General features: G+C 42.8%; 2 protein-coding genes and 3 long non-coding RNA genes across 9 annotated transcripts; 1 reads left to right on the top strand and 4 right to left on the bottom strand.

The window, feature by feature from the left end:
- Positions 1-46736: 46736 nt before the first annotated feature.
- LOC146548365 (uncharacterized) lies at positions 46737-51510 on the bottom strand. Of its 3 annotated transcripts, XR_014890863.1 has the most exons (5): positions 51389-51510; positions 50991-51042; positions 50518-50640; positions 49739-49896; positions 46737-46919 (listed from the first exon to the last, which is right to left on the bottom strand). It is a non-coding gene; the product is annotated as an uncharacterized LOC146548365 (long non-coding RNA). The 3 variants fall into 3 exon arrangements; XR_014890862.1 differs by lacking the exon at positions 46737-46919 and having other exon boundaries at positions 49018-49896; positions 51389-51502; XR_014890864.1 differs by lacking the exons at positions 46737-46919; positions 51389-51510 and adding an exon at positions 51200-51373 and having other exon boundaries at positions 49018-49896.
- Positions 51511-55429: 3919 nt separating this feature from the next.
- On the bottom strand, positions 55430-57258 carry LOC146548364 (uncharacterized). 2 transcript variants are annotated; one of them, XR_014890735.1, is made up of 5 exons: positions 57244-57258; positions 56640-57005; positions 56240-56318; positions 55806-55922; positions 55430-55669 (listed from the first exon to the last, which is right to left on the bottom strand). It is a non-coding gene; the product is annotated as an uncharacterized LOC146548364 (long non-coding RNA). The 2 variants fall into 2 exon arrangements; XR_014890734.1 differs by lacking the exon at positions 57244-57258 and having other exon boundaries at positions 56640-56784.
- Positions 57259-72180: 14922 nt separating this feature from the next.
- On the bottom strand, positions 72181-73562 carry LOC146548363 (uncharacterized). Its single transcript, XR_014890749.1, has 4 exons — positions 73418-73562; positions 73007-73085; positions 72573-72689; positions 72181-72420 (listed from the first exon to the last, which is right to left on the bottom strand). It is a non-coding gene; the product is annotated as an uncharacterized LOC146548363 (long non-coding RNA).
- A 4222-nt stretch (positions 73563-77784) lies between these two features.
- arhgap1 (Rho GTPase activating protein 1) lies at positions 77785-95215 on the bottom strand. 2 transcript variants are annotated; one of them, XM_085264366.1, is made up of 13 exons: positions 95057-95215; positions 88321-88524; positions 88041-88139; positions 87850-87937; positions 86848-86979; positions 85816-85902; positions 83981-84079; positions 83101-83208; positions 82916-82992; positions 82609-82686; positions 82234-82362; positions 82005-82108; positions 77785-81920 (listed from the first exon to the last, which is right to left on the bottom strand). In XM_085264366.1, the coding sequence occupies exons 2-13, from the start codon at positions 88442-88444 to the stop codon at positions 81753-81755; spliced, it is 1293 nt and encodes a 430-aa protein (XP_085120492.1). In that variant the 5' UTR covers positions 88445-88524; positions 95057-95215; the 3' UTR covers positions 77785-81752. The 2 variants fall into 2 exon arrangements, with proteins under 2 accessions (XP_085120492.1, XP_085120493.1); XM_085264367.1 differs by having other exon boundaries at positions 88041-88133.
- A 3348-nt stretch (positions 95216-98563) lies between these two features.
- Positions 98564-101986, top strand: LOC146548361 (ADP-ribosylation factor-like protein 6-interacting protein 6). Its single transcript, XM_085265928.1, has 5 exons — positions 98564-98765; positions 98879-99026; positions 99561-99614; positions 100128-100260; positions 101354-101986. The coding sequence occupies exons 1-5, from the start codon at positions 98757-98759 to the stop codon at positions 101445-101447; spliced, it is 438 nt and encodes a 145-aa protein (XP_085122054.1). The 5' UTR covers positions 98564-98756; the 3' UTR covers positions 101448-101986.
- Positions 101987-105783: the final 3797 nt, after the last annotated feature.

Here is a 105783-nt window from a genome sequence, read left to right as displayed (position 1 = left end):
GAATCCATGTGCACAAGATATATGGATGAGAGGGCGTGAGAGAGAAAGCAGAAGGCTCCGACCGAAGCCACGAGTAGACGGTAAAAACAAGGTAAAACAGCACACAATCCATCCTGCTGGTCCTTATTAACCCTGAGGTGTCTGCAGGCCAGATGGCTTATTATTCTGCACTTCCTCCAGTTCTACCTCAGAGGCAGATAGACTAGGGCCTGCATACAAACTTCATTTCAATGTTATTTATATGCTGCAGTATCAAATCACAACAACAGTCACCTACTGGAGCTGTATATTGTAAAAGGCACCCTACAACAATACAGAAAGAACCTCAATCATAAGCACTTGGTAACAGTGGGCAGGAAAAACAGAATGAAACCTCCAGCAGAATCACGCACACATCTGCCATGATGGGTGTGGGTGAGGGGAGGGAGACAGGCCAAAAGACACACTGTGGAAGAGATCCAGAGATTAATAATAACTAATGATTAGATGCAGAGTGGTGTATAAACACAGAGAGAACAAGTGAGCGAGGAAGATGCTCAGTGCATCATGGGAAGCCCCCTGGCAGCCTAGGCCAATAGACTATGTGCACGTTAGCATATGCTACTTCCGGTGCGGAAACTCCTGTGGGGAGCTTTGTTTCCAGTGTCCTAGTCACGCCTGGTTTACGGTCCAAAACAAGTTAAGCAAATGATTGAATCAAGCGGCGATTTACATTTCTATAGATGTCTCGGGCATTTACCCAATATATCTGTAAATGATGTTCATCGACTTGTCGATATTTTTCCCCTGCGCCTCAGAGCAAAAGAGAAAAGGGATTCAAATGTTTCTCAGTATCTGTAAACAGCGGTCCCTCGTTTATCGCGGGTGTTATGTTCTAAAAATAACCAGCGAGAGGTGAAATCAAGGAGCCGATTTTATTTTTTGACGGTGCAAAGCGTTTGGTGGACATCGTGGACATACAGCACTGCACTTCAGTTACACTGCTAGCATCGATGCAGCGATTCTGTACTGTACAGGAGAGACCGAGGAGATCGTCTGCAGCGATCAGGACGCAGGACACAATGTGACGTAAAAAAATAAGCATGCTTGCACTAAAGAATCTGCGAAACAGCGAGGTGAAAGGTGAACCGCGTTATAGCGAGGGACCGCTGTAATTTTGAAGGTAAGTCACAACATACCCTTTCTTTCCGTTTTCGAGTTTTGGACATGATTTTGGAGGATATCTTCGCAGTAGCGATTGACCGCAAAGTAAAGATACCGGAAATGTACAACCCCACATCCGGTCTCAAACCAGGAAGTTAGCATTTTCTCGTGCACAGGGTCAATTAACCCTTTAAGACCTACCATAGAACCAAGTCCACCACAGCTTTTCTTTATATTTTTAGATGCTGTATTGCCAATTTGGGAGTATTTCAAGTTTCTATACATCAATACAATCGTTATATCCCCAATTTTAATAATATGCATGCATTAAGTCCATAGTAACTACATAAATTGCAAAAAAAGTGCAATAAATTGCAAAAAAATTGAAAATCATCTTTGTTTTTTTTACACATATTTCTAGTTAGAGAAATTTCAGAGGTAAAAAAGTTGCACAAAATAATTTCCAACCACATAAATTTATTTTGAGTGTCTTCATAGTTTTATTTTTGAGATACACCAATTTTTATATACTGCAGGAAAAACAAAAGTAAATATTATAATGCATATTTGCAAAAAAAACCCAAAAAACAGCATGTGCATCTAAATAAGCTATATATCTTTGTAATTGCCCTATAGGAAAAAAAACGTCCAGTTTTGGTCAGGTAATGGCGGACATCAGATAGATTGTGCTGACGTTTAGTAGGAAGTGTTATGAACAGCTCATCAGATCAGAAAGCGTGTTTCTGGAATATAATATGTTTGTTGCTGCAGATGCTTTTTACACAGGGTTAAAGTGCAACTAAGGGAGGGTTCAGGGTCACCACTGCGATCCCTATAATCTTTATCAAAAAGAAAAGTTTTAAGCCTTGCTTTGTCCACTGACCTTTTGGCCTCGTCCTAAAAGAGAGCTGCTCTCTCTCCCGTTCCAGATTACCACACCTGATTGCTACAGCTGAGCAGCATCAAGATCGTCTGTGGAACAGCATATAGAGCTCCAGCAACAAATGCTTTGCTCTTTCTTTTGGCGCTTGGAAGTGTGTGCCTGCCTGCTATCGCTGTTTTGCTTTGGTTACTGGAAGCCAAAGGTGGGAAATATGTGAGACCTAGTTTGTGTTGCTATGTAGTCATGGTATTTTGAAGTTGTAGGGGTTCGCTGCCATTTCTTTTTTATGTAAACCGTTTCTTTAGACCCTACAATAATACATGCAGAGAGAAACCCAACAATCATACGACCCCTCAAGAGCTTGGCGACATTGGGAAGGAAAACCTCCCTTTTAACAGGAAGAAAGTGGCTGTTTATAAAGACATATCTGTGGGATATTATGAATTATTTTTTTCTCTAATGGTAAAAATTCTATTACTAGTTGAGTTTAAAGGAATACTTAGTTCAACACAAGTCTGACTCTTTTTTGGACTGACCTGACGGATCCAACGTATAGTGACTGTCATGGTTCTGAGTTTGTTTTGTATGTTGCCGATGACATTTTCCACTAGTTAATCTTGAGTTTATTCTTTCCATGTTCCTGAGTTCCCTTTGTTTCTTGTCCTTTAGGTTGCACTTGTGTTGCCTGTGTCTCTTATGTCTCTTTCCTTCCGTGTCTTCCTCTTTCTCTCTCCCTCCATGTTCCTCTATGTTTCTCTGTGTTCCTCACCCTCTCGCTCCATGCCTTAGTCATGTCTGTGTCTCCCTTACTGGTACCCATGTTCTTCTCCCTGTGGTTCATCCTTTGTCTCCTCAGTCTGTCATACACTGTCTTTCCTCTGTTCAGTTGTCAAGCGTACATGTCCTTGTCTGGGTTTCAGCCACTTCCTGTTTTATTTTGACAGTCACTTGTCTCATGTGTATTGTGTTCACCAGCTCGATAGCAGACCGGGAGGTCAAGGAGCCCGGCGAGAACAGCAGACTCCCGCACATCGTTTTCAAACCCCCCACGGTCTTTCACTACTCAGGTTAAACATGATGTATAAGCCACTTAGATAACTTCGAAATGTTAATGTTTGGTTAGTTTCAGTGTTTATTTGTTCTGAGTAAATCGGTTTGGCTGAGATTAGCTGACTCTGGATTAAATCTAACATTAAAAATATTTTAATTCAGGAAACATTTTCACCGGGAACAAAAACAGCATCTTAGTACATGGAGATTCTGAAGGCTGCTTCAAAAATGATCAGATTCTTTTAAATATGTTTTTCAGTTCTCTTCCAAACCCCAGCAGCTGTCTGTCATTTTTGAGTGTCCACCAGGGGCGGAGCGTGGGGGTGGCTTACTGGGCTTAAACCCGGGTTGTTTTGTCAGAAGCCCGGGGTCTTTTGGAGTGTTATTTTTTCATAGTTAGATGCCTGGCTGACAACTGTATAAAACAAAAAGTACACACAATAGTCGAAGCACATAGTGCACACTGTGGGAATTTACGACTGTGCGTGAATCCCCCCTGATATTGGTATGATCCGAGCTCAGGCACTAAGCGACTGAGCGAGGGGGCGGGGCAGCTGCTGCCTGTGAGTGCGCTGTTGGAGGTTGGAGAGACGGAGCCAGCCATACTAAGGAGAGCTTAAGTTTGACCAGGTACCAAAGAAAATCATTCGTACCGTACAAATAATGTAAATATGACGGTGCATCACGAAAGATGTCAAACTGATCACTTGACCAATATTACGTTATTGCTCTTCAAGTGAATCAACAAATGGCGAAATGAAAAGCCGAACAAATGCTATTTTTTTAGAGTCTTAGCTTACGTGTGTTTATTTCATATTTTCAGTTCTTACCCTCCCCGACTAAATCGGTTTCAGTTATGTACTGAAATATAAGAATGGACATTAGAGGCTTCTTTCAAAGAAAAAACTCAGGTAAATGTTATTTTCTATATTATGCTTTGTATGTTGTTCAGTATATTTCTATGCAAAACAAGAGGGATTTCAGTACACGGCAGGATATTCACATTTGTAACCAGATATTTACACTTTAGGGAGAAAACATTTTTACTGTACAACATCAATTTAGAGTAAACTTTTATTTTAGACAAATATTGAAATATCTTTTGAATTAGTTAAATGTCAGAATAAAGAGAGAGAGATCGGTCTATTTATTATCACTTTCATCAAATGTAGGAGTACATGTACACTAAGTTTATTGTTAAATAATAAGAAACTCCAGACGATTCCATTCTGAGCTGAAGAAGCTTCTGATTGGTTCGTAGAGTCCATGTGAGTAAACTGGTGGCACAGCTGTGGATGCATATAAGGCAAAACACTGAGTCTGTTTCTGTGACATGGGAACATCAAGAGATGTCAACAAAACACCAGGAACAGAACTGTGGAGCTCCATAAGTGTGGCTCAAGTTTGAATACAATTTGGTGCCATTTACAATTAAGAAATACAGACAGTTTCTCTCTTTACTCTTAAAGTTAACAAATATAAATTAAACATTTAGTCTAATTTGAGGTTTTACCTTAAATAAGTGTTTGTGTTTTTATCTGAAGAGCATGTAAATATCTGGTTTCAACTGTATATTTGATGATGTTGGTGTTTGGTTTGATTCTCAGCACAAAGAGGGAGAGAGAGGGTGAGAGAGGGAGATGGAGAGGAGAATGAGGACAGAAGAGAAATGGAACAAGAACCAGGTGAGACAGACATGTTAGTCAAATGGTTGTTTGCCAAAACATCAGAACATGTATCTCGTACCTAGTGTATCTTTTTAGGTTTGTTATTTTTCAAATTCTATATTTATTAAGTTATGCAAACTTATTTGCACAACAAGGCTAATTAGTTATATAAACTTTTGTGAATCTAAATAGAGTACTTTGGTAGAATTAAAAATAATATGGCGGACTTCCGGTTTAGGTGACTATGGCGTAGGTCGCACCGAGCGTAGCTCCTGCAGAGTCTAGTTATTATCTAGCATTTCCAGGCACATTTTGACGGGTTTTTTCTTTTTGTTTAGTTCCGAGACAAGACTGTTTTTGCTTTTTGTGTTTACAATGTCGCGTAAGGTTAATAAGAGCGCAAGCACCTCTCAGCCGAACTTGCGGCCTGCTGCTAACACTGCATCCCCGCCTCGTGGTAAAACTTCGCCACTGCCTGGGTCACCCGACACGCCGCTCGTCGATACGGAAAAATTCACGAAAGCTGAACTCCTCTCTGAACTTCGTGAAGAAATTTCAGCACTGTTTAAAAAGGAACTGACGACAGCGTTTGCGGAGAATCTCACGTCTATCAGGTCCGACATACAGCAACTAAAAACGGACCTTTCCTCAGATATAACTACCATGCGGCAGGAATTCGCTGGTCTCAGGAGCACAGTTACGGAGATGGAACAGTCTCTCTCCACATGCACGGATGATATTGTCCACCTCCAAGCCAAAGTGGATGCGATGTCAAAGGAGTTGGCCAAATTGGAGAATAAATGCGAGGATTTGGAGTCCAGGTCTCGCCGCAATAATATACGCATTGTTGGTGTGCCAGAGGAGAACGTCCTGTCCGCTACAGATGTGTCCGTGCTGTTGATGGAGGCATTTCAGCTTGGGAAGGAGCCGCTTGTAGACAGAGCCCACCGAACTTTGGCCCCCAAACCTAACACCGGTGAACGTCCCCGTGCTGTGGTTGTGAGGCTGCACTATTACGCGGACTGTGCTAGGATTCTCCAGAAGGCCAGGGAGCTGCAGAGGGTGCAGATAAATAATATGACCATTTCTGTGTTCCCCGACCACACCACTAAGACAGCGCGGGCCCGTGCGGCTTTCAATGAGGTCAGTCGCCAGCTTCACGGCATCCAGGGAGTCCGATTTGGGATCCTCTATCCGGCAAGACTGCGGATCACTTATCAAGGAATGCAGCGCGACTTCGTCTCGCCAGATGAGGCCAAGGAATATATTAAGACAATAACCACGCGATAAAAAATATAGCGGGACAATGTTTGTTTGTTTGAAATAGCGCATGATCCTAATCCAAACCTCATTGTGGTAAGCTAAGTTTGTTACTCTGCCAAACACTTGTTTTGTTTTACCTGTCTAATAGTAAAATATAATTGGGTTATTTTTATTTTATTTGTGCCTTTTAATCTATTGAGAAATGACTCTGTTGGAGCTTTGGTTTGACACGGTTCGTTTCGTAGTCGGGAGCGTTTTTGTTTAGATTGCTCCGGGTGGGAGCGTGCACTGCCGTCTCCATCGTTTGGGGATGGGGGCTTTTGCTGTGCAGGGGGGAGGCGGGAGGGTGTGTTAGACGTGTTATTATTATTTTTATTCTGAAGCTGTACTTTTGTTGTTGTGGGTTTGCGTTGTGTGTTTGTGTGAGTGTGTTTTTTCCACTTGTTCTTTCTTTGGGGGTGAAGAAATAAGTATTTTCTCTTTTATCTTTCTGCAATGACCAGTACTTCAGGTCAGTCCTTAGGCAATAGTGGTATTAGATTTTTAACTTGGAATGTCAAAGGTATGAATAGCCCAATTAAACGATCTAAAATATTCTCGCATCTTAAACGTTTAAAGAGTGATGTAATGTTTTTGCAAGAGACCCATTTGCGAAATCGGGATCGTCTTAGGCTCAGGTGCCCATGGGTGGGTCATACTTTCCATTCAATGTTTAATTCAAAAGCCAGGGGGGTGGCGATCTTAATAAACAGAAGGGTACAGTTTACAGCCTCTGAGATTAAAGCTGACAAAAACGGGAGATATTTGGTTGTTGTAGGCACCATGTACAATGTACCCGTCCTCTTAGTCAATGTGTATGCGCCAAATTTTGATAATCCAGGTTTTACAGATGCACTTTTGAGTAGTCTCCCTTCCCTTGATACTCATCTTTTGATATTGGGTGGTGACTTAAACTGTGTTATTGATCCTGCCTTAGATCGTTCGAATCCTTGGACCCTGACCCAATCCTCTATGTCCAAGTCTATTTCAGAGTTTGTCTCAGAATGGTTTTGTAGATCCCTGGAGGTTTTCTAACCCTACTACCAGAGCGTACTCTTTCTTTTCTCAGGTACATCAGTCCTTTTCGCGGATTGATTATTTTTTTGTGGACGGTTCCCTTATTCCAAAAGTACTGTCATCTACATATCATCCTATTGTCATTTCCGATCACGCACCACTTAGCGTTGACATCAAGCTCATAGCCCGGTCCTCTTTTTCCTCACCCTGGAGATTTAACTCTTTGTTGCTTTCGGATGAGGGGTTTGTTACCTTTATCAAATCCGCAATTGATGAATTTATGGTGTTTAACGACAGCGATACTGTTACGAGGTCATTACTTTGGGAATCTCTTAAGGCATATGTGCGTGGGCAAATAATTTCTTTCTCTGCCCATTCCACTAAAAGCCACAAAGCCAAACTTCAAACTTTGACTACGCAAATTTGTGACATAGACAGGTTGTTGACAGTCCCACTCCTGATTTACATAAAAGACGACTTGACTTGCAGACCGAATTTGATTTACTTTCTACGGCAGATGCTGAACGTCTCTTACTTCGTGCGCGTGCGACTTATTATGAACATGGTGATAAGCCCAGAAGGCTTTTGGCCCATCAGTTAAAACGTCAGGCCTCTTCTCGATTAATTTCTCAAATTAAAGATGCGGCAGGCAACTTGGTCTCTGATTCAAAGGAAGTCAACGAGGTGTTTAAGACGTATTATTCCTCCCTATATGAATCTGAATCTGCTGCTGACGCCTCTGAGATGGATTCCTTTTTTTAACGGTCTTATAATGCCCACTGTCGATCCTGTTATAGCTGAACAATTAGATGCCCCTTTTAGGTTGGATGACATTGTGCATGCAATCAAGACCATGCACAATAGTAAGGCACCAGGACCTGATGGGTTTTCAGTTGAATTTTTAAAAACATTTAAGATGAGATAAGATAACCTTTATTAGTCCCACACGTGGGAAATTTGTTTTGTCACAGCAGGAAGTGGACAGTGCAAAAGTTATGAGGCAAAAATTAGAATACAATAAGAATAAATACAGTACACAACTGTACAGAATAGAATAAAATAAAATACTATATACAGTAGAATAAAATAAAATAAATATACAATAAGACAAGTTTGTAGACAAGTTAGCCCCACTACTTCTTTCAGTGTATAATGAATCTTTTGTACGTGGTCTATTGCCCCCTACATTGTCTCAAGCACTAATTACTGTTCTCTTAAAGAAGGGTAAGGATCCTACGTCTTGCACCTCGTATAGGCCTATTTCACTGCTGAATGTTGATGTTAAAGTCTTGGCTAAAATTTTAGCAATTCGCCTTGAAAAGGTTCTTCCTACTATTATTTCAGATGAACAGAATGGCTTTATTAAAGGCCGCCAGCTGTTCTTTAATGTCCGCACGCTTTTGAATGTCATTCTCTCCCAACACTCGACCACTAATTCAGAAGTAGTTATCTCACTTGATGCTGAGAAAGCTTTCGATCGTGTGGAGTGGAGCTTTCTCTTTGCGGTCTTGCAAAGATTTGGTTTCAAGGACAGATTCATTTCATGGATTCGACTGTTGTACAAGGCACCCCAAGCCAGTGTCTATACAAATGGTGTTTCCTCTGGCTACTTCTCATTGTCACGCGGCACGAGACAGGGTTGCCCCCTGTCCCCCCTACTTTTTGCTATTGTAATTGAACCCCTATCTATAGCTTTGAAGGCTCTTCCTCATTTTCGTGGTATTTCCCGGTCAGGCCTTGACGTAAAATTGTCTTTATATGCAGATGACCTGCTTCTATATGTTTCTGATCCCTTATCTAGCATACCATCGATTGTGTCTCTATTAAACAAGTTCGGCTCTCTGTCAGGTTACAAAATACGTGACTCGTACTTTGTCTTCTCTATACTCTTCCAATTTCTCCCCTTTAATGACTCAAATTCAATCGGATTTTCAGAGATGGAAATCGCTACCTTTGTCCCTAATTGGTCGGATCAATGCTGTAAAGATGAACATTTTGCCTCGATTGTTATTTCTGTTTCAGAGTATTCCTATATTTTTACCTAAAGCTTTTTTCAAAAAGTTAGACCAGCTAGTTACATCGTTTTTGTGGGGAGGGAAACACCCCAGGGTGAGGAAATCATTATTACAGAGACTGACATTTGATGGTGGTCTTGCCTTGCCTAACTTTTTATTTTACTATTGGTCCTCTCATGTTCACAAATTGACCCATTGGCTTGAATCTCAAGAACTGCTGTGGTGCAAACTGGAACGCCTGTCGTGCACTTCCTCATCCTTAGAAGCTTTATTATTCTCTCCACTACCACTTAAGCCTTCTCATTTCACCCAAAATCCCGTGGTACAGTCTAGTCTAAGGGTCTGGTCACAATTCAGGAGTCATTTTAAGTACATCTCTGCGTCAGTACACATGCCCATCACGCAGAACCATCTGTTTACTCTTGGCCTCATTGATGGTACCTATGTACAGTGGAAGCATCATGGTATTAATACGTTTAAGGATCTCTATAAAGATGGCACTTAACTTTTTTAGACCTGTGTTCAGAAACAAATCTTCCGGCTACCAATCTATTCCGTTATTTTCAGGCGCGGCATTGCACTTCTGCTCTCTTCCCCTCCTACCCTCTTCTCCCAAATGTCCAACCGTGGGAGGAATTCTTATCCCTTAAACCCAATAAGAAGTCAATTATATCTTTAATATATAAACAACTTATGGATTTAAATATCCATTCAGTTGCTAAAATTAGGGGGGCTTGGGAGCGGGAGTTAGGAGTAATTTTTTCGGATCAGCAATGGGAGAAGGCAGTATCCAATGTCCGTTATAGTACGTCCTGTGCCAGGTTACAACTTATCCAGTTCAAGGTGTTGTACAGGGTTTACTATTCGAAGTCTCGTCTGTCTGAGATTCACCCACAAGTGATGGATCAGTGTGAGAGATGTCATGCCACCCCATGTGACCTAGGCCATATGTTCTTTCTGTGCCCAAGACTCCATGGCTTCTGGAGTCAGTATTCAGTTATTCTTTCCAAGGCTCTTGGGACCCAGATCTGCATGGACCCTTTTCTAGCTGTTTTTGGGCTTCCAGTCAACACTGGTCTAACCGACCCTACACACTTCAAAATTTTAGCCTTTACATCACTTTTGGCTAGACGTTGCATCTTACTCCTTTGGAAATCTTCAAAGCCACCTTCAGTTTCTTTTTGGTTTAGAGATGTGATGTCATTTCTTAAATTGCAAAAGATAGGCCTTGTGGCGAAGGGCAAATACAGAGAATTTTATCGTATCTGGGGGCCCTTCGTAGACTATTGCAAGTCATTACACGCTCTACCAGCTGATTAATATCACATCTCTTCCCCCCCCCCCCCCTTTTTTTTTTTTTTTTTTTTTTTTTTTTTTTTTTTTTTTTGTGTGTGTTTTGGGGTTTGTTGTTTGTGTTTGTTTTGGGTTTCTTATTAGGTTTTGTTTTGTTTGTTTATTTAAGCGTGTGTGTGGGTGTGCCTGTGTGTGTGTGTGTGTGTGTGTGTGTGTGTGTGTTATCGTATCTGTTTATGTAAGAAAAACTAAAAAATATGTGAGGGGAACAGATTGAATTGTCATTGTAAACCACTGTACACTTGTCTCTCAATAAAAATATGAGGAAAAAAAAATAAAATAATATGGCACAAACTTGTGACTCACAAAGACAAATACAGAGGGATCATTAATTAGTAATGATTCTCTTTCTGATCATTCAGAGAGGTCAGGGGAAATCAGGAAAGCAAGAGAAAACCAAAACACAACAGCATCACAGCAGGAAGCAGCAGGTGGATCGTTAAGGACAGCTGAAGGAGGTTTACTGGAAGGAGCAGCAGGAGATGATTTAGGAACTCTAGAACGTGATCCAAGACAATGTCCTCCCACAATATCCGCTGAGCCAGTTTGGAGGCCAGCAGAGGGCGTTCAATAAGAGTTGGTTTGAACAGTTTACATGGCTGGAGTATTCTGTTGTGAGGAACTTGGCTTTCTGTTTTTCATGTCGCATTTTTGGGAAGCAGAATACTTTAAAAAAAGATGGCCTCAGTCATTCAGGGTTCTGCAATTGGAAGAGGGCTTTAAATGCCTTTAGGGAGCACGAAAAGAGTTCCAGCCATTCGTCTTCTATGATCTGCCGGCACAGCTTTAAGACCACAAAAAACCAAGGTGACACTGTTGAGCAACTTAGATCAGCAAGCGCAGCAGAGATTTCAGAGAGACGACAGTATCTCCACAGGATCTTAGCTGTAACAAGTTTCCTTGGAAAACAAGGAATACCATTCTGTGGCCACGGTGGGCAGGAATCCACCAGTCATAATCAAGGCAACTTCCTGGAGTGCTTGAAGCTGCTGAAAACATTTGATCTATTTTTGAAAAATTACAGTCCTCTTTTAAATTTTTTTTAATTTATTTATTATTTTTTTGTGTCCCGTTTGGATCTTTAGCCATCAGAATTGTTGTCTTAAGGCCAAGAAAGATGCCAAGCGGATTTATTTTACCAAGTGGATCATCATGGCCTTGCCATATTGGTGCATTTGATTGACCTTTATTATAATTATGAATTTATTTTATTTTCAGTTGCTACAAACGGGACAGACATGACTGGCGGATAGGACAGGGAGAAAGAATGAAAGAAAGAGAGGGAGAGAAAGAAAACCAAAGGGGAGAAGAGACGGTGAGAAGGGGGGGAAGAAAGAAAAAAAACAAACAAACAAAAAAACAAAACACCTGGATCACCTGTATGGAGAAAAAAAAACAGAAGAGAAAGCAAACAACAAAGAGCAACATAATAAAAAAAACAGCACCATCACAATAAACTAGCTAGCAGTAGATATCAGTAGATACTAAATAATAAACGATATTGTGCAGCACGCAAGATAGACAGCGCACAATGTGCTTTGAGGCAGCAGCCAAGAAAGCTGTAGTCCGCGTCTGTGAATACCCATGTGTGCACACCTGTGTGGATCAGCATGCTTGCATTCCAAAGGTTTCTCCATGTAATGATCTGCTAGGGAGTGTGGGGAGCCATAGCCCTGTCCTCCAGGGTATGAAGCAGGTATGGAGGAGATCAAAACTCCAGACATCCAGAGGCCCCCAGAACACAAGAGACCAAGGAAGACCAACAGAGGGGCAGCTGCGCCACTGTCCCAGAAAGAGCTGAGGAGAGTCCCAGATGAGGGCTCACTCAGCAGCCGCGGAGCAGAAGCCAGGGGGGGTTGCAGTGACGCGCCCGTGAGCTCCGCCGGCAGCCAGCTGCGCCTGAGTGACCGAGCCCCAGGCCGAGAGGCCGGGGGCACCCCACCTCCGAAGTGGCCCGAGCGAGCCCCAGGCTCCAGGCCCCGATAAGTGGCCGCCAAGGAGTGAGCCGGTGTGTACCTGGACGCCCACCCCCAGACACAAAGAACCACCAACGCACCGACACCTGAGGGAGTCCGCCACTGGCAGGGGAAGTGGTGGTAGGGGGAGATAGGCCTCCAAACCTTGGAGGGCCTGAGATGTCCACAGAGAGGTGGCGTCTGATACCCAACCTGACATATAGACACAGACATACAGGCACACACAGATACAAACATCCATTCCCACCCTCATGCTCTCATATGCACTTACTCCACACTCAACCAACGTGGAGACAGACATAAAGAGACGCTGTACACACGATCACACTCCCCAAGCGTACTCTACAAACCGGGTCTAGGTACCCTTGCCCCTGGAGGGGGAAACTGCACCCAGACCCAGGTGGTGTTACCCTTTTCCCTGCGGTGGGGGGAGGCAGACCGCCCCGACTCCGCAGCAGCAGGGAGGCCCCACACTCCAGACCGCAGTCGGATGGCCAACTCCTCCTCCTAGCCCCCCCCGCTCCAGCAGGTCGCAGAGAACGGGGGTGAGAGAAGACTCCAAACCTCCCTCCACCCGCTCATTGTAGTGTTGATGCATGTGTGTTCTAAGGTGCATTTAAAACCCAGGAGGGCATGGAGCTACCTGCCAGAGAGCAGCAGGTAAGCGCATGGTCCCTCCTGCTAGCCCTCAATGTCTACGTGTATTTAACATTGAGAGGTGGGCAACGATGCCAGGGGTGAGGTGCACACCCTGATGGTAATTTGGACTCCGTGTAGCGTGCCCACCCCCAAGATCCTATATGTATGTGTAATGAGAGTGTGAGTAATGTGAATGTCTAAGTTGTGGGATAAAATTGAGGCAGAGGCAGCCAGAAGGGGACAGAGGGGGGGGTAGCCTCCTCTGCACCCTGGTGACATACCCCTACTCCAAGGCCCTGCATGTGTGGGTGGTTGTGGTGGAGCGGGAAGAGGGAGGCAGCTGGAGATGGGGAGGGAAGGAAGGGAGGGGCAAGTGACCCCTCCCTGGGGCCAGCTCCCCCGCTGACCCCAGTAGGCACTCCCATACTCCGCGACCCGCCAGGGAAAGGGGGCCCAGGCCCATCCAGACCGGGGCCCAGTGCAGCAGCGCCCCCCGGCCCCACAGAGCCCAGGACAGTCCACCCAACCCCACCACAGAAAAAAACTGCACCCACCCCACCATCCACTCATCTTCCAGACTACATGAGACAATAGACGCCCAGGCTGAGATCTTCCTCCACCTCTCCTGTATCTCCCCCTCCTGCAGAGAGTTCCTGGGGAGAGGAAAGCTCCTGCTAGGTGTGACAATCTCCCCCACCAGTTGAAGAGCCCCCCCAGGTGGCTCGACGCACCGGTAGCACCCTGCGCCAGGGATGGGCCCCCATGCACCCACCTGCCCACAACCCCAGCAACACACAAACCAGGACCCAAGGCCCCGAGGCCCGGCCCGGGCCCCAGCCCAGAGACGGAGCGCCCCCAGAACCTCACGCCCATCCCGGACCCACCCAGGGGCAGCCAGGCTACCAGGTCAGTAACCCACGTCCGTCAGCAAAGACCCTCCCCTAGCCCCGCTGCACGCAGCCACGAGGAAACAGTCACCCGAGAGCCAAAAGAGCCCCCAACCGGACATGACCGCTACCCCGGGTTGAGCCCCCCAAGGAATATGCCTCCAGGGAACCCCCCGACGCCCTAAGCCTGTCCCTACAGGCTTACAGTCCTGTCTCACATGCTACCTATCTGTCTCATTTTTCACACAATGAGATGATAACCAGCATTTCACATGAAATAACTGGAAATATAGTTAAAGAGATGAAGGAAGCTGAGATGTACTCTGTTATGGCTGATGAGGCTAGAGATGGGCACACGGAGCAGCTTGCAGTGTGTGTACGTTTTGTGTCATGTAAAGGCCATGTCAAAGAATGTTTTCTTGGTCTACGGAAACTAGAAAGGTTTGATGCACAGTGCATTACAGACACTATTGAGGAGCTGTTGCAGTATCACACGCTCAGTGACTTACTTTGTGTTGCTCAATCCTATGATGGGGCATCTGTCATGAGTGGTGCTGTGGGTGGTGTGCAGTCCCGTTTCAGACAGAGACACCGTGAAGCAGTATATGTGCACTGCTCAACCTTGTCCTTTGCCATACATGCAAGGCTATTCCAGCTGCTTCTGACTTCTTTGGACTTTTGGAAAATGTCTACTCGTTTTTTAACACCTCCCTGGTAAACCACACAAAGTTTAAGGAACTGCAAAAGGACCTTGGACTGTTTGCATCTGAGCTTGTTCAGCTCTCTAACACAAGATGGCCCTGCCAAGTAAATTCCATCAAAGCCCTTCTCAACAACATTTCTGCAGTTTTAGAAACTCTTGAAGCCAAAAACACTCCTATTGCTAAAGGGATCTTGTCCAAGCTATCAAAACCCAAGACTGTGTACATGTTAATCATGTTCTCTGCTGCTTGGCATCACTGAAGGCCTGCACCGCTACCTGCAGGGAGAAAGGCTAGACATGGGCAAAGCTGTGGAGTACAAGATGTCGGTAGTTGATACACTAAGTAAACTGCGCACAGAGGCTGCTGCTGAGGAAATATTTGAGAAGACCATGGACATTTGTGGAAGCTACAACATCCAGATTCCTCAGGGGGCACGACACAAACAGAAAAGACTTGAAGGATTTGTACTTGAGTCCAGCTGTGGTGCAACACCAAATCTCACAAGCTCAGCAGAGTTTAGGTACGAGATATTCTTTCCTTGTTTGGACCGAATGTTGCAGGAGCTAGCAGACAGATTTTCTGGGGCAGGACAGAAAATAATGGAGGGCATTCAGGCATGCAATCCATCCTCCCCAACATTCCTTTCCAAAGATGCCTTAAAACCCATTGCGGCACACTACCATGTGACGATAAAGCCTGAAGAACTTGTTGTGGCAAAAAACTTCATGAAAAGAAAAATGGAAAAAGAGAACATTTGCGACGTCACAACTGCCTTCCACTTGCTTGACGAGGACATGTTCCCAACTCTGAAGGTCATCTTTAGAATTGCACTAACCATTCCTGTCAGTAGCTGCAGCTGTGAGCGCTCTTTTAGTGCCTTGCGTCGTCTCCACATGTGGCTAAGGAGAACCATGGGACAAGAGAGGCTGAATGATTTGGCCATATTATCTATTGAAAAGTACTTGGATAATGTTGACCCCGAAAATGTCATTGATAGGTTTGCAAAACTCAAGCCTCGAAGATACAATCTCATGTTACCACAATAAAGAGGTGTTGTCAGTGTAGTGCAGATCTGTGATGATTTTCAGTGCTACTGTCATCTAGTTTTGATTTTGGTTCTTTGTTGGTTAAGTCCTAAAGTAGTCCTGATTTTGAACTGTTATTCTGCTGTTTTCATTCCGGATCAGTTCTGGGTGTGGTTGAAATGGGGTTTAGTCCCCGTATCTTGAAACAGCCCTAACTTCGTTCTGCCTTGCTGTTTAAGTAAAAAACTGTTTTTAAGCTGCATATGTGATATTTTTTTTCACATATTAATTTTTCTTTTCTTTTTTAAAGCTTACAACACAGCCTAATAAATCTTCAACTTCACAGCAGGTTTTTTTGTCATTTCCAACCCCCCCCCCCCCCCCCCCCTCTTTAGGGCTAAGCCCCGGGTGTACACAATGTCTGGCTCCGCCTCTGGTGTCCACTAAAATAAAAATAAAAGTGTTCTAACATCTCACCTGTTTGTTTCTATTAAGACCTACATGTACACTGTTTTTATTAATAGAGAGATTGATGTATAAGTCACTTAGATAACTTCTAAATCGTGTTTGGTTTGTTTCAATGTTTCTTTGTTCCTGAGTAAAACGGTTTGGCTGAGATTAAAGTTAAGCTTCATAACATATAAATCACAGTTAAGAGGGGATTGCAGTAAAAACTCCGGACCTGTGACATCATCAAGTACGCTGATGTTCCAACTGTACAAATCACGAGTCCGGACTCGGCAAGTCCAGACTTGCCCAGAATGCGTGTAAGGAGTCGCGTACTTGAGAATTGAGAAAGGGGCCTAGTATTTTCAGGTTTCTTAGTATTTTCCCAGTTTAGGTTGTTGTTGCATTTTGTTTTTTGTATCCTCGTGTTCAGACTGTATTACCTCGTCTTTTGTTTCCAAGCTTCTGCTTCCCTGTGTTGTCTGCATGTGGGTCCACACCTCGCCATACACGATCTGCACCCGCAGATCTTAACAAGTGAGGGTACCCTGGGAATGCCTAGCAGAGACCTAGTCTCTGAAGGACATTGGGGACCTCATTAATCCCACTTACACGTCTTCCATAGAAGAAGCAGCGTTTCAGGACAAGGGGGACAACAGGGCCCCTAGGGTGGATGAGTTCCTGAAGGCTCTGGATGGTATAGGGCTGTCTTGGCTGAGATGCTTCTACAATGCTACATGAACATCTGGGGCTGTACCTCTGAATTGGCAAAGCAGTGGTGGTTCTTAGCTTTAAGAAGGGAGAGCCAGAGGGTGTGCTCCAACTATAGGGGAATCACAGTCCTCAGTCTCAACGATCAATCAATCAATCAATCTTTATTTATAAAGCACTTTTCATACAAAAAAATGTAGCAGAAAGTGCTTTACATAGTTAAAAGCAGCCCACCCCACCCTCCAACGCACTCCCCGCACTCTCATTAACATAAATGATGTGAATACACACATACACATATCCCCCCCCCCCTCCACACACACACGCGCGCACACACACACACACACACACATACACGCACATACACACACACACACACATACACGCACACACACACACACATACACGCACACTTAAAGAGTAAAAATTGGGCTGGGTTCACATGAGCCAAGTGAGGAAACACTATAACAGGGAGCCGTCTGCACCGAGAGCCGGTCACAGACCGCAACCTCCAGGCTGGGCACACAGCAGGAGGACCAACTTTATCCTCTTGAGGATGTTTGAGGGTGCATGGGAGTTCACCTAACCAGTCAACATGTGTTCTGTGGACTTGGAGAAAGTGTTGTGTCCCTTGGGAGATTCAAGATTCAAAGTCTTTATTGTCAATACAACAATATACACAGTATACAGTGTACCGAAATGTCGTTTCACTCCAAGCCCCCCGTGGTGCATTTAAAAGAATATAAAAAACATATCTCCAAGAGATGTAAAACTTGAAATTACAAATAAATAATAACTCGCTAGATTTTGTGGAGATCTGGTGGAAGTGCATCCAAAGTCTCGGGGCAGAACGACTCTGAGTCCCGTGGTCAGGTGAGCAGGTGGAACAGACAGACGGGAAGCTGAAGAAGAGCGAAGTGTACGAGGGGGTGAGTATGTGTGGAGAAGATCGGATAAATATGGAGGAGCGAGGTTATGAAGCGCTTTGAAAGTGAGAAGCAGGATCTGACACAGAGTGAACTGGAAGCCAATGTTTAAGAACAGGTGTTATATGTTCAGTGGATCTAGTTCTGGACGCAGTACGAGCAGCTGTATTATTATTATTTTTTTTGCCTGTCCCATTTGGTTCTTTAGCCATCAGAATTGTTGTCTGAAGACCAACAAGGAGACCCAATGGATTTACTTTGCCAAATGGAGCATCACGGCCTTGCCCTATTGGTCCATTTGATCGACCTCTGTTGTTATTGTTTATTTTATTTTATTTTCAGTTGTTACAGACGGGACAGACATGAGTGAGGGATAGGAAAGGGAGAAAGAAATATGAAGGAAAAGAAAAACAGAAGGGAAGAGGGACAGTGAGAAAGGGCACTTAAAAAGAGAAAGAAGAGAAAACAAGCAAAAACAACAGAGCAACATACTAAACACAACACCATCACGTTAATCTAGCTGAGTGTAAACAGCAGTAAATACTAAATATTGAATGTTGTTGTGCAGCAAGCAGGACAGACAGCGCACAATGTGCTTGGAAATAGCACCAATAGAGGTGAACAGTGAACACCTGTGTGGATCAGCGCGCTTGTATTCAAATGGTTTCCACATGTAATGGTCTGCTAGAGGATGTAGAGAGCCATAGCCCCGTCCCCTAGGGCATGAAGCAGGCATGGAGGAGATCCAGGCTCCAGACATCCAGAAGCCCCAGAGTGCGAGAGCCCAAGGAGGACCACTGGAGGGGCATCCGTGCCACCCTCCTGGGAAGAGCTGAGGAGAGCCCCAGACGAGGGGTCACCCAGTAGCCACGGAGCAGCAGCCAGAGGGGGCTGCAGTGGCGTGCCCGCCGGCTCTGCCGGCAGCCAGCTGTGCCAGAGTGAACCGAGCCGCAGGAGGCCCGAGGGCCCCCTTTGCCCCGGAAGAGGCCTGACCGAGCAACAGGCACCAGGCCCCGCCAAGTAGTCACCGGGAGTGAGCTGGTACATACCTGAGCGCCCAGCCCCAGACACCAAGAACCACCAACGCACCTGGGAGTTCCCAGAGAGATGGAGTGTAAGACCCGACCTGACATATAGACACAGACAAACAGGCACACACAGACACAAACATGCATTCCCACCCTCATGCACACATATACAAATACTCAGCACTCACCCAACGTAGGGATAGACATACATGGACACTGTACACACAATCACACTCCCCAAACATACTCTATACCCCGGGTCCAGGTACCCTCGCCCCCAGAGGGGGAAACGGCACCTAGACCCAGGAGATGTTACCCTTTCCCCCGGGGAGGCAAGCAGGCGGAGTGGTCAGGTTGAGATCGGCGAAATCCTTTGGACGCTGCCAGGTCTCCAACAGATATATGAAGTCAAGTTTATGATCATTAAGAAGATCATAGACAAGAGGTCCCTTGCTGGAGAGGGATCGGACATTAAGCAATCCGACGGAGATGGGATAGTCGCCGCTAGCTTTGCAAGCCGACCTGGCAGGGCTAGCAAGCACACTGCGGTCAGCAGTCCATCAACCAGTCTTCTTAGCGGAGAAGCGATGAGATGACCACAGGGATGGTATCGGGTTCCAGCTGTTGATCCTGTAATTCCATCTGGATCGGGTGCAGCAGTAAAGCCAGCAGAAGGGTCGGGAGGTGCTGGAAGCGTCGATAGAATCGTTCTGGTACCGTGTACCCCAGAGTGGAGGAGACAGGCCGCACTGCAGAACAAACCCAGCGGGAAGAGTCTGGAAGAACAGGACCTTAGCAGTCATGATGTTACAATGTCCAGAATCCAGCTGATGCTAACAGCTGACAGTAAATATGTCCAAAAACACGCCAAACAGGTAAGGCAGAGAAGCACTTTACCTAGGACGACAATGTAGGTTCAGGGAATAAAACAAACTTGTGTAGCTATACTAAGCAATAAGTATGGAAAGTATAGAGAGAGAGCAGCGGCAGCCAAAACATGCCAGTGTCCACGGGGGGAGTGGATATGTGCACGGACATGTGCAAGGTGCAAAATGTGCAAATATAATATAATACAGATGTGACTGAGGTGTGCAAACAAGCCTATTGTTCCCAGGTCCAGTTTGTAGTGCATTTGTGGAAGATTGTGTTGCTTTGAGTCTTTTGGTGAGTAATGTTGGTGTTTGTAAAGGTGCATGTGTCACGGGGTGGAAATGGACACGTTTTTATCTCGCATGAGTTGCTGTGTTTTATTAAACAGCCCTGGCCGAGGAGAACACACAATAAAAAACAATAAAACATAAACACACTAAAAGTCCAGTGGCGTCAGCCACGGCGATAAAGTCCAGGAAAATCGGAGCGGGCAAGGAAAGCCCGGTGGCGTCCCCGGCCGCCCTGTCAGTCTCTGAAAAAGAGACGGGCAGCGACAGTCACTGTTCTTTCCAGTGGCTCGGGTTATTGCAGCACAATATGTCACGGGACTTACCACACTATTACATACGTGTATAGAGTTGGGAGACGGGTGTCCTCACTATCTGCTGCAGAGACGTCTTTTCAGCGAGGGTGCAGTTCCCGTGCCAGAGTGTGATGTAGCAGCAGAGGACGCTGTCAGTGGTTCCCTGGTAAAACGATGTGGGAGGAGGGAGACTGGCCTTCTTCAGTTTCCTAAGAAAGTGAAGACGTTGTTGGGCTTTCTTCATGATGGTGGTGGTGTTCAGGTTGCAGGAGAGGTCATCTGATCCGGAGTATGAGTTATGTGTCCTGTGATTAAAAACCATTTAGTCCTTATACAACCGTTGGAGGAGCCTGGTTCGCATTGCTAGCAATAAGTTGGACTTGTGTCCGGTGGATGTTGTCATTGATTTTGTACATAATTTTTATGAACAGAATTTCTAGACGTAGCCAAGTGGCAGAAGGCTTCAACTGTGGTTCTTTTGCCTTCATTGGGTGATTGCTTCCAGCTCGCACTGGAGCGGTTTGCAGAAGGAGAATCAGCACCTCCAAGTCTGAGGCCATGGTCCTCAGCCGGACAAGGGTGGTGTCTCGCTGGTCCAGGAACGCCTCGGTGTTCCCCCAGATAAACTAGAGGAGGTGGCTGGGGGGAGGGAGGTCTGGGCTTCTCTGCGTAGGCTGCTGCCCCTGCGACCCGGCCCCGGATAAGAAGAAGAAATGGATGGATCAGAGAGAAAAAGGTTTCAGGGAATATTGCTAAATGTTCAGAGAGAATGCTGCAACTCTCCTTCCTGGGACAGTAAATCAATATATTGATCACTTAGTAAATGGTTTAGTAACATGGAGTTAGAACGGAGAGACATAACATAACATCACATAATCAACATTTAATTTAACAGTTTCACTCTTTGGTGCAGTGAGTCAGGTTATATTGTTATATATTTATATATTTTGATTAAATTGTTTTTTGATGTTTGTTTTTTGCTGGTCTGAGTTCATTTCTAGAAATAAGAGCTGCTCCATCCACAGTGGGATGGATGCTGTCTCTCCTAAAGACCATTTTTTCCCCCAGAAAGTTTCCCAGTTATCTTTAAAGCCCACGTTGTGTTTTTGGACACCACAGGTCCCTGAGTAACCTCAGCCCCAAGGGTCTGTTACTTCAAAGGGCTGGAGTGGAAGAGCTATTCATACTAATGTAGATAATACTCAGGTTTTTACCTTTGCTGTTTCACAGTAAGTTAAAAAAGGGAATGTCCACAATATACTTTTTAATGCAGGAGATTTTTAAAAAGTAATTTAGCGGTAGCAAGGCAAAAACAGGATCAAATATGAATAAAAACGGAGTCAAATCATCTGAATTATACTCACCATGTTTTTCGGAGTATAAGGCACACTTAAAATCCTTTACTTTAATAATAATAAAGTAATAATAATAATAATGGATTGCATTTATATAGCGCTTTTCGAGACCCCCAAAGCGCTTTACAATGCCACTATTCAGTCACTCTCACATTCACACACTGGTGGAGGCAGCTACAGGTGTAGCCACAGCTGCCCTGGGGCAGACTGACAGAAGCGAGGCTGCCATATCGCACCATCACCAGTTGCGCCTTATGTATGAATTCTAGTTGTGCTCACTGCCCTCGAACTGATTTTATGTGGAACACGGCGCCCAGAAATCTGTCAAAAATGTTTTAGTAGCACTTTGCTAGCTATGAAGCTGCACCGCATGATGGATTGTCGGAGCATTACGGCTACTGTAGTCAGGACCAGCACCTGTTAAGAGATGCTTACAAAGCGGATTTCAAACTCTATCAGTCACACAGTCGAACATGGGAATAGAGCAGCTGTGAGAGAATTCAGCATTGATGAATCAGTGGTACAGAAGTGGAGGAAGCAAGAAGATGACCTGCACCAAGCAAAGAAGATCAAACAGTTTCGGAGGGACCAAAGCGAGATGGCCACAGTTAGAGGACAACATTGAACAGTGGGTTATTGAACAGAGAACACCAGGTAGAAGCGTCTCTACAGTCTGTATTTGACTCAAGGCAACAGCGGTAGCATGTGACATGAAGATCAATCACTTTCGAGGAGGTCCTTCTTGGGCGTAACAAGAACTACACTCTCGCAGCAACTGCCAAAGGATTACGAAGAAAGGCTGGTCATTTTCTGCACCTACTGCAAGAATAAGATCACTGAAAAGAATATGTGGCCAGAACACATCACCAACATCGACAGTAATTTGCCTTATAGTGCGAAAAATACGGTATCTAGTGACCTTGTTCTGATCTTTGTGAGCAGAAAGAGGACGAGCACACCGGGATCCAAAGGTGCACTTATCAAGTGTGCTGAGCTGATTGGAAATCCAAACCTCTCTCATTCATCATATTGATTAAACTTGATTATACGTTGATCAGTATTAAGAAATTAAGCATAATTAACTATTGTCGAAGCTGTAACATGTGTATGTACACAATATCTACATATTAAAACATTTTCATTACTCAAACTGCATTTCTCATTTAACATGTTAATCATACCTGCAGCTTCATTTATATCTCTAATTAAAAATATATATTCACTATTAGCAAAAGCACATACAGAGAAGCTCTGTTCTAGCACTCTGTATCATTGTAAAGATAAAAGGCTGGACGTTAAGACGTTTTACCGTCTCTCAGATGTAATGAGAGGAAATCGCACCCTTCTCATCAGAGTAAAACTTTAAACTTGACTGTTGCTGCTGATTGGAGCTTTCTGAACTGTTGTGTAAGATTCACTGTGAATAAACGCATTGTCGTTCACATGACGCCATGCATTGGGTCTCTTTGACATCCAGATGAACACACGAAGGTTACACTATGAATATAGAAGTTTTATAAAGGTTCAAGGTTCTTTATTTGTCACATGCATAGTTATACAAGTATAACACACAGTGAAATGTAGCCTGACACGCTCCTCGACATGTGCAAAAAAATTGGGGGGGGGTGTAGGGGAAGAACATTATATATATATATATATATATGTAGTATATACATTGGGTGAATGTGCAGTAGTAGCAGCAAGCAGGTGAATTCCGTATGTTATTATGAATAGACATATTTTACAGGATAGACAATATAAACATATTTAAAATTAAAGGAATTGAAATGTACATTGTGCCTTGGTTTAGTGTCTGGAAGAGTCCTGACTCAGTCAATTATAGATGATGTGAGAGGGCTGGTGTGTGTGTTTAGGGCCCGGATGGCTTGGGGATAGAAGCTCCTCTTGAGTCTCTCTGTCCTTGCCCGGAAGATGCGGAACCTTCTACCAGATTGCAGGAGTTGGAACAGTTTGTTGCCAGGATGGGACGGGTCCTTCAGTATCTGCTCTAGTCCGGCATCTCCTGGTGTAGGTGTCCTGAAGCAGGGGGAGAGCAATCCTGCAGCAGCGTTCTGCTGTACGGATCACTCTCTGGAGAGCTTTTTGGTCCTTCACACAGCTGTTCCCAAACCACGAGGTTTGCAATTGCATGAGCTACACAGATTGAACCACTGAAAACACATCTGTGCATGGAAACAGGAACAGGCAGTGATACAATACCACTGTGATCTAAAAGCAAGCCACCACCAGGAACAGTAACCTGTCAATCAAATGCAGCTGTGAGACAAATATTGTGATACACAAATTAAGTCTTAGTAGGAATAAAATAAAACATGTTTATTATGTAAATCTTGTTACGGGGAACAACAAACAGATAAAGCAGTTGCATACAAAGTTATTTATTACGTATTATTGACCAGAATGGGTAAAAGCCAAGGAAAAGCCCGGGTTGTGGCTGAGCTAATGGCTGAGAGCCGGACGAGGGGGAGGATGAACTGGCTGGGGGCTTTGATGGGACAGTCTTAGCTTACTAAATATGTCACTATTTTACTACAAAAAGAAGAAAAGGGAGAGAGGACAGAGTCGTGCTGCCACCTTTAAAGTCTACACAACAACTTGAAAACTAAACCACCCTGCTGCACTCTTTACCTTCCCTCACCAGCTTTTAAAAATCATGGCTACCCAATCGGTTAGGTCATGGTGGTCAATAAGACTAGAAAATGCTACACAGAGGTGAGTCCACTGAAGGATTACTCCAAGAGCGCTGAACAAGTATTCACAGGAATGATGTGACGTAGTGTGATGTGTGGGCCCGTTGTGTCAGGTGAGCAGCATCTGAGACAGAATGAGACGTCAGATCATAAAAGGTTTGGTTTTATGGGGTTGCTTTCATTCAGTTCTCCAACCCTCTGACTCACTGTGTCGCTGAGCCTGCAGCTCTCAGAGCTTTCTTCTTGTTCTTTCATCCAAATATGACTTAAGTGCTTGTTCATAGTGAATCTGCATAACTGATGGTTTATAAATACAATTAGATTGTTTTTAAAAGAATAATTGAGCAAAATTATTTGTTGTTTGTTTATGCATTTCTCTTGCAGTCATGTCAGAGGCGAGCATGAGCCAGTTTGTCTATATGGTCACAAGATTTTGAGGATGTTGAGCTAAAAAACAATGTTTTGTAACACAACAGTGTTAAAGTAGATTCTTAGTAAAGTGCAGTTACCATTGACTCCAATGTTAATTTGGCTGGTATAAAATATGTTGTGGTGCTGCTGAACTTTAATATAGCCAGTGTTGGGACTAACGCATTATTAAGTAACGCGTTACAGTAACTACGTTATTATTGTGGTAACGAGCACGGTAACTAGTTATTATGCCAAAATCAGGAATGCGTTACTCGTTACTGGGATTCAGATAGACTCGTTACTCGTTACTTCGTGTGGTGGCTATCGCGGAGCTTCCACAGATTCAATAACATTAGCAAGTGGTGGAGGCAGCAGGTGGATGAACGAAAAGGGAGGCAGGAGGAGGAGAGACCCGAAGCAGCCGCCGGTCCAAGTGTGAACTGAACTTCAGGTAAGAAGTTATGACCTGCAGTCTCTCTGGGTCAGATATGAACCAAGTTTAGGTGGAGTTTATTTTTGTTATTCTGACTTTTTCCATACTGCGTGCTAGCTAGCATGACGGAGTTTCTATACAGCTGGGTGGTGCTATGAAGTTACTGATGTTGAACTTTATTTTGTTCATAAGTTATTAGAGTTGCCAACCGTCCCGTCTGGTATTCAGAGAAAATATTACGCGTTTCTTATTGAGGTGAAAAGGAACAGTTTGTCCCGTAATTCAGCTACAATGAAAAAGGCACAAAGCTGGAGTTATTCTGTGTTTACGCTGCACAGCTGCCTCTTCTTCTCTCATCCTCTCCCCTGCCTCTCCCGTTTCTACTTCAATCATGAAACTGATCAATGATCAGCTGATCGGCTTTTCTCTCTTGTTTATCACTTTGCGCCGAAAGAAGAAACCAGCAGATGTCGCGCTAAACAACAGCAGCAGGTTTAAGCTTGATCAGCTGTTGTTAGAATTTATTTAATATTAATTTCTAGTATCAGCTGATGTTTGCTGGAGCCACAGCTGCAAAAAAGCTGCTGGTCATGATATGGTTTGGTTATCTGGTGAGAGGGAAACATGAAGATGAAACCAGGAGATGTCCTTACTGGATCATCAGAGCTGAACAGGTGATGGAGAAACAGGTTTACCTTTTAGGTGACATGAATGAGTTGAAGTTATGAACTGTTTCTGAGAGACAAATAACACCAGGATCCTTTTCTAAGCAGCTGACAGCTGGTAACTGTGCAGGGGCGGGTCTAGCAAAGTGTTGCCAGGGGGCAGGTAGGGCATTAACAGGGAGAGGGGGGCACAAAGAAATACTTTTCTTTCTTATTATCATTTAAAATGTCTCACTGTTATTAAATAATTATCTGAATTTTACAACAAACGATTGATAGATTGATGCATATATACCATCAGAACAGTGTACATCACTGTCACAACAGCGTTTGTTTTCATTCAAAGGCTTTATGATTTTTCCTATAATGGTGGCCGGTCTCTAGTCAAAATGCCCGGGCCGATTTTCTGTCCCAGTCCAGCCCTGTATGCAGCTCATCTGCAGTCTGGTGTTACCTACATCTTCCTATTCAGAAGGCAGAATTTCCGAGTTCTGAGTACAATCAAAGCACCACGACTGCAGTTTTTGTGTTGGATGTAAAAGGCGCACATGATGCTGTGACGTAGGCTAGAATCATGGCAGCAGTCAATGACGGTCCAGGCGTGGGATTTCTCTCGTGGAAATATGCACATTATCTTTTCTTTTCTATTGGTCGGTGGCACAGTGCACTGTGGCAAGTAGGCAAGCTAGAAGACTGGCAAAGTTATGGAAGCAACACATTAACAAGAGAATTCTGAGTAAAACCAAAGTTACTTTCCCTAGTAACTAGTTACTTTGAAAGTAACGAGTAACTTGAAGTAACTGAGTTACTTTTGAGAGAAGTAACTAGTAATGTAACTAAGTTACTATTTTAAAGTAACTTACCCAACACTGAATATAGCTGACAGCTGCTTCACTGTCCTCAGTGTGATAAATCAGTGTCTATGTCCAGATCTGAAGGGTTTACAGAGTTGATGGACCCTTAGCCACCCGACACAGGCTGAACGAGTTAAAAACAGATACACAGATGTACTCAGAGTCTCAAGGGAGGAACTATTCCCAAAGGACGATCCACTGCACTATGATTGGGATTTGCTGAATTATTAATTGAATTAACTGAGATCATTGTATAGAGAGAGACAGGCTTCAGATATTTGTCATTCATGTGATTCAGTCGACGTTTATGCTTTGCTGAGACTGTAATATTTCCAATATTGCACAGAACGCCCGTCTCACATCTAGCAGAGCTGCTTTTAGCCGTGAGGTTTTTTCCTCTATATTACATTTGGTTGGCACTGTATCAGATTTACAGACTGACTAATACAATAGCCTTTTGATGCTACATTACTCTTACAAGTGACAAGCCAAGCCATCAGCTCATAGGCATGCAACCCACACGGAGGAGAGCACATTTATCTCTCCCTCAGCTGATCTTTGCCTGTGACTGAAAAATGTGTCGCATTTGCATATGTTCAGCTCAGTATGATCCATTATTAAACCTCAGGTGAAACGACCTGGCTTTAATAAGTGATAAACCCCAATGCTTGTCATTTAAATTCATCATGTGAAGAAAAAAGACGTCAAACTCAGATATCAAAATGTCACTCAGCTTCACTGTTTGTCTTTTAATAAAGCTCTTACACACATATGAAAACACACATATATGCAGCAGCTGCTCGTTGTGTTGTATAGTGTGCCACTGCCATCTAGTGACGGAGTCAAAGCTCACTGGTTTGTTTTTGTGTCAGGTCTGAATTAAATGACACGTGTACAGAGCTACACACACATACCATCACAGAGAAAGCAAACAGAAGTGCACTTGATTGGAATCAGTGTAAGAAGGATATGAAGCTAACAACCTCCAGTCTTGATTCAGGAATCAGCGATCATGTGGTCCTGAGATTAAAGGAAGAGGATCAGTTGCAAAGGTCGGTGCTGCAGCATTGGGCGATCGCACCAGGTGTTGTGATGTAGCTCTGACACAACGCCATGTTCATGCACTGACGGAACGAAGCGCCTAGAATAATGAAACAGAGTGTACGCTTAAAGTGAGCGTATGAACATACTTACTGAGCAGGCATAACTTCACACATGATTTAAATGGCCTGGTAAATGGCCTGTATTTATATAGCGCTTTACTCGTCCCTAAGGACCCCAAAGCGCTTTACATATCCAGTCATCCACCCATTCACACACACATTCACACACTGGTGATGGCAGCTACATTGTAGCCACAGCCACCCTGGGGCGCACTGACAGGCTGCCGGACACTGGCGCCACCGGGCCCTCTGACCACCACCAGTAGGCAACCGGTGAAGTGTCTTGCCCAAGGACACAACGACCGAGACTGTCCAACCGGGGCTCGAACCGGCAACCTTCCAATTACAAGGCAAACTCCCAACTCTTGAGCCACGATCGCCCCGTTTTAGAGATTCATTCAATCTGTCTCAACACATTTCTTTTTTTGGTATCATTCCTTACCTTTAGTAGTATTTAAAACCCTCAAATACACATACAGCTGGGTGATCCTGGGTCTGTGCTGCAGATTTGAGTTCATTATGGTTTTGTGTTTTGCATTTAGCAGGTTTTCATATTCTAATTTCCTAATGCATCTGAGTCATTAGATCATTTGTTATTTCAAGTTCCTGGTTTTTGTTGTGTTACATTTAGTTTCTGGTCTGTATCTTGTCATCACCGCCTCTTGTTGTAGTATGCTTTGATTCCCTGCTCATATTCCTGTCTGTCTGGTTTCCCTGTGTCTAGTTCACATATCTCAGTCTAGGTCTCAATGTTTTATTTTGATACACCAGCCTCATGCGTATGATGTTCAGTTTTGCTTTCCTTGTCTCATGTGTTCCCACGTTGCTGCAGATCTGCTCGTCTTTGCCACCATGGCCAGTCCACACCTCACCTGTCTCTTTGCTGGCAGAAAGAGGAACCTGCCCCCGCTGCACCCTCAGTTTCCTTTGGTTCCCTCATCAAGGAGGAACCGGCACTCCCAACACCGTCAGAGCCTACAGCTCCACCTGGGTTTGACCTCAGAGCAGCCAAACGCTCCTCCGGGTGAATTAGAAGAACCTTTTCTTTTGTGCTTTCTCCGAGCCAGAGAAAATTAAAACAGGGGCTTTAAATTTGACTGAGTTGTTTGTTCCTGAGTCTGTAGGTTTGTCTTTTTTAATGAATCATGTGATGTTCAGCGAGCAGGAGCTGAGTCTGTATTTTGTGCTTTCAGTGTTGACCAAAGCAGAAGTTTCTTGTTTGTTTCTGAGACATTTGTTCCAAGCTTTTACAGTTTGAGGTCTGACCTCAGTGTGGCTAAGATGGCACAATCAAAGAAGTGAAAAAGTGTTTTCAACCTCAAAGCCAGCAAAAAGTAAGACTGAGGTTTTTGTTCCTGAGACTGTCGACATGGACAAAGTGCGTTCCAGAACCAGCTGAAAATAAAGGAGCAGATTTCTGTGCAATTAACGAAGCACTGTGTGTTTCTGAGACGACTATAAACAACATACTGCTCCTGAGCTGGTCGATAATGACAGATGCCAGCCTCTTATTGCTTTTCCCAGCCGGCCAGTATTGATAAGTGTGTGTTTTCTGCTTCTGAATCCTCGGCACTGCTAAGTGCAGTTTGCTTTGCGTCTGAGTCGACTATCTGAGGACTTTGAACTTAAACACAGATAAACCAAGCTGGTTTTCTCTAACACTGTCAGCATTTCTGAGCTCGATGATTCAGGGATGCTTGGTTATACTTGGTTATTCCTCTGTTATGATTCAGTGTTATGGATATTTGTGTTTCTTTGTCACACCAGACACACCATAGTTTGTGTCCTGTGTTATTGCTGCTATGTGAGTCCCAGGTGGAGGCTGACCATTGGTGGAGGACTGGCAGAGGCCGGCTATAAATGAGGACCCTTCTCAACCGGCACGCTCCGCCTACTTCCTGTTCCCAACGAACTGTGCATGTGGCTGCGTGTGGATCTGTATTCTGGAAGCTTTTGCTGTGTTGTAAGTAGTTTGTTGTAAATAGATGGTAGCTGTTTTGGTTGGTCTTCCTTGACAGCAGGGAGTGTGGGGGCATTTTCCTCTTTTTATTGTCCTTGTGTTGCACGCCGGTTTCCCCTGGGCTGGGGTGTAACACCTCTGACTGATGTTTGTCTTCCAAAGCTGGCAGCCGTGAGTCAGCTATGAGCCCTGCTCAGCCCCAGTCGTTGAGCATCCTCCCAATCTGCAGGTTCTCACGCTGCCACCTGTGGACTCCACACAGCTGCCACCGGCTTCCATATTGCCTTCAGCATCTGGGACAGAGCCTGGACCGGCTTCCCCAGCGCCAGTGTGTGCGCCCAAGCCGGGGGTCCCCGCATCGCCTTCACCCAAGTCTGATCCTGCCCCGTCTGGTCTTTAGGCAGCCTGGAGATAAACTATCTGAGCCTACAGCCTCCCAGCCGGGCTTCCACAGCTTCCCTGTTTCTAGTCTCAGCTCCCCAACATTGGACACTTTTAAAACCCGTTTGAAACCCTACTTTTATTCCTTGGCTTTTAAATCAGAATGAGTTTATTGCTTTTATTTATCTTATTTCTCACTCAAATCTTCTAATTTTCTGATTCTTTTTCTAAGCTCTTATCATATCCCTATGTTTTTTTTTCTTTAAATTATCTTGATTGTACAGCACCTTGGTCAACGGTTGTTGTTTTAAATGTGCTATATAAATAAATTGGACTTTGACTAGATTAAACATCTAAGTCTACGTCTAGTTTGTCACCTTACAGTAAAGGTTGTTCCCAGTCACTTTAAGTTGCTCCGAGTGATCAGTATTATGGTGACAATCTTCTATTCTGGGAGGGATCTTTTTTTAATTGACTTTTTTTATTCCTTGTATGATCATTTTTCATAATTAAACAATAAGAACAAGAAGTCTGATGTCTTGTATTTATTATGTATGTATAGTTTGAAATACACTACTTTGTATTTAAATTTCAAACACATTTCGTTTTTGTACAAAGTCTCGATATCGGATCAGTATCGCTGATACCAGCCTGAAGTTTACAGCTATGGAAAGGAAATCCGTGGCATCGCTATTGGAAAGGAAACTTCTTCAAGCTGGCAAAAATATTGTGATGCTACCATAGGGTACTTACTGACGCTTTGAAATATAACATCAGCACAGGCATTTTGTCCTGCCGGACAGGTCTGGATGCTTGTAGGAGTACAGAGGTCACTCTGCCATGAGAAACAAAAGTTACACCTCAGTGCCTCTCCTGGAAACCACACACACACACACACATATTAAAATAATGCAGATATAAGAGATCATTCTGAGCACTTATTGACGTCTTTTTTGTCATTCTTCTTGAATTCTTGAATTGATAAACAAATGGTATGAAAAAGAATAAAGAAACATACCCTGATACAAAGTCAGGAAGAAAAGAATGACACCCAGTGCAGCTCTCATGTTTTGGTCTGGAAGTTAAAGAAAACAAAAGTATGTTTACACCGTGTTTCAAATTATTATGCAAATTGTGTTTAAGTGTCATAAAGATTAAATAAGCTGTTCTTCGATAAAAACCATGGATGGGAGTGTGTCTCAGGACTCTGTGTTTCACTGAAATCAACCTCGGACCCCTGTGATCGTTAGTTTGCCAGCTGAGCCCAATTAAAGGAAAAACTACTAAAGGAGGATGTTCCACATTATTAAGCAGGCCTCCATTTTCAAGAAACAGAGGAATGAAAAAGGATCTCTGCTGCTGAAAAGTGTGAAATAGTTGAATGCCTTGGACACGTAACGAGATATTTCACAAATATTTCAGCGTGATCACCATCATGTTAAGAGATTTGTGAGTCAGAGCACACATGGGTCCGTGCAGGTAAAGGCACAATGATGAAGGTTTCAGACAAATGCATCAGATTAAGAGAGCAGCTGCTAAAAGGCCATCACAAAGCAGCAAACACATGTTTGAAGCTGCTGGTGCCTCTGGAGCCCTGCGAACATCAAGCTGTAGGATCCTCCAGAGACCTGCAGCTGTGCATAAACCACCTCCAACCAATGCTCACAAGCAGAAACGCTGCAGTGGGCCCAGAACTACAAGAAGACTCGTTTTCAAACGGTCTTGGTCACTGATGAGTGCAGCGCAGCCCTGGATGGTCCAGATGGATGCAGAGGTGGACGGCCACCGTGTCCCAACAAGGCTGCATCGTCAGTGAGGAGGTGGAGTCATGTTTGAGCTGGAATCACAGGGAGAGAGCTGGTCGGCCCCTTTAGGGTCCCTGAAGGAGTGAAAATGACCTCTGCAGAGGATGTGGAGTTTCTGACTGACCACTTTCTTCCATGGTAGAAAGAGAAGAACTGTGCCTTCTGCAACACAACCATCTTCATGCAACACAATGCACCACCTCATGCTACAAGGAACACCTCTGCATCATTGGCTGCTGTCGGCATAAAGGGAGAGAAACTCATGGTGTGGTCCCCATTCCTCCCTGACTTCAATCCTATTGGGAACCTTTGGAACATCCTCAAGCAAACAAATATGAGGGTGGGAGGCCGTTCACATCCAAACAGCAGCTCCGGGAGGCTATTCTGACATCCTGCAAACACATTCAAGCAGAAACTTTCCAAAAACTTCCAAGAATTGTAGAACTGCTATCAATCATCTGGGACTCTCCTCAGCTCTTTCTGGGACAGTGGCGCAGCTGCCCCTCTGTTGGTCTTCCTTGGTCTCTTGTGTTCTGGGGGCAAACTGGATGATTGAGGATGTATCAAGAGTAATTAGCAGTTTCTCAAGGTAACTTTTTGCACACTTTCCAGTCCAGCGAAGTTAATTAAGTTTTTATTTATAAACAATTATAAGGATAAGTAATGATTTCAAATTCAGTACTATATATATCTATATATATATATTTATATATATATAGATATAGATATATATGTCCCACTAAAAACGGCTGTTTTTATTTTGATTAATTTGTTGCCCAATGAGCAGTCATTTTGAAATGACTGATCGTTTGTCAGTGACATACAAACACAAACCAAATATGCCACTAACTGCACTCTGCAAAATCCCTTTGTTCACTTTAAAGCATCCGCATTATTTAAGCCTTTATGTGTCAGTGTTGTTTGCAGCACTTTGAAGACCTTTCCATATCAGCATGTCAGATATGAGCAAACCTCCCTAGTTATGAACAAAATGGAATCTACTTTACAAATAGGGATGGGTACCGGTGTCCGGTGCCATCATGACATAAACGGTAGTAACCAGACCGAAAAGCAGCGCACATTTCGGTGCTTTATTTCGGTGCTTTTTTTTCCTGAGCTGTGATACACTTCTAGCCAATCATTTTACGTTTCCGAGGATAGTAGGCGGGGCCAGGTACGTACGTTCTTTTAGAGCAGAGCTACAGATTAAAAATGCCCAAGGCGAAGCGGTCAAAAGTCTGGCTGTACTTCACAGCAAAAGATGCAAACTCAGCAGCAACAAGTGCTTTAAGCTGATACTGTGATACTGTCAAAGGAGGTAACACCTCAAATCCGATGAAACACCTGGCGACGCATAGCGTTTTTTTTTAAAGAAAAAGAGGAAAACAGCTAAACATGAGAGGTTTTTGGACAAAGTTTGTGTTTTTTCCATTGTTTAAGCACTGCTTCCAGCCAAGAGTGATGCCATATATGCCCCATAGCTGCAGAAAAGGCTAACATTGTTATCTTTTCACAAAAACCAGCTGAACATGAGAGGTTTTTGGACCAATTTTGTGTTCTCCATTCTTTAAGCACCGGTTTGAGCACCGTTTGAGCACCGGCACCGTTTCAAAAGTACCGATTTGGCACCGATATCAGATAAAACCTAAACGATACCCATCCCTATTTACAAAGTTTGCAGATTTAATTTACTTGTGAGTTGTTACCTTGTGCTTAGATCGTCAGCTCCCAATCTGTGTCCTGTATCTTGGAAGGAGGTGTTGGCTTTACAGTGGGTGCTGTCTTTTATAACCATTGCACAATCAGCCAAAGGAGACGATGTATTGTGGAATAGGTTTTGGTGGGGATATCATGTGACTGAGGCTTGTTGAAAATTGTTGTTTCACATGAAATCCCCACCAAAAGTAAGTAACACTGTATATATATATATATATAAAAAAAAAAAACACCCAGCACGCCCATGCGGGCGATTTTATCCTTCAAGCTCGGGTCCTCTACCAGAGGCCTGGGAGCTTGAGGGTCCTGCGCAGTATCTTAGCTGTTCCCAGGACTGCGCTCTTCTGGACAGAGATCTCCGATGTTGTTCCCGGGATCTGCTGGAGCCACTCGCCTAGCTTGGGAGTCACCGCACCTAGTGCTCCGATTACCACGGGGACCACCGTTACCTTCACCCTCCACATCCTCTCGAGCTCTTCTCTGAGCCCTTGGTATTATGGGTATTCTTCGATACCCAACATCCACAATATATATATATATATATATATATATATATATATATATATATACATATATATATATATATATATATATATATATATATATATATATATTAGGGGTGCAACGATACTCGTATCGATATTGAACTGTTCGATACAGTGCTTTCGGTTCAGTACGCATATGTATCGAACAATACAGATTTTTTAATTTATTTTATCAACTTTCCTTCTGACGATGCTGTCTGTGTTGAGCGCTCAGTGGATCTGCGCTCGACAGTGCAGCCTAGGCGGAGTAGTCGAACGCAGATTCACTGAGCGCAGGGCAAGCTAGCCAGACAGAAGTTAAGCTCTCCTTCCAACATGGCAAATTGAACCTCCCCCACCCTCATTCAGATCTGGCGTTTGGAACTATTTTGGTCTTCATGTGACGTATGACCCTGAAGGTAAGCGCGTCATGGACTAAAGTAAAACAGTATGTTGGATGTGCCACGCAATGCTCAATTACATGGGTGGGAACTAGTGTGTTAGTGCAGTTAGCTCGTTAACGTGTTGACGCCGTCCAGCCCCACGCACGGGGCGATCGGCGGTAGCTCGTTAACGGAGATTTGCCGTGTTGTGGTGTTAACGTCATTTCAGATTAACGCTGACAGCACTAGTGGGAACACAACGAATATGACTGCACATTTACACCGACATCATCCTAGTGCAAAGACAAGTGGAAGCAGACAAAAACAAGCAAGCATGCTACTAACTTTAGCCGAGTCATTTAGACAGCCGTTAGCACATGATTCTCCTTATGGGGACCTGATATGTTTAATATGCTGCTGAGAATATAGCCCAGAAGAAGCGTATAGTAGAGCTTTTATTTTGAAAGAGCCATTTCTCTGTAATAAACTCTCTTTTCCAAAGATGAGTGATTCCTCCAGCAGATAGATTTATTATTTTATTACTTTTTTGTTTTTGCAACATTAAATTAAAAAACTGTACTTTTGAGTTAAAATATATATTTATAATTTTAATAAATGACAAATTAAAAAAGGCATGAACATTTTTTTTGTATTGAAAAAATATCGAACCGTGACACCAAAGTATCGAACCGAACCGTGAATTTTGTGTATCGTTGCACCCCTAATATATATATATATATTACGTGAAGTACCCTCAGAAGGTCTGCTAGATGATGTTAATGCAGCACTACGGGCAACACCTACAACCACGATTACCGACACTAACAAGCTGATCTACAATACGGCAGCAGTGATCAGTGAGATGCTTGGCTACAAGTTGAACAGCCACAAGGGGCAGTACCCTCCATGGAGAAGGAGGCTAGAGGGCAAGATCAAAGTAGCACGGAGGGAGGTTAGCCAACTAACGGAGTTGCAGAAAGGTGTGACAAAGAAGGTGCATAAGAAATACAGCAAGCTGTCCATACCTGAGGCCTTGGAAACTGCCAAGCAAAGACTCACAGCCTTGGCCAGCCGCTTGAGGAGGTACACCAGAGAGATAGAAGGCAGGAGAATAAACCAGCTGTTCTCCACAGAACCAGCAAAGGTGTACTCTCAGTGGCAAGGGAACAATAAGAGAACAGCACCACCAAGGCTGGAGACGGAGCAATACTGGAAGAGCATATGGGAGAAGGACGCAACCCATAATGGCAATGCTCAGTGGCTAGAGGATCTGAGGGCAGACCACAGCGACCTCCCTGAACAGGGTCCAGTAACCATCACAGTGGCAGATATCCAAGAAAGGGTCTCCAGTATGAAGAGTTGGACAGCACCAGGGCCCGACATGGTTCACGCCTACTGGCTGAAGAAGCTGACTGCACTCCACGAGCGTCTGGCAGCACAAATGAACCAGCTGCTAGTTAACGAGAGACACCCGGAATGGCTAACCGAAGGCCGGACGGTCCTGATCCCCAAGGACCCCAAGAAGGGACCGGTCCCCTCCAAGTACCGACCAATAACCTGCCTCAGTACTACATGGAAGCTCCTGTCAGGCATCATATCGGCTAAGATGAACAGGCAAATGGGTCAATACATGAGCGGGACACAGAAAGGAATTGGCAAGAATACCAGAGGCACAAAACACCAGCTACTGGTAGACCGAGCAGTCAGCCAAGACTGCAAGACCAGACTGACCAGCGTGTGCACTGCCTGGATTGATTACAAGAAGGCCTATGACTCAATGCCCCACAGCTGGATACTGGAATGCTTAGAACTGTATGCAACAATTCTATACAATTGTATTGTATAGAATTGTATAGATCAATGGGACCCTAAGAGCCTTCATCAGGAACTCAATGGGGATGTGGCGTACAACACTAGAGGCCAACTCCAAGCCCATAGCACAAGTCACCATCAAGTGCGGGATCTACCAAGGAGATGCTCTGTCCCCACTGCTGTTCTGCATAGGCCTGAACCCCCTCAGTGAGATCATTAACAAGACTGGCTACGGATACCGACTACGGAACGGAGCAGTTGTCAGCCACCTCCTGTACATGGACGACATCAAGCTGTATGCCAAGAGTGAACGAGACATCGATTCACTGATCCACACTACCAGGCTATACAGCAATGACATTGGAATGTCGTTCGGACTGGAGAAGTGTAGTCGGATGGTAACGAAGAGAGGGAAGGTAGTCAGAACTGAGGGGATTGAACTACCAGAAGGCAACATTGCAGACATAGAGGACAGTTACAAGTACCTGGGGATCCTGCAGGCAAATGGGAACCATGAAGAGGCCGCTAGAAAAGCTGCAACCACCAAGTACCTGCAGAGGGTCAGGCAAGTCCTGAGGAGTCAGCTGAATGGTAAGAACAAGATCCTGGCCATCAACACCTGTGCCCTGCCCGTGATCAGGTACCCTGCTGGGGTAATAGGCTGGCCAAAGGAGGAGATAGAAGCCACTGACATCAAGACAAGAAAGCTCCTTACCATGCATGGAGAGTTTCACCCCAAGTCCAGCACCCTGAGGCTGTACACTAAGCGGAAGGAAGGGGGCCGGGGACTGGTGAGTGTCAGCACCACAGTCCAGGATGAGACAACGAACATCCAAGAATACATTGGGAAGATGGCCCCAACTGACCGAGTGCTCAGTGAATACCTCAGGCAGCAGAAACCGAAGAAAGAGGGAGACGAGGAACCATCATGGAAGGACAAGCCCCTGCACGGTATGTACCACCGGCAGATAGAGGAGGTGGCTGATATCCAGAAATCCTACCAGTGGCTGGACAAAGCTGGACTGAAAGACAGCACAGAGGCACTAATCATGGCAGCACAAGAACAAGCTCTGAGTACAAGATCCATAGAGGCTGGGGTCTATCACACCAGGCAAGACCCCAGGTGCAGGCTGTGTAAAGATGCCCCAGAGACAATCCAGCACATAACAGCAGGGTGCAAGATGCTAGCAGGCAAGGCATACATGGAACGCCATAACCAAGTGGCCGGCATAGTGTACAGGAACATCTGTGCCGAGTATAACCTGGAAGTCCCGAGGTCAAAATGGGAGATGCCCCCAAGGGTGGTGGAGAATGACCGAGCTAAGATCCTGTGGGACTTCCAGATACAGACGGACAAAATGGTGGTGGCTAACCAACCGGACATAGTGGTGGTAGACAAACAGAAGAAGACGGCCGTAGTGATCGATGTAGCGGTTCCGAATGACAGCAATATCAGGAAGAAGGAACACGAGAAGCTGGAGAAATACCAAGGGCTCAGAGAAGAGCTCGAGAGGATGTGGAGGGTGAAGGTAACGGTGGTCCCCGTGGTAATCGGAGCACTAGGTGCGGTGACTCCCAAGCTAGGCGAGTGGCTCCAGCAGATCCCGGGAACAACATCGGAGATCTCTGTCCAGAAGAGCGCAGTCCTGGGAACAGCTAAGATACTGCGCAGGACCATCAAACTCCCAGGCCTCTGGTAGAGGACCCGAGCTTGAAGGATAAACCGCCCGCAGGGGCGTGCTGGGTGTTCTTTTTTTTTATATATGTATATATACATATATACAGTGTTACTTACTTTTGGTGGGAATTTCATGTGCTTGTTGAAAATTTTCGCTTCACATGAAACATGAAATCCCCACCAAAAGTAAGTAACACTGTGTACATATATATATATATATATATATATATATATATATATATATATATATATATATATATATTAGGGGTGCAACGATATTCGTATCGATATTGAACCGTTCGATACAGTGCTTTCAGTTCGGTACGCATATGTATCGAACAATACAACATTTGTAATTTATTTTATAAATTTTCCTTCTGACGATGCTGTCTGTGTTGAGCGCTCAGTGAATCTGCGTTCGACTACTCCGCCTAGGCTGCACTGTCCAGCGCAGATCCACTGAGCGCTCAACACAGACAGCATAGTCAGAAGGAAGAGCGCAGGGCAAGCTAGCGAGACAGAAGTTAAGCTCTCCTTTTAACATGGACCTCCCCCACCCTCATTCAGATCTGGCGTTTGGAATTATTTTGGTTTTCATGTGACGTATGACCCTGAAGGTAAGCGAGTCATGGACTAAAGTAAAACAGTATGTTGGATGTGCCATGCAATGCTCAATTACATGGGTGGGAACTAGTGTGTTAGCGCAGTTAGCTCGTTAACGTGTTGGCCGTCTAGCCCCATGCACGGGGCGATCGGCGGTAGCTCGTTAACGGAGATTTTCCGTGTTGTGGCGTTAAGGTCATTTCAACGAGATTAACCTGAAAGCACTAGTGGGAACACAACGAATATGACTGCACATTTACACCGACATCATCCTAGTGCAAAGACAAAAACAACAAGCATGCTACTAACTTTAGCCGAGTCATTTAGACAGCTGTTAGCACATGATTCTCCTTATGCTGCTGAGAATATAGCCCAGAAGAAGCGGATAGTATAGCTTTTATTTTGGAAAGAGACATTTCTCTATAATAAACTCTCTTTTCCAAAGATGAGTGATTCCTCAATCAGATACAGGGCTCGCAATATCGCTAGCCCGACGTCCCGGAGCTAGCGATTTTTTTCAGTCGGGCTACCAAAATCTATCTCTGCCCTGCCCGTCGGGCTATTGTAGGAAGGAAAAATATATGTCAATGCTTTTGCATTCTTTCAGAAATGTAGCTGGGTAATTATGTCATTGGCATCGGTGAGCCACTGTCAATATGTGACACATTGAAGTCGCGTTTGAATTTGCGCTTGTTTTTTTGCTTTCACTTTGCAATCGTGCGAACTGTGTATAGAGAGCGACAGCGCTGATCTGTGAGTGATGATAATTTGTGCACCAATTCCTCTGACATCGTCTTATTAATCGTTAGCTTACTACGCAAACATGACAAGTGAAATCTCCCGCAGCAAGCTTAAACATGTGAGAGGTTGATCGCGCAGAGAATCGCTGAGCTTATGTGAGTGAGTGTGTAAAAGCAGCAGGATATATATTTTAGTTCTGCTGAGCCAAATAAGACAGGTCAGGGTGAAGAAGTGACAGCCAAAGAAAAGCTTACCACAAAACGGAGAAGTTATGACAAATCAGACTATAAGGCAAAAAGAAAGTGCAGCTTTATGGTTTCATGGACAAAATAATTTCTGTGGCTGCGATATGACGAGCTAAATAACCAGGGCTGCACATAAGTGGTCCGCAGGTGTGCATTCGCTGTCAAAATAAAAAACACGCACAAGGGTTAGGGTTAAATTTAAAAACTGTACTTTTGAGTTAAAATATATATTTATAATTTTAATAAATGACAAATTAAAAAGGCATGAACATTTTTTTGTATCGAAAAAATATCGAACCGTGACACCAAAGTATCGAACCGAACCGTGAATTTTGTGTATCGTTGCACCCCTAATATATATATATATATATATATATATATATATATACGGTGCAGAAGTATTATAGTATTAGTATTATTGCTTGTATTGTTTCACTGTAAATAAAACCACTGTAGTTTGCCCTGAAGAGCACTGCACTTGGGTTCGCTTTCTTCCTACCTCTCCTTGACAGAAAGCTTCACGTTGGTTTGGTTTGATCTGGTTGTTGTTGTGCTTGAAGACAGAGCAATGACCCAGACCTAGATTTATTTCTGATTACTAGATATTTTCTTTTAAAATCCTTTTTTCTTCATGACTCCTTCCACCTTGATGAGAGTCGCAGTTCCAGAACATTAAAAAAACATTTACACAGCTTAATATCATTGTGTTGTACTGTGGGGTGGCATTTTTTGTTTCTTACACCTCTTACACCCATCTTTGTCCAAACAGCTATACAGCCAAAGAGATCGTGTTCAGTATTGGTCAAGTTACTTGAAAATAGTAATTAGTTACTAATTACTGATTACTTCTTCAAGAAAGTAATCCCATTACTTTACTGATTATTTGGTTTGAAAAGTAATTAGTTACTTTATTACTTACTGTAATAATGTGAATTATTGTTTACAGTATGAGTTGTGTTCCACAGTGCTGTGTTACTACACGAGTGTTTTAGTGTGACACAAGGAATGACTGTGTGGGCCGAAACGTTAGGCTGTATGTTGTGCATGGCAGGAGACTCAATCTGAGTCACATGACATGTTAATAAATCTTACTACCCCGTTGGGTAGGAAATAGATATTCTGTAGTCTGAATGGGACCAGAATATAACATGGTGGCAGTGGAGTAAGCTGCACGGACGGATTGAACCTCCCAGAGATGTCTTAAAATGGCGCCGGTGAGGTCGGCTGCCGTGCTGGATGCTCTGCCCCAACTTCTCCACTTTTTGCAGTTTTTCGTCACTTATATCTGTGATAATCTTACATGGACATCATGCAAAACACACAAATCCGCTACAGTAGAGACACTTTGGTTTCTATTGGTCTACAATACACGAACATTTCACCATGTTTAACTCCGGACCCAACCTGGCCTACGAGAGATCCTACGAGAGAACAAAGGATGCGACCCTAAGCGACGGCCTCGAGGTAAAAGAGCCGGCATCAGGAACAGGAACAGGAAAACAAGTCTCCACCTCCATCTCACTCAGCACTGAGTCTTGAAACTGGACAGCATCGTTACTTCAGAGCACCCAACAGCCAAGGAGTGGAACGTGGATCAGATAAAAGCAGAATATGCCGAAGTCTTCACAGGAAATGGCTGTTTGGAGGGAGAGTTCAGGCTCGGATGAAACTGTGAAACTAGTGTAGTTCCCAAAACGACGTGTGCCTACTACAATGATGAACCCGTTAAAGAGGGAGCTTCAGGATCTTCAGCGCAGGGGGATCATCAGACCAGTAGAAGGCAGCAAGTTAAGCTACCAACATTGGCTATATAATAAAACAGTACTTTTTAAAAACATGATGCACAACCTCAATACGTTATAAAGGAATAGAGCTTTCAGCCCAATTCTGCATTATCTATCATATAAAATTGAATCAAATGAAAACGTCTCTTATTAAAAATTGTTTTATTACTTTTAATCTTTTAACTTTATTGCATCAGGCAAAAATTAAATTATATGCAACAGTCTTTGACTTAAAGAAATCTGTTTAACATTTAAATCTTGTTGTTGAATTGTGCTATACAAATAAACTTGCCTTGCCTTGCCTATTTTCTAACCAGCATATAAAATAAAACATTTTTTTCTGTTTACACTCACTCTTTCAAATAAAAGCAAGTAAAACACAGTAAAAAATAAATAAAACAAAATCACGTTTTAGTAACGCAGTAATGCAGCATGCTTATGGGAAAGTATCAGTAATCTGGAAAGTAGTAGTCAGATTACACTAACGTGTTACTGTCCATCTCTGATCGTGCTGCATCTCATCTGACAAAAGGGCACAGTCAAGTACACACAAGGGAGGCTGGCCTCAACAATGTGTGTGGGAGAAGAGTTCAGCTAACTGCTCTGCACTGTGTTGGCACGTGCTAATGAAGTGCAAGAACAGTGAATCTGTAACTTCCTTAAACTGTTGTACAGCACCTTCAGAAAGACGTCTACTTTAATGAAATTTGTTCCTCAATGCTGTTTAATTCATTTTTGTAAATTATGCTATTAAGAAAAAATTGAACAAACTAGTGTTTTCAGGAAAATAGGCTTAAATTTTCCATTTCTATGCCATGTGTCAAGCGATGGGTTGGATCATTTACATTTTGAGAGGAGTGAGTTGAGGTAAATAATGAATGAAATGCAGTGCAGAAGTTGTTGATTTAAGCATCTACAAAATGTTTAAATCATCCACTATAATTATTTTATTAATTTAGCATGAAATTAAAAAGTTTGTGAGAGCAAATTAAAACTAGCACGTTAGAGTCAAGCGGACAATTGAGATATCAGCAAATTAAACAGTTTTTTGAGTTTTCCAGTTTCCAGTGTACAAGGCTAAGAGTCAGGCTTTCTAATGAATGAAAAATGTCTGCGTTTTCAGTTGATTAATGGGGTTGGGGATGAGATTTTAGGGCGATTCAATTCCATTTTATTTATATAGCGCCAAATCACAACAGCAGTCGCCTCAAAGCGCTTTATATTGCACAGTCGATCGTACAATAATAGATAGGATGACAGGAGGCAAGAAGCTACTAAGTATGTAACACTGCAACCCACTTTCCTTGGAGGTGGTCACGGCCCACCCTTGAGGCTTATTGCACCACTTTATACTAATCCACATGCAGTTAACTATTCAATAAGAAGAAGACAATAGGACATACATAAATATGATTAAATAATGTGTCAAAGCTTTACATCTTAAAAGAGACCCCAGAACAAACAAAAATGAGATGCTGAAATAATTCGTGTTGGCAAATCTGGTTTTTCAAAAACAACAAAGAACAAAAGTGTTTCCTAGATTTCAAGTACTCGGGAAGTGTATTCCATTAACTGGTAGCTTTAAGTGAAAATGCAGATCGAGAGGAAGCAGAGCTTAAAATGATCTCTTAAAGCTTGTTTGTAAAGAGATTTGATAGATTTCAGTGTTGAGACCAACATGAGGTGTAATAAGTTGCAGTATATGAGAAAATATAATAGCATTCAAGTATACACTTGTGGTCTCTCTCATAAGTGAATCATAAATTTTTCACAAGGTATATTTAAGTGTATTGCCCATCACATGCACTTCTTGAAGCAGAGTGTGGGATCGTCGACGACGATGGCGACGTGCCTGTCGTCGAGCAGAGAGGGGATGGAAAAAAGATAGGCTCCATGTTTCCTTTGACATTCTATGTCGAAGTCGCACAGCATATCAAAAATCTGTTCAGATGGCTAAAGCGGCCTTCTTATCGGACATCATTGTGGCCAATGGTCACAATCCTCGAGTTTTATTTAAAATCTTTAATTCAGTGGTCAACCCTCGGTCAGATGTGCTGAGGGAGGCCTCCACAGCTCTCTGTGAGCGATTTTTGAATTATTTCACAGATAAAATTGCATCATTAAAGGCCCTGCATTTACCGGCGGTTAGCCAAGTTCCAACTTTAAGATGCTCTTCGGCCTTTTACCAGTTTGAACCTATCTACTCTTAACACTAAAGGAAATAATAGATCAGTTGAGAAGCTCAAACTCTTTACTTGACATTCTTCCATCTCGTATTATTAAGGATGGCGTTGATGTAATCGGGCCTTGCATTCTATCTCTAATAAACTCATCATTGCTATCGTGTCACGTTCGGACTGCTTTTAAACATGCAGTTGTGGAACCTGTCATTAAGAAAAGTGGCCTTGACCACAAAGACTTTGCAAATTATAGGCCGATCTCTAAATGACCTTTTATGGCTGTTATGGCCCTGTCCATAATCTGTTTTGGTGGCTGTTGTTGTCTGTGCCTTTAAGTCTTTGCAGGTCCCGGAGTGGATGAGCTGACGGCTGCTGATTGGTCCCCTGGCCATGTGATCTTCATTCAAATCCCTCACCAGCAGTTGTCCCGGGGCAGCCACTGACAGCAGCAGCAGACCTGACCCTGGCCTCCAAAACCTGAGACTTTTGTGTGACTTTTTGGAGTTTTGTATATAGTGTGTACATTAGTTTTCATTGTAAATAGCCTTGTAAATAGCACTGCAACAGAAGGGGTGAGCTGCCTTATTGTTTTTCCTTGCACTGTTTTCTCCTGTTTATTTCAGTTAGGGAGTTAGGTGTAGCGCTTGTCTTTTGTTTGATATTTGATTTCACATAGGGTTTTAGATAACACCTCCTCCTGACTTAGCTGGTTTTGTTTGTTATTTTGGCCTTTGTTCACCCCGGAGCTTCATTTTTGCAGTGGAGAAAAATAAATCACGATTCACTAAGAAATTGGTTTCCCTTTGTGTATGGTTTTGGGGACCAGGGCGGGGCAATTCTTTCAATCTTGTGTTGCATTCCGGCTGCCTAGACTGGGGCGTAACAATGGCAAACAAGTCGTTCTTCAGCAATTAGAGGCCTATCTAGATGCTAATCACATTAGCGACAGATTTCAGTCTGGGTCTAAACCACATCATCATGTCATAGTACAGAAACTGCTCTGCTGAGAGATTTTAATGACCTTCTTTTAATTGTGGATTCAGGGCGCCCTGTGGTCTTGGTTTTACTGGATTTGTCTTCTGCCTTTGATGTAGTGGACCACAGCATTCTGCTAACAAGACTGGAATATTTAGTAGGCATTAAAGGGAACGCCCTTGAATGGTTTAAATCGTATCAAAAGTTCCCTTTCTGTTACGATGGGGAGCTACTCTTCCTCTGTTACCCCTTTTCATTGTGGTGTGCCCCAGGGCTCTGTTCTTGGCCCTATGTTGTTCTCATTGTACATGTTACCCTTGGGCTCTATATTTGACAAAAATAAAATTTCTTTTCATCTTTATGCTGATGATATTCAAATCTATTTTCGTCTGACGGACGATACCCCATCTTCACTATGCTGCTTTCTTGATTGTATGAGGAAGGTTAAAGGCTGGCTATCCAGTAACTCCCTTTTGTTAAATGAAAAGAAAACAGAAATTATTATCTTTCATAGCCACATCCCTCGGGGACAATTAACCGATATATTTGGGCCCTTTGCTACCTCCCTCTCTGATACAGTACGTAACTTGGGTGTCCTTTTGGACAGTTCCTTCAAACTTGATAAACAAGTGTCCTCTGTAGTATAGTCTAGCTTTTACCAACTACGACAAATCTCTAAAGCTAAGCATTACATACCGCGAACGGATCTTGAAAAACTTATACATGCATTTGTTACCTCAAGATTAGACTACTGCAACTCCTTTTACCTGGGCCTCCAATCTGCCCTTCTTCATAAACTACAACTTGCCCAAAATGCAGCGGCACACCTTTTAACTGGTACTACAAGGTTTGATTCTATTACCCCGATCCTGGCTGCCAATCAAATATCGGATTGATTTTAAGATTTTATTGTTTACATTCAAAAGCCACTCAGCCTGTATACTCCTAGTTGAGCACTTCAGTCATCGAGTCAAATGCTCTTGGTGCAACCTCGGTCCCGGCTGAAAACCAGACGTGATCGTGCTTTTGTCATTGCTGCACCGAACATCTGGAACAGTCTTCCAGCTGATATTTGCGCAATGATTAGTTAGTGATTTATCGGATGTACACTTTGTACTTTTATTGCGTTTGTATGTCATTCTATTATTTCATATTTTACTTTTCAGAAGCACTTTGGAGTACCTCTGGTCTTTTAAAAGGGCTATCTAACTAAAGTATTGATTGACTGAATATTTAGTGTGAATGGCTAAATACAATTTTATCCAGTTTAAGACACTTATGATTAACTGATGGTGTAGAAGCTTTTTAATAAGCAGTGAATGTGTCAAATGCTTTGTGCAAGTCCAAAGATACTGCAGCCAGTTTTGGTTAAATGGTTTACTCTAAATCCAACTGCAACAGATGAAGCAAAGCTCCTCTTTCCAAACGTTCTTCCAGCTATTCAGTAACAACTTAAATGGTAAATGGCTTGTATTTGTATAGCGCACTGGTGATGGCAGCTACATTGAAGCCACAGCTGCCCTGGGGCGCACTGACAGAGGTGAGGCTGCCGGACACTGGCGCCACCGGGAACCTCTGACCACCACCAGTAGGCAACGGGTGAAGTGTCTTACCCAAGGACACAACGACCAAGACTGTCCAAGCCGGGGAGGTATGTGTGTACATATATATATATATATATATATATATATATATATATATATATATATATATATATATATGCATTAAATTCGAGACATGTTCTGGTTGTGCTGCAGGAAAAGTCCTTGAGTGTGTGCGGGAAGGGGAGCAGGAGTCTGTTATTGTTCTGGAGCAGGAGAGTGAGTTGTACCAGACGACTCCTTGGGATTAATATGTTAAAATAGTGACATCTGTTGGTGACAAATATAAAGAACAGCTTGAATCTACAAATTAAAGTGCTTCGTGATTACTGCCCACTCTACAGAGTGGAGTTGATAATTCTGTCTCATATTGGGCCACCCTTGTGTTGCTTTGATCATGTATTTTTAGCAGGTGACAAAATTATGGGATAATGACGTGGGGGTAGAATTGATTGGGAACTGGAAAGGGAAAATGCTAATGAACTTGTAAAGTAAAAACATGATGCATTAAAGGTTACCCTGTTTGGTTTTTATTTAAGAAGGGAATGTGTTCCTCTGTGCGATGGCCGAGTCTGTTTCTTTTCTAGGAGGTCATTTCTCCTGCCTTAGAGAAAATCCTCACATGGAACAGAAGAGGCTGGAGCGCACAGAAACTGCAATGCAAGTTGGTAGAGATGCAGGTTTACAGGCGTCCTGGGACCACAGACTATCATCTAAAAAGAAGATCAAACAACAGGCATACTGAATTTTACAGTATTCATGCAAAGATATCTTTGTCTGTGTCATCTTTTATAATTGCAGCTTTCTTCATGAACTTATTCACTGACAATGCGTTTCTCACCATTACATGCACTCACAGTGCTTATAAGTTGTCTTTCTGGCCTAAAGAAAAACGTTTCTTCATTTTAGGAATAATTTGAATGTCTTCGGTCACACAGCTGCAAATCCCTGTTGCAAACAGCAGGGACACAGAATTACCTCAGTGTGATAAATCATTGTGTCACGGTTCATTTTGAGTTTCTTATGTTTTGGTTTATTTTTGAATGATGGATTGTTTTCTGTTCTCTGGTGCTTTGTTGATTATTATGATAAATCTGTTTCAGTTATTCTGGTATATTTCTGTATTATGATTAATGTTCTGGTTGTATTTTGTTATTATTGCAGCTTTAGTTCAGTGTCTAGTCTTTCTCTCTCTCTCTAATCCGTGTCTTATTTAAGTGTTTCCTGTTTTACTTTGAAGGTTCATGTCTGATGTCAGTGTTTCTGGCTTTGCTGTCTCGTTAGGTCTCATTGCTTGCTCAGTGTATTTAAGCTCAGTGTTTCTTTGTGTCAGTGTCGTGTCGAACCCTCAGAATGGCCTGTGTGGTCCAGTTTGTGTGTTCACGGTTTGGTTTCTGTTTTTGTTTCGTGCCGCAATAAAGCTGAGGTTTCCAGTTACAATTCTGTCTCAGAGTCCTGCATTTGGATCCTCATCCCCGCCTGCCCGCACACAGAGCCCTGACACATTATCTGTGTCAAGATCTGAGGGGTTTTTCCAGAGTTGATGACTGGACTCATAGCCACCTGACACCTGAGTTAAAAAAAAAGGACAAAAGTCCAACTGCACAAAGCTCATACAGATTTATTTTACAGTCTCAGAAGGGAGGAACTATTCCCACAGGAGAATCCACTGCACTGTGATTGGGAATGGCTGGATTATTTCCTGTTCAATAGGTACACAGCAAATTCAAAAGTGTTAAATGTTTTGGTGTTAATAGTCTTCTTGCAAAAGTAGAGTTAATTTTACTCTAAGTAGAGTCACATTCTTTTAATGTAACTCTGAGGTGTAAAATGATAGTAGTTAAAATCGAGTGTTAAAAATGAGTGTTTCTATGTCAAATCTGGAGGTGTTACAATGGAAACATTAACTCTTGACCTCTTAACTCTGAACTCCTACAGGGGCTATGACACCAACAGAGTAAATTCACAGACTCCGCCCCCAGCACGGCTCCAATCGAAGCTGAAGTGAAGCCGTTTCAGAACATTTTGCTCTACATATTTGAGTTGTTTGCCATGCTTGGTAAGTCATTTTTTCAAAGATTGTTTCAATTGTTATTATGAGCTTTTACTTCTGTGGCTCTTTGGAGTTGAGACAAAGCTGTGTGAAAGGCATTAGCCATGTTGCTCGCTGATAGCATAATATTCTGTTTTAGCTAGCTGAAAGGTATTGTTTGCAGGCAAATACCACAGCCTTGAAAAAAAGCTTGCATGTGAATTTTCAGTCAAACTTTTGGTCAAATACGCCTAAAACAATGTGTAGAATGTGAAATGTTGGTATAATGGTGCTACTTGAAGCCTGAAAACGATCGCCCATAAAAAAAACGAGCAAACAGCAGTAGCTGACGTCCTGACTGGATTCTACGTTAGCATAGATCCCTCCAGAGTTTTGTGCACACGGTTTAGGTAAAAATGAAAAAGGTTGAGGTTTTACATTTAGTTCAGTATTACCTGTTGCCTGTGTCCTTGTCTTTTGGGAAAATACTTTACACAAGTAATGGCTCAAAGAGGATTCCTTTTTTTTACTGTGCTGCAATTGTTTACTGGATTATTTGTGCCATTAATTAGTGTCAACTAATTTTTATTCAATCTCCACACAGGATATGCTTGTGAAGATGGAATATGGGGGAGAGCAGAAGTGCGTTGAAGTTCCACAAAGGGATGAATGAAGGACATGCATATTGTATTGAAGAAATAAGTGATGAGATGCTGTTATTTGCATTTACCATGTCAGACCTTTTGATAAACAAAATTCTAATGAAAGTGAGAACATGTACACTGTTACATCTTTCAGAAAATGTTTTGAAATTGTGGTGCACAGTTCAGAATAAATGTTTTTCAACAACCATTGCATCTTTTTAGTAAATGTTTATTTCCAAAAGAAATGTCTAGAAGTTCAGAACAGTAAAATTCCTGCTTTTTAGAATGAATTAGAAGATAACTCTTACGTAGTTAAACTAAAATACTCTTTGAGAGTTAATATATAAATTCTTAACACCAAGTGTTAAATTATCAACTCCAGACAGATTTGGTGTTTAACACTAAATCAGAGTTAATGTACCAACTCTCCAAAAAGAGTTAAATTAACACTCTCTGGTGTGGACCCATATAGACACTTTAATAGTGTTGAAATCAAATCCGACAGTGTTAATTTGGACATGCTGGATTTGCTGTGTACTAATTGAGATCAGTGTATAGAGATACAGGCTTCAAATATGTCATTCTATGTGATTCAGTTTATGTAACAAGAAAGAGCGAGTGTGGGCTTTTTGTTTTTTCCTCTTTATTAAATGTGGTTGTCCCTGTATCAGATTTCCAGACTGATGAGTGGCTGCTCGCGGTGTTTATAGTGTACCACTGCCATCTAGTGTCATTCAGAGTCAAAGCTCACTGGTTTATTTTGGACCTCACAGAAGACACCAAATACCATCACAGAGAAAGCAAACAGAAGTGCACTTGATTGGAAGCAGTGTAAGAAGGATGTGAAGCTAACAACCTCCAGTCTTGATTCAGGAATCAGCGATCATGTGGTTGTGGACTTAAAGGAAGAGGATCAGTTGCAAAGGTCGGTGCTGCAGCATCGGGCGATCGCACCAGGTGTTGTGATGTAGCCCTGACACACCGCCATGTTCATGCACTGACGGAACGAAGACCCTACAATAATGAAACACAGACGCTTAAAGTGAGCGTGTGAACATACTTACTGAGCAGGCATATAATGATACATTAGTTTAGATCAGGGATGTCAAACTCCATTTACACTGTGGGCCACTTACAGCCCCTTTTATCTATATTTTAACTGTTATTGATGAAATGATGCTTACTTTGGTGTAGTGTGAATTTAAACAGTAAAAGCTACGAAAATACAGTAAAAAGTCCAAAATCAGTGCCCTCCATCAAAATTTACAAAACTGTCCAGTGGACCGGATTGGAGTCTTTTGGAGACCGATTCTGGTCCCCAGGCCATATGTTTGACATGTGTTTATATATTCACGTAAGACAATGAATAAAATAATAAAAACAATCAGATGCACATGCAGCATATGTAATTTTTGTGTGTGTTATCATTCCTTATCTTTATGCAGTGTTTAAAAGTCTCAAATACAGGTATAGACAGATGACCTGTCGAACCTCTCGGAGGATCTGTGGCTGTGGAAACAACCCTACTGCTGTGGGTTGTTTCAAGTAACTCTTATCCTGTGGTGATAACTTCTGTTCTGATGGGAGTAATCTCTTGTATAATGTGACACACTACACCTTCCACAGAGTACTTACTCAGAGCGCCTTGGAATATCACGGCACCACAGGCATTAGCCCGTCCCGAGCAGGTCTGGATGCTTGTAGGAGTGCAGAGGACACTGTCGTCTGAGAAACAAAAGTTGCATCGCAGCGCCTCTCCTGGAAACGACACACACACACGTGAAAATAATGTAAGAGATCATTCTGGCTTGAGATACAAAACATTTTTACAGTATATCTAACACATTATACAGGATTTAAATAACTAATGTGGACTCTTCAATAATAAAAATAAAATGTTAACTAAAAAGGTGAAAATGGAAAAGAGACATTTTTTACTCCCGTTAAAGCTTCAAAGTCACAATAAAAAGTTGGTACTTGTTTGTATTTCTTTAAATGATTATTTCTCTGTTTTGTAATAAATAACCTGATTACTGTTGTGCTTCAGTCTTTAAGTGGAATTAATAAAATGCATAAGTTGCATGTATGCCAAGAATAAAGAAACATACCCTGACACAGAGTCAGCAACAGAAGAATGGCACCCACCGCAGCTCTCATGATCTGCAAGAAAACAGAAAAGTATTTATAACCTCCTGTGCCCGAGGAAACGACTCTTCATCAGTGATATGACTTTTCAGATGAAAAAGAAAATCTGTTTGTTGATCAGTCGTTTTGAAACAGCTTTTGTTGTCAGAGACACACCAACACAAATACTCACTGTCTCTGTTCTCTTTAAAGCATCAACATTATTTAAGCCTGTAAGTGTCAGAGTTCTTTGCAGCTCTTTAAAGTCATCTTCATATCAGCATGTCAGATGCTTGAAATGTGCAAGTGAACTATCGTATAAACAAAACAGAGTCTGCTTCACAGTTTGCAGGTAAGAACTAATCTACGTGTGAGTTGTTACCTCGTGCTCAGACCCTCAGCTCCAAATGTGTGTCCCGTATGTTGGAAGGAAGTGTGCGCTGTCTTTAACAACCATAGCACAAAGCAGAAGAGCCTGTCTGTTGTGTAACGGTGGGTCAGTACAGGGTTCAACAAAACACACTTTCTAGTCGTGTTGCAAGAAAGAAATTTACAAGGAAACTACATCCCACTGATGGATCACGCACCAGAAGCTTTTTCTCAGAAGTGCAGACCTGATTTCATTGCTGAGTTAAACTGAGTCTTAAAAAGAGGAAAAACAAAGAACAGCTTTCATCTGTTAAATGTTCTTTTAATTATCTTCCTGTTTTTAGATGCTGCTTCCCTTTCTTTCAACAGTTGCAGCAGTAATTCTGTCTTTTGGTGGAGAGTTCATGTTGCAACAGCAGAGGCTGAAGAGTGTGCAATGATTTAAGAGTACACAGAGGGATGGATGACGGATAGATTGCTCTAGCAGCACATGCTATAGTGTAGCTGGGTAAGACACTGGAAGTGTAAAGTGTAAATCAGGAACTTGGTGACTGCACGTAAATTTTTGAGCTTCAACATAATGTCCAGTAGTAAGTTCCTGATTATGTTGAAGATCAAAAATTTACGTGCAGTCACCATTTAGGTCACTTCAGCATTTTACAGGACATCCCACTAAAGTCACCTATGTGTCGTCATGCTTGATGCATTGTGCTTTTCTGATATTCAACATGTAAAGCTTTCCTGCAGGCGTGTTGTACAGACCTTCAGGTGTCAATATCCTGAAATGAGAAGAATAATGAAGCAAGAGTTAGCATTTTGCACTATCCCAGATACCATAGGGCAGGGGTGGGGAACGTCAAGGGCCGGTGTCCTGGAGGTTTAGATGTGTCCTTGATCCAACACAGCTGATTCAAATGGCTAAATGACCTCCTCAACATGTCATAAAGTTCTCCAGAGGCCTGGGAATGAAGTAATCATTCGATTCAGGTGTGCTGACCCAGGGTGAGATCTAAAACCTGCAGCACACCGGCCCTCGAGGCCTGGAGCTGGACACCCCTGCCATAGGGGTACACCCTGGACAGACTGTCAAGCTGATGCAGGGCTAACACAGAGAGACTCATTCACACATATGGGCCATTTAGAAAGGCCAGTTACCTAACCCCACTATCTGCATGTTTCTGGACTGTGGAAGGAAGCCAGAGTACCTGAGACAGCCTGCACACAGGGACAATATGCAAACTCCACACAGAAACACTCCGGCCAGCCGGTGGAGTTAAACTCAGCCATGTCTTACAGGTAAAGTGTTAAACAGGCTAGCTACTGTCGACAGTTTGAGACGCTTTAACTGAATAAAGTCCAGTGCTGCCATTGATGTCAATGATTTTATTTCTTATTTTTAGTCACATCATTATAGGCCTAAAAATGTGCTGCAAACACCCGTGGCAACGATTTATCGTACTCAATAGTTCTGTTTGTTTGTTACCTGTCGACACAAACGACGCTCTTCATTTTATCCTCCCCATCACCTCGTTATGACAGTCCACGAGTACACGTCAGACTGTGGTCCTCCTAACAAACCATCAGACAGAACTTGGTTTGCTGCTGTTCTGTCTTTTATTGCAAGGAAAATAGGAATAAAATAACTTTAAACTAACAAGTTTATTGTCCCACATCTTTGCTTTTTGCATTAAAAGCAAAATAAAACAGTCACATGTGGCTGTTGTTGTGCTGCTTTTGAAGGCAGGTGCAGCCCTGACACTCCAGTTTGTTTATGACTGATTGCAAAATAACAGACTTTTCAGCACTGACGCAAGAAAGGACTCTACCCAACTTTTTCATCACATTATTGCCATGTTAGAAAGTTCAGAGGACAGACTTGACTCCGCCCTCAAACCAGCGTGCCTCCCTGTCCAGGATGTTACATCAGCATCATTGAAAGAGTCCACTGGCCTGTAGGTGTAGATAGACTGCAGAGTCCTGGCCTGACGAGGTGGCTCTGCTGTGTTGGTCCATCCTCTCAGCCAGAGCTTGTTTGGTTTCCTCGATGTATAAATCCTGGCACTCCTCCTGCACTTAACAGCGTACACTATGTTACTCTGTTTGTGTCGGGGACCCGATCCTTGGGCTGGACCAGTTTTTGGCGCAGCGTGTTTTGGGGTTTAAAAGCCACAGAGACCCGGTGTTTAGAGAAAATGTGTCTCAGCTGTTCTGATACTCCTGACACGTACGGGGGTTTTCCTCTGCTCTTTCCAGGTGGGTGACACGGTTGCCCCTCTGATGATCCTCCTTGGGCTCTTGTGCTCTGGGGGGCCTATGGATTTCTGGGGCCTGGATCTCCTCAATGCCTGCTTCATGCCCTGGGGGGCGGGGCCATGGCTCCCCACACCCCCTAGCACAGGGGTCGGCAACCTGCGGCTCTTTGGTTCTTATACTGCGGCTCTGCGTGGTTTGGGAAAATAAATTAGAAGCTATTAGCTGAAGTGTATTTTATTTATGTTCTTTTTTAACTTGTAGTTCTAAACTGGAAGATTATTGTGATATTGAAATATAAAAATGAAATTATATTATATTATTTGTTCATCGCTCAAAATAAGCGTCACACTCGTGGAAGCCGGTGTACCCGCCGAAACGCCGTGCATTTATCGAGACTTTCAGCCCCAGGTAGGTCAGTTATGGATCTTTGGATCCACATTATGTCAGCAGCTCCACCGTGAACTATGGTAAAACAAACACGCTCGCGCCTCACAGACGACAGCTTACAGTCCTGTAAAGATGAAAGTGACTTCGTACAGCCCCGACCTGCAGACGCTGTGCGCAGAGGTTCAGGAGCAGAAGTCCCGTTGTAAACATGTCACGGCAGACCCGACGATGTTTGCATGAACACGCTTTTCAGCTTCTCTTTATTGACCACTTTTCACACACAGCCGGCTGTAGCTTTGCAGCTCACAGCCCGACACACACCAACACAACAGCACAGACGTTAAGGCGGCGAGGCGTGATTGCGGGTGCCGCTCAGGTGCGTCCGCCTCCCCTACAGACCACGCCCCGCCACACACATTAACCAGGTAAAATACATATTTAGGCAGAATTTTGTAAATATCTATTTTGCATCTTTCAGCAGCATCGAGCTTTTTTTCCAATTATTTTTTAAAAGTCAGGTCAAGGCTCCAAAAGCACAAAGGCGATATAAGGAGGGCTCACAACAGTTTTTGTTTGCTGGATCATTTTAGTTCAGCTGGGTGTCTTTCCTTTGGTTATATTTCTTTAAGAGTTCAAAATGTGTTAATTACATAAATAAAATGTAATTTTCTCTGTAGCACTTCATGGATTTCATAAGCAACACACCTTAGTTGTTCACACAAAGCATAAAGGTACAAAACAATATATACAGTGTTATCTTCATTCTAGATGTCAAAAAGTATTCGCGGCTCCCAGTGTTTTCTTTCTTTACGTGGAAACTGGGTCCAAATGGCTCTCTGGGTCTTAAAGGTCGCTGACCCCTGCACTAGCAGATCGTTACATGGAGAAACCTTTTGAATACAAGATCCACACAGGTGCTCACAGACACAAACTACAGCTTTCTCGGCTGCTACCTCCAACAACATTGTGCGCTGTTGGTCCTGCGTGCTGCACAATAACTTTCAATATTTAGCATTTACTGTTAGTTACAGTTACCCAGGTTATTGCTGTGGTGTCGTGTTTATTGTGTTGCTCTCCTTTTGTTTGTTTGGGGTTTTTGTTCTCTCTCAGCAGGTGATCCAGGTGATTTTTTTTTTCGTGCCCTTCCTCACTGTCCCCTTTCCCCCTGTTTTTCTTTCCCTCCCTCTCTTTCTTTTTCCCTTTCCTATCCCCAGCCATGTCTGTCCCGTCTGTAACAAGTGAAAGTAAAATAAAATAACAAAGGTCAGTCAAATGGACCGAATGGCAAGGCTGGGATGATCCAGTTGGTAAAGTGAATCTGTTGAGCATCTTTTTTGGCCTTCAGATAATAATTCTGACGGCGAAAGAACCAAACAGGACAGGCAACAATAAAAAACAGTCCTTACACACACAATTATCCTTTTGTTATCCTTTCAATCCTTTTTATTGAAATGAAAGGCCAGACAGTCAAAAGAAAATAAAACAGTGGTTAAAAGTGACTCCATGTCTTCTGATATCATTGTGACATCTTCATGCAGAAGTTTCCCTCATCAGTTGCACCGATCATCAGTACATGTGAAGACGTTATAGCTGGAAATGGACTTCAAAGCAAAGGCATCAGCTCTCCTCATGCATCTTTTGAAGTACGAGTATCCTGCAAAAGAGCAAAGTGAAAACTCAGACTGTACAGATTTGAATTCAAAGAAACACCATCATCAAAAATAACATGAAATAACAATAGTGTGTGTGTGTGTGTGTGTGTGTGTGTGTGTGTGTGTAACCATACTTACTGGGAAATGTGCTGATGACATAGGCACAGACCTCATCAGGTCTCTGGCAGGTCTCCACTGTGTTGGTGCAGCTGCCACCAGCTGTTATTGGAACGCAGCGGTTACACCGCAGAGCCTCTGACAGAAGACAAAGACAGAGATATACACATGAATATGACTGTTTAATATTAGTGAACACTGATGGCAAATCTACTGAATTAAAAACAGAAGAGAAACATGTTGAAGTCCAGCTCTTCAGTGTTACTGCCCCTAACAGAAGATTGGTGGCACTGGCTCGTTTTCAGTCACATTTTGCAGTTTTAGTTAAGTTAAAATTTCTTTTCTTTTTTTATAGCGCAACAGTTGCCTCGATGTGCTTTATACAGTAAAGTAAATATACAACTCCTCCGACTTTGAACTGAACAGAACAAAAGCAATCTGTAAATCTAACTTACCACTGCTGATGAAGATCATGAGGAGGATGACAGCAAGTGCAAAGGCTTTCATTTTCTTCTCTTGCAGGAGAGTTGGTCTCTGCAAAGATTACTTGGATTACAATATACTCACTCATATGACCAAATGCTGCTGAGTGTGAATCAAAAACAAGGCTCTGAGAAAACATCAGCTTTTTCCCTTTCTTCAAACACAGAAATCCTTCATTTCTTATTGTGTCTTATTTTTGTTCCCATGTCCAGGCGTCTCTGTCTGTGTCGTCCTTTCCCAGTCCTTTCCCAGTCCTCCTGCTGCTGATGCTGCCAAACCCTCACCACGAACAGCCCACATGTCTCTGTGATCACACGCTTGCACCAAAGAACAGTTAAAAAGGACATTTCGATTTAGAAAGTGAAGAATTACCTGATGATGTTTCCTTTAGCAAAGGTACAGCTTCACTAGACTGAGCGCTTCACTCAGGAATTTATAGTCTGCTGAGACGTTACACAAACACTGGATATTCCATTTTAATGAAAGCCGACTACAGAAGATTACAACATCATGTTAATGAGCTACCACTCTGCAAAGAAACAACGCAAACACACAATTTCACTCCAAGCAAAATTTCCCAGAGTAGAAAAGCGCTGTATAAGAATCAGTCCATTCACCATGTAAACTGTACTTTACTTCACCAGCAGCCAGATGTGGTGAACAGTGCAGCAGGACTGTCTGAATTCTTCTAAATTCTGTCATCTTCTTCTGTCACCTACGATTTCACTGCCAGCTGCCCTGGAAATAAATAATGTTCAAGCTGACGCTGTAGCAAGCAGCACGTGTTACGTCTGTGTGTTTCCTTGCTTGTACAGCACAGCGACCCAAACAGTGGCTTCTACATTAAAGTGGTTTGTAATTTGCAACATGTGAAAATACACCGTGTTGATTTATCTTTATTATTTATTATTATTAATTCTTGAATTGTTATTTCCCAGAACACAGAATGTCAATCTACAGGTTCATTTCTGCTCACCTGTAATTTGACTGTTGTTATCCTTTCATCCCTGCCGGACTGTAGCTGTCCTCAAATGTCATTCCTGCCTAACATGTGTTCCTAAAGCAGCCTAGTTAGTATACGTCTATGTCTCAGCCTTCTACACTTACATTTAATTGTCTGGTGTTTGCACATGAACATCCACTGTTGTGTCCATTACTGAAGCTGTTCAGCAGCAGAAATAACACAGCTGCGTAGGACACAATGTCCTTATTTATCTAACATGCAACACAGTAAATCAGACACACCAGTCCCTCTTACACCATCACTGGTTACTGGTACTCTGAGTTTTATTTGAGTATAGTTAGGAAAATACAGCCAAACAAAGATGGTTTCCACAAATCGTCTTGTCAGGTGAAGTATCGATCTTCACACCCTGAGTGATTCCCAGCTTCAGACGCTCCAGCATCTGTTAGCAGGACTCGTATGTGTACATCTGTATATGTATGTAATTTATAATTTGTTCATAATTGTCCCACATTACCCAAAATGTTGAAAAGTATAATCAGTGGCATGAAATCATCTTTAAAATTTGCTATTAAAACAGAAACAGTTTGAGTGTGGTGCCATTGAGAAATCCAGTAAACGAGTCATGTTAGTGAGTAAAGCCGCTGGAATAAACCAAGCATGACTCACAGGGTCACAGCAGGGGGCAGCAGGTCAGGAACTCTGCTGAGGAACGCTCACAGTTTCTGTGGGAGTGTCCTGCGTGTCCGTGACACATGGACTGGTTGGCTTTAGTGAGTCAGAAGTGTCTTTAAATTCAGTCTTCAGCAGAGAGCTCAAATCATCAGATGGAGACATCTGATTGGACGTAAAAAGCTCCAAATGCTTATAAATCCCTCCCGCTTCCTCCTCTGGGATCTTCTGACCATAACTGTGTGCATCTTCTGCCCATCTATAAAACTGTCTTAAAACGAGAGAAGACAAAGACTAAGGATGCTGACATATGGTCAGAAGAATCTGTGCTTACCTTGCAGGAATGTTTTAAGTGTACAGATTGGGAAGTTTTTATTCAGTCTTGTGGAGATGATCTCGACGCTTTGGTGGATGTTACTAGCTCTTATGCAGTATTTTGTAAAGACATGATTACACCCCGTAAGCGTGTTAAGATTTACGCTAACAATAAGCCGTGGGTCACTAAAAGTGTCAAATCCTGTTTAAGGAAAAAGAGACAGGCCTTTAAAGAGGGGGCTGTTACCGATTTTCAGACAGCCACCAAGGAAATGAAAATCGAGATCTTGAAAGCAAAACAGAGCTACAAAAACCTTCTTGAAAGCAAATTTGCTGCAAAAAATTTGGGGTCTGCCTGGACTTGTATGAAAACCATAGCAGGGTTTCAAAATCCCCAGAGCAGCAGTCAGGTCATTTTAGATGGTTTTAATTCAGACAGAGATTTTGCAAATGCTTTAAACATGTTTTATGCTCGTTTTAGTTCTTCTGATTTTAGCGAGGATATTTTGGAACTGAAACAGAAACTGAGAGATACTCAGCACTTTATCATTGAACTCAGCGATGTTAAAAAGGCCTTTCATACAGTCAATGTGAATAAGAGCCAGGGTCCTGATAATATTAGTGCCGCCTAATTAAATCTTGTGCTGATGAACTCAGTCCTATATTTGAGGTTATTTTTAACAAATCCTTGCAAACACAACATGTGCCCTCTCTTTGGAAAGAAGCAGTTGTGGTTCCTGTCCCTAAATCTAGTCGTCCAAAAATTCTAAACGACTTCAGGCCTGTTGCCTCACTTCAGTTGTCATGAAAGTCTTTGAAAAAATCATCAGAAATGTGATTATGAAGAGACTGAAGGTCAGCTGGATCCAATGCAGTTTGCATACAGGCCCAACAGAGGAGTGGAGGACGCACTTTTGACTTTACTAAATCTGATTCTTAAACATGTAGAGAGTAAAGGGACTTTTGCAAGACTTCTTTTCATTGATTTTTCTTCGGCTTTTAATACAACACAGCCCCATATTTTAATTAAAAGACTTTTAGAACAGTTTGAAATCAGGAAAAACCTGGTGGGCTGGATTTTAGATTTTCTAACTGACAGGTCACAAAGAGTGAGAATAAATGGGGTTCTGTCTGACCCAGTGTTCTCCTCCACAGGTTCCCCTCAAGGGTGCGTCCTATCGCCCTTATTATTCACTCTCTATACAAACATGTGTCAGAGCAGACATGAAAACAGGGCCATCATTAAATATGCAGATGACTCTGTTATTGTCAGCTTACTGAAAGAGGGTGAAACTAACCACGGTCCAGTCATTGATGACTTTGTTCAGTGGTGTGAGGAGTCTTATCTCCAGCTGAACATATCTAAAACAAAAGACATGGTTGTTGATTTTAGGAAACAACAAAATGGGCAAGCAGTCACTTTAATTAAAGGTCAGAAAATAGAGCAAGTACAATCATATAAATATCTTGGGACCATAATAAATGAAAAACTGAACTTTGATCAAAATTGCAAATCAGTTTGTAAAAAGGGTCACCAGCACCTTTATTGCCTTAGGAAACTTGTTCATTTCCACATTGACCAAAAAATTTTAACTTTGTTTTATCGTTCTTTTATTGAGTCTGTTTTATCCTTTTGTTTGGTGGCATGGTTTGGTCAGACCTCTGTCACAGAGAAAAACTCTCTAAATCAGATAGTGAGATGGTCCAGTCGTCTGATAGGTGAGCCACAGTCTTGTTTAGCCTCCCTGTACTCTGAGCAGGTACAGAGGATGGCTTTATCAATCCTTAATAATGGTTCCCATCCTCTAAGGGGTGAATTTCAGCTTCTTCCCTCAGGACGGAGGTTTCTATTTCCGAGATGCAGGACAAAGCGTTATAAAAATAGCTTTGTCCCCGTTGCTGTCACTGAATTAAATAAGAACTGTTTTTGATTCGAAATATTAAAGTATGTGTCACAGTGAGTTTTATATATTTACTAGGTATGTGTGTTTTTAAAGGGATGTCAAATGCTGTCATTTTTCTGTAAAGCAAATTTACCTTGCCTTTAGGTATAAATAAAGTTACCTTACCTTACCTTACCTTATGACCATGTACCAAAATCTAAATCCGTACACTAAATGACGTCTGTAAAAAACATCTGGCACCAGGCTGCATGCCTGTATTTGAGCTCTGATGACCTGACTGTTGCAATGACATTAATATTAATGTTGCATGTAGTTATAATAATATCAACAGCTTTAACCCGATCAGTCTGACAGCACAGAGGCCGAGCAGGTTTTCTTTCTTGTGTTGGTCCAAGTGTAAATGTCTTCTATGTTCCAAAACGGCATTTTTTTCATTGCTCTAGCTCAGTGGATTTAGTCGAATTAGATTAGATTTTTCATTAGGGTAAGATACAGGAACCAATGAACCGAAGCCTTTAAAATGAACACGTGCAAATCTTAGTGCAAGACAAAGTGTCTAAATGTGCATTTATAGTAAATCTGCAGAGGTTGATTCTGTTCATATCGTCACTCATCCAGGTGACGTCCTCAGTCTCAGCTGACTGCAGGTTTCCAGCCTTATGCAAATGTGCAGTTTATAAGATGGGACCGGTCCCTTCTTGGGGTCCTTGGGGATCAGGACCGTCCGGCCTTCGGTTAGCCATTCCGGGTGTCTCTCGTTAACTAGCAGCTGGTTCATTTGTGCTGCCAGACGCTCGTGGAGTGCAGTCAGCTTCTTCAGCCAGTAGGCGTGAACCATGTCGGGCCCTGGTGCTGTCCAACTCTTCATACTGGAGACCCTTTCTTGGATATCTGCCACTGTGATGGTTACTGGACCCTGTTCAGGGAGGTCGCTGTGGTCTGCCCTCAAATCCTCTAGCCACTGAGCATTGCCGTTATGGGTTGCGTCCTTCTCCCATATGCTCTTCCAGTATTGCTCCGTCTCCAGCCTTGGTGGTGCTGTTCTCTTATTGTTCCCTTGCCACTGAGAGTACACCTTTGCTGGTTCTGTGGAGAACAGCTGGTTTATTCTCCTGCCTTCTATCTCTCTGGTGTACCTCCTCAAGCGGCTGGCCAAGGCTGTGAGTCTTTGCTTGGCAGTTTCCAAGGCCTCAGGTATGGACAGCTTGCTGTATTTCTTAGGCACCTTATTTGTCGCACCTTTCTGCAACTCCGTTAGTTGGCTAACCTCCCTCCGTGCTACTTTGATCTTGCCCTCTAGCCTCCTTCTCCATGGAGGGTACTGCCCCTTGTCGCTGTTCAACTTGTAGCCAAGCATCTCACTGATCACTGCTGCCGTATTGTAGATCAGCTTGTTAGTGTCGGTAATCGTGGTTGTAGGTATTGCCCGTAGTGCTGCATTAACATCATCTAGCAGACCTTCTGAGGGTACTTCACGTAATCTTGGTAACTGGCTACGGGGGATCCAGGTTTCAAGCTTGGCCATGATCCTATTTTTCAGGTCAGTTCCTCTGGCACTCAACGATCCTTCTCCTATCGCACTTGGGGCTATGTGCCCAATCTCGGGTGGGGGTGATGATATCTCCCCCTTGACCTGGCGTCCTGACTCCTCCTTGCCGTAGCATTTGTGTTGTACCTCGTCAATCTCTAGCTGTGAGAGCAGTCCCTTCTTTCGAATGTTGGAACACTGAGCTACTAGTTGTTTCGCCGTCATTGTGGATGTTGGGTATCGAAGAATCCATAGGTCCGTCATCCTATTCATGTAGCCCCTTCCGCCGGGGTTACTTGTGTAGTAGCATTCCAACAACGCCCTGTTTTCATCTCTTAACCACCGATGCCTTCTTGTTCCAGTAGCCCACTTGTCGTCATATATATATATATATATATATATATATATATAGAGAGAGAGAGAGAGAGAGAGAGAGAGAGAGAGAGAGATAAAAGGACCCAGAACCATGACAGAAACTGTTGTTCACAGTTGTTCTGATGTTGTATCCATTTAATTATTGTAGTAAAATAATTGATTTCTGTGCATTTGTTTTCCAGATGCATTAAATTCAAGACATGTTCTGGTTGTGCTGCAGGAAAAGTCCTTGAGTGTGTGCGGGACGGGGAGCAGGAGTCTGTTATTGTTCTGGAGCAGGAGAGTGAGTTGTACCAGACGACTCCTCAGGATTAACGGCCCATCTTTCTGTACCTCCTCAATAAACTGTGGTGAGAACAAAACATCTGGTGCTTGAGAGGTTATAGGAACGTTACAATATGTTAAAATAGTGACATCTGTTGGTGACAAATATAAAGAACAGCTTGAATCTACAAATTAAAGTGCTTCGTGATTACTGCCCACTCTACAGAGTGGAGTTGATAATTCTGTCTCATATTGGGCCACCCTTGTGTTGCTTTGATCATGTATTTTTAGTGGGTGACAAAATTATGGGATAATGACGTGGGGGTAGAATTGATTGGGAACTGGAAAGGGAAAATGCTAATGAACTTGTAAAGTAAAAACATGATGCATTAAAGGTTACCCTGTTTGGTTTTTATTTAAGAAGGGAATGTGTTCCTCTGTGCGATGGCCGAGTCTGTTTCTTTTCTAGGAGGTCATTTCTCCTGCCTTAGAGAAAATCCTCACATGGAACAGAAGAGGCTGGAGCGCACAGAAACTGCAATGCAAGTTGGTAGAGATGCAGGTTTACAGGCGTCCTGGGACCACAGACTATCATCTAAAAAGAAGATCAAACAGCTGCAAATCCCGTTCTCACTCCCGACGCGTAAAATACTGACGATTTGTCATGTCCCTTAACCTCTCATGCTGACGCTAAAGGTACCCTTCCACGTTTTTATGCGACGCTGTGGGTTGTCAATTCATTCCAATATGAACCCACTCGTGGCGATCAGAGACGCTTTGAGCAGAGGCTCTAGCCATCCATTTACTCCAATAATAACCCCGTCACGGCGAAACATGACGCCGTGAAGCACAATCTAACTGGAGAACCGGGGACCCTCTCCGCGAACGGGTTTTTCACCCTAATTTAATGCTTTCTTCTAATGACATCGTTAACATTTCTCAACAAAAACACGTGAAAGTATCACTGATAATTCAACAATAAAATAGCTTCATGTTGTGGCCATCACACAGTGTTTTCCAAACTGATTCACAATCTGAAAGTGCGCAGATTTAACGTACATAATCCTTTGTTAGGTTTATTATTTTCATTTCACACGTAAAACACATTTATAGATTCATTCACCACTCCTGTTAGTTTTGGATGCGCTCGGCTCCAACCAATCAGACCAATTTACGCAGACGGCGCACTAATCCCGTAACTGCACACTACCAATAATCCTCAACCGCCGTTGCTATGGAAATGAAGATAACAACAGCTTGGTGCTACCCGTTATTCCTTTATTTACTCTAAAATAATAACCAGCGATAATACGAAAATAAACTGGCCCAGTGTTTAATTATGTAATTACAAATTGCAAATTTAATTTTTTTATTTCATTTTATTTTTTACAAATTGCAATATTTATCTACAGCGCGCCTTTAGCGACACGTCAACAGGTCTTAAGCAAGGCGATTGGATGGTTTTTACTGCAATGCATCTTGGGAGTCGTAGTAAATGTATCTTTCAACTCACGGTCCTGCAGCGAATTTTTCGACTCGACACGAGGCAGCTAAGTAAGTTGTGATAAACTGTGGGCAATTTGCATGTTCACTGAAATATTAATTTCAGTGATATTAAACTGATATTAAACAGTAGAAGAAACTGCTCTCAGTTTTTTGTGCGAATGGTAATGCAGCACGATACACCCATGGACCAACCTGCAGTCAGTACAGTGAAGCAGGACAAATGGACAGAGATGTTACCAGTGAATGGAGCCCTGGTAACCTTCAAACTGGACACAGGAGCCAAGGCTAATCTGGTGAATGAGCTGGATGTGAAAGCGATGAAAACGAAACCACACATATTCCAAAATAACAGTTTACTCCAAGCATATAATGGAGAACCAATCAAAACCAAAGGTAAATGCAGGCTCAGGGTACAAGTAAAAGAAAAATATCACAGTCTGATGTTTATCATTGTGCCAGAGGGACATGAATCTCTGTTGAGAGATAAAGCATGTGAGAGACTCGGCCTAGTCAGACGGGTATACAGTAGGGCTGGGCCATATTATACCGTTCACGGTAATACCGGTATAATGTTAGGCAACGATAGGAAAATGAAATATCGCGATAGAATGGGAGTAAAACGCGCGTGCGCAGTGCCTTTGTTTTCATACGCACATGGCCGATTGTTGAGTGAAACAGATGAACCAGAATTGGTTTGTAAAAATGGTGCAACTTCCGTGATGTGGAACTGGTTTGGTGTTTGTCCATCAGATACATGACAAAGCACATTTTTTGCAGAACATGCAAGCGGCCGTTGTTATTGTCGTATTTGTCGGACTAAGATGCTCTTAAATCTGGGAGTAATCTGGGTCCTAAACTCCGTATGCTTCAGGTCAAACAACACTGCAGCATCACTTAGAGTTAAAAACTGTCTAAATTCTTTCATCTTTAATAAAACGATCAGCATTGCTGCTTTACCAGGTGTAACTATGAAGTTTAACTTCCAGGCATCCATGAAAACAAAAGTTATTACATTTAACGGAGTTAGAAGTTAGCAGGAAGCTAGCGGAAGTTAGCTCGCTAGTTTCGCTAGTTACCTAAGCATGATATAGCATGTTCTGACTGAGAGATTTCTGAAAAAAATCAAACGTACAGCTCTGCTATCACTTCCAACATAAATGAAGACGGGAAACTAAACAGCAGTGACGTTTGTAGGGTTACTGAAGTTGGGCTAGCTGGTATATAATGATGTGCTACGTGATCGCTAGCGACACAGCTATGTTAGCATAACATAAACAGTGAAGCTGGAGGACGAACACTAACACTTTTCCACTTATAAAAGTTAACGTGAAGGTTCTTCATGGTTAGAGACAAATGCAATCGCATGGCAGGATGCTGTAAACGGACCAAACTTCAGTCAGGAGAACAACTGAGATAATCCATCCACAATACGAGGTTAGTCATTAATATACTGCAGCAACATGGGAATAGAGCAGCTGCCAGAGAATTCAACATTAATGAATCAATGGTACAGAAGTGGAGGAAGCAAGAAGAATGAGTTTAATAAAGTTTGATTTATCTGACTGCTTTGTTTCGCTTAATGTGCCTTATAATCCCGTGCACCTTATGGTCCGAAAAATACGTACTGCACACTGCAGTTTAATGTTGCAAAGCACCTCTTTTTAACTTCAGTGGATATTATACATGGTTATGCTCAGGATATGTCAGCCCATTTCTACTGGAAATGCCTTTTGGTTAAACGTTCAGCAAGGAATTTGCATTTGCACTGTTACATTTTTATAAAGCTTTAATGTACATAAAAACCAGCTTCTTGTTTAAGTGAAAATAAATGGAAGGTTGTCTTTTTGCGCTAGTAATGTTGTGGAGTTGTATTTTGTCTCGCATCAATTATATCGTCGGTTATATCGTTATCGCAAATTTTCAAATATATATCGTGATAAATATTTTTGGCCATATCGCCCTGCTCTAGTATACAGTATAAACAGCTCTGAGCCCAAAAGTGTGAAAGAAATAGTGGATCTGTACCCAGACATATTCAAGGGGTTTGGAGTGTTAGTATTTAGTATTTATTTATTTATTGTCATTGTCAAGAACAATGAAATTGCGTTTGGGGCTTCCATACAACCCAAAAAAAAGAAGAAAATAATAAATACCCCTTAAAACCCAAGTGTACATATTTAACCCAGTGTGACTCCAATGCAATAAGACAATCCTTAGCAATAATGTTCGTAGAAATTCAGACAATGTTACCCTTCACCTACAAGATAAAGCTGAAAGAAGGAGCTCAGCCTGTGGTTCATGCACCTCGACGTGTTCCAGCTGCTCTTAAAGACAAGCTCAAAGAGGAACTAGAGCGGATGGAGGCACTGGAAGTAATAAGAAAAGTTGAAGAACCTACTGAATGGGTTAACTCCATGGTGTGCATTAAAAAACCAAACGGCGCTCTTAGAGTCTGCATGGATCCGAAAGACTTAAATGCTAACATACAAAGAGAGCATTACCAGATACCTACAAGAGAAGAAATAACAAGTGAAATGGGTGGTGCAAAATGTTTTAGCAAACTAGATGCGTCTCAAGGATTTTGGCAACTCAAGCTTCACGAGGACAGTACAAAATACTGCACGTTCAACACGCCATTTGGGCGTTACTGCTTCTTGAGAATGCCTTTTGAAATTTCTTCAGCTCCTGAGATATTCCACAGGACCATGGAGCATATGATCGAAGGAATCGAGGGAGTCAGAGTTTATATGGACGACATCATTTTGTGGGGATCCACACTACAGCAGCACAATGAGAGACACAAGGATGTGTTTTGAGTCCCCTCCTGTTTACGCTCTACACATCCGACTGCTCCCCTACCCATCTCTCAAACACCATCATAAAGTTCGCGGATGACACCACAGTGGTTGGACTCATCTCAAGGGGGGAGGAGTCGGACTACAGAGATGAGGTCAACAGACTGACTGAGTGGTGTTCAGTTAACAACCTCCAACTGAACACCACGAAAACTAAAGAACTTATCTTGGACTTCAGGAAGGGCAGAGCAGACCCGGCCCCACTTTACATTCACGGGAGCTGTGTGGAGAGGGTACACTCCATGAGGTTTGTAGGGTTACTGAAGTTTGGCTAGCTGGTATATAATGATGTGCTACGTGACCGCTAGCGATACAGCTATGTTAGCATAATATAAACAAGCTAACTTTTTTCCACTGATAAAAGTTAACGTGAGTGTTCTCGGTGGTCAGGAACAAATGTAATCGCATGGCAGGATGCTGTAAAAGGACCAAACTTCAGCCAGGAGAACAACTGAGATAATCCATCCACAATACGAGGTTAGTCATTCATATACTGCTGCATGGGCTGGGCTGTAGCTACATCCTAAGGTTTTAAAAACTGAGCTTAAATAAATGATTAGTGGTAATAAAAGCCGAGGGAGGTCAACAGTGATCACTGACTGTTTTAGGAGCTTTTTGAGATCAAATAGAAGAAAATACAAAACATTAAACATGTTAACAACACAAAAGCCATATTACAGTTTTTCTCGATTGGTTTGGCTCATTTCTTGAAACCGAGATGACATTCTCAAAATAACATGGACAAATCTCCAAACCACCTTGCAATTGTTCACAACAGAATGTCATTTTTCATTGGTTTTATCAAATTGCAAATGCTTTAGTACATGTCTCAAGTGACTCTGTGCTTCTTTTCAAATGATTATGTACAAGTAGCTACAGTTAGCACAATGAGCCCACATTTAGCACATTTTCCAAATAAATAGATCTTGGCGATCTAAACTGATTAGTTGATTTTTCAGTGAAATGGTTACTCACTCCAAAACATATCAGCATGGTTTCATTGTGTAAGTCATCATATGCACAATTGTCTGTTCAACTGTCAAAATTAGTCAAAGATATAATACCATGAAAGTATGTCTTGGAACATTTGATAAAGTTATGACAGTACTTGACAATCAATCAGGTGAAATTAGAACTAACGAAGGAGCAGTTTCCCACATCTCAGATGACCAATCAAACAGGTTGTTTAGATACCTGACAGGTGTTGTCTATGATTATGACTGCTGCCAAAAGTATATAGACAGAGCTTGGCCCGGGGCCAGTTTCATTTGCAGTGTGAACATGGAAGCACCTCGCCAAGTACAACAGCAACTTCCTGCTCGAGGAAGAAGAAGAGGAAGAGGAGGAGTGAGAATGCGTGGAGGAATAGGGGGAAGAGGCCGAGGAGCACGGAGGCACCATGATGTCCCAGATGAAATCCGGGCCACCCTTATTGACCACGTTATAAACCATCGCCTCACAATGGCAGAGGCAGGTCGCCGAGTGCAGCCTAATGTGCCTCGGTCTACAGTCTCCTCCATCATCCAAACCTTTCGCAGGGAAAACAGGTACAGAACTATGCTATTGAACTATTCAGTGTTGGTGTGTGTGTAGGCCTAGAGTACTGTAATATCTTCATGTCATGTTATATGATACTATAAAAATGACAAAGAAAAAAATGGAGAAAATACTGTGAATAGTATTCCAGTCACTGTGCAGTGCATCACACTTTTAGTACCATAAAACAGCAGTACAATTACATTGGTAACTCATTTTGTAACAAATTCACAGTGTTGACCTTTGACTTGTATGTCTAGGATTGGACGACAGCCTCAAGTGGGTGGCAGAAGAAAACTTCTAAATGAACAACAAGAACGAGAAATATGCAACATGGTCATTGCAAATACTGCCATCACACTGAGACAGATTCGTAATGCAATCCTGCTAGACAATGTAATGTTCCAAAATATAAACTCTATCAGCATCTCCACAATAGACCGGGTACTGCAGAAACATCAGATGACCATGAAACAGATTTACAGGGTACCATTTGAGAGAAACTCTGACAGAGTGAAAGGGCTGCGGTACCAGTATGTGCATGTAAGTCAACTACTGGTTGTCTATCATTGTAACACTATTACAGTAAGACATGGTTACCACTGTTTTTTTGTTTTGCGTTATCCTTTTTACCTTCACAATCCAGCTTTGTGTGACTAGAGCATTTTGCCTAGAAATTGTCTTCAGTTTTCCACTCCCTGTTTTTACAGTACTTTAGATCCTCCCTGCAGTATCTGTCTCTACTTGACTGATTAGATTTATTTCTATTCTATTGTAGAGAATAATGGCATTAGAAGGCAACGAAACCCCTCACATCCTAGTGTTCATTGATGAAGCTGGCTTCAACCTGGCCAAAGGTCGAAGGCGTGGCCGTAACATCATTGGCCACCGAGCCACTGTGGATGTCCCAGGCCAGCGAGGAGCAAATATAACAATGTGTGCCGCTATATCAGAAAGAGGTGTGGCCACACACATTCCCAGTTTAGGGCCCTACAATACACAAAAGCTCCTCAATTTTTTGGACCACCTTTATACTGATCTGATCCCAGAAAATGAGAGAGGTGAAGAAGGACCTCAGCTACCACATTATGTCGTTGTGTGGGATAATGTGAACTTCCACCGCGGCCCACGCATCAGAACCTGGTTCACCACCCATCCCCGGATGCTAATGGAGTTTCTTCCACCTTACTCTCCTTTCCTAAATCCAATTGAGGAGTTTTTTTCAGCTTGGAGGTGGAGGGTGTATGAGCATCAGGCTCAAGACCAGAGGGCCCTGCTGCATGTCAGGACATCACAGGGGATCAATGTAGGGGATGGTTGAGACATTCACGCCGTTTCTTCCCTTGCTGCATTGCAAGAGAAAATATCCGTTGCGATGTGGATGAGAATTTATGGCCTGACAGAGAGCAGCGCGTCGATGGCCAGGGGGATGAGGATGGTGGCCAGGAAAGAGAGGGTGACAATGGCGACCACTGAAAATATTACTGTACTATAGTTCTGAAACTTTATTTACAGTATGTTAGGCTAGAGTTTGTTTGTTTTTTGTTTGTGTTTATAACTGTTCACATTTACAGAATCCTGTATATGTTTTCTTTTCACAGTATGTTCTCTAATGTTAACATTTCTTTGTACGAATGAAAATGTTTACAGTTTCCTTGAGTATGAGTGGTTTATTGGAGGCTGATTTTACTGTAAAGTCTTTTAGTTTTATTCATAGTGGTATTCTGTTGCTAGACCTGTGTCTCAGTGACAAAACGTCTAAGCATTTTGACTTGCAGTGCTTAAACAATGCCAAAGGTATAATGCATTTTGGGGGCATTGACTATTTATATGAGAAGGATATTTAGTTTTGACACATGGATAAACTCTTTTGGGAGAGATATGAGCTTTTGCAGGGGATCCATGGTGTTGTGCTAAACCATCCAGGTTATTTTGACAAAAGCACTAAATGAATGCACATGTGCCAAGGCACTTGAGAAGGATCTGTGCTATTTTGACTGTACTGGCCTTTTATATGGGAAAGGAATCTGCTTTTGAAGCATGGACGAAGAGTTTGGGGAAAGATATTTGATTTTGCTAGTGAGCTATAATGTTGGGCAGAACTGTAAGACTGTTTGGCCAAATGACCTTATGGTTTTGAGAATGTCATCTCGGTTTCAAGAAATGAGCCAAACCAATCGAGAAAAACTGTAAACGCAGACTACTTTAGACCCGGAAGTAGGATTCGCCGCGTCATCACTGATCAATCGGATAGCTGCGAGTTCAGATGGAATAAAGAACTGGAAAACGAGTGGCAACAACTGAAAAAGACACTTACAACAGAGCCAGTTTTGGCGTATTTTGATCCAAAAAGAAAAACAAAAGTGTCAACAGATACATCGAAGGCCGGGATCGGCGCAGTGTTGTTCAGCAGTTAACATCTAAAGAAAAGGGGATGTGTTGATAGGAGTTATGTGGGTTAGTTCAGCTTCACCACTAGGGGGCTGTCTAAACCAAACTGTGATATATACTGTGTCGTAGAAGCAGCGGCAGGTTATGTTTGCATGCATGGATGTGAGCCACGTTAAAATAAAGAAGCTTGCTCACTACTACTGATGTTTTATTAGAAACACGACAATTATGTCAGCAGCTCCACCGTGAACTATGTTAAACCAAACACGCTCACGCCTGACAGACGACAGCTTACAGTCCTGTAAAGATGAAAGTGACTTCGTACAGCCCCGACCTGCAGACGCTGTGCGCAGAGGTTCAGGAGCAGAAGTCCCGTTGTAAACATGTCACGGCAGACCCGACGATGTTTGCATGAACACGCTTTTCAGCTTCTCTTTATTGACCACTTTTCACACACGGCTGCTGTACGCACACAGCCGGCTGTAGCTTTGCAGCTCACAGCCCGACACACACCAACACAACAGCACAGACGTTAAGGCGGCGAGGCGTGGTTGCGGGTGCAGCTCAGGTGCGTCCGCCTCCCCTACAGACCACGCCCCGCCACACACATTAACCAGGTAAAATACATATTTAGGCAGAATTTTGCAAATATCTATTTTTCGTTTTTTAGCAGCATCGAGCTTTTTTTAAATTATTTTTTAAAAGTCAGGTCAAGGCTCCAAAAGCACAAAGGCGATATAAGGAGGGCTCACAGCAGTTTTTGTTTGCTGGATCATTTTAGTTCAGCTGGGTGTCTTTCCTTTGGTTATATTTCTTTAAGAGTTCAAAATGTGTTAATTACATAAATAAAATGTAATTTTCTCTGTAGCACTTCATGGATTTCATAAGCAACACACCTTAGTTGTTCACACAAAGCATAAAGGTACAAAACAATATATACAGTGTTATCTTCATTCTAGATGTCAAAAAGTATTCGCGGCTCCCAGTGTTTTCTTTCTTTACGTGGAAACTGGGTCCAAATGGCTCTCTGGGTCTTAAAGGTCGCTGACCCCTGCACTAGCAGATCGTTACATGGAGAAACCTTTTGAATACAAGATCCACACAGGTGCTCACAGACACAAACTACAGCTTTCTCGGCTGCTACCTCCAACAACATTGTGCGCTGTTGGTCCTGCGTGCTGCACAATAACTTTCAATATTTAGCATTTACTGTTAGTTACAGTTACCCAGGTTATTGCTGTGGTGTCGTGTTTATTGTGTTGCTCTCCTTTTGTTTGTTTGGGGTTTTTGTTCTCTCTCAGCAGGTGATCCAGGTGATTTTTTTTCGTGCCCTTCCTCACTGTCCCCTTTCCCCCTGTTTTTCTTTCCCTCCCTCTCTTTCTTTTTCCCTTTCCTATCCCCAGCCATGTCTGTCCCGTCTGTAATAAGTGAAAGTAAAATAAAATAACAAAGGTCAGTCAAATGGACCGAATGGCAAGGCTGGGATGATCCAGTTGGTAAAGTGAATCTATTGAGCATCTTTTTTGGCCTTCAGATAATAATTCTGACGGCGAAAGAACCAAACAGGACAGGCAACAATAAAAAACAGTCCTTACACACACAATTATCCTTTTGTTATCCTTTCAATCCTTTTTATTGAAATGAAAGGCCAGACAGTCAAAAGAAAATAAAACAGTGGTTAAAAGTGACTCCATGTCTTCTGATATCATTGTGACATCTTCATGCAGAAGTTTCCCTCATCAGTTGCACCGATCATCAGTACATGTGAAGACGTTATAGCTGGAAATGGACTTCAAAGCAAAGGCATCAGCTCTCCTCATGCATCTTTTGAAGTACGAGTATCCTGCAAAAGAGCAAAGTGAAAACTCAGACTGTACAGATTTGAATTCAAAGAAACACCATCATCAAAAATAACATGAAATAACAATAGTGTGTGTGTGTGTGTGTGTGTGTGTGTGTGTGTGTGTGTGTGTGTGTGTGTGTAACCATACTTACTGGGAAATGTGCTGATGACATAGGCACAGACCTCATCAGGTCTCTGGCAGGTCTCCACTGTGTTGGTGCAGCTGCCACCAGCTGTTATTGGAACGCAGCGGTTACACCGCAGAGCCTCTGACAGAAGACAAAGACAGAGATATACACATGAATATGACTGTTTAATATTAGTGAACACTGATGGCAAATCTACTGAATTAAAAACAGAAGAGAAACATGTTGAAGTCCAGCTCTTCAGTGTTACTGCCCCTAACAGAAGATTGGTGGCACTGGCTCGTTTTCAGTCACATTTTGCAGTTTTAGTTAAGTTAAAATTTCTTTTCTTTTTTTATAGCGCAACAGTTGCCTCGATGTGCTTTATACAGTAAAGTAAATATACAACTCCTCCGACTTTGAACTGAACAGAACAAAAGCAATCTGTAAATCTAACTTACCACTGCTGATGAAGATCATGAGGAGGATGACAGCAAGTGCAAAGGCTTTCATTTTCTTCTCTTGCAGGAGAGTTGGTCTCTGCAAAGATTACTTGGATTACAATATACTCACTCATATGACCAAATGCTGCTGAGTGTGAATCAAAAACAAGGCTCTGAGAAAACATCAGCTTTTTCCCTTTCTTCAAACACAGAAATCCTTCATTTCTTATTGTGTCTTATTTTTGTTCCCATGTCCAGGCGTCTCTGTCTGTGTCGTCCTTTCCCAGTCCTTTCCCAGTCCTTTCCCAGTCCTCCTGCTGCTGATGCTGCCAAACCCTCACCACGAACAGCCCACATGTCTCTGTGATCACACGCTTGCACCAAAGAACAGTTAAAAAGGACATTTCGATTTAGAAAGTGAAGAATTACCTGATGATGTTTCCTTTAGCAAAGGTACAGCTTCACTAGACTGAGCGCTTCACTCAGGAATTTATAGTCTGCTGAGACGTTACACAAACACTGGATATTCCATTTTAATGAAAGCCGACTACAGAAGATTACAACATCATGTTAATGAGCTACCACTCTGCAAAGAAACAACGCAAACACACAATTTCACTCCAAGCAAAATTTCCCAGAGTAGAAAAGCGCTGTATAAGAATCAGTCCATTCACCATGTAAACTGTACTTTACTTCACCAGCAGCCAGATGTGGTGAACAGTGCAGCAGGACTGTCTGAATTCTTCTAAATTCTGTCATCTTCTTCTGTCACCTACGATTTCACTGCCAGCTGCCCTGGAAATAAATAATGTTCAAGCTGACGCTGTAGCAAGCAGCACATGTTACGTCTGTGTGTTTCCTTGCTTGTACAGCACAGCGACCCAAACAGTGGCTTCTACATTAAAGTGGTTTGTAATTTGCAACATGTGAAAATACACCGTGTTGATTTATCTTTATTATTTATGTATTTATTATTATTAATTCTTGAATTGTTATTTCCCAGAACACAGAATGTCAATCTACAGGTTCATTTCTGCTCACCTGTAATTTGACTGTTGTTATCCTTTCATCCCTGCCGGACTGTAGCTGTCCTCAAATGTCATTCCTGCCTAACATGTGTTCCTAAAGCAGCCTAGTTAGTATACGTCTATGTCTCAGCCTTCTACACTTACATTTAATTGTCTGGTGTTTGCACATGAACATCCACTGTTGTGTCCATTACTGAAGCTGTTCAGCAGCAGAAATAACACAGCTGCGTAGGACACAATGTCCTTATTTATCTAACATGCAACACAGTAAATCAGACACACCAGTCCCTCTTACACCATCACTGGTTACTGGTACTCTGAGTTTTATTTGAGTATAGTTAGGAAAATACAGCCAAACAAAGATGGTTTCCACAAATCGTCTTGTCAGGTGAAGTATCGATCTTCACACCCTGAGTGATTCCCAGCTTCAGACGCTCCAGCATCTGTTAGCAGGACTCGTATGTGTACATCTGTATATGTATGTAATTTATAATTTGTTCATAATTGTCCCACATTACCCAAAATGTTGAAAAGTATAATCAGTGGCATGAAATCATCTTTAAAATTTGCTATTAAAACAGAAACAGTTTGAGTGTGGTGCCATTGAGAAATCCAGTAAACGAGTCATGTTAGTGAGTAAAGCCGCTGGAATAAACCAAGCATGACTCACAGGGTCACAGCAGGCGGCAGCAGGTCAGGAACTCTGCTGAGGAACGCTCACAGTTTCTGTGGGAGTGTCCTGCGTGTCCGTGACACATGGACTGGTTGGCTTTAGTGAGTCAGAAGTGTCTTTAAATTCAGTCTTCAGCAGAGAGCTCAAATCATCAGATGGGGACATCTGATTGGACGTAAAAAGCTCCAAATGCTTATAAATCCCTCCCGCTTCCTCCTCTGGGATCTTCTGACCATAACTGTGTGCATCTTCTGCCCATCTATAAAACTGTCTTAAAACGAGAGAAGACAAAGACTAAGGATGTTGACATATGGTCAGAAGAATCTGTGCTTACCTTGCAGGAATGTTTTAAGTGTACAGATTGGGAAGTTTTTATTCAGTCTTGTGGAGATGATCTCGATGCTTTGGTGGATGTTACTAGCTCTTATGCAGTATTTTGTAAAGACATGATTACACCCCGTAAGCGTGTTAAGATTTACGCTAACAATAAGCCGTGGGTCACTAAAAGTGTCAAATCCTGTTTAAGGAAAAAGAGACAGGCCTTTAAAGAGGGGGCTGTTACCGATTTTCAGACAGCCACCAAGGAAATGAAAATCGAGATCTTGAAAGCAAAACAGAGCTACAAAAACCTTCTTGAAAGCAAATTTGCTGCAAAAAATTTGGGGTCTGCCTGGACTTGTATGAAAACCATAGCAGGGTTTCAAAATCCCCAGAGCAGCAGTCAGGTCATTTTAGATGGTTTTAATTCAGACAGAGATTTTGCAAATGCTTTAAACATGTTTTATGCTCGTTTTAGTTCTTCTGATTTTAGCGAGGATATTTTGGAACTGAAACAGAAACTGAGAGATACTCAGCACTTTATCATTGAACTCAGCGATGTTAAAAAGGCCTTTCATACAGTCAGTGTGAACAAGAGCCAGGGTCCTGATAATATTAGTGGCCGCCTAATTAAATCTTGTGCTGATGAACTCAGTCCTATATTTGAGGTTATTTTTAACAAATCCTTGCAAACACAACATGTGCCCTCTCTTTGGAAAGAAGCAGTTGTGGTTCCTGTCCCTAAATCTAGTCGTCCAAAAATTCTAAACGACTTCAGGCCTGTTGCCTCACTTCAGTTGTCATGAAAGTCTTTGAAAAAATCATCAGAAATGTGATTATGAAAGAGACTGAAGGTCAGCTGGATCCAATGCAGTTTGCATACAGGCCCAACAGAGGAGTGGAGGACGCACTTTTGACTTCACTAAATCTGATTCTTAAACATGTAGAGAGTAAAGGGACTTTTGCAAGACTTCTTTTCATTGATTTTTCTTCGGCTTTTAATACAATACAGCCCCATATTTTAATTAAAAGACTTTTAGAACAGTTTGAAATCAGGAAAAACCTGGTGGGCTGGATTTTAGATTTTCTAACTGACAGGTCACAAAGAGTGAGAATAAATGGGGTTCTGTCTGACCCAGTGTTCTCCTCCACAGGTTCTCCTCAAGGCTGCGTCCTATCGCCCTTATTATTCACTCTCTATACAAATATGTGTCAGGGCAGACATGAAAACAGGGTCATTATTAAATATGCAGATGACTCTGTTATTGTCAGCTTACTGAAAGAGGGTGAAACTAACCACGGTCCAGTCATTGATGACTTTGTTCAGTGGTGTGAGGAGTCTTATCTCCAGCTGAACATATCTAAAACAAAAGACGTGGTTGTTGATTTTAGGAAACAACAAAATGGGCAAGCAGTCACTTTAATTAAAGGTCAGAAAATAGAGCAAGTACAATCATATAAATATCTTGGGACCATAATAAATGAAAAACTGAACTTTGATCAAAATTGCAAATCAGTTTGTAAAAAGGGTCACCAGCACCTTTATTGCCTTAGGAAACTTGTTCATTTCCACATTGACCAAAAAATTTTAACTTTGTTTTATCGTTCTTTTATTGAGTCTGTTTTATCCTTTTGTTTGGTGGCATGGTTCGGTCAGACCTCTGTCACAGAGAAAAACTCTCTAAATCAGATAGTGAGATGGTCCAGTCGTCTGATAGGTGAGCCACAGTCTTGTTTAGCCTCCCTGTACTCTGAGCAGGTACAGAGGATGGCTTTATCAATCCTTAATAATGGTTCCCATCCTCTAAGGGGTGAATTTCAGCTTCTTCCCTCAGGACGGAGGTTTCTATTTCCGAGATGCAGGACAAAGCGTTATAAAAACAGCTTTGTCCCCGTTGCTGTCACTGAATTAAATAAGAACTGTTTTTGATTCGAAATATTAAAGTATGTGTCACAGTGAGCTTTATATATTTACTAGGTATGTGTGTTTTTAAAGGGATGTCAAATGCTGTCATTTTTCTGTAAAGCAAATTTACCTTGCCTTTGGGTATAAATAAAGTTACCTTACCTTACCTTACCTTATGACCATGTACCAAAATCTAAATCCGTACACTAAATGACGTCTGTAAAAAACATCTGGCACCAGGCTGCATGCCTGTATTTGAGCTCTGATGACCTGACTGTTGCAATGACATTAATATTAATGTTGCATGTAGTTATAATAATATCAACAGCTTTAACCCGATCAGTCTGACAGCACAGAGGCCGAGCAGGTTTTCTTTCTTGTGTTGGTCCAAGTGTAAATGTCTTCTATGTTCCAAAACGGCATTTTTTTCATTGCTCTAGCTCAGTGGATTTAGTCGAATTAGATTAGATTTTTAATTAGGGTAAGATACAGGAACCAATGAACCGAAGCCTTTAAAATGAACACGTGCAAATCTTAGTGCAAGACAAAGTGTCTAAATGTGCATTTATAGTAAATCTGCAGAGGTTGATTCTGTTCATATCGTCACTCATCCAGGTGACGTCCTCAGTCTCAGCTGACTGCAGGTTTCCAGCCTTATGCAAATGTGCAGTTTATAAGACTGGGGAAACCTGCCGCTTACAGTTGAAGGCACATCGATATGGAGCGCTGCCTCAAACAGGCAGTCTCATTAATGCATTTATGATACATTAATATGTATCATCTGTATGAATAAATACTAATGCAGACTGTAGTTCGGGTATTATACTGAGCTTGGCTGAGTATGAAAATGATCAAAGAGCAGAGCCCCAGCTTTCATTCATCATTTCTTTATTGTTTGCACACATTAACATTACAGGATATCACCATTTATATCACACATGTACAAGACTGAGATCCACAACATATCAAAAGAGGATGAAAAAAAGGAATTAAGAAAATAAGGTCACTAAGTAAAAATAAATCAGCCTGGGAACCAATGAATTTCTCCCTTAGAGAAGTTCACTGTCACCATGACAACAGTTACAGTACAAAGACCCATAGATTAGAGAGGCTGTAACGGATCAGCAGAGTTGAGAAGAATCAGCGTTTCGGGAAAGGAACACGGGACACAGCTGACAGCTTTACAGTGGGGTTAGAAAAGGAAGCGTTTTTACCCGTCTCGCTCACCTGGTGACTTTCAGCTACGCCGTCTTAAAACCTGAAAACGAAACTAAACCGAGTTTTGTGAGAAGAAGATCAGACGAGTGGGTTTACACTCGAAGCTCAGACTCGAGCTCGATTTTGTAACGAAGACAAATCCTCAAGTCTGCCGTCGCCCATTACAGCTGAGCTGCTCTCAACAAAGTCAGCGTTTGGGTGGGGGCCACGCCGCACGCGTCACAGGCTGCTCTGAACACCAGCAAACACCAGAGCTTTGTTGAACGCACCCCGTCTTATTTAATCTATGGCAGAATGATCACACTGGCACTTAGATGGCTAATCACATGACCACGCGGGGGAAACAAATAAGGCACGAGCACGCACAAACACACACAGACTATTTAAAAAGTGCATCTCCACTAGCTTTTGTGATTCAGAGAAACTGCTTGGCTCGCTCTTTTTGTGTTTCACAGATATTTTGAACAGATCAAAGATGACTCACAATCAAACAGGAAGGTCTGTCTCACTACGTCACACCATTAAAAAACGGAGATGCCACCACCTGACAACATTCACGCACGCAGCCCTCGTCTGCAGTGAAACCCATCTGCACTGGTACACACAAACACACACCCACGTCACTGTGGCATTAAAACAGGTAAACACTGTCGTTTTTGCTCTCAGCTTCAGTCAAACTGAAATTCTGACTGTTTTGGTGCTTTTCAGTCACATCGTTACAGGAACACCACAACACCAATATTTACCCACTGATAGTTTGTTGCAATGAAAGACATCTAGTTGAACAGCTTGTTTTGAGTCTTTAGAAACTGGCTGACTAAAGGAAAGAGACAACGTGTCAAAGGTAACTACTGCAGGTGCTGACTGCTGTAATCACTGTGAGGCTGTCCTTTACACGAAGACTCTGGAACAGTGGTTCTTAACCTTGTTGGAGGTACCGAACCCCACCAGCTTCATATGCGCATTCACTGAACCCCTCTTTAGTGAAAAATAAAATGTGATTTTTTTACTGGTGCACAAAATGAGCCATGCATGTCATGGCGAAGGCTCTGCCGAACCCCTGAGACCGACTCACCGAACCCCTAGGGTTCGATCGAACCCAGGTTAAGAACCACTGCTCTGGAAACAGACTGAGGACAGAAACTGAGACTTGCAGAAATAATGTTCTTCTCAGGAATCACAGGTGATTATTACAGGAAAGAACATGAGCAATGATAAATGCAGCAGGAAGCTTAAGGCCTCGGTTACGGCCACACAGTTCTCATTTAGCCACAGAAATTAAAACCCTCATTAAGGAAAGTCGTAGCTGTGCTGGAGGCTGTGAAAGCAGCGATAACAGTGAAACCCTCAACAGCAAAGACATCCCAACCAACTCCCCACAGCGTCTGTGCATCACTGCTGAACCGTGAGATAAATGAGAACACAATGCAGCTTTTGGGAGGCCATACAGTTGCACCCGGGAACCTCTGCGAGAGCCCACAGTCACCTGTGTGCATCCAGTGCCTGCGCTCAAAAAGCCGAGGACGGGGGCTGCTGCTCACCTAACAGGAGGCTGTGAGCTGCTCAAACAATCACACCGAGCAACCACCGCTCGTGTTGGCTGCACTCTATAAGGGACTGATTCATCTTTGGGTTTAGGAAGAACTAAATCATTTCAAAGGGTTCACACTTTCCTCTCTCACTACAGAGAAGAGAGTACAAGCCGATTCTGACGGGTTACACTCCTGCTGCATGCTCCTCATACGCCTGCTCCTAAAGACCTGTGGTGACTAAAAGAAAACACAAGAGCTAAAAGGAATACTGGCTTGTGATTGGCCAAAGGGTGTGTTTCATCCTAGACAGCTCTGATCTAATGCGTCTATATCCTACATTAATACTCAACAAACAAATGGACGAACAGCTGGCCTGGAGCCCCGGTGCCCTCTGAGGCGTGTGGGGTCTGTTAACTGCACTGCTCAGTGTGGATTATGTGCAGCACACCACGGCACTGCGCCACAAACACCGAGCCAAAAACCAGCACACAACTTGGACAGACTCCTGTAGTTCAAAGCCTGAAACGGTACACAGAGTAAGACTCAGTATCAGGTACTTCTACTTAATTAAATTTGGGACAATCACAGGAAATCAGACACCCAAAATCATTCATTATGTACACTGAAGTGATGCTGCTACAAATGAAAACATGAATCCATTACAACTTATATTATTACTGATTGTATGAGCACACATCACGTCTGCTCGCACAATCAGTCACACAGAGGGCAGCAGAGACGCTGGCCTGTGGGAGTCCACCACATGCCCGACGTACCGACCGTCTCCCTGTAATTTAAACAACAACGGCGTCACTCCAGGGAGCGCAGTCACATCTACACTTTGTCACCAAACCCGCAGAGTGCCGAGTGTGAAGCCGTCACTCAGCACACTTTTGTAGTGTGCCGTTTACCCGGGACACCAGCTACAGGTCCAAATGACACTGCTATTAGTAAAATTCATATAAAGGAAGAGAAAGACTCCACGTGCACAGCTGTGGCTGGTTTCTGCCACTCCAAGTACAGCATTTCATAGATTGTCCACAAAGTTCGGTACCGAGTTCACCATTCTGACGTAAACCCGAGTCACGCCTCCACTCTCCTCATCAGCCCTCTCTTTAGCGCAGAATCAGAATCTAAAGAACATTTGGTAACACAGGTGAAACGCCTTTTTGGCACTACATAGAAAACAACACGACCAGCTGCTACTGACAGAGATAAAAGATGCAAACCAGCCGCTGTTGAAGCAGGGCAGCGATACAGGGCTGAATATAGATATGAACACGTGCAGGTAGGAGTGACGGAGGCATGGACGGAGCAGTTCGGGGTGGTAGAGAAGCACATGGCAGCAAATGACTAGCCCTGCATTCACACACATGTAGTGATTTCAGATTTATGAGAGCTTTTATGTCCCCCTCCCCCAGTGTTGCAGCTCTTTATAGTGTGCCGGCCTGAGACCCGCATGAAACGACTTCACGTCATCGTTCAGATTCTTGTTGTGCTCGTGGAGACTGCTGGAAGCACTACACTGACTTAAAGGAAGGGAAACGTGCACGTCTGTATCTGTACTCGTGACGTGTTTGTGGGATTTCATGATGCAAAGTGATGTCGAGAGTTATCACGGCTCACAGTGGAGCACCACTCACGCAGGTGGTATCAGGGCCGCAGCGTTTCATGCTGTGATACGTGAACAGCCTCTAATTTAACGCTGTAACAAAACTGGGGATCTGGATCTTTCTTGTTTACCATCGGTTGCATTTTGTAGTGTTTTCTGTTATTTTTTGCTCACATTATTTTTACTTGCCTGAGCTCTAACACGTGTGCTGTTTCCACTTGTTTTCATGCTTGGAGTCAAATAGAAATGCCAGAAGTTGCCAGACATAATAACAGGACGCTCAGAACGACCGGAGACACACAAATAACTTGGTCCACTGAATCTTTTTAAATGTGCGCGGCATGTAAGAGACAGTCAGGCCTGTCTGAGTACTTTGATGATGCTCCTAAGGTAAGCTAAAGGCTAAATGCTGCAGGGAAGGAGGGTCTCGGCGGCGTTTCACATTGGCAGAAAGAGCTCAGAGCAGAGGGCTGGACATTAGGCAAACACCAGATGCTGCTGGTCCAGCAGGGTTCTCGTGAAGTTATTGATTGGTCCAATGGCGCTGAGCGACATGGCGTTGTCCCGCCCCCAGAGCAGATTGGGACCAAAGACCACAGCCAGGTTACTGTTGGTCATCTTATTCACCTCACTGTTGGCCGATACCTAAACACACACACACAGGATGCTGTTGTAACAGACAGAGATGATATTTTGTGATCAGCGGGATGTGCAGACCATCAGCTGTACCTGTGCCAGAAATGTGATGAGGTATCGCAGCGATGCGTAGTTTTCCTCCGGCAGTGACTCTACCAGCGTCTTCATTACTGTCACCTGAATCTCACTGGACACAGCTGGAACAAACACAGTCATCAGGTGAACTGCTGAGGCAGACTGTTCATCTGGTGTAGGGCAGGTGGGGGTGTGGGCTTCACACAGTCACACAGGTACAAGCTGAGACTCCTCTAACCGTACTTACAGGCAAAGTTGACAATGTCATTGTAGAGCTGATAGGTGAGCAGAGGCTCGGGGAGTTCCCTCAGGAATGTTTTCAGGATGACAGCAGCCAGGTGCACATCTTCCATCTCTCTGAGGTTCACTGTCGCACCTGCAAACACACGAGTTCAATGAGAACAGAAGAAAACCCGAGAGAAGAGACGAGCGTCCCAACCCTGCTCTAACGTGGAAGAAACCAGGCCCTCTGCACATAAACACCTGCAGCCTAACTGGTGTTTACAGAACCATCCATAACACAGAGGATCATAACTGACGTCACACAGCAGGTGGAGGGGACTCCTCCATCATGAGTCTACAGCAGGGAATTTCAGCATCACAGGGCGGTCAGAGCTCATACCTGAGTTGTACCTGAGCTGGACCTCCTTCACCAGAGTCACGTTGGCAGATCGTCTGAAGATGCCCTCAATCTCCAAGCCTGACGCACACACACACAGTGAAAAAGAAAGAAAAGTGTTTCTTTCAGACATAACGAGGCACAGCCTGAGTCTGCATCAGAGCACAGCACAGGTATAAAGTCACCTGTGTGTGTGCAGCAGGCTTTAATTACAGTGATGTGAGCCAGTAAAAGCACAGGTGAGGCAGCCGTGTGTGCTCCATGCAGGCACAGCTCAGGGAGGAGTTCGCTCAGGTGTTCTGTTTGTTACCTTGCTCTGACAGGAAGCCAACGGTGTCTCTCATCACCACAGGAACTGGATCGCCATCTGGATCCCTCTGTCTGAGCCTGACACGCACACATTAAAACAACAAGCAGATTCAAAGGTTTTTTCCTTTATCTGGAAGCTTCTCTCACAGGGCCGTGTCTCTCTCCAACTACAGAATCAGCACTTACAGCGTTAGTGGCACACCAAACACCTGGCTCGGGAGAGGAGGGCTGTGAGGAGGAGACATGGGGGGCTGTGTGGTGGGTTTCAGAGATGCTCTTAATTTGTTGTCATACCTGGCACAGAGACAACGGGAGATTTTAAAAAGTAACACAGGGCTTCACTATTTGTGCCTGAATGTTTGCCTAAACCACAGAATGGAAGCAGCACAGCAGTGAATAAACTCCATCAGTGGCACCTTTTAAGATGCATTGTGCATGAGCAGAACAACCACAGGAAGCATTCCCAAATCAAATGAAAAGATTGACAGTACTCAGTGCAGAGGGCATTTCCAAAGAAGACGCACATGGAACAGGATGCAATGATGATGCTTAAAGTGACAATAATATGTGGAAACTGAGATTTGTCATTGTTTCCTGAAAAAAACAAATGCATGCTGACTTTAGATTCAGAAAGCCAAGATGGAGAGGGAAAATGTTTGAATGTAAAAACTCTGCTGGTAAGAAAAACCCAAGAGAGCGGGCTGTAAACCAGCACACGACTCACAAATTGCACTCTCTCACCTCCAGCTCGTTTAGCGTGGAGCACAAGGAGTCGGCACACAGCTGGGAAACCAGCAGCTGTGCCAGTGTGGCTACATCAGGGTGCACTGCACGGTTATTTGGATTGTGATGAAGCCACTTTCAGTAAGATAATACCATCCCACTTCCTGTGTTTGCTCCAACACGCCACTCTCAAGGAGGTCAAACACTTTCAACACTCACTTCTCATGCACACGGATAATAAGACGGAGGCGGCATTTAACCCTCAGTGAAACGTGCTGCTGGCATCACGCAATGAGAAGACTGAATGAAAGGCACACATCTGAAGTTTGGCAGGAACACTTACTCTCTGACGCGGGAAGGAATGACCAGCTGATCACACTTGACCACATCCTCCAGCTCACTCAGATAGCTCACATAGTTGATCTTCCTGCCAAACTTAAAGCTGAGAGAGAGAAAACTCGAGTGGTTGATCTGTGAGCAGCAATGATGATGGTTCAGACTTTTTATAACCATGAAAACAGAAATGTAACAAAGTGAAAGTAGCAAGTAGCACATGATGTGCGCACCTTGTTATGGACATTTTAACAACAACCCAGCGAGCTCGTTTTGAAGTGGTTTAGTTAACACGTTGCAATGTGGAGAAAACGTTCAGATCAAACAACAGTGTTCTGAGGACGGACACCTCCCTGAACTCTTATACAAACAAAGAACAAGCCACAACTCTCACATGCTGGCCCCTCTCACAGGGGCTCCTCCCGTCACCTGAATATTTACATCCCTGATAAGGGGAAGGAGTCCCACTATCTGCTTAGCGTCTCCCGTTACAATGGCCTCACTGTGTGTGTAGAGCATACTCTGCAGTGAACATGCAGTGAGACAGTGACATTACTATTACTAATGTGAAATGATTAAATATGTGATTAACAGAAAACCTCTGGTTTGGTCAGAGTATTTAAAGACGTTTGTGCACTTCCTGGAACGCTTCATACGCCAAGGAAAACAGCAACAAGCGACTCACCGACGAGTCCGTCTACGGGGAATTATGTAATCATAATTCCCCCAAAATGACCGGCTATTTTTTCTGTTTCTTGAACAGAGGCGGTCTAAAGGTTAGCGGTAGGCTCAGTGTCACACTGTTTCATCAGCGACTTACATAAAAATGTTCCTGTTGGATGGAGAGAACAAAGCTTACAAAGTTAAGCGAGTGGTTCTTGCTTCCAGCTGCAGCACTGCGACACTCTCTGTTGGCATAGCTACAAGATGATGTGTACAGTATAAAGCACCTCGACTGTTGTTGGGATTTGTTGCCATTTAAATAAAACTGGTATCCAGTAAGAACCAAACCTGAAGCAGGAACTTCAGACACATTTATGGCTGCAGTTTTCTACTGCTGCCACTAGATGCTGCTCAAGCTCTGTCAATGTTAGTTACAATGGGCCAAAATTCACATTCATTAATCATGTGCTTCCTTTTTAAATGAACACGTCTCTTGAAAACCGCAGGAAGGACTCGTGTAATGATATCAGCTCACATAAGCACACTGATGTGACACTACTGTACTGTACTGTGCTTACTGAGGGAACATGCTCATCAGCATTTAGCATTAGTGGAGTCTGTGTTTACCCACAATCCACAGGAGTAATGCTGGAGTACATAATGCCGTGTGGTACCCATGGCTGCCCGTTAGGCAGATTATATTAGCAGCACCTGACCCGACATCAAGCATATAAAAAAATCCTAGAAAATGTCATAAAATCAATGAGGGATTAAAAATCTGACTGACATCAAGTTGCACTTTAAAACTGGTTGCTCCAAGTACAGACGGCTTTTCCATCATAGCAAGGATAATAAGTTCAAGTACTGGGTCACCCTCTCTGAACCTTTGCATAAAATCGAGCCGTAACCACGTGTTATAACCGTGCATCCGTCAAAGAGTGGGCCGTACTGTAACAGGACGCCACAGCTGCAACGATCAGTCGTCAGATTTCTCCCTATATCAACAGGAAGTGGATCACAGAGTGATGCAGGCCCCACCCACCCCCCTATTCAGTTTTATTTATACAGCACCAAATCCCAACAGTCGCCTCGCTTTGTAACAAAATCAGCACAAAACTGTGTGTATGTGCACGGGGGCTGCGCATAATGGTCCTTTAAAAATCCCTGAAACCAGAAACTAACCTTATAATTGGTTTGAAGAGGATCAGCAGAGTCTTGATGAACATGGTGGGATGGACGATGTACAGGGCCTTGATGTTCTTCTTGTACCTGCAAACACATCACATGTTCTCACAAGGTGTGCTAACACACGTTTGATACAACGATTACAAGAGCATACACAGAAACGTGACAGCATCTGTGGAATCTGCTGTCCACAGGTTACACAGGCAACCAGCACTGCTGAGGGGCTGAATCCTGCGCTGTCAGCGATGAGCTGGTGAAAATAATGCGAGGACATGTAACTGGAGACCTGCTTTTATCTTTATCAGCCAAACTGAATGGCTGTGTGGGTGTGCTCGCCCGCTGCTGTGCAAAGTGCAAATTAACTGGGTGAAAGTGATTAAAGACAAAAGCAGGGCTCAGCTCCTTCGCTATTTTGAATAGTGGGAACATGGCTGAAGCCATCCGCACATGTTACTGTAACTGTGCAGTTTATGAAACACTGCACACAGTATTTGTTTCCACTGCATTCAAGAGAAAAACCAGTACCATATCAGTGGATGCACACTGTGCACCTCTGCTTAAATACAGAAGTGAGGGGAAAACAAACAGTCAGAGCTTCTCACGTGTGCAGCACGGCTCCTTTCTCCTCGACTCGTCCTGTCTGTACTTCCTCTGTGGACTATGGTGCTCACAGGAAGTACAGAGAAATTACTTTCTTACAAAAAATGACTCCCTGTTTTTCTTCATTTGTTCTGTTCAAAGAGGAGAACGCTGGCACAAGTCTAACCTTAGTAACATTTAAAAAGAAAATAAAGGTTTTTATGCAAAGTCATGATGTTTAAAACATCCAGTGTTGGAAGTGGACGGTGCCAGCCTGAAGGCTTTGGGATACGTTTACCCTGGTGTGGAATTTTGATGCATCCGGTACAGGCAGAGGTTAGTCTGCAGAAGCCATTGATCCGGTTAATAAATGCAAAGAGCAGCAGTAGGACCAGCTGTAAACAGGTATAATATGATAAGTGAGATGTGCAGTGATGTGTTGGAGATTACTTTCTGTCAAACTCCCTGTATGCATCCCGCACCCAGCTGAGGGAAGGTTTGTTTTCACTGGTCAGCCCGTGGTGAAAGTAGATCAGAGTGTAGTCACTCTCCACATACTGATCCAGGGTTCCTTTGAGATACCTGAAAAACATGAGCAAGTCTTTGTAAACGCAGAAATATCTTTACCTGCTCAAATAACTTTGTTGGTTAGTAACTACTGCACCTGAGGGCTTCACATCAACTATTTCCATACCAGATGAAAGAGTGAATCTCTTCACGCTGTCCCTACAGGAAGGAGCCTTCAGAACATTTTCTAAAAACTGCAGCCTTACGTTCACCGCATCACTCGTTACACCCAAACACAGCAAAGATAGACACAGCCATGCCTTCTCCATTCATTCCAATCATGATTATCTGGGGCAGTGGTGAATACACCATTTCATAACATGATTACTCCCCGACTGTGGAAACATCAGGCAGTCTTTAAAATAACCTTTAAAACGTATTTTTTCAAGACCACAATCACCTCCATCACAGTCTGCTCTTTGTAAAAGCAACCAGTCGGCGAGAGTGGGCGGGGCAGACCAGGTCAGACACTCGTACACCTCAGAGGCCCCACAGTGGAAGCTACAGGTAGAACAATGGTGACCACCGACCAACACTTCCAGCACCACTGACACCTGACTGCTCAGCCACGGCTCGAATGCTTGCTCTGCGGATCCTTCAGCAGCAGCTGTCGGTCTTTGGGACTAATCTTCTCTCAGTGTCACTGATGCAAATCTTGTTCTTGTTCTTAACATTAGTGGATCGCATTTATACAGCGCTTTTCAAGAACCTCAAAGCGCTGTACAATGCCACTATTCATTCACTCTCACATTCACACACAGGTGGAGGCAGCTACACTTCCTGTCTTTAGATACAGCGTGATGACCAAAGACCACCACTTCTCCTTACATCGTGTCACATGACAAAAACGCTGGCAAAGCCTAAAGGTTTGCGGTCACTACTTACATCAGCAGCTTATGATGGTCCAGCTGGTGCTGCGGCGGCATCCTGCAGGCATTAAACACGATCACCTTCCTGCCAAAGTTGTCATCACCTACGGACGCAGACATGGACTCGCGTTACTTCCACTACAAGATTTTACTTTTCAAAAACATATATTTCCAGACTGAAAGGTCAGCTGTGACTGAAGAACCGACCGGCCACTTCGATGATCTGATGTCTGGCAATGTCATAGAAAGGGTGGTCCCAGGGCAGGTGTGGAGAGCTGGCGTCAAACTGCTGGGAAACATCTGTCTCTGAAACACACACACAGTTAATACAAGACAACAATCACAGCATTACATCACCATGAAGTCCTTCATATGTAAATGTGTTTGTATGTAACATTTTAAGATTAACCCCAGCCGCTCAGAGCTCTTACAATCCTTCATTTGAAACATGGCATCATCAGCAGGTGTGGACAGACATCCCTCTCACCTGACTTGCTGAGGTAAGACTCGTCAGCGGGCCACTGCTGGTCCTCTATGGTAGTCAGCTTCAGCTGTCCTAGCTGCGCCGTTGCAGAGTCGTCGCCCACATCTACCAGCAGTTCTGAAGACATCGCACACGCGTGCGCTCTCACATACACACAGACGGCACAGCGATGTCTTTCTTCAGCTCACTCAAACATACACGCACAAGCTGCAAGAGACAAAAACGCTTCAGGTCAGCACATCTCAGCCAAACTGTGTTTGAACCTGATGCTGTGACATTATATCAGACCCAGATCAAATCAAACATTTCTGCACAACTGAAGCAACATGAAGTCACATCCGTGAAGTTTCTAAGAAACACGAGACATTTGAACTTCCACAGAATACGCTGTCCCTTTATCACACTCACTGTTACCCAACTCGACTGAGTTTAAAAGATGAAAGAATGAAATCCATTAGTGATTGATGCTGCTGCAGTGGGTGACATGCTGCATCAGCACCATCTAAATAACATCAGACAACAGCAGTAATCTTCAGGCTAATGCTGCGCGATCCCTTTCTCACAGCCTCTAATTATTCCGATCACACCTCCAGAAATAAAGAGTGTACACAGTTACACAGAACATCTTAGCGATGCTGAGGTGGTCGTACAGTTTCCTTTGGCTTATTAGATCTGCCTCAGCCAAGTGACGTTAACCAAGGACAAACCACAAGCAAAGACTACTATAGATCTGCACTGCAGAGTAACAACTAACTTCTTCAGCCCTATAGAAACATACCACAAACTGCAGCATGACGAATGCATGAAAGACAAGAAAAACGACATAATGTGTGCTGACATGAATCGCCCAACATCAACTTGATCAACTCGTCTGAGCTGACGATGGACAAGAATGTACAGCATCCTGTGCAGGAAGACACTAAACTCACCAACACCTGCATTATATCAGGAGATCTCACAACTATGTGAGTTTCACCTCACGTAACCAATGAATGAAGTACTTTAGATTTTGCATCTTGATAAATAAATACAAGGTGAAAAAACAACTTGTTTGTCTGCAAAGATGAAGTTACAGGTAGCTGTGGCAGAGTGTAAAGACGAAAGCAGCGCTGATATGATTTCATTTTGTGTAAAGCTTTGGTACTTTTTTACTTCCAGGAGGTGCACTGAGTTTAGCTGGCGAGCTGTCCAGGGTGTACCCCGATTCTCTCGCCATGGTAACTGAGGTGGGCTCCAGATGTTTTATTCATATAAATAAAACATCCGCTGGCATATTGACTGATGCACAAACCTCTCCCAGTGACAGCTCCCACAGCTGAAGGAGATGTTAATGAGAAAAATAGACCACTCACCACAGGTACGTGATACAAAGAGCCTGTGGGATTTTATTGTCACTGGTGTGCCAACCCTCAGTGGATTTTTGTTACTCTGAGTAGTTTTAGTTCAAGAAAAATGAAGACACCTTTTCCCCCTCAGGAGCTTTGGCCATGCTCCAGGTGGTGACTTACCATCAGTTCCTGCATGCTTTCTGTTTCTGGAGCTATGGATCTGTGTACAAGAACAGTATCAGGGACACATTTTTTGAGATTTTTAAAAATCTGTTTGATTTCTTTTTCTAACCTTCATTTCACCAGGAAGTAAAACTCTAGAAGCTGAGATTCTCTTCTGAGTAGAGCTGGGCGATAGAACGATAACGATATGTATCGCGATATAACTTTTACTCGATAGAGAAATTAAGCTATCGCGATAGACCTCGCCGCTCTTGTCCTCAAAGAAAAAAAAAAAAAGGTCAGCCAATCCAAATTAAGTAGCGCAGAGCTGAACCAATCACAGCCGCAGCGTCACGTCGCGTGACTTGTTACGTACAGCACAAGTGCCAAGCCGCACGTGTGTTTGTTTGGGAAGCAGCCAGCGCGTAATGGAGGAAATGAGTGTGCCGACTAGAAAAATCAACCGAGCGTGACCGAAGAGAAAACAGATGATGGTTCCAACGCCGGAGAGATTGTCAAACGGAAGAGCCATAGAAGCTCCGTAGTGTGAAGGTATTTCGGCTATTTCAAGTCTGACAAAAAAACAGAGTAGCGTGCACTGTAAATTGTGCCGAACGCAAGTCTGGAAATACAATAAACTGGTGCATGCGTCACACTGTGCGCCACGTTATTGTTTCGGTGAAATGAATTTCTACAATACTGTTAATTCTACTCTCTGCAGTGTTTAAATGCTTACATATACACACAGTTACTGTCCCTCCACACATACGACTCGGTTCTGCTTCTATGCCCCAGCTTTGTTTACTTTTTCCCACCGAGGCTTCTAGACTTCTGATTGGCCAACATTTCTGCACGGTTAGGAATCTAGCGCCACCTGCTGCTTTGGCATGTTCATAGCACCGTTTTCCTTCATTTCTTCCTTTATGTGTGGACGGGATTATTTTTTAAAACGAAAACGGAAAATCTCCGTTTTCAAAAATACCCGTGTACGTGTGGACGTAGCCTCAGTCTCTGACTGGAAGCGCTAATTCGTCATTCGGCTTTTGTCAGACTAAAGTAACTGTTAAAACTGTTTGAAAAGCTCAGCTATACAACAAGGAGAGATTGAGAATTTCCTTTTAGTTCTCAGTTTATTTGATATTGACAAAAGTTAGTCAGTTTTGTCTGTTCTTCTGTAAAACAAACTAAGATTTATTTTTAGAATTAATATTTTGTTTCTAAGTGGAATTGACAGTTTAGTCTGTTTCGTTTGTTCTATTTTGAAACTTAAACGCTTTAGCGGCTGCCTTTTGTGTAGTTTGCAATATTTGCCTTTATTTATCTGAAAAAGTCTCATGTTCCTTAAGTACATCTACCCTGTTGAACTTATTATGGGAAATAAATATTTAAATAAAAACAAGCTGCTGATTATTTCACATTTTACTTGTGAGCAACGGCACATTTAAATCTTACAAATATAGTTATTTGGCTTATATCGTGATAGATATCGTTATCGCCTGAAATGAAAAAAACATATCGTGATATGAAAAAATCTCATATCGCCCAGCTCTACTTCTGAGAGAGTTTCTTAGTGTGGCTAGGGTTAACCCAGCAGGCAGTTTCACTGGTGACAAACCAGAAACGCTGAACAGTGGCCTGAGACGTGCAGCAGCAGAGAGACTGATTAGTCTCAGAGTGCCACCACAGTTTGGTCCTGCTTTTTGTTTTTTTAGCTTCAGCAAACAGAAAAAAAGCTTTATATCTGATATATCTGAAGAAAGGATTCATCAGTCTGATGACTTTCAAATGGAGCTCCAACAATAAGGTTCAAACACAGCATGAGCCACTTCCTCAGTTTAATGACTGCATCACTCCTCTCCTCTCTTATTAACTGCCCATATTTTCTACATGCTTCCTTTTTATCTACCATCCCCCACCTATTTACTCCACTCTTACTCTCATGCCCACACACGTACACACACAGCTGTGATGTTATGCTAGCTGACAGCATGTAGCTTTAAATAAATATCGCTACTAACCAGCAGACACAGTCGGCCAATTGCTGCAGCCAAACACACACACAGACAAACTGAGTGAAAAGCAACTGTTTGCACACTATCTGCATGTCAGTCAGTAACCATGCAGCTGTCGGGGAGGATGTTGGTTAACATTTATGATGATGTGAACAGTAACAGGTTCCTCATTTCCTTTCTCTTCATTCAGTTCCTAAACTGAACAGACCAATGGAGGTCACAGCAGTGGGTCAGGGGCACAAAACCTGACTGTGAGTTTATTTCTATGACAAAGTTTCACACGTTACATTCATACTGAAACAGGTAAGCTCGCTCCAGGCACTTCAGGTCTGACAGCTCTGGATTCAAAATGTTTACTTTCGTGGCATTCAGTCCTATTGTCTGCACTGGATGATCTGTTGCTATTTGCCTAATTTATTGAGCCTATTTGGCTTTTTAAGCTGAGAAGCACTGAAAAGATGTAATGCTAAAGTTTCAGGATCATCACTCTGATGGTGGAGGAGACGCCCAAGTGTAAATAGTCAGAGGTCAGGAGAAGAGGAACCAGAACGCAAAGCATGCAGAGTTTCACTGGGAGACAACCGGGAGGACTGCAAGGACTACGGTTTGTGAGCAGGGTATAAGGGTTAGCCTTGAAAGCTGATTTCCACCTCTCTGCTCAGTTTAAAGTAGCTTTCTTTGTGTTTGCTTGGTTTTTTTAACCAGATAGTTGCATCCTTAGTGTCGACAAGGTTAGTTCAGGATTGGATCTGATAGGGCATGGGTGTCAAACTCAAGTCCTAGAGGGCTGGTGCCCTGAAACGTTTTAATATGCCACTGCTGCACCACAACTGAGAAAGAATTAGTAGGTCATTAGCAAGAACTACTAGCTATAGAACGTACGGTGACTCTGTAACCTTGGATCTCTGTTACACATGTTACAAATGATGACAATGCTGAATCTTGTGTATCTTTGCCCATGCAGTGCATCCAGCCACAACACCATGTATGCATGAGGCATTGTTTGTGGATCGTGCTGCACTACCCACATGTGTGCATGCGCGCGCACACACACACACACACACACATATATACACACACACAGAAAAAGCCACTTTGTGTACATATGAGCATCTAACAGAAGCATCCAGCGAGCACAGCACCCTGCCCCCTCTATTCCTCTTCTCTCTCAGCACTGCAGAGCAGCTGAGGAGGGCAGTTTAGTCAAAGCCTGCTCCAGGGGCTCAGGAAATGATTCCTAGCAAAGCTCTAGTGCAGAAAAAAGCCATGGAGTGACACAGTATTATTACTGAGCATTTCTGCATGTGAAACACTGCTCTACTTATTTTATGCTTTTATGGCATTTCAGCTTCAGTAGTCTAAATACTACCAAAGGGTTCATCCCTAACAGCAGCATGCACCATCAAATATGCAAAAGAAAAAAAAAGACAATACTGGCATGTACATGCAAGCAGCAGCAACATTCCCTCTCTCCATTTCTCTCTCTCTCACACTCTCACACACACACACACACACTCACACACACACACACACACAGTTTCTAATGCCGACCAGAGACTGACACTGAGCTTAAACTCCAATCACCTCTAGCTGAGGAAGTTCATTTTACGTTTTTTTACCTGAGGGACGCCACAAAAAGAAGAAGAACCTGAACAATGGGAACCAAAAATCCCACAAAAAAGCAACCACTGTTTCTGACATGACATATGTGTAAGGAACAGCTCATTTCATCTCCTGCATGCAACTCACTGATGTTTGAAATCACTGCTACAGCTTTCATGTCAACGCAGCTTTCGCCCCAGTCTTCTTGGTGAGTTACATTTATTTATAAAATGTATTTTAAGATGTTTATACTCTAGAGGCCTTTTCAGGCATGATCACCTAACACTGCTGGCTGCTTGAAGTCAAAATGATGACACTGGGCAATTCAGGCAAGGGTCACTTTTACATTCAGGTTTGGTAAATATCACAGGAGGCTGAACTTTGCAGCTAGTAATAATAACATAACTGAGGCCACAACTATACTTAAAAACATTCTGTGGCTGAACGTTGTAAAACTGTATGTGTCTGTCTGTTAATGTGACTGCACACAAGTACCAGACCAATCAGTGTGATCAGGTCCAGCATAGGAGCAGTGCACTCCAGAGTTTTAAGGAAAATCACCTCGATGCTTTTCAGATATGAAGCACGCAGTCAGTGACTGGTGTCCCGGGTTGTACTGAGGTTACTTTTAATATTTCTAAAATCCTTTCTAAAGCCCAGAGATGATCCAATCCTAAGAATTAGCTCAACCGGAGGAAAGAAAGGCACAACCATAAAAGGACTGTTGGCTTATCCTGTCACAAGACAGCAGAACGCGTCATTTTTTGATCACCTCTATTTTAAACAGAATAGTTTCGCATTTTGTTTGCCATTCAGAACCTCCGCCTGCCACCAGGGCAGTTTATGCAGAGGGTGTAGCTCACAGACACCATCAGCCTGATTCTGTAACCTCTGCGTCAGTATGAAACTACACCCAGAGGCTGTCTCATTTTTCAATGTCTAATGTAAAGTTTTCCAGTAAAATCCAATCATAACCGATAAACTACAAAATACAGTGTAGTGTGTAAGTGGAAGGGACATCACTGCAAGCTATGAACACACTGATGCACTACCATAACATGATAATGTGTGATATATGCACATTTTTGAAGTGAGACGTCATCTTTGGGGAAATGCTACGAATGATTTTGGGGGAAGGAGAGAAGAGCATTAAACCCGAACGGAGTTTGGCGGGCTGAGCAGACACCTTCACTGCTGGCAGTCCAGCGATAAAAGCAACAAGTGAGCAGCTGACCTCTTTTACTTTTACCAAACGGCTCAGCGGGAGAAACATTTCAGTGTCAGTAGCTGCGGATTCAGAAAAGCTGAACAGGCTAACGCAGCCACACTCGCTGGTCATTATCACACAGCGAAACGCATTAGCAAACCGCCTAGCAAGCTGGCTCGGCTGCATTCACCATATTCGGCACACGGATGCACATTTTATGGCGTTTCATACGCTGTGAGGCTTCAGTAACTGAAACGACGCTTAGCTGGGCTAAACCAGAACACCGCAGTGTTAACAAATGACCTCATCACAACAAATTAGCCCCACAACACCCGACTAACAACGCACGAGCATCACAGCGCGTGAGCCCCGCGTGCTTCTAACATGTTCAGTTTCTACCAAACACGGCATCATGAAATTTGTTTTACCGTAATAATCCAGCCGCTCTCTTACAACCGATTCACTTTGTGGCGTCTGAAGTCAACGTAGACCGTTGTCAGCAACAACCCTGCGTCAGCACCTCTTCCGGTTTGTTGTTTTCAAAATAAAGCTATCAATTCAGTGTTTGTTTACTATACCTGTCAAAATAAAAGTGCTAAAAAAAGAAAGCGTCCCCGTGGTGTTTTAGTAAAAGGCCTGAGTCTCCACAGGCGGACTCAGGCCTTTTACTAAAGTATGACAAGCTGATTCTATTGTGTCTATCTATATCTATTATTCTAATGATAATATTCTATTTTCCACACCGACCAATGGCGTGAACTGTAACTAATCCCTGCGATGCCGCTCAGCCAATTAAATCATTTATTCAGAGCGCGTGAGAAAACATAATTGTGGGAGGAGACATGACATGTTGGTCAGTCACAGGAGCTCGTTCAGTGAGAGACTGAGATTACCGAAAAGCACCACTGAACGACACAGGAAATCATTCCTGCCTGTGGCCATCTCCCTGTACAACGCATCCACTTAACACACTGTTTGCTGCTACAGCTACACATGTTTCTTTTCCAAATATTTATTTATGAGTGACTTATGTATGTATGTATGTATGTACATATATGTATATATTGTACTATTCTTAGTTAGCGTATTGTCTGTCTTGTCTTAATGTTGGTTTAAAATGGAGCACTGTAACAAAAAATAATTTCCCCCAGGGATCAATAAAGTATTCTGATTCTGATTCTGATATTCTATTTTCCACACCGACCAATGGCGTGAACCAGAGGCGGAGCCAGACATTTGAAACACCCGGGGCTTAGCCCAAAGAGTAGTATGCATGTGGGATTTTTTTTTTTTTTTTTTTGGGGGGGGGGGGGGTGTAGAAATGACTAAAAGATTAATAGGCTCTGTTCAAAAAAGAATGACTTCATATAGGGAAAAATGTATATCACATGTGCAGGACACCTTAAACTAGTTTTTTAATTAAGCAGCAAGGCAGAACAAGGTCAGGGCTGTATCAAGACACAGGGACTGAACCCCAATTCAACCAGACCCAGAACTGATCCAGAATTAAAACAGGACTACAACAGTTCAAAATCAGGACTACTGAGGACTTAACCAAGACAGAACCAGAATCAGAACTAGATGATAGCACTAAAAATCATCATAGACCTGCACTACACTTATTTTTTAATTCTACCAAAGTCCACTATTTAGATTGAGAAAAGTTTATATAATTATTTAGCCTTGTTGTGCAAACAAGCCTGCAGAACTTAATAAATACAGAATTTGAAAAATAACAAACCTAAAAAGAAACACTAGGTACGAGATACATGAGGACCTATGATACGGTGATACTTTTGGTAAACAACCATTTGACTAACATGTGTGTCTCACCTGCTCTTGTTCATCTGTTCTGTCCTCGTTCTCCTCTCTCTCCCTCTTTGTGCTGACAATCATCAAATATACAGTTGAAACCAGATATTTACTCTTCAGATAAAAACACTTTTTTAATTGTAACATCAAATCAGACTAAATGTTTATTTTTTTAGATTGATAAATATAAAAACATATTTGTTAACTTTAAGAGTAAAGAGAGAAACTATCTGTATTTCTTAATTGCAAATGGCACCAAATTGTATTCAAACTGAGCCACACTTATGGAGCTCCACAGTTCTTTTCCTGGTGTTTTGGTTGATATCTCTTGATTTTCCCATGTCAAAGAAACAGGCTCTGTGTTTTGCCTTATATGCATCCACAGCTGTGCCACCAATTTACTCACATGGACTCTACTAACCTATCAGAAGCTTCTTCAGCTCAGAATGGAATCATCTGGAGTTTTCTTATTAATTAACAATAAATTTAGTGTACATGTACTCCTAAATTTGATGAAAGTGATAAAAATAGCTCTGTCTCTCTTTATTCTGAAATTTAACTAATTCAAAATATATTTCAATATTTATCTAAAACAAAAATTTACTCTAAATTGATGTTGTACAGTAAAAATGTTTTATGTTTTCTCCCTAAAGTGTATGTAAATATCTGGTTACAAATGTGAATATCCTGCTGTGTACTGAAATCCCTCTTGTTTTGCATAGAAATATACTGAACAACATACAAAGCATAATATATAAAATAACATTTACCTGAGTTTTTTTCTTTGAAAGAACCCTCGAATGTCCATTCTTATGTTTCAGTACATAACTGAAACCGATTTAGTCGGGGAGGGTAAGAACTGAAAATATGAAATAAACACACGTAAGCTAAGACTCTCTAAAAAAAAATAGCATTTGTTCGGCTTTTCATTTCGCCATTTGTTGATTCACTTGAAGAGCAAGTAACGTAATATTGGTCAAGTGATCAGTTTCATATCAATCTTTCGTGATGCACCGTCATATTTACATTATTTGTACGGTACGAATGATTTGCTTTGGTACCTGCTCAAACTTAAGCTCTCCTTAGTATGGCTGGCTCCGTCTCTCCAACAGCGCACTCACGGGCAGCAGCTGCCCCGCCCCCTCGCTCAGTCGCTTAGTGCCTGAGCTTGGATCATACCAATATCAGGGGGGGATTCACGCACAGTCGTAAATTCCCACAGTGTGCACTATGTGCTTCGAATATTGTGTGTACTTTTTGTTTTATACAGTTGTCAGCCAGACATCTAACTATGAAAAAATTACACTCCAAAATACCCCGGGCTTCTGACAAAACAACCCGGGCTTAAGCCCCGTAAGCCACCCCCACGCTCCGCCCCTGGCGTGAACTGTAACTAATCCCTGCGATGCCGCTCAGCCAATTAAATCATTTATTCAGAGCGCGTGAGAAAACATAATTGTGGGAGGAGACAGAAGAGGGTTAGAGTACACCTTTTTATGATTTTTTTTAAATTAATTTAAAAAATATTACTGTTTTAATTAAGTACTTATTTAAAGACAACTAATTCAACAGTTCTTTTTTACTTTTGAAAGCAACTTGAAACAAGAGCATCCAATCATTACTGTTATTAATATTATAATAGAGTACCTTTCAGACCATTATGAAAATGATTAACGGTGTTGCTGTGGACTCACGGATACAACTGTGCGGCTACTTCAAAATATACTGCTTATGATGTATGAGGAGCTTTATAATCTTTGGGACATTTGTTTGAGGAAACTCTATTAAATAAAAGAGAAAGCATTCGGTTTAGAATAAAAATATTAAAATGTTGATTGTTGGAGCAATTCAGCAGATAAAACAGGCCAACACGTATCAACATACAATCAGTGCACATCAATGACTGTCGGAGCTTTCTACAGTCACTGGTGCAGATTAATATCAGCCAATCAATCATACAAATTTCCATCCATTCTCTTCCGCTTATCCAGTTCAGGTTCGCCGGTGGGCTGGGGCCTATCCCAGCTGTCTTAGGAGAGGCTCACTCAAAATCTTTGTGAAGAGTGAAACACGGTAAACTGCTCTTTCTCCCTGATACTTTACCATAACTGAATTTAAAAGAAACATATATAAAAAAATATTTAAAGGACTGTAAGTGGCCTAGCTAAGCTTGTTTCCACATATTTAACTGTGGCAGTTTAAACTACACCAACGGAACCCCCGCGGGGACAGTTTTGTGTGCGGAAGCGAAAAGTTCAAACATGTAATCAGCAGTTCCTGGTACAAGTTAAAAGCAGTCGGGTCGTCACTGTGAGCATGTCATCGGTCTGTATATTCTCAAACTGTCCCTGTGTGTATAAGAACGCTTCGTTCTGCTGAGCGCGGCTGTGAAAAGGTTTGATTTGCAGACGTTTTCATTTGTTCGTTTGCGTGAGCAGCGTTACATGTTCGGACAGGAGCCCGCCAGGAGCGCGAGGCGGAACGGCCCCAAACCATGGCCCGTGGTCGCGCTGTCGGTGCTGGGCTCGGCCGGAGCAGTGGCCGCGGTCGGGTTTCTCTGCGCCCTCATCTACCCCATACTCAAAGGTAAGCGCGCGGCCCTGTACCGCACGCGCAAATCAGGATCAGATCAGTGGGATCAGAAAAGGAAAAAACAGTTTTTACTGTAGGATGATCGGTCAGTCCAAAGGCATGTTTATAATACAGTCATCACCAGCAAATGCTTTAAGTATTAAATACATTTGTTCAATGATGTTTCATTATTACACATAATAATGAATAAATGCACATCTGTGGATGATTTCTTTGCATGTGTGCACTGGATGGGTTGTTGCCGACAGCTGGTGAGAATCTCATGTCAGTAACACCTTATAACATGTTAAGAAATATATTTACTTAGAAAACTGCTGACATGTCAAATATTTATTATATCATTATAATATATATATATATATATATATATATATATATATATATATATATATATATATATATATATATATATATATATATAAACTTGTTTTTATTTCCGAGCTCTGTTAAAGTGCTCGTCTGGCACAGGACCAGATGGGATCTGGCTTTTTAACAAGTGTTGGTCAGCATAAGTTGTGATTGTTTCAGAGCTGCGGGCAGAGAGGGTGACAGGAGAGGATGGCACTGAGGAGAAGATGCTCGGTAAGTATAAGCTCTGTATTTACTGCTCCGTCCAGATACTTGTGTTCACCATCATGCTCGGTTTACACTGTCTTTGGTTCCATGTGCAGCACATATACTTAGAGAAAGCTCTAATACCATGTTTCAACATTTCTGAAAAGTACTGTACAAAGTAACTGGTGTAAATATCTGAGGGCTGCAGCTTTCATTACTTATTATTCTGCAAAATCTTAGCAGCTAATCTTTACTAAAGTAACAAAAGAGATGCACATAACAACAACTTTGCCATAGACATGTTTATTGAGACTGTGGGTCACCTGCTGTCCAAAAGTTCTGTGTTTCTGTATATATTGTTTTTATTGTAACACCAAAACAAAAGCATGTTTTATCAGTACGGAGTGGAAGCAGTCAAACTCAGTGTGACAAGGACGATGCTGTTGCTCCAACAGTGGTTTCTCCCTTATTGTGTAAAACAAGGGAAGAGATCCAGGCTGTAGAAACTGTAAACCCTGATCCTGCACTGTGTGTAATCAGGCTTCTGGAGTCTCCTGGTCCTGTCAGTATTAGTAGGATGCATCTGCTGCGTCTTCTCGTGGATGCTCACCTACCTTGACTCGTTCCAGCCTGGTATGGATTTCCCGACACTGCGGACAGTGGCCCACGTCAGGTAACACGCTGGGATACGCTTTGTATGAGCAGAAGAATCAGGAATTCTCCCTTATAATGCTGATTTCTTACACGTTTTTTCTCTTCTGTTCTTCACATCAAACAAATTTGAATATTACACAAAGAAAACCTGAGTGAATACCAAGTGTAGTTTTCATTTATTAAGACAATCTATCCTAATCTACCTGGTCCCTGAACTCTTCTAAAGTAACTGGCCCTTGTTCCAGCATGAACAGCCTGTTTAAGGCCAAACAGTCTCAATCTGGTTTCAGTCTGGACTTTGACTGGGTCACTGCCAAACCTTCATTTAGTTATTGAGCCATTCAGAGGTGGACTTGCTTCTGTTTTTGGAGACTTCACACTCCAACAGATGCATTAGAGAGGAACCTGGGGTTCAGTATTTCGCCCGAGATATTTCACACGTAGATCTAAACAGTGAGGAATCAAACCACCAACCTCCTGAGTTACAGACATCCGCTGTTCCCGAAGCAGCGAGCCTTTGTGTTCTTTCGTCCCCTTAATGAATGAAATAATGATTTAAAACCTGCATTTGTATTTATTCGATTGGTTATTTAAGAAACATTTAAGTCTAACAAATGTGAAAAAAAGGGAAATACTTTTATACCCTATATTATACTTAACTCATTCACTGCCAGGGTTTTTGAGCATTTTTACTCATTTTTGAAGAGCCACAGAAAACTGTGTGTTATGATCATATAAACGCTGAACCTACCAAAATGAAGAACAGACTCTCTTCTTCCATCCAAAAAAAAAAGCTTGTTTCTACCATTTTCCATTCTTTAGTAATCAGCTGTAGAAGAGAGGTGGGTTCCACCAAAAATGCCTGTTTTGACCAAAAAAAGGGAGAAAACGAGCTTTTTGTGAAAAATACATTTCAAGCAGTCTGATGTTCACTGACAAGCTGCCCGAGGTTGTATTCTAGCCCCTCCCATTGGAAACGTAATTGACGTCTATAGACGTCAATGGCAGTGAATGAGTTAAATGTACAGTACTGTAAGACAGTTTTACAGTACTGTACATTTAATTTCTTGATATTAAAATAACACTAATCAATAATATCTCTCTTCTTCTAGAGACGCTTCTGACCGTGGCTTCCACGTGGGATATGGAGTTGCTGTTCTTAATGGCATCATGGCCATGCTCACCATCATCTGGAGTCTCTGCTGACACACACACACACACACACACACACACACACACACACACACACACACACACTCATCCAAGCCCAGGGAAATAACCACAGTAGTTTTAATGTGCTGTTATTGCTGCTGAAACGTGATCACACAGCTGTGCACTAACTGAAGACACCTTCTGTAACACTGGTGATGAAGCTGCAGCTTTCACACACAGCCTGTGTTTACCTGCAGGTGGATGGACACAGCAGCTTCCAGGCTGCAGCCTTGGATTAAAGCTCTGTATGTGGGGCTGTAAGCAGTTCAAACTCTGACACACTGCATGTCTTCAGATGAGACTGTGAACAGTTGATTAACCACCCAAACAGGAATGTTACATGCTCAGGTCTAACATGGCAGCTTTGGTCAAATTTGAAAAAACAAAAGAATTAAACTTCTTAGTGCTGATGAATTGTTTTCGTCTTTATTTCTCCGGGTCGGCTCGCTTCACCTGAAGGCTGAACAAAGCTTTGAAAGTTGTTAAAAAGACAGAACAATTCTTCAATGTCTTTAAAAAGCTTTAAAGAGTTTTAATTGCATTAACAATTTATAGCAACGTGCATTCTGCAGTTTTAATATGTAATAAGATTTGTGGTTTAAATGCCAAACTCTCATTTATCAGATTAAACTCAGTGGCCTTTCCACTTGTAAATGCTTTGCTAGATTAAAGGTTTTGGGACATGTTAATAATGATCAGCTTGTGAAGAAAGTGTAAGTTTTCACGTTTTCCCTCCAGTGGGTCAGAGCCGCTTCATGACAGGGACCTATAGAACTTTATATGTGGTTTTTATGTTCTAGCTGAAGTGTGTTAATAAAGGGAGCTTATGAATGCTTTCATATTATTTACATTTTCATGGTATGGGACGATGATCTGATCATCTGACCACCACCTGATCCAAAGAGCCATTTAGATGGCCCCTGTGACAGATTTGTCACTCAGAGCTCCAGCACTGAGTCTAGGGAGGGTGCCTGATGACCTGGTGCAGCCTGAACAAACAACATGGGCCCAGCTTCCTGTGGGCTCTCCAAGCGTCAGATGGGATGTCGAGGGCAGAAGCAGTCCGATGCACTGGTGCTGAGGCCGGCCACTGGGGCGCAGAAACTCAGATGTTTGAAAGAGCCTGAGTGAGTGTGTGAGGTTGATGTAGTCACAACAGATGATTCATCCATCAGATTCCCAGAGGGAGAACACGCCTTCACTGCTCTGGAGTCTAGTGGCGGCGTGCTTTACACCGCTACATCTGATGCTTTGCATTGGGCTTGGTGATGTAAGGCTGGGATGAAGCACCAGTTTCATCTGAAGGCCACATGAAGTTTGGAGGTCTGTACTGAAAGTTGGCCACTAGGTACTTCAGCATCTGTGTTTTACGTTGCTTACCGCTTGGTGGCTGAGTTGCTGTCCTTCCCCATCGCTCCCACTTTGTTGTTCGCTTCCACTCACAGCTCTCTGTGGAGTCTTTAGTAACGAGGGAATGTCAAAACTCACCTTATTGCAGAAGGTGCATCCCATCGCCGTAAAACGCTGGAATTCACGGAGCTCCTGAGAGCAACGCTCTCTTCCACAAATGTTTGCAGAAGCAGGCTGCACAGGTGCTTGAGTTTGCACACCTGTGGCCATAGAAGTGACACCTGAACTCGCTGATTTGGACGGGTGAGTGAATACTTTTGGCGCTTTCACTTTCCAGTCACTAAAGTCATATTTAAAACCTTAAAGACATCTGGAGACATCTGGTGGCCAACAGTATGAAGAGCAGCTCTACAACGTGCACTGCTTCATTGTGAGGCTATCACGCCTCCACACGGTGCTTCTGATGCAGTGTGTTGTTGTTGTTTTGGAACACGCACCAGTTTTTATTGTCTTTGCAAAGATGAGAGAAAAAACTTTTTGCATCATTGTTTAATAAATGAATTGGCCTCCAGTGATCCAGATATAATTGATCCTTGTTCCCCATTATCGTGTAATCCCTGAAACACAGCAGGCAGAAGCAGAGCTGTAAAATGACAAGTCTCTCTACATCCACACTCTCCTTCTAATTCATCATTGCCTGGTCATTTGTCATCTTTTACCCGAGTTCCCTCAGGCAGGCTTTGAATTCCTGATATTGTCTTGGAATTTCTCAAAGAAATGTTAGATGAGGAATACGGTTTTTGAAAAAAAAAAACAGGCCAAATAGGAAAAGAACTGTGATGAACTATTAATGGGAGTCTTATTAATTATCGTTTCAAGGAAATACTTTGAAATATTGCAGAACAAATGTCTCCTTCTGCGAGCCGTTTCCCTCTGGATCTGAAAAACGCCACCCGGCCTTATCCTCTCTGTCACTGCTACGTTGTTAGAGGTCAGTCATGAACCAGAATAAACTGTATGGGATTTATATTGATATTAAGAGTACCCATCAATCTGAATTGACGGCTGACCACAGAACATTCCTTATAAAATTGCGACACCTGCTGATTGGTTTGTGCCAAAGGAGACTCAGATATCAGGTTCCTGTTGGCTGTGCGTGGCCTTGCTGAACCAAATTCAATTCAGCACGTTTTTCTGTACAGTAAAGAAACAGAAGCTTTCTTTAACACTTGTGCAATAAGCAGGAACAGTGAAGTGGACACTATGTGAAAAACATCCCCAGTTCCACCCAGTCATGTTTTCAATCACAAGTCTAGTCCTCACCTCTGCCATATGCTTCCTGCCAGTAAAAAGACTTTTATTTTGAAAATTATTCATATAGAACAAAAATCAGTTTTTATGTGTTTAAAACCAGAATAACAGTGGGAACACTGCAGGGCCTAATCTTTTTAGGATGTCCATCTCCTTTCCAGCACAAACCTCAGTCTTAGTCTCCCAGATTATTAATCACAGAAACCAGAAAGCACAGGTGTCGTTCTCTCAGTGAGTCTGCTGCTTGTGTCACTGGAAATCCACTAAAAGTTCAGTAATGCTGGGATATCAGCTAGAAGGTCCTAAATGTGCTGCAAGACAGTGTGGAAATAATGCAGGAAAGGTGGCTGAAAACAGACGTTCTCAGCTGCTCTTTACAAGTCCAAACATCCGCTGCATTACAGACTCGTGCCACAGCTGGTGTTCTTGTGAAACGTTTTCATGCACCTTTCACGCTTTTCTTCCTATTCCCACTGCATCTCATCAAGATTCAATTTGATTTGCACAGCGCCAAATCACAACAGTCGCCTCAGGGTGCTTTATATTATAAAGTACAACAATACATACAAAAGAAGCTGCTTGAAGGCACAATCCTCACATTGTGTAATTATTTAACAAAAACTGTGTGCACCACGTTTGGTGACATTCAACTTTGTACAGAAAAGTGAGTCTGAATTTCTGTGAGTTGAAGCTGATAAGTTACTGTTGCCAAAGGTGGTTCTACACACTGTTGCATAGTGGGGGTGGGGAGGGGTTACATTTTGACACACTGCTTCTGCATTTTGGACGAGTTACTGTGAACTAAACAATAGCAGAGTCTGAGAGGTCATGCTGTTCACCTGAGGTTGTATTTACTTCATATTAGAACCTGGTAATAACCAGATGATTCGTCTTATGATGTCTAAACAGATAAAACCTTGGATGTGGCAGAGGATGATCCTGGTATGTGAAGACGAGAAGTCTGTACTTGAGTTTAAAACTTTAAAGGACACTGATGCCACCAGCAGTGATGGCAGACCACTAGGTTTAGATTTGATGACCTCAGGCTAAGAGAAGGGCGCATACATTGTTGGGATTTAAATATATATATTAATGCTTATTTTGCTGATTACATTGTATTATGTATAAGAGAGGGCCAGGAAACGGCATGTTTTTGCAGAGCATGGTAACTGCAGGCAGAAAGGGAAACTAAGCAGAGTGTTTGATCGAAACTTAAAGTGTGTGTGACGTCTATATGAATAACGCGTCAGACCTGAGCTCGTGTTCGGGTCTCCATATTCCGGAATATTGTTAAATCCTCCCAATTCTTTCGATCTTTGGGCTGAAGGAAGGACACTACTCGGTGTATAAATGCTCCTTCAACAGTGCTTTATTCCATACAATTCAACACTTTTGAGCATAAACCATCCGGATGGGGAGACATGCATGCAGAGGGTCACAGCAAATCTCAAGATGGTGCAGGCTGACTCAACCCTGCACCATCTTGAGACTCAACCTCTGGTGGGGGCCAACAGAGGCTATCGTAAAAACCCAAACATCCACATTCTTTCTCTCTCTCAGTGAGCCTGAGTCATGACCTTGGCTTCCTGTGCAGTCTGTTCTGTTCTCTTCTAATCAGACAAGCAAGGTCCTGACTCTCTGAAAACAGTATTTCTTATGACTCAGCAGT

Source organism: Mchenga conophoros, linkage group LG23 (genome assembly GCF_057382185.1).
Source record: "Mchenga conophoros isolate Kocher_MC1m ecotype Shallow Benthic linkage group LG23, M_conophoros_male_GT1.1, whole genome shotgun sequence".
NCBI lineage: Eukaryota > Metazoa > Chordata > Actinopteri > Cichliformes > Cichlidae > Mchenga > Mchenga conophoros.
The sequence above is the reverse complement of the archived record's forward strand: the minus strand, read 5'-3'. Positions and strand labels throughout refer to the sequence as shown.

Excerpts from the sequence above, each read along its gene's own strand:
- arhgap1 (XM_085264366.1), bottom strand. The coding sequence starts at position 88,444 with ATGTCTTCAGAACTGCTGGTAGATGTGGGCGACGACTCTGCAACGGCG. Across the intron at positions 87,938-88,040 it reads TCAGATCATCGAAGTGGCCG|GTGATGACAACTTTGGCAGG; the intron begins GTCGGTTCTTCA and ends CTGCGTCCGTAG. Across the intron at positions 82,109-82,233 it reads TGACATTGTCAACTTTGCCT|CTGTGTCCAGTGAGATTCAG; the intron begins GTAAGTACGGTT and ends TGTTTGTTCCAG.
- LOC146548361 (XM_085265928.1), top strand. Across the intron at positions 99,027-99,560 it reads CATCTACCCCATACTCAAAG|AGCTGCGGGCAGAGAGGGTG; the intron begins GTAAGCGCGCGG and ends TGATTGTTTCAG. Across the intron at positions 99,615-100,127 it reads CACTGAGGAGAAGATGCTCG|GCTTCTGGAGTCTCCTGGTC; the intron begins GTAAGTATAAGC and ends GTGTGTAATCAG.